The sequence below is a fragment of the Pseudorca crassidens genome, chromosome 2 (assembly GCF_039906515.1).
Source record: "Pseudorca crassidens isolate mPseCra1 chromosome 2, mPseCra1.hap1, whole genome shotgun sequence".
Classification (NCBI taxonomy): domain Eukaryota; kingdom Metazoa; phylum Chordata; class Mammalia; order Artiodactyla; family Delphinidae; genus Pseudorca; species Pseudorca crassidens.
In genome coordinates, this window is record NC_090297.1 from 82,727,913 (window position 1) to 82,872,091 (window position 144,179).

The 144,179-nt window shown below is 38.2% G+C and overlaps 2 protein-coding genes and 1 non-coding gene across 3 annotated transcripts; 2 read left to right on the forward strand and 1 right to left on the reverse strand.

Annotated features, from left to right (window-relative positions):
• The first annotated feature begins 36,048 nt into the window (after positions 1 to 36,048).
• ABCD3 (ATP binding cassette subfamily D member 3) lies at positions 36,049 to 118,506 on the forward strand. Its single transcript, XM_067726964.1, has 23 exons — positions 36,049 to 36,249; positions 59,872 to 59,908; positions 66,160 to 66,258; positions 70,141 to 70,229; positions 77,833 to 77,902; positions 79,306 to 79,403; positions 79,761 to 79,884; positions 82,049 to 82,105; positions 84,059 to 84,201; positions 86,878 to 86,947; positions 89,224 to 89,293; positions 89,378 to 89,475; positions 89,588 to 89,679; positions 91,259 to 91,350; positions 91,437 to 91,500; positions 91,629 to 91,692; positions 104,194 to 104,271; positions 104,377 to 104,442; positions 104,544 to 104,633; positions 105,112 to 105,231; positions 111,776 to 111,880; positions 114,841 to 114,897; positions 117,010 to 118,506. Exons 1-23 carry the CDS (start codon positions 36,140 to 36,142, stop codon positions 117,085 to 117,087), a joined length of 1,971 nt encoding a protein of 656 aa, XP_067583065.1. The 5' UTR covers positions 36,049 to 36,139; the 3' UTR covers positions 117,088 to 118,506.
• LOC137220406 (U6 spliceosomal RNA) lies at positions 63,746 to 63,852 on the forward strand. The gene has a single exon (XR_010941694.1). It is a non-coding gene; the product is annotated as a U6 spliceosomal RNA (small nuclear RNA).
• Positions 118,507 to 131,553: 13,047 nt separating the features above from the next.
• Positions 131,554 to 142,418, reverse strand: F3 (coagulation factor III, tissue factor). The gene is made up of 6 exons (XM_067726965.1): positions 142,157 to 142,418; positions 140,952 to 141,063; positions 136,879 to 137,069; positions 134,904 to 135,082; positions 133,885 to 134,044; positions 131,554 to 132,554 (listed from the first exon to the last, which is right to left on the reverse strand). The coding sequence occupies exons 1-6, from the start codon at positions 142,254 to 142,256 to the stop codon at positions 132,418 to 132,420; spliced, it is 879 nt and encodes a 292-aa protein (XP_067583066.1). The 5' UTR covers positions 142,257 to 142,418; the 3' UTR covers positions 131,554 to 132,417.
• Between the last annotated feature and the right edge of the window lie 1,761 nt (positions 142,419 to 144,179).

A 144,179-nucleotide genomic window follows, 5' to 3' on the forward strand; every position in this document is an offset into this window, starting at 1 on the left:
GCTGTCATTGGCCTCTGCCATTCCAGAATCCTATCATCTCCTTGATATTAGTAATCTCAATTCCCTCGCAACACCTTCTTCTCTCAACCCCAGCCTGAATGAGTTCGTTATCGCAGAGCTTCTTAAATTAACCGGTGCTCCTTAGCAGTGTATTCCTCATTGCTTTAGTGAAAGAAGTGTCCTCTCGGTTCTCCCAGAGAACATTGTCAAGGGCCAGTTTTTCTGATCATACATAATAAGTTTATTCTAATATTTTTACCTCTTTGAATCTTTGGCTTCTTTCCTCAGTACTTTGCCAAGGCGGTTCCAGCATCTCCACCTCATTTATAGTAGGCTCTTATTGTGCACAAGCTTCAAAGATCCATCTTAGCAGCTTGTTAGATGGGCTCCTTGTGTCGTTGCCAGAACCTTGAGCTCTAAGTCATGGAGGAGTGCTCCCGTGTCAATAAACTATACTCCACGCAGCTTTATATCCCCACCTGCCACCACCATCCCAGATCCAGTATCCTCAAGATCCCTATACATGTGTTCTCCTGAAATATTCATACTCACCAGGTCCTGAAACTTCTTTGGCACGTAGACTACTCCCTCCCAAAGCAAGAACTGTATTTCTGCTCTGGGACTAGCTGAGCTCTTACTACAGTCATCGGTCTGAAGGCAATGAGGGAAAGCAGATCAGAACTTGAGGAAGATAAGCGTAACATTGAGAAGAACCTGCCTCAGGTATGATTTTTTTCAAGTGTCTCCAGACAAGGGAATGTTGCTTTCTTCTACAAAGGTCAAGAACTAGTGAAGAGACGGTTGGTGCCAGTTGGCACTATGGAAAAAGCAGTCTATCCCATTTACTGTAGATCTGTGAGAAGTCGGTTAGGCTGTCTAGGACATTGGCATGGACATCCAATACTCCTGGTAAGGTTTGTGTCATGTGGGAAGTTAAAAAAAGAATATAAAATCCTAACATAAGAACAAACTAAATATATATAATCAAGCTTATAAAATACTCCACAAAAGAGAGGACACCAAACAGATAAGACTAAAATATACCTTGCAGTGGAGTCATTTTATTCAGACATGGGAGTCAAGGTGAAGACCCTGAGTAAGCGGAAGGGTTTGACTACGTTTTTTACATTTTGGTTAAAGACGGACTCTTGGAAATGGAAGTGCTTTTCATTGAAATTACAGTCAAAGTTTCCTTGACAGCACTTCTAGAAGCAGTCCCCCTTAATAAGCCCTCTAATCTATAGTAACTCCCAACCACGTGGAGAAGGCAATGTGTTTGTGGATGTCTATGTATGTAAACAGGTGAGCAGCTATGAATAAAATTTAGTGAATTTAGAATTCCGTGTATACGGTAATTTGCTTGAAGTCATTTAAAATCTAGCTTAAGGAAGAATTTGTATACAATTTTTATACACAATCTGTATTTTAACTGAAAGCATTCAATATTGAGGAATTTGCTGACTTTGCCTGAAAACATTCTTTTCAATAATTTAGTTGTATTGAAAGCAGTTTAAGAAAAGCTATTTGGACTTACTGTTTTGGGAACATTTGTGCCCTCCACAGAAGAATTCAGTATTGTGATGCCATCTTAAGCCTTTCCCTGCTAGGAGGGAATCAATTCCCTACTGTGTGACACTGGGGTAGGGCTTACCTAGGTAATTAAATTTTTTGCTTGGAGCTGGAATGGGGTGAAATAAGCTTTAAGTTACAGAATTTGGAATAAAGAGGGGAGCCAAGACAGTGTCTTGGACAAAGACGGGTCTAGGAACCAAAGGAAAGACCTAAATATTAACACATACTAAAGGAGCCATCTTGCTTATGGTAAAGGAGGGAGTTTGTAAGGTCACCCGTCCGATTGGAACAGAAATACCAGAATTACTTAATCTGGTTTGTAATACAATGTAAATATTATCTTCTCTTTTAGTGAAAGCAGTTTGATCGGAGATCATCCAAGATGTCTAATCACTGACATCTGCAAACGGTGAAGAGTTCAGGGACAACAATCAGTATTTGCCCTATAATCTTGCATAGTTTTGTAACATGTTTTATATATGTTTCTCATTGTTCACATATATATATACTACATGTCTCCCAACTAATCTGAAAGTCTTTCAAAGGGAAGGACCAGAGTACTAATTTTTCAATGAACAACCCCATGCCTATTACTGTCTCTTATAAAAAGTCATTTGACTAAATATTTTCCATAATTCATAATATTACAGATATGTTCTAGTTTTGCTTTTAGATTAAAGTTGATCCTGTTGCTAAGAATTGTAACAGACATTCTGCATTGAAGTTAATTTGCCTATGTGTCAGAAAGTGTGTCTTGACTTTGGAGCAGACAGACCATGGTATTCGTTTACTTATCAGGCATATAAATTCAACCTCTATAAGATCATCTTAAATGCACAAGGAGAAGAATACTATTTACCTTGGAGGATTATTATGACTATTCAATGAGGTAAATGCTGATTAACAAACACTTTTTAAATACCTATTATGTGTTAGAATTATTATACTGGCAGTGGGGATAGAATGAAGGGAACATTTTATAAGGTACTTCACATTCCATAGCACAGGGATTTAGAACCCTTGTACCTCACATGGTCTAAAGAATTTTAGAGCTCAGAGGGAATGAAAAGATCATCTTGATAAGTATCTTCACCTGTCAGACAAGTAAACAAGGCCAAGGGAGGGTAAATGAATTGAACAAAATTACAAACAGTTCAGCTGTAGGGTTAGAATTATTATCTAGGTCTCCTTGCTCCTAGTCCTTTGTTTGTTCTGCTATACCTTGTCAACTTTAATAACATAATGGCCAGTTATTTTACCAGCAAAAGCAAGTTTACTTGGGAATTGAAAGAGGAATTGCAATTTGGGATATGAGAACTATGGCAGACCATAGGCAAATCCAGAGAACAAGGAAGGGAATCTTGCTTTTATAGGGAAAAGGGGGGAGCTGGGATGGGCTGTATAACCAAAGAGTCCATTGGAGAAAGCTGGGAGTACAAAGTTAGAAGCTTCTCATTGGTTGGGCTGCTATAGCCTCTGATTGACTGGGCTGTTGGGCAGAGAGAAGTTTTCTTCTGCCTGCTGGGTAGTAAAGTAGTCAACACTTTCCTGTCAGAGATGTAGCTGTACATCTCTTCCTGTTTGGAGTAATTTATGATGCATGGTTGAGAGTGAGAGCTCACCGTACAGGCCTGTTCCAACTCCAATTTTAGCTGAAGTTTCTTTAATTAATTCTACATTTCCTCCTTTTGGTCAAGATCTTTCCTCTCAGGATTGCTGACTGAGTCAGGACCTCCGCAAGTAGTGAAGGAAGGACCAGGAAGGTCCTTCGTGCCAGGAAGGACCTTCCCTAGTATCATGTCCCATATCAAAGGGAAAGTACACAAGTCAGAAACCTCATTAGCCTGCATCTGAGTAACAAGGAAAGTAGTAGGGAGAACTCTTTGGAGGTTTTTGTTAAAAGTCCATTTTAAATCAAGGTTGTAAATGTTAGAAATTATCTCAAAGCGATGAGCTAGCATCACCTTATTAGGCATGTCATTTTTACAAAAGCTTGACAAGCAATAGATGCAGAACTTAACAAGTATAGACAGCAGAATTTAAAACAACATAATAAACCCAGTTTGCAAGATGGTTCTAAACTGGGAACCCAGACCAGAAGGTAGCCAGGTGAATAAATCAAAAGACAGTAGGTTGTCTGGTAAAAGTTGCTGTAACCAGTGTGTTTGCTCTTTAATTTTATGTAATTGGGTCTCTACTACCTCAGAGGCTTTTATCCAAGTGCAACAAGAGGTGTTTGCTATTGCACAGACACCTCCTTGCTCAGCAGATAGGTTATCAAGGGCTATGTGGGTATCTAAAACCACTTTAGCCAATGACTTAGCAAGGATCATTGCTGAGCTGAAACTGCGTTGGCTACAGAGTAAGCTAACTTTCCTAATATCAGGGAGAGGCTCTTGATCGTTTGTTCATTGGCACTCACTCCAATCCATGGAAGAAAGCTCTCCCTGCGGAGACAAAGCCAGAATTATGTACACCTCCCAGAAGTTCTCACTTAAGGCAGTTATAGAGGCTTAATGGTACAGACCAATGAGAGGCTTCTGTTCAGTTATGTAGGGAGAATAAGACAGTGAATACAACAGAGGCACATTGTCCTTGTATTCTCCAGCTATCAAGGCAGTGGGTTGCCCAAGCATAAAGACCACTCCCCAGACTTCCACCTGTGAAGGTATAACCAGCGGGGGTACATAAGGTGCCTGCATAAGGGATAGTACCTATGGATCCATTCACTGGCATAGAGGGATTAACATTACTTAACCAAGGCTTAGACATTATGTTGTTATACTCTGAGAGGTTACCTAGATGTACAGATATGTCAGCAAGTTTACAAATAATCCAACTTGCATTGCCAACTCTGGAGAACCTTTCATATAAATATTCAAAAGATCTTGTTTTCCCATTCCAGGATTGGGTCAAGTTGAAGCAAGGAATAAGTTTAGGCAGGCACTGACTCTATAAAATGCGACCACAGAACAATCTGCACAGATAACAGCCTCTGAAACCCCAGCGAAATTACTTCTAGGGTGAACCAAAGGGTCATTGCAATCTTGGACAGAGTGAACCAAAGGGTCATTGCTATCTTGGATGGACTGAGGTTTCCAATGGCAGATCCAGCAATTGGAGAGGTTTCCCTCTTTCAGAAGGGACTGGGAAATATGGACAAGGGCCCTGTCCTTCCATGGAAGGGAGTGAGAAAATAAGTTAAAAAAGATTATTGAAAGAAAGGTATACAGGCCTGGTACGGACATCTTGGGAAAGCTGTCAGCCTCAGATGTCATCTGCTTCAGCTCCTACTGAGCTTTATCTTCAGGTTGCCATGCAGTGTGCAGGTCCAGTCGGGGTTTGGTGTCTCCTTTGGTGTGACATGTGGATCTAGGAGTCTACTCCCTGGAGTTTGGTGGCATAGGGGTTAGTTAATGGAACCTGATAATTGCCCTTGGAGGTGCCTTTTCCAGTACACAAAATCTCTAGGTTATAGGGTGGATGTCTGGGGTCTTTGTCTTCTGGGAGCATGTTGCAAAAAGGGTGCTCTACTGGAGCAAGATGGTTTTTAGTAGAAGCAATTTAGGCATTTACAGTGTAGAAGTCTGTCTCCCCTTAACAGTTGTAGATGAAAAGATGTAGAGCTAAGTGCATTGGGCACCCCATTACAAGGAGAACAGCCTCCCATTGAACCTATGTATGTAGGTTGCAATGTATGCAAATACATACATTGTCATGAAAAACAAGAATATTGAACAAGAGCTTCAGAACTCTTGAGAGATCAGGTAGGGAGAAAAAAATAATTGCTTCAACCTTTGTTGTGAAGATATAGTTTAGCAAATTGCTGTAAGTTATAGATAGCTTACAGGAGAAGAGAAAGAGGGGTCCTTTACATCTGGAACATAAAACATTAAGGTAATCAGTTTTCTATTGGAGTTTTAGAAATTCTTACCCAGTTCAGTGTTATAATCTTAAAGTTATCAAAAAAAACCCTATATTCCAGAATGTCTCTCAGAATCCTTTCCATGAATTTTTCTGAAGATGAAACCCATTTGCAAAAGCATCTGAGTAAAGAAATAACTGTGAATGACAAAAGGACTTGAAGATGCCCATTATTAAAGACATGTTGAGAGTTCATTATAATGAGATTGACAAGGGGATCTGCTTATTTCTGTGACATACATTTTAAAATTATGGCCAGTAAGATTATTTCAGGACAAATTAAAGTTTCAGGGATTTCACACAACTTTAGAACACTTATATTGACATGTACCTATACAAATATAAGGTAAAAAGTCCTAGGAGGACCTTCAAGATGACAGACGAGTAAGACGTGGTGATCACCTTCCTCCCCACAAATACATAAAAAATACATCTACATGTGGAACAGCTCCTACAAAACACCTACTGAATGCTGGCAGAAGACCTCAGACTTCCCAAAAGGCAAGAAACTCCCCACGTACCTGGGTAGGGTAAAAGAAAAAAGAAAAAACAGAGACAAAAGAATAAGGATGGAACATGCACCTCCGGTAGGGAGCTGTGAAGAAGGAAAAGTTTCCATGCACTAGGAAGCCCCTTCACTGGCGGAGACGGGGTGGGGTGGCAGGGGGAAGCTTCAGAGCCATGGAGGAGAGCACAGCAACAGGGGTGCGGAGGGCAAAGTGGAGAGATTCCCGCACAGAGGATCGGTGCCGACCAGCACTCACCAGCCTGAGAGGCTTGTCTGCTCACCCGCCGGGGCGGGCGGTGCTGGGAGCTGAGGCTCGGGCTTCGGAGATCAGATCCCAGGGAGAGGTCTGGGATTGTCTGCGTGAACACAGACCGAAGGGAGCTAGTGCACCACAGCTAGCCAGGAGGGAGTCCGGGAAAAAGTCTGGACCTGCCTAAGATTCAAGAGGCTATTGTTTCTGGGTGTGTGAGGAGAGGGATTCAGAGAACCACCTAAACCAGCTCCAGAGATGGGTGTGAGCCGTACTATTAATGCAGACACCAGAGACGGGCATGAAACGCTAACACTGCTGCTGCAGCCACCAAGAAGCCTGTGTGCGAGCACAGGTCACTATCCACACCTCCCCTCCAGGGAGGCTGTGCAGCCTGCCACTGCCAGGGTCCGGTGATCCAGGGACAACTTCCCCGGGAGAACACACGGTGTGCCTCAGGCTGGTGCAATGTCACGCTGGTCTCTGCCGGAGCAGGCTTGCACCACATTCCATACCCCTCCCTGCCACTGGCCTGAGTGAGCCAGAGCCCCCTAGTCAGCCGCTCCTTTAACCCCTTCCTGTCTGGGCAAAGAACAGATATCAGAGGGCAACCTACATGCAGAGGCAGAGTCAAAACCAAAGCCGAAGGCCAGGAGCTGTGCGAACAAAGAAGAGAACGGGAAATTTCTCTGTGCAGCCTCAGGAGCAGTGGATTAAATTTCCACAGTCAACTTGAAGTACCCTGCATCTGTGGAATACCTGAATAGACAATGTATCATCCCAAAATTGAGGCGGTAGTCTTTGGGAGCAACTGTAGACTTGGGATGTGCTTTATGCATCTAATTTGTTTCTGGGTTTATGTTTATCTTAGTTTAGTTTTTAGTGCTGGTTATCATTGGTGGATTTGTTTATTGGTTTGGTTGCTCTCTTTTTTCTTCTTTTTTTAATTATTTCTTTATTTTTTATTTTACTAATATATTTTTAATTTTTTTTAATTTTAACAACTATTTTATTTTATTTTTTCTCTTTCTTTCTTTTTTTCTTCTCCCTTTTCTTCTGAGCCATGTGGCTGACAGGGTCCTGGTGCTCCAGCCTGGTGTCAGGCCTGAGCTTCTTAGGTGGAAGGGCCAAGTTCTGGACATTGGACCACCAGAGACCTCCCGGCCCCCTCTAATATCAAATGGCGAGTCTGTCCCAGAGATCTCTGTCTCAACGCTAAGACCCAGCTCCACTCAATGACCAGCAAGCTCCAGTGCTGGACGCCACATGCCAAACAACAAGCAAGACAGGAACACAACCCCACCCATTAGCAGAGAGGCTGCCTAAAATCCTAATAAGTTCACAGACACCACAAAACACATGACGGAAAGCAGCCTTGCCCACCAGAAAGACAAGTTCCAGCCCGACCCATCGGAACACAGGCACCAGGCCCTTCTACCAGGAAGCCAACACAAGCCACTGAACCAAACTTACCCACTGGGGGCAGACACCAAAGACAATGGGAACTACAAACCTGCAGCCTGAGAAAAGGTTACCCCAAACACAATAAGTTAAGCAAAATGAGAAGACAGAGAAATACTCAGGAGATGAAGGAGCATGATAAAAACCCACCAGACCAAACAAATGAAGAGGAAATAGGCAGTCTACCTGAAAAAGAATTCAGAGTAATGATAGTAAAGATCCAAAATCTTGGAAATAGAATGGAGAAAATATAAGAAATGTTTAATAAAGACCTAGAAGAATTAAAGAGCAAACAAACAATGATGAACAACACAATAAATGAAATTTAAAATTCAATAGCAGAATAACTGGGGCAGAAGAATGGATAAGTGACCTGGAAGATTAAAAATAGTGGAAATACAGCTTCCCTGGTGGCGCAGTGGTTGAGAGTCTGCCTGCCAATGCAGGGGACACGGGTTCATGCCCCAGTCCAGGAAGATCCCACATGCCGCGGAATGGCTAGGCCCGTGAGCCATGGCCGCTGAGCCTGCGCGTCTGGAGCCTTTGCTCCGCAACGGGAGAGGCCACAACAGTGAGAGGCCCACGTACCACAAAAAAAAAAAAAAAAAAAAAAAATAGTGGAAATAACTACTGCAGAGCAGAATAAAGAAAAAAGAATGAAAAGAACTGAGGACAGTCTCAGAGACATCTGGGACAACATTAAACGTACCAACATTCGAATTATAGGGGTTGCCGAGGAAGAAAAGAAAAAGAAAGGGTCTGAGAAAATATTTGAAGAGGTGATAATTGAAATCTCCCCTAACATGGGAAATGAAAGAGTCAATCAAGTCCAGGAAGCACAGAGAGTCCCATACAGGATAATTCCAAGGAGAAACATGCCAAGACACATATTAATCAAACAATCAAAAATTAAATACAAAGAAAAAATGTTGAAAGCAGCAAGGGAAAAGCAACAAATAACATACAAGGGAATCCCCATAAGGTTAACAGCTGATATTTCAGCAGAAACTCTGCAAGCCAGAAGGGAGTCCAGGACATATTTAAAGTCAGGAAAGGGAAAAAACTACAACCAAGATTACTCTACCCAGCAAGGATCTCATTCAGCTTCGACGGAGAAATTAAAACCTTTACAGACAAGCAAAAGCTAAGAGAATTCAGCACCACCAAACCAGCACTGCAACAAAAACTAAAGGACCTTCTCTAGGAAGGAAACACAAGAGAAGGAAAAGACCTACAATAACAAACCCAAAACAATTAAGAAAATGGTAATAGCAACATACATATCGATAATTACCTTAAATGTAAATGGATTAAATGTCCAACCAAAAGACATAGACTGGTTGAAGGGATACAAAAACAAGGCCCATTTATATGCTGTCTACAGGAGACCCACTTCAGACCTAGGGACACATACAGACTGAAAGTGAGGGGATGAAAAAAAGATATTCCATGCAAATGGAAATCAAAAGAAAGCTGCAGTAGCAATTCTCATATCAGACAAAATGGATTTTAAAGTAAAGATTATTACAAGAGACAAAGAAGGACACTACATAATGATCAAGGGATGAATCCAAGAGGAAGATATAACAATTGTAAATATTTATGCACCCTACATAGGAGCACCTCAATACATAAGGCAAATGCTAACAGCCATAAAAGGGGAAATTGACAGTAACACAATAAGAGTAGGGGACTTTAACACCCCACTTCCACCAAAGGACAGATCAACCAAAATGAAAATAAATAAGGAAACACAAGATTTAAATGATACATTAAACAGATGGATGTAATTGATATTTACAGGATGTTCCATCCAAAAACAACAGAATACACTTTCTTCTCAAGTGCTCATGGAACATTCTCCAGGATAGATCGTATCTTGGGTCACAAATAAAGCCTTGGTAAATTTAAGAAAATTGAAAGCACACCAATTATCTTTTCTGACCACAACAGTATGAGACTACCTATCAATTACAGGAAAAAAACTGTAAAAAATACAAACACATGGAGGCTAAACAATGCGCTACTATATAACCAAGAGATCACTGAAGAACTCAAAGAGGAAATCCAAAAATACCTAGAAAAATATCACAATGAAAACATGACAACCCAAAATCTATGGGATGCAGCAAAAGCAGTTCTAAAAGGGAAGTTTATAGCAATACAATCCTACCTCAAGAAACAAGAAAAATCTCAAATAAACAACCTAACCTAACACCTAAAGCAATTAGAGAAAGAAGAACAAAAAAACCCAAAGTTAACAGAAGGAAAGAAACCATAAAGATAAGATCAGAAATAAATGAAAAAGAAATGAAGGAAACAATAGCAAAGATCAATAAAACTAAAAGCTGGTTTTTTGAGAAGATAAACAAAATTGATAAACCATTAGCCAGACTCATCAAGAAAAAAAGGGAGAAGACTCAAATCAACAGAATTAGAAGTGAAAAAGGAGAAGTAACAACTGACACTGCAGAAATACAAAGGATCATGAGAGATTACTACAAGCAACTATATGCCAATAAAGTGGACAACCTGGAAGAAATGGACACATTCTTAGAGAAGCACAGCCTTCTGAGACTGAATCAGGAATAAATAGGAAATATAAACAGACCAATCACAAGCACTGAAATTGAAACTGAGGTTAAAAATCTTCCAACAAACAAAAGCCCAGGACCAGATGGCTTCACAGGTCAATTCTATCAAACATTTACAGAAGAACTAACACTTATCCTTCTGAAACTCTTACAAAATATAGCAGAGGGAGGAACACTCCCAAACTCATTCTACGAGGTTACCATCACCCTGATACCAAAACCAGACAAAGATGTCACAAAAAAAGAAAACTACAGGCCAATATCACTGATGAACACAGATTCAAAAATCCTCAACAAAATACTAGCAAACAGAATCCAACAGCACATTAAAAGGATCATACACAATGATCAAGTGGGGTTTATCCCAGGAAGGCAAAGATTCTTCAATATAGGCAAATCAATCAATGTGATACACCATATTAACAAATTGAAGGAGAAAAACCATATGATCAGCTCAATAGACGAAGAAAAAGCTTGTGACAAAATTCAACACCTATTTATGATAAAACTCTCCAGAAAGCAGGCATAGAGGGAACATACCTCAACATAATAAAGGCCATATATGACAAACCCACAGCCAACATTGTTCTCAGTGGTGAAAAACTGAAACCATTTCCTCTAAGATCAGGAACTAGACAACGTTGTGCACTCTCACCACTATTAGTCAACATAGTTTTGGAAGTTTTAGCCACAGCAATCAGAGAAGAAAAAGAAATAAAAGGAATCCAAATCAGAAAAGAAGAAGTAAAGCTGTCACTGTTTGCAGATGACATAATACTATACACAGAGAAACCTAAAGATGTTACCAATAAACTACTAGAGCTAATCAATGAATTTGGTAAAGTAGCGGGACACAAAATTAATGCACAGAAATCTCTGGCATTCCTATACACTAATGATGAAAAACCTGAAAGAGAAATTAAGGAAACACTCCCATTTACCACTGCAACAAAAAGACTAAAATACCTAGGAATAAACCTACCTAAGGAGACAAAAGAGCTGTATGCAGAAAACTATGACACTGATGAAAGATATTAAAGATGATACAAACAGATAGAGAGAAATACCATGTTCTTGGATTGGAAGGATCAACATTGTGAAAATGACTATACTACCTAAAGCAATCTACAGATTCAATGCAATCCTTATCAAACTACCAATGTCATTTTTCACAGAACTAGAACAAAATATTTCACAATTTGTATGGAAACACAAAAGACCCTGAAGAGCTAAAGCAATCTTGAGAAAGAAAAACGGAGCTGGAGGAATCACACTCCCTGACTTCAGACTATACTACAAAGCTACAGTAATGAAGCCAGTATGGTACTGGCACAAAAACAGAAATACAGATCAATGGAACAGGATAGAAAGCCCAGAGATAAACCCATGCACATATGGTCAACTAATCTATGACAAAGGAGGCAAGGATATACAAAGAAGAAAAGGGAGTCTCTTCAATAAGTGGTTCCGGGAAAACTGGACAGCTACATGTAAAAGAATGAAATTAGAACACTACCCATCACCATACACAAAAATAAACTCAAAATGGATTAAAAACCTAAATGTAAGGCCAGACACTATAAAACTCTTAGAGGAAAACCTAGGTAGAACACTCTATGACATAAATCACAGAAAGATCCTTTTTGACCCCCCTCCTAGAGAAATGGAAGTAAAAACAAAAATAAACAAATGCGATCAAATGAAATTTAAAAGCTTTTGCACAGCAAATGAAACCATAAACAAGACCAAAAGACAACCCTCAGAATGGGAGATAATATTTGAAAATGAAGACACTGACAAAGGATTCATCTCCAAAATACAGAAGCTGCTCATGCAGCTCAATATCAAAAAAAACAAACAACGCAATCCAGAAATGGGCAGAAGGCCTAAATAGATATTTCTCCATATAAGATATACAGACTGCCAACAAACACATGAAAGGATGCTCAACCTCACTAATCATTAGAGAAATGCAAATCAAAACTACAATGAAGTATCACTTCACACCAGTCAGAATGGCCATCATCAAAAAATCTACAAACAATAAATGCTCAAGAGGATGTGGAGAAAAGGGAACCCTCCTACATTGTTGGTGGGAATGTAGATTGATGCAGCCACTATGCAGAACAGTACGGAGGTTCCTTAAAATACTGAAAATAGAACTACCATATGACCCAGCAATCCCACTGTTGGGCACATACTCTGAGAAAACCATAATTCAAAAAGAGTCATGTACCACAATGTTCACTACAGCACTATTTACAGTAGGCAGGACATGGAAGCAACCTAAGTGTCCATTGAAAGATGAATGAATAAAGAAGATGTGGCACATATATACAATGGAATATTACTCAGCCATAAAAAGAAATGAAATTGAGTTATTTGTAGTGAGGTGGATGGACCTTCACTCTCTATCTGTCACTCTGTATGACAGATAGAGAGTGAAGTAAGTCAGAAAGAGAAAAGCAAATACCATATGGTAACACATATATATGGAATCTAAAAAAGAAAATGTTTCTGAACAACATAGGGGAAAGACAGGAATAAAGAAGCAGATGTAGAGAATGGACTTAAGGACCAGGGGAGGGGGAAGGGTAAGCTGGGACGAAATGAGAGAGTGGCATGGACATATATACACTACCACATGTAAAATAGACAGCTAGTGGGAAGCAGCTGCACAGCACAGGGAGATCAGCTGAGTGCTTTGTGACCACCTAGAGGGGTGGGATAGGGAGGGTGGCAGGGAGACACAAGAGGGAGGGGATATGGAGATATAAGTACACATATTGCTGCTTCACTTTGTTATACAGCAGAAAGTAACACAACAATGTAAAGCAATTATACTTCAATGAAGCTGTTAAAAAAAAAGTTTTAGTATTCCTTCTTGACAAGCTTCCCATGTAATTCTGTATATAACATAATATTGATTAGTTTAACATTTTACAGGTTAGAGACAAATTCTTTAAGATTTTTGGCCTTCTGTATGAACCCAAAGTTAGTTCAAGGACAAGAAGACTTCGTTTAGAACCCAGCTTTTGCGAAATTGGTCAAAAACATCAAAAAGTTTTGGACACTTGACCAAACAGGACCATAGATCATTATGAAATGGTACTTAATTTATCTATTTGACGAAAGTAACAACAAAAGATTTCAAAGGCAAACACAAATAGCTTACATAGTTGTAGCAAAACTTAGCTCTTTGAATATTGAGAAGATTCAGTTTCCTTTAGTAATCAAACACCTGATTAAGACCACATGAAGGGTGGGAATTCCCTGGCAGTCCAGTGGTTAGGACTCTGTGCTTTCACTACTCAGGGCTGGGTTTCAATCCCTAGCTGGGGAACTAAGATCCCACAAGCCATAAGGTCCGGACAAAAAAAGAATACCACATGAAGGGCAAGAAATTATTTTCATAAAACACAAATCTTTGTTTTCTAAGCAGATTACTTAATAGGTAAAGAAAAATCCTTCACAATCTGTCATCAGGAGTGGACCAGTATAAAAGTATATTTCCTTCATAGTAAATTTTCCAATGTGGCACCAAAAAACCAAACCCAAATACCTTTAATTTCTTTGTAAAGAAAGCCAAAAGTTGATGAATCTATTTTTAGTAACGTTTCAGTACTTTAACTTATTTGGAAATGATCTAGATATTTCCATATATAGAGATCTAGACTACTCATCATTTAATTTAATCTTAGCAAGACTCCAAAGTTTCCAGTTACCAAAAAGGTTTCAGGAATTTACTTTTCAAGCACATATACCTCAAAACATAATTATTATACCAAAAACTCTTATTCTATTTTCCTCTACCTAAATCATTTGTTTCCAACAATTATGTTTAGATTATTCACAAAAACTTTCACATGACATTCGAACAGCTAGCCATCTTAAGTTATTTTTCTGGCTGACAAATTTTGTAAAAAAAATAACATGAACTTCTCTGGTCAATACATCCAGATAGAATTAAAATTGTATGCCTGCAATTACTTTCAGATTTGATAACTCCAAAGACATGCTTGTTTTTAATTAAACCAACAACTAAATTAAGTTTACTTGCCCAAGTGGTCAAAGTTTTTTGTTTGGTTTTTGTTTTTGTATGCTGTAAGGATCCTTTTAGAGCTGTTTTTTGGAGTCAGTTTGTCTTTCAGAAGCTTCTGCATAAAAATTAAGAAATAGATTCCATTGTCTCTTCTCTTTTAAGGATGTCCCTTAAGGTAGACTTATTTAAAACAAAGTTTCCCCCTTTTGAAAGGAATAGGTGACTCGCCAAAAGCCTTCAACAAACAGACTGACAGAAACAGAAAGCAAGTTTTCTCCTAGGAGTTTTGGAGCTTATTTGTCTATTATGAAAAATCAAGGGTAATTGCTATTTTTATCTTTCCTTCTAGTTGTTTATTTGCTCCAGTTAACTTAGAAACAGAATTAGGGGTTGTGCATTTGGATTCTCAGAGGGTCCGATTTTAAGGTGTCAGGTTTTCACAGAGGAGGAGAGAGGAAGATGGCACAGGGGTAGAGTTTGAGCACAAGATGCCTTCTGGGGAAGACACACAAGATGTCACATGAGACAAAGAGGTTGGGGAAGGGGATCACAAGAAGCATGAGGCTTTGAACACCATTTTGTTCTTCTCTAGGTTTTTAGATGCTTTGGCCAGTTTAGAAACTGTATCTTGCTGGCAGGTGTGAGAGCAGCAAACCACTTCCAGATACCACTCTGTCTTGGTGAAAGAGTTCCCAGTCACTATCCAACCAGCTTTTTTTTTTTGCGGTATGCGGGCCTCTCACTGTTGTGGCCTCTCCCCTTGCGAAGCACAGGCTCTGGACGCGCAGGCTCAGCGGCCATGGCTTACGGGCGCAGCCGCTCCGCGGCATGTGGGATCTTCCCGGACCGGGGCACGAACCCGTGTCCCCTGCATCAGCAGGCAAACTCTCAACTACTGCACCACCAGGGAAGCCCCCCAACCAGCTTTGACTCTGCCAAGTTCAAGGCCCTCACAGGATGGAGCCAAATGGAAGGTTGGCCCTAGAAAAGGAGAAAAACTGCTTCTGTAGGTGTGTGTGCGGTTACATGTGGTGGCTCCAATTCCACATCCTCTGTGAGGCTAAGATTTCTCTGTGTGTGTGTGTGTGTGTGTGTGTGTGTGTGTGTGTGTGCGTGTGTATGGGAGAGAGAGAGAGAGAGAGAAAGGGAGCATTTTTACGTCTCTACGTCCACTGGCATTTCTTTGTTTGTGCCGGTGATAACCCAGCAACCTGGAAAATCCAGCAGCCATTAGAAGTGAATCTCAGGTATTTGAGGCAAATGCTAAACTCTCTCACATTATTCCTGTCCAGGCTTTCTTTCTGTTCTTTGTTTCTGTGTCTGCTCAGCTATTGACTCCTTTTGTGTTGTGGTTAAGAGCTCCAACTCTGAGGTCACATAAACCTAGGTTCCAGTTCTGGCTTCTCCAGTTACTGTGTGACCTTGGGCAAGTTCCTTATTGTCCCTAAGCTTTAGTTTCCCTAAAAATAAATCAAATGAGATATGTTCCTATAAGTGGAGGCTCTAGTAATTACTCAGTCTTTCCCTTTTCACCCCTCAGACCAGACAACAAAATCTTGATAGTGAACTTTAACACTCTTCTTTACCAGGACACCGACTGCAGCTACTCTCAAGGGCTGTTTCACATACACACCTCATCCAACCTCATTCTCTAGGGCACCACAAGAAGTTTAGCCATGAAGTCAGTGCCCATCTTAGGGTAGCAGGCAGCTAATCCTCATCTCCCTTCCTCTCTCCTTTCCTTCTCACTCCATACACTGTTCCTAGTGTGGATAGAAGTTTGTTTGGTCGTTTCTTTCTACATTTATGGAACAATTTTATGTAAACTCTTCTTAATTTTAGATGCACATGAATATAATGTTACACATTTCTATCTCTAAAAAAAAAAAAACAACTAACAACTGAAATAGCATTAAATTGTTTTGTCCTAATGCTTATGTTTTTCTATGGGTCTATGCGTGTTGATGGGAATGAAACGGTCTCCCAGCCTGGGACTCAATGATCTCCTGAGGTTCTTTTAGAGATATGAAAAGCAAGCTTATGACAAAATAATGAGTTCTAGCCTTACATGATGTGCAAGGTATGTGCCCAGGCTTTGTTGATAAGTCCAAGATGTTGTTGGCTGGTATTCCAAGAAAAAAGAGTGTAGTCGTCTATATTTCTTTACATTTAACATTTTTTTAAGGATTTTTTTAATGCTAGTTTCTTTCTTGATTTCTGGGTTCAACAGTAAGGCTCCTGATTAGACATGTGTATTTTGTATAGCAACACTGAATGCATTTTATCATGACATTTTTCTGAACTTTAATTTTGAAACAATTTAGATTTACAAATGTTACAAAGATAACTTACATAGTGCAGAGATTAAGTTACAAAGATAGTACAGAGAATTCTTGCATATGTTTCACCCAGCTTCCCTTAATGTTATTATTGCGTATTCTATTTATCAAAGCCTAATAAATCAACCTTGGTACAGCATTATTAACAAAAGCACAAACTTCATTTGAATTTCACCAGTTTCCCCACTTCTGCTTTTTCTGCTCCAGGATTGAGTGGGATTCTATACTGCATTTAGTCATCATATCTCCTTAGTCTCCTCTAATCTCTGATGGGTTCTCAGTCTTTCCTTGTGTTTCATGAACTTGATGCTTTTGAAGAACACTGGCCAGATATTTTCCAGAATGTCCCTCAATTTGAGTTTGTCTAATGTTTTCTCATGATCCGACTGGGGTTGTGGAGTTTTTAGAATACCACAGAGATGAAGTGTCCTTCTCATTGCATCATATCAAGGATACATGATATCAGCATGTACTAATCAACTTATTACTGGTGATCACTTGGTTACAGTGGTGTCTGCCAGGTTTCTACACTGTAAAATTACTAATTTTTTTTCCATTTCCATACTGTATTCATTAGAAGTGACTTTCTAAGTCCAGTCAACACTCAAGATCTGGGGAAATAAATGACACCTTCTGGAGGGAGGAGTATTAAAGAATTTGTGGACATATGTTAAAACCACTAAAGCATTTGTAAATATTTGGGGGGAGATACATTGAGGCTGTGCAACTATGCTGTTTCTCCTTAAAGTTTCACCCACTAATTTTAGCACACATCCTTGAATCTTACCCACAGTAGTTATTACTCTGGTGTTCAAATAGTGATTTTTCTATTGCCCTCATTCCTTCTATATTTATTATTTGGAATTTTGGAATTTTTCTGTAAGGAAGAGTTTTCCCTTCTCCATTTATTTATTCAATTATTTATTTATATCAATATGAATTAATAGATACTTATTTTATTCTTTGAGTTATAATCCAATACTATTGTTATTAATTTTATTGCTCAAATTCCTCCAAGTTTGGTCAATGAAGCTCTTTTTATTTCTGTATCATTTCTATCTATCTATCTATCTATCTAACAACTATGTGAGTTTATGCTGATATCTTTGACTCATTCAACTCCACAGGGTTCATTCTAACCTTTCCTCCCTTACTTATTTGTAATTTACTTTCTCGGACAATGAGAAACATGATTTCCATTATCTACAATTTACTTACTTTTGTTCAACCCTAGTATACTCGTAATGCAGTATCAGAATTGCTAAACTGTACTCTTGTGTGACACACATTTACCAAGTAAAATATATCAGTGTTTTCATCAGTTCTTTTTGTCTTTAGTCTTACAGTTTCCAGTAAAAACACTCTTCTCCCAGATGGGTCAGCTCTTCTCCCATCCCCATGCAGTTGTATCATTTATTTTTCATATATTCTTTCCCCTGCTCTAACACCTTCTGTTAAAATAATAAACATTTTTAAGCAATAAAGAATATTAGGAATCAACTTGTCCAAAATTTTTCTATTTTATAATTTTTTTGTATTTTTAAAGTTTATAAAATACACACACATTTTTGTTTAATGGTAAAGAAAGGTATAATATGAAAACAATTCTCCCTCAGTTGTTTGTATGTGTGAATATGTAAGGGTTTGACTATTTCTGTAGTTCTTTTTATCTCCATTGGTATGTCCATATCTGGCCTAGTAGTTAATAATGGTTCCAAGCCCCACTCTCAGAGTTAACTGGTATTGATTGTTTTATTTCACATATCAGAGATTAAGGTCACACAAGTTTTGTTATGACAAACCGAGCTGGATCTCAGACTCAAGACTACCAGATCATTGTTCTTTCTACTTCCTGGTGTTTTTGTTCAAAGGCACGTACTCAGATCAATTTGCAACCCAAATATAGATGAGTGTGAAATGGACAACTTGTAAAACACCCATGAGGTGGTAAGTAGACCGTTTTGACCTCAGCTGCGGTAGCTGTGGATAAAGGGGCAGTCATGTGTTGGGGGAGTATGATTTTTATCTTCCGTGTTATGCCATGGAGGTCTATAAAAAACCTTTCCACTCTGGCCACAGCAGGGGTTTAGTAGGGATTCATAGAGCAGCTCACAGACAGAAGGCACCAGCAAGGATTTTCTCATGGAAGTCCCTGTTTTGCAAAGATTGGAGCAGTAGCAATTAGAAGCACAATATTCTAGAACGATAAAAGAACTATTGATAAAATCTGTGCCCTTGAAACTGAACTTTGATGAACTGAAGAGATTGGAAAACTTCAGAATTTGTATCCTAGCTGTGATAATAGGAAATGACCCCCCAACTGCACCAGTGTGGCATTCTGGAACAAAAGAGGTCAAGGAGAGAAATCTCAGAGCCAGCCTGACCAAAGATGCAGAGCTGCCACAGGACTGGAATAGAGCATCACCCTAGTGCCTCTTGGATGAAGCCTACACCAGCATCTAGAGGAGAGGCGCTGCTGCAGCTCTAAAGCTATGCTATGATTATAGCTGTGAGTACTTGAAATATGGCACAGATATTTAAACTAGCATTATTTCCATTGCACAATTTAGTTTTTGTGGACTAATCCTTTTATCGCTTGAATAAAATGAACTCCTTCATGTACTGCTAAAGATAGATGCCTGAACTGGGTGGAACTCAGGTAACACACGTAGTTGCAGCCCTGCTTTGGGCCCAGTGTGAGCAAATCAGGAGAACATTCCCAGCACAGAATGGTGCCCAAACAGGCCCCAATTCTATAAAGGCATGCCACTCCTTATATGTAAGAGAGAAAATAAAAACCTGTAGCAGCAAAATCTGGGCATCCTCACAAGTGTAGCAATATATGCATCTTTTGGGGTTAACAAACTGGTTAGTTATGTTTTGAAATTAACCATACATCCCACAGGACATTCTTAAATATTCTAAAAGTTGCTTGAGGGATGGTTAAGATAAATTATTTCCCTTCCATGTTTTCAGATCCCCTAGGTCTTCTTAAGATAAATTATTTCCCTTTGCTATTTTTAGAAACTCCAGATCTTTCTCAGGACATAATGGTCTTAACACTGGAACAAATTCCAGGGATATTAACTTCTCTTTGAACCTGAATTTACCTTAAGTTATTGCCCTTAAAAAAGAATTACCTTGTTTGTTTGTTTATTCATTCATTCATTTAGTTGGAGTTATAATTTGTAGACCATAAAAGACACAGATCTTAAGTGTTCAGTTTGATGTTTTGACATTTGTAAACACCCATAAAACCCTGACCCCAAACAAAATATAGAACACTTTCATCACCCCGGAAAGTTCTGGTCGATTTTACCCCACTTCCAAATGCAACCATTTTCTGACTTCTATGATACGTTTATAGTATTTTGCCTGTTCTTGCACTTCACATTCATTGAACCAAGTAGCGTGTGTGTGCGTGTGTGCACATGTGCGTGTGCATGTATCTTCTTTCAGTTTCTGAGATTCATCCATGTTGCTGTACTTGTCAGTAGTTCTTCATTTTTGTTGTTGAGTGGTGTCCCATTGTATGGCTATATCACAGCTTGTTTACTCATTCTCTTGTTGATGGACACGAGGGTTTCCAGTTTTAGGCTCTTATGAATAAGGCTGCTACGGATGTTCTCGAATGTCTTTAAATTTTCCCTCTTTTTTTTTTTTTTGCGGTACGCGGGCCTCACTGCTGTGGCCTCTCCCGTTGCAGAGCACAGGCTCCGGATGCGCAGGCTCAGCGGCCATGGCTCACGGGCCCAGCCGCTGCGCGGCATGTGGGATCTTCCCGGACTGGGGCACGAACCCGTGTCCCCCGCATCGGCAGGCGGACTCTCAACCACTGCGCCACCAGGGAAGCCCTAAATTTTCTCTTTTTAAAAAACTTCTTTTTAAAAAATAATTTCAAACTTACCAAAAGTAGCAAAAATTGAAGTTGCACAAAACACTCATATACCCTTTTTCCAGATTTATCTATTGTAACTATTTAAACTTTGCTTTATCATTTGTGTGTGTGTGTGTGTGTGTGTGTGTGTGTGTTTTCCCTGAACAATTTGAAGGTCCTTTGCTCCAAAATTATGACCTTTTACTCCTAAAAAGTTCAGTCTATACTTCCTTAGAACGTGGATATTCTCTAATATAGTCACAGTATAGTTACCAATTTCAGTGACATCAGTGTAATACTTTTTTTATTTTTTTAATTTTTTTTCAGTGACATCAGTGTAATACTCTAATCTATCAGTTGTATTCCAATTTTGTCAATTATTGACCCAATAATGTCCTTAACAAAGTCCCCTACTCCCCCAATAAAAAATCCAGTTTAGGATCAGCTATTGCTTTTAACTGTCACCTCTCTTTAGCCTCCTTTAATCTGGAGTATTTCTAAAGCCTTTTTTTGTCTTTATAACATTACATTTTTGACAAATTGGTACCCCCTTCTCTTTAAAAAAAAAGTGTTCCTCATTTCAGGTTGTTCTGATGTTTCCTCAGAATTAGATTTATATTATGCAGTCTAGACCAGAATACTGCATGGGAGATGCTCTTTCTCAGGGTAGCACAGTTAGAGGCATGAACTGTCCATCTGTCCCCCATTGGTGATTTTAATTTGGATTGCCCTGTCAAGATGCTGTCTAATTTATTCAGTGTAAAATTACTATTTTCCTCTCCGTTGTAAATCATGGGTGGACTATGCAGAGATAATTTAGAATCGAGAAAATATCCTATTCCTTATGAAAATTTCCTCCTAGATTTAGCATCATTGGTGATTCTTACCTGATACAATCTTTACTGTGATTGTTGCAAAATGATCATTTTCCAACTTGCAATGAGAAGCCTGCACACCACAACAAAGAGTAGCCCCCGCTCACCGCAGCTAGAGAAAGCCTGTGCACAGCAACGAAGACCCAACGCGGCCAAAAATAAATAAGTTAAATAAATAAATAAATTTAAGAAAAAAAAAGATAAGCAAAAAAAATGTATATATCCTTGTTTTCCCTTTTTTTGTACGTAAAAGATAATATCCTATGTAAGCCCTTCTGCTTTTTCTAAACTTAGTCGTACCTCCCAAAATTACTCCATTTCAATTCACAGAAATCTTCTCTATTATTTTTTTTTTAAAGCTGCATAGAATTTCTTTGTGTACCTGTACCAAAGATTCTTCAATCAATGTCCTATGCTTGAATCTTCGGCTGGTTTCCATTATTTTGCAGTTTCAAATAATGCTGCAAGAGAGAATTTTGTGCGCATGGATTTTTGTATTTCTGGAAGTGGATCCACTTCCTTGGGCATTTAAATTCCTAGAAGTAGGATTTCTGGGCAAGGGGTAAATGCATGTATAATTTTGTGTTTGTATTTGTATTTCCCAACTTCCCTCATTTTTTTTTTTCCATTCCCACGGTGATGTATGAGGGTGTCTGTTTTCCTCATATTATTGCCAGAGGGTAACTTGCTATTGGTAAGAAATTTACTTCCATTAATTTCTCTTATTAGACATCTTTCAATATGTTTAAAGGCCATTTTTTATATCTCTTTTTGTAAATTGTCTGTGTTTTGTCATTTGCCCATTTTTCTATAGGCTTTTTTTCTTTCAGGTTTTATACGTTATTTATAAATTAGGGATATTATCCCATTAACTGGAATGTAAGTTGCAAATATTTTCTTCTAGTTTATCATCTGTCTTTTGACTTTGCTTATGCTGTTTTTTGGACATATCAAAGTTTTTAAATTTTTAGTCCTTATATTTATCAATCTTTTTCTTTTACTGCATCTGGATTTTTAATTATAGTTAGAAAGACTTTTCTGATATCTGTGTTATAGGGGAATTCACTCATGTTTTCCTGCAGTACTTGTGTAATTTATTTTTTACATTTAGATATCTGATCCATTTGGAGTTTATTCTGGTGTATGGTGTGAGAAATGGACTTAAATTTATCTTTTTTCAAATGGTTATCCAGTTGTCTCAACACCATTTATTAAAAAAAAAAATTATATTTGCCCAGTGATGAGAGATACCACATTTATCATATGCTAGACTGTTATATGCAGTTGGCTCCATTTCTGGATTTTCTATACTATTCCATTGGTCTATCTATTCATGTATCAATACCACACTTTTAATTATAGAGGCATTATAGTATATTTTAATATCTGAAAGGGTTAAATGCTTTCTTGTCAGCTGTTCTTGCATGTTTATTTTCCCATATGAACTTTGGGATTAACTTATCTACTTCCAAACAAAGCTCGTTGGAATTTTACTTGAAATTGCAGTGTTTACTAAGGGAGAACTCACATACTGATGATGTTGAAACATCCTAACCAAGAACGGGGATGTCTTTCTATTTGTTCAAAACTACTATTGTGTCTTTTGGGAATGTTTTATAATTTTCTTCATATTGGTTTTGAACATTTATTATTAGGTTTATTCTGAAATATTTTTTCTTTTTTGATGCTATTGTAAATGGGGTCTTCTCATCCATTATATCTTCTAACTGGTTGTTATTTGTATATATGAATGTTATTGATTCTTGCATGGCAAATTTATATCTTGCTACCTTTTGTAATTCTTTTATTGTTTGAGATAATTTTACCATTGATTCTCTAGGGCAGAAGTCAGCAAACATTTTATGTAAAGGACCAGAGAGTAAATATGTTAGACCTGATGGTGTAAAGGTCTCTGATGCAACTACTCAACCCTGCCATTGTAGTGCAAAAGCGGCCATAGACAAGTCAGAAATGAGTAGACATAGCTGTGTTCCATTAAAACTTTATTTAAAAAACAGATGAGGGGCTGAATTTCACCTGTGGTCCATAATTTGCTGACCCCTATTCTAGGGTTTTCCAGGTATATCACCATCTTATCTGCAAATAGATAGATTTACTTCTTATTTTCTTCTGCCTCATTGTTTCCAGTAGTCTAATTACACTGGGTAGTAACTCCAGAGAATGTTAAATAATAGTGGAGATAGCAGGCATCTGTTGTTCTTGACTTTAGTGAGATTGCTGCTGAGTTTCCTCGTTTCGGAGCTGACTTTAGGAGTAAGGTTCATATATTTTGTCATGATGAAAAAATATCCACTCATTCTTTTTTTTTTTTTTTTTTGCTGTACACAGGCCTCTCGCTGTTGTGGCTTCTCCCGTTGCGGAGCACAGGCTCAGCAGCCATGGCTCACGAGCCCAACTGCTCCGCGACACATGGGATCTTCCCGGACCGGGGCACGAACCCGTGTCCCCTGCATCGGCAGGCGGACTCTCAACCACTGCGCCACCAGGGAAGCCCTCCATTCATTCTTGTAGCACAAATGAAACTATGAACAAAGCTGCTCCAAGGTGCTATCAGGGATATTAGGGAGCAATTAATTGAGACCAAGAGAATAGAATAAATAGATCATAAGATGAAAATAAACAAAAAATTTAAACAAAACAATCAAAACCTTCTTAATGGTTACGGATTGGTAATCAAGTCAACTTTCCTATGTATAGCTTTCTTTAAAAAGATATATTTAATTGGCAATTTCTTAATTTGTTTAATGAATCTCATTATTTATTCTCTAATAATGCTGCTTTGATTATTAAAACCTCAAGTTAACAACTTTAAACAGAAATATTTGAATTCAAGTGGGTACCATCACTTATACACTACTCTGAATGGGTCTGTCTTCCTGTAACTATATTACAGAGGAAGGAACTGGGAAGAATATAGAAACAAAAAATAGAATAGGGAAGATTATACTGATTTTGTCACTAATTAGTCACAGAACATTGGCCAAGTCACTTCACCTCTCCTTAACTCAGTTTCTTCATCTGTAAATAAGGCCATGGGTCTAGATGTAAAGATCCATTTATCTGTCGATGGACATTTAGTTTGCTTCCATGTCTTGCTATTGTAAATAGTGATGCAGTGAACATTGGCGTGCTTTTTGAATTATGGTGTTCTCCGGATATATGCCCAGGAGTGGGATTGCAGGATCATACGGTAGCTCTAGTTTTAGTTTTTTAAAAACTAAATGCCCATTGACAGATGAATGAATAAAGAAGATGTGGTATATATACACAATGGAATATTACTCAGCCATAAAAAGAATGAAATTATATAATTTGCAGCAACATGGATGGACCTAGAGATTATCATACTAGGTGAAGTAAGACAGACAGAGAAAGACGAATATCATATGATATCATTTATATGTGGACTCTAAAAGAAAGTTATACAAATGAACTTATATACAGAACAAATAGACCCACAGACATAGAAAACAAACTTATGGTTACCAAAGGGGAAAGAAAGGAGAGGGATAAATTAGGAGTTTGGGATTAACATACACATGCTAGTATATATAAAATAGATAATCAACAAGGACCTACTGTATAGCACAGGGAACTCTACTCAATATTCTGTAATAACCTATAAGGGAAAAGATTCTGAAAAAGAATAGATATAGGTACATGTGTAACTGAATCACTTGCTATACACCTGAAACTAGCACAAAATTGTAAATCAGCTGTACTTCAATTTTAAAAAAGCATTAGCATCAAAAAAAAGGTCCAGTGTAGCTTTACAATCTTCTGCTCATGCTTACCTTTTTATAGCTTTCCCCCTCATAGTTATCATTATGATTTAAATAATCATCTTCTTGAAACTGTTTCACAAAGTAGGGCCCAAGTAAATATAGGAATAGACACGAAGGCATAAAGTAAACTAAGTCAGTTGAATAAAGTAAAATACCTACATGTTGGTGGTATTTTTCTTTTTAATCAGTGCTAATTTTTAGGCTTTAAAAATTGTTCCACACGATCAAGGATCATGAACACACAATCAAGGGTTATTAGACATCCAAGGAAAATCTCCTATGTGGAAGATAAAGGCACGATAGAAATAACAACTTGGGGACTTCCCTGGTGGCGCAGTGGTTAAGAATCCGCCTGCCAAAGCAGGGGACATGGGTTCAAGCCCTGGCCCAGGAAGATCCCACATGCCACGGAGCAACTAAGCCCGTGCATCACAACTACTGAGCCTGCACTCTAGAGCCCGCGAGCCACAACTACTGTGCCTGCGTGCCACAACTACTGAAGCCCACGTGCCTAGAGCCTGTGCTCCACAACAAGAGAAGCCACTGCAATGAGAACCCCGCGCACCACAATGAAGAGTAGCCACTGCTTGCCGCAACTAGAGAAAAGCCTGCACGAGCAACAAAGACCCCACGCAGCCAAAAATAAATTAAATAAATAAATAAATTTTTTTAAAAAAGAAATAATAACTTGGAGAAAACAGAGTGTGCAGAGAGAAGACAACTTAAAAATAACTATCATTCATAGTCTCAGAGAGACAAGAAATGATACCACAACCATCATGTAAGAATAAGAGTCTATAAAAGGAACATTCAGAGAACAGAGAACTTTTCACCATGCTAATTCCATTCATATTATTCTGCTCCTTTTGGAAACTTCTAAGGCATTTTTGCCTATGCTCATTTTTACATTAAATAAGTCACCTTATAGTTTTAAATGTTTTATGTTTCAGTCCTTTTTCCCTAAATATCCCTGATAGATCTTTGAAACATTGTATGAATAGGCAATTGAGACAACATAGGATGAATTAATTTAGATCTGCAATTTAATTATAAGCCAATTTACATTTTTCTTATCTCACAATTTATCACTACAATATACAGCCACACCGTTGACCGTTGAGCAATGTGGGAGTTAGGGGCACTGACCCCGCTGCCCAGCTGAAAATCAGTGCTGCTTTCTCTGCCTCAAAAACAAAGGAATTGATCAATGACTCACCTGAGATGAAAGGTGAAACAGTTTGGATAGAATCAGGACTCAAACCCTACTTCTTTTGATTCCATATATTGTGACCCCTTATCAAAGACAAACTTTCTTCCAAACTTGTTAATTTAAAGACCTGCAAAATGAAAACACAGGTACTATATTTACTGAGAAAAATTTGTATGAAAGTGGACCCACTCAGTTCAAACCCATGTTGCTCAAGGGTCAACTATATTGGTAAAACAGTATGCATTTTCAGTTTTTTAAAAATTATATAAATGAAAATAGTAAAGACTTCATTGGCCTTTTTCTAGCTTTTTTATTTCATATCTTTCTGGCTTTATTATGGTTTTCCTGAAACACCAAATTCTAGCAGCCTTTTAAATTTCCATTCTGATGGATAGCATAGAGTGGTAGAGAATCCAGGAATCAGACAATGGCCAATAATCATATAAAGGGACTGGGGAGCAGGACCCTAGGCTGGCCATGGAATTGTGCAAAGTTCTAGTTCTGCGAAGGAGGTCTGAGAAGACTCAGCATAGTGTCCGGTCCCAGCCGGGGTCAGGGCAGCACAATAATTCTAAAAGAGAGATGGTGGTATTCAGTTGAATAATGAATCAAACTTTGCTTTACAGAGGCCCAGGAGCTGTGTCTGGTTGACTGGATCCCACATACAAGTGGATGACTGAGAATTTAGCCTGTCAGATAGGGCATCAATACTGTAACTACTATTTGAATCAGAATTTGCTTAAAAATGATTGGAACTGAGCATGCAAGTGTGGGGCACAGTGGACCAGACAGAGAACTGAAGTGAATGTAAATGTAAAAGTAAATACAGAAATAAATGTTATCAGAAACTTGGCGCCTTATAACTCCCTAGCCTGTGTTTGTCCTTACATTGTTAATTTCAGGAGGGTGGGGACTATCTTCTTTGCTTTCAAATTTCTTGTAAGTAGGTTCCCAATACATGGGTAGCAGCATAATATCAGTTTATGTTTTCTCCCTATCATTTCCCCTTTCCCTTTCCCATTCATGGAGCAAGCTCTATGCTTCATTGTTTCAGCTGGGCTTGGTAGGATGGCTTTATGACTTTTGATTGTCAAAGCTTAAACTGAGACTGGGATTTGAAGAGAATAAAAAGATCTTGCCTGAGACAGGAGGAGAGAGGGGTTCTTTAGCTGCAGAGTGTACCAGGTCAGCTAAATGCTAGGTTGGAAGATCCTAGCCTCATCCAAAATCTCCTGGCATGGAAGGAACTGTGCAGGCTGAGACAACGACGCTTCAGTCACAGATAGTACAGACAGAGAACTGATAAATGAAGGGGCCTCTACAATTCCTTAGTTATGTATGAGACCCCAAAACTTTTACATCCCCCAAAAGGAGGAAAGCCTAAAAAGACTAAGTTTATTTTTTTTATACTTAAATTTCATTAAAAAAATATAATAGGTTCAAAAATAGTTCTGGGATAACTGGATATCCACACAAAAAAGAAGAAAATTAGACAACTTCATACCATATGCAAAAATTAACTAAAAATGGATCAAAGGTCTAAATATAAGAGCTAAAACAATAAAACACTTAGAAGAAGATATAACAGATAAATCTTCATGACCTTGGATTTGGCAATAGATTCTTAGATATGTCACCAAAAGCATAAGCAACAAAAGAAAAAACAGATAAACTGGACTTGGTCAAAATTAAAAACTAATGTGCATTAAGGGACATGATCAAGAAAGTGAAAAGACAACCTAAAGAATGAGAGAAACTACTTTCAAATCATATATCTGATAAAGATCTAGTATCCAGAATATATAAAGAATTCTTACAACTCAACAACGAAAACAACCCAATTTTAAAAAGAACAAAGGACTTGAACAGACATTTCTCCAAAGAGGATACACAAGGGCCAACAAGCACATAAATATGTACTCACCATCATTAGTCACTAGGAAAATACAAATCATTACCACAATGAGTATTCAGACTCACTAGGATGGCTATGATCAAAAACCCAAACAATAACAGGTGTTGGTGAGAATGTCAAAGAATTGGAACCCCCATTCATTGCTGGTGGAAACACAAAATGGTTCAGTTGCTGTGAAAAACAGTTTGGCGGCTCCTCAAAAACTTTAAGCATAGAATTACTATATGTCTAGCAATTTTACTCCCAGGTGTACACCCAAAGGAATTGAAAACAGGTACTCAAGCAAATACTTGTACACGGATGTTCATAGCAGCACTATTCACAGTAGCCCAAAGGTAGAAAGAATCCAAATGTCCTAAGCTGACGAGTGGATAAATAAAATGTGGTCTATCCATACAATGTAACATTGTTCAGTCATAGAAAGGAAGGCTACAATGTGGATGAACCTGGGAAACATTATGCTATGTAAAGGAGGCCAGACACAAAATGTCACTTATTGTATGATTTCATTTATATGAAATATCCAGAATAGATAAATCCATAGAGAAAGAAGATTGGTGGTTGCCAGAGGCTGAGGGGAGGGGACAGTGGAGAGTAACTGCTTAATGGGTATGGGGTTTTCTTTTGAGGTGATGAAAATATTTTAGATCTAGATACAGGCGGCAGTTGTCTAATATTGTGAATGTACTAAATGCCACTGAATTGTTGACTTCAAAATAGTTAATTTTATGTTATGTGAATTTCACCTCATTAAATTTTTTTCTGAAATGTAATAGACGATATATTCACAGGGTGAAAAATATAAAAGGTACAAATTAATTCGGTGCAAATATTTCTTCCTGCCTTTCACCACAATTTTACCCTTCCTGCAACTAGTCAATACGATCAACTTCATGAGTATCCTTCCAAAGACATTACATTCATCTATAAGCAAGTAAGTATATATTGCTCACCTCCCCACTCCTTTTATGAATGGTAACACATTTCACATACTATTCTGCTCCTGGTTTTTTTTTTTTCTGCTTAATATTATATTTTGATATCATTCCATAGTAGTACATACAGAATTGCTTCATTATTTTAATGCATGTACAATATTCCATTACATTTATTTAACCAGTTTTTCATTGATAGGAATTAAAGAATATTCCCAATTCCTTTCTTTTACAAAGATGCATTATATCTATGACATTTCACTTATCTGAGAGTACATCTACAGAATCAATTCCCTGAAGTGAATTACTAGGTCATAGAGTATGTGCATTTGTGACTATTTTAAAGCTTTTGATCAATTATTTTATAGTTTGCTCTAATTTACCTGCCCCTCAGAAATATTAATTTAAAAATTTCATAGTATGTTTTAAAAAATTTGGGATCTTTGCCAATCTGGTAGGTGAAAATTGTATTTTAGTGTAGTTTTATTTTGTATCACTTATCGTGTGACAAAAAGCATTGTTTCATATTAATTTTAATTTTTTATTCTATGAACTATATTTCATATTATTTACCCATTTCTATTTAGCTATGGTCTTTTTCTTACTGATTTGATGTACTTTTAGGAAAATGAACCACTAGTCTATGAAATAAAGTGCAATTGTTTCCTACAGTTTTCTTTCTGCTCAGTTTATTGTGTTTTTTGTCATGAAGAAATTATTTTTAGTAGCCAAGTATCAATTTTTTTCTTCTACAGGTTCTGGATTTAATACTTGTAAAGGTCTTTCTCATGCCAAGGTTATAAGAAAATTATTTCATGAAGAATTATTTTATGTTTCCTTCCAATAGTTTTATAGTTTCTTTAAATTTCTTTTTTCTTTTTATTCATCCTTTGATCAATTTGGAAATTATTCTCTTTATTTTGTTTGGCTTATGAGGTATGGATCCAATTCTTTTTATTGAGATGATGCAGGATTAAAGAAAAATAAGACTTGGTTTCTTCCCTTGTAATGGTTACTACCATTTAAATAAATTAGCATTTTAGGAGCCGTGACAGAAATCAGAACAGTGTGCCTTGGGGACACCAAAGAGAGGAAAAGAGAGTCCAGAAAAGGCTTCACAAAGGAATGTATCTCCAATACTTACTGATCAGAATTAATGCTCCTATATCCTACTGGAACTCTCTTTTATCTTGACTTCTCTGATTCTCATGTCTCTGCATTCCCATACTACCTTTTAAAGTATTCTCACTGTCCTGGCTCCTTTTCCTTCCTTTATCCTTAAAATGTAGGTGTTTCATAGGATTACACTCCTCTTCTCAACTGCCCATTCTTCTTTTTAACTCTTATTCAGTTCCAAGGATTCATCTGTTTTGTATATGGAAGACCTCTAAATCCATGTATATTTTTTCTAAATGTGTGTTTGAAACTCTTATTATATTTGGAATTTTATATTTATTTGATTATTTGCTTAATATCTGTTCACCTACTAGACTGTTCTGGGTTAGGACTATTCTGTTTTTCTCACCTATGGCCTCAGTTCCTGGCACACAGTAAGTCATTAACAAATATTTTCATATGAATAAATGTTTAATACTAACCTTTTTTCCTATGAACTAGATCTTAATTTTCTGATTACGTACTGGGCATTTCCACTTGGTATTCCTCTTAAGACTCCAAAATATTTGTTCAGGTTAACAAACATATGCCGTGTGCCAACAGTATATAGGGCCTAAAGACAAATCTATTCTAAAGAAACAAAAAGCACAATTGTGTGTGTGAATGCTTTTAATCAGTATGACCTGCTCCATCAGTTTGGGGTAATAGTCACATATCATTTCATATCATTTATTTTTCCAATTAATTGCTCAGTTAGGTCCTTATTAGGAAAACCTGTGTCTTACCCTTGAGGCTGCCTTTTTCACCTAATTCACCGAAAACCACAGGCAGTAATTTAGCCCAGAGAAGTTAAAAGTTGTCCGTCTCCAGGTAAGAGAGGGAACTACTGCCAAAACTCTTGGGGTACTAGCTGCTGTTGCCATTGCGAGTTGGCTGTCCTCACCATCCTCGCTCCCCTGTCATGTCGTCCTGGGTGCACAGCTTGTAGAGTGGCTGAAGCATGGACTCCCAAAGTTTTTCTATGCTTTGATACTGTTCCCAAAGAACACGGGTATTCCTAGATGGCTGAATTTGGATGGCCTTCATGACTTAGCCAAGTACTGTGCGGGAACCAGTTCTCCTTGTGGCCATGAGGCTGTTTTTGAACTAGTTCACCAGCCCAGGCTTCCTATTTCCCCTGGGAGTTTCTCTTTAGGATCCCGAGCTTATAAGACGGGACTATCTCAGTCTATCAGAAGGTTCTAATAATATGGAACCTCAAAAGGAAAGAGGTTGACATCTCAGTCTTTCTTCCCAGAAGGCAATCCTAGGCAAATTTTCACATTACCAATTTGGGCTAACTAGGGTTATTTGGAGGAATGGTCTTGTCCAGATGTCCTGTTACATACTTTCCCCAATCCAATGGGTACCAAACTCTCCTATAAATGTGTCAGTAAGAAGGGCTTCTCAAGTGCTTCTTTTCTGAGCAAAGATGAACTGTTCCTTGTGACTAGAGGTGTTTACCTTGTCAGAGAAATGATTGGCTGTGTCTCTTTAAAAAAGTTTTAAGATCTGCCTCCCCAACACCCTAGTTCTACATTAATAGAACTACATATGAACATAAGTAGTACAAAGAGGGGAGTGATTAACTTTGCAGGGAGTGGGGGTGGCAGTGGGGGGAAGTGGTCAGAAAACACTTTGGGGTCGGAGACCATCAAAGCTTCAGCTTAAAGGATGTTAGGGCAGAACGGGATTGGTATTTCAGGTAGAAGGAATAGCATACTCGAGGGAAAACCACAGAGGGGAATAGAAGTGTGTCCTGGGGCAGAGGTAGAGTATACCTGTTGGAGGGGAAGAGTGCCAAGTTAGGAATTCAGAGAGGTAGGCACAGCTTATATCATAACTGCTTTTCTGTAAGATGCTAAGGGTCTTGGGGTTTATCTTGGTGATGAGGAGCCAGTGAGGAATTTATTCATCTGCATCTCAATATCTTTCCTGCCAAGGTGTGCCATTTGTGTGCCCCTGCTCTCTGGGAAATATTATTATCCTCTCAGGCACTCAACCAGGAAATTTCGGAGTTAATAAAAAATTTTTCTTCCTACTAAGTAATGATCTCGCCCATCCCCACCCAATTTGAATCCACAAAGTCCTTTCCTTCCTGTTTGCTCTGTGCTGCACTCTCTCAGATGCCCACAACATTTCACCTAGATTATTTCAAGAGCGTTCAAACTGGTTTCTCTACTTGATGCTTCGCTCCTTCAATCTGCCCTACACACTGCCACTAGCATGGTCTTCCTTAAATGATAGCTGAGGTCACTACCCTTCCCCCAAACCTGCGATACTCCCTCTTACATGCAGAATAAAATCCCACCTGGTTAACTTAGTGTTCTAGATCTTCCATTAAACATTTCATCCTTTTCTCTCATTTCACACCCCTTCTTTCTTTTTTTGTTTTTTTGCTGTACGTGGGCCTCTCACTGTTGTGGCCTCTCCCTTTGCGGAGCACAGGCTCCGGACGTGCAGGATCAGCGGCCATGGCTCACAGGCCTAGCTGCTCCGCGGCATGTGGGATCTTCCCGGACTGGGGCACGAACCCGTGTCCCCCGCATCGGCAGGTGGACTCTCAACCACTGCGCCACCAGGGAAGCCCTCACACCCCTTCTTGAACCTCCATCCACACCAGAGTTAATCATCTTCCTGAATCTGCTTTGTACCTTCTTGTCTCTGTAGCTTTGCTCCTATTATATCTTCTCCTAAAGCCTTTTCTTCCATCCATTTTTCAAGGCCTGGCCCAAATCACATCAGCTGCATAACATATTACTCCAAAATTTAGTAGTTGAAAGCAACGACCAGCGTTTATTATCTCCTACAGTTTGTGTGAGTCAGGAATTTAGGAGCGTCTTGGTTGAGTGTTCTGGCTTGGGATGGTTCATGAGGCTGCAGTCATCTGAGGCTTGACTGGGGATGGCAGATCTGCTTCCTAAAGCTGGGAACCTGGTGCTGGCTCTTGGTAGGAGTCCTCAGTTCTTCCCTAGGGCTATTTGTTCTCTGCACAGCTGGCTTCCCCAGCAGCAGGCAATCTGAGAGACCAAGGCAGGAACCACAATGCCTTTTATGATCTGGTTTCAGAAGTCACATACCATCACTTTTGCCATACTCTTTCGGTTACACAGACCAGTCCTAGCATGAGGGAGATTACACAAAGGCATAAATACCAGGAAGCAAGGATCATCTGGGACAGTGTTGGAGGCTGGCTGTCACAACACCTCTTCAAGAGGCTTTCTAGATTCCCTAGCTCCATATGCCCCCTCCTCCCTATTCCCAATAGTTCAAATTCTTTAAAAATCAGAGCTCCTGAAGATCTCCCAATTAATTCACACTTAAAAAAATCATTTAGTATTATAAAGTATAAATCCGAAAAATTGCTTTGGTTAATTATCAAAGGACACAGTGCTAAGGAACCTTCTCTAAAATCCTAGGTTGACAGAAACTTCATTGTTTGGAACTCATATTAGTGAGAACAGAACATTCCTTTCTTGCCTGGGGGGTGTATACCCTACAGGTCACTTTGATTTAGAGAATTGGCTTCAATTTTCAGTGCGGGGGTTTGGACACAATACTCTACGTTAATCTTAAATTTATCTTTCAAGAAAATAGAACCACTAGTCTGCTTCTCAAGCCAGGTCTGATATTAACCCCTTTACATACAGATCTGATTTGCTCTGAGCCTATTAAGTACTGTTTTATTTAGAATCTACCTAAACACTTCCCTTCCCCTGATACCATAATGATCCCCATTTCCTCCCTGTTTTGGAGACATACCCACAATTCCTCTGCTTCCTCTGCTGTGTGGGGTTTCCTTTGCTGCAGTAAGTTAATAAACCTAACTTTGTTGGGTTACAGGTTTGTCCCTGGTGGTCTTTATATGATGGGCTTTACGAACAACTAAAATTATTTGAGCTCATTATTAACTAATTTAATTTTTTAAGAATCACTCATGCTCCTTGAACAAGGGTATCTTTTAGAAAATCTTGCCCAATGAGTCATTCTTATCTTTCCTCTGAACTATAGTCTACTTCCTAAATATATCTTTTCTTTGAAATATAATCTATTTACTAATTAGACATGTTTTGGACTAAACTTGCATGCCCTTCCTTCAGTGCTACAAACTCCAAGATGATACAGTCACTTTCTCCCAAGGTCCCTAACACTTTCACAGTACTATGCAATTTATTAGTGAATTAGTAACTTTCCCTCTTGTCTTACTGAGTGACTCTTGTAATCTTTATTAGGCAACTACCAATTTATATTGAGAAAACACCTAGGAAACCACTGTTTTGTGGGCTACTTCAGAGTGGGCTACTTTAATATGTGTATTATTATTATAATATGTGTATTATTATTATTATTATATGTGCTTTTTTCTCATTTCCTCAACTAAAGACAGGGACTCGCTAGTCACTGTACATACCCGAATCTAAATGCTAAGGATAAGAAATTCTGTATCATCGGGCCTGACAGAAGAATGCTGTAATCTGTAATGCCCTTCTGATTCTGAGAGTAAGGCCAGCATTAATACAATGCACTCTTGTTATGTCTGAATGTCCCTCTGCAAAGAACAGTGTTTCTCAAACTTTTTGTTTGATCAGATCCACATTAAGAAATAATTTTTTTTTTTTTTGGCGGTGAGCGGGCCTCTCACTGTAGTGGCCTCTCCCGTTGCGGAGCACAGGCTCTGGACGCGCAGGCTCAGCGGCCATGGCTCACGGGCCCAGCCGCTCCGCGGCATGTGGGATCTTTCCGGACCGGGGCACGAACCCGTGTCCCCTGCATCGGCAGGCGGACTCTCAACCACTGCGCCACCAGGGAAGCCCAAGAAATACATTTTGTATCACTCCTCAGGACACATAGATATAAAAGACTGGTATAAAAATTTCTCAAAACAACTCCTTTACATGTAATGCACTCTCAGATTGTTCTATTGTGTTCTATTCTTCTAGATTTCATTAAAAAAAAAGAAGTGGTGGTCTCCATCTATCAAACCGATATCACAATCCCCTAGACACTATAATCTATGGTTTAGAAAACACCGGCTTGGCAAAAGGTTTTTGATTTGTAGTCATTCTTTCCACATTTCCGTACACCTAGGAGAGTTCCCGACAGCTGTTTTCATCTAAAGGATTACTGTGCCCTCAGTTTTGTGTAAATGCTCTGTGACGGGGCCGTTTCCCTTCTTCCTGGCTCCTTTAAGAGGGTGGTAACGGCCCATCCTGGAGGTGGAGAGGCATGTCCCACGAAGCCCCCGGCGCAGGCCAGGCCCGCTTTTCCAGTTCGTGTGAAAGCCTGCGCGTGTGTGCGCGCGGAGGTGGGGGGGTAGGGGTGAGCTAGGGGCGACACACTGACCCAGCAGCAGCCAGGAGCAGCAGAGGCAGGCCCAGGGCCGTCTCCGAGCCCTCTTTCCCAGAGACCCTGCGAGGGTCCACGCGTGCGCAGAGCGCGTCCCGGGACCTTTCCGGCCTCCGTGGCGCCCGCGCGCGCTCCCCACGAGCCAAAGTCCGAGGTGGGCTCCGGCGCGCGGCCGGTGCGGCGGCGCGCGCCAGGGGGCGGTCCTGCGCGGCCGGCACTGCCCGCCCCCAGCGCGCTCCTCTCCTCCCAGTGTCCCCCGCGCTTCCTGCACTACGGTAGGCGCCGCCGCGTCCCCGTTCCTGTCCCCGTCTCGCTAGCAAAGGCTGTGCCATGGCGGCCTTCAGCAAGTACCTGACCGTGCGAAACTCCTCGCTGGCGGGGGCCGCGTTCCTGCTGCTTTGCCTGCTCCACAAGCGGCGCCGCGCCCTCGGCCTGCACGGGTAAGAAGGCCCGTGGCCGCGCCGCCTTCCCGGGCCCGAACGTGAGCTCCCCGCGCTCTCTTCTTCTTCGCCCGGCGGACGAGTGCCTTTGCCCCGCGAGGTCAAGCGGAGAGGGAGCCGGCTGCGGCTGCTGCCAGGCTCCAATGTCAGGATGTCCGGTGTCCCCGCGGCGCGGGCGTCCCCCGTGCTCCCTGCGCTCCGCCGGCCTGTCCGGCTGCTCACTCTGCCCCCGGGTGTGCGAATCTTTTTCCTGCGCTCGCTAGCAAACCCGTGCCTCTGCCCCGAGGCCGTCGCCCCTGATGTCCTCCCCTTTCTTGCATCAGCACCACCACCTCCTTTTTGCATCAACTTTATGGGTGTATTCTTGTTTTGCCATCTCATCTCCTGACAGACCGTGGATTTGCTTTGTGGACGTGTATATGTGATTTGAGGAAGGGGATTGGACTCACCAGGCTGGAGGCTGTTGTCTAAGTCATTGGATGAGTGAGGTTTGGCACGATTCCTTAGTAGTTGCTGTTGAAAGTCGCGAGGATGGTTTGTGTGAACTATCCTGGGTCCATTTGGCAAAGTTGCTTTCTAAAGTGGTGTCCCCTTCGAGTTGGCCAGTGAACGCCCGAGCATTTCATCGGAAAAGCTGAATCGGTTCCGAGGTATTTGGAGGGCAAGGTTCGTTTCCCTGACTCGCAGGTGGAACGTGAAAGTGTGTTCTAGATAAGGATCCAGATCCCTTTTGATAATATTCCGCTGCTTCTCCCTCGAGAATTTTAATGTTTAAATTTAACTTTGGGAGATTGTAAGATTAGAGAAGGAAGAGAGAGAATTGAGTTACTGTTGTGGCGTTACAAGACATAATTTTTTATTTGCTGGGAGTCACTTTCCTTCAGCAAATGAATGAGAAAAGGCTACTTCCAACGCATTCTTGCTACTATTGGATATTTCATATTAAATCTTAGCATAGTGCTTTCATCCATTTTACTTCATTTCTTTGGGCAGGTACTGTTGCCTTCGGTTTTGACTTGCCTAATATATCTTATTAGTAGTAGATTTTGGACTAAAACACTGACAAGTGGCCTTCCTTCCCATGAAGTTCTTACTAACCTTCCCCTGGCTTCTTTATCTTATTAGTCTGAAGCAGTGGTCTTTCTTTTCCTTCCTAAATCTGCTTAACAAAGTTGAAAATGATTTGCTTCTTTGTCAGGACAGTACAGTACCTATTCACTTTTCCTCTCTTCAGTTTGCTTTTAAAATGATTTATTCTGGAAAATATAAACAAAATTTTCTGTTAGATTGTGTGCTTTCTGATCTCCCAGTTGCAAATGGAAGTTATTTATTATCTGGGAATATGCCAATAGAAAATGCTGAATGCTATAAAATAACTTTGAATTACATTTTTACAGAGAAGTGTTTTAGTGCATAGAACAGGTGTTTTAGTATGGGAGAGGGGGATTTGAGGACAGCCCTAACAGCTCTGGCTTGCTTTTATGATTTTTTTAATTAAAAACTTTGTTTTATTGGAGTATTACATAGTTGTAGAAAAATACATATAAGTGTAGAGCTTGAAGGGTTTTCACAAATAGAACTCACTCATGTAATCATCACCGTCATCTGCACCCAGATAAAAATATTATCAGCAACCCAGAAGCTCTTTTCAAGTCCCTTCCAGTCACAGCTAAAGTAGTTACTGATTAATAAGGCCATAGATTATTGAGCGAGGGAAATTTTAAATATAATCTAATGGGAAATAGTAGCAATAATAGCAAGATGGTATAATGCAATCAGTTTTATTAAATAATTTAAGTGTTTATTCATTATTATATAAAATGCTTTACAAACCTCTTTTTGAGAAACTTTGTAAACTTTTTGGGGGATTAAATTATGCAACAGTTAATTTACTGAACAAAAGATTGTTGTTAATCTTTTGCACTGGCAGTAGTGAGGAAAATCTTTATTTTACACATTAGTTTGTGGGAGGAGAGTGCAAATTATGAGCAGATAAGCATGATGTTTAAATTACTGAGGTAAAATGGTTGAATTACTATAAAACCATTAAGAATGGTGTCAAATCTATCTTTGTAGATAATATACTTCCATAATCATTTGGATATCTTTCAGTTGCTATCTTTGGCATCATAGTTTGAAGATGAGAAAATTCTAACTTTATATTTTACTGGCTTGTCGGGTGACTGTGGTAACAGGGTGAATTAATTTTACTATCTGGTGCCTAATGAAGGAACCTGTGAGTGCTTGACCTTTATTTGTCTATGCTATTGACAGTAGATTTGTCTTAGAAGATATTCCTTAGAACCAGATAGTTAATAAAGATAATAAAATCACTTTAAAAGTTACAGTGTCATTTTATTCCAGACATTGGGAGAATGAGTAATTTAATGTTCTGAATAATTTTTTAGTTACATATGATTTGACTGGGTGAAATTTACTTTTTATTATGGGAAATTGCACACACATTCAAAGTAAGCAGAATAATATAATGGACCTCCTATACACTTCACACAAGAAGTGCCGTTAACATCTTACCATTCTTGTTTCTTATAGCTCCTTGCTCCCCGCCCCTGATTTTTACAGATGTTTAGGTAAAATTTATATATATTGAGCTGTACACATCTTGTACTTTTTTAAAATAAATGGGTACGATAGTATAACACATCCCTTTCATAAATTAGAACATTTTCATCTCCCCAGAAAGTTCTCTTGTATTCATTCTACATGACCACCGTACTAACCTTTTTCACCCTAGTTTTGCTTAATCGTACATCTTATTTTGTTTATTATTTATATGGGGAACAGTGGAATCTTTTTACTCATGGATAAAGGAGACCATGTATTTCAGTGCAAAGGAAGTACTGAATGTTGTATTACTAGGTGCTATGGGATGGAGAGGTGTGTGTATGTGTGCGTGTGTGTTACACATACATTAAAAAAATATATGACATCTTTAAGTGTGAATTAGTTAAAAATGTAAGATGATGACAATGCAGTGTACAGACAGTCATATATTAAAAATTCTGAGAAAGAAGAGATTAATGTGTTTGGGAAGAGTTAGGGAAGGTTTTATGAAGAATGTGAGCTAAGCCTAGAAAGAGGGTAGGAATGAATAACTGGAGATAAATTGAATGCCAGTAGCAGCCCTTATTAGATTTTTGTTGCATTTTATGGGAGGAAGAAGCTTGGTGGTACTCTTTCAGTTTAAACACAAATATAATCATGTTATTTCTTCATTAAAATCTTTCAGCTATTCTAAAATACAAAATTCTTAGCATGAGTGAATGATGTTCATGATCTGGTCCTTTGCTACTTCGACTCAGCCAGCCATATGGAATTAACACACTCTGAGTAGGACAGGCTCTGCCCAGCCGTTGCAGTCTTATTGTAATCACAGTCATCCCCACCACTTCTTCCCACCCTCTGATGTTTATTTTCCTTCAAGACTCAGTTCAGTTAGCACTTTCCTGTCTTTTCCTGATCTCCAAACTGATGTTGTTGTCCTCTGCTCTCAGGCTGCTCTAAGCATTCCCCTACTCTAGTTACCACTCTGTATGGTAGTTTATTTTCTTGGCTTCTACCTGCATCAGACTGTGAGTTTCTGGAGGACATGGACTGAGTCATCTTTAAATTCCTAGTTTGCACATGTCATAGGATAGACATTCAGTAAGTATTTATAGGGTGGACAAATGATGTAGGATAGTTGAAGAATTTTTTTTTGTTTTGTTTTTGCGGTACGCGGGCCTCTCACTGTTGTGGCCCCCGACGCGCAGGCTCAGCGGCCATGGCTCACGGGCCTAGCCGCTCCGCGGCATGTGGGATCTTCCCGGACCGGGGCATGAACCCGTGTCCCCTGCATCGGCAGGCAGGCGCTCAACCACTGCGCCACCAGGGAAGCCCATTTGAAGAATTTTTAAGGGTAATTGTCTGACAGGCAGTTGGAGATGGGGTACTAGTTCAAACATGAGTAAAGGCATTATCTTCAGAGAAGTGATAGTTGTGTACCTGAGGTTATATAACAGGAACGGGGGGGGGGTAGGGAGGGGTAGGAAATCAGTGGGCCAGTATTATAAGGCAGGGAAGAGACCAGTCTACATTGCCAAACTATTTTATAATCTTAATAAAACCAAACAAAGAACAAAAACAGAACAAAGCAGTTTTCTTTCTCTTCCCATGAATGCTTGTCAAAGTTCAGATTTCTCTTCCTGGATTTCAGAACCTTCCTTTATCTGGTCTCACCTTACCTGGCTAATCTTTTATTCCATTGCCTGCCAGTGACTACTCTCTGTTCCAAATAGGCCAGTTTCTGCACTGTTTTCTGAACAGGCCACACTCATTCCTGGCTTTGGAGCCTTATTCATGATATTAGCTATGCCTGGAATATCTCTTCCTGTATCCTCTGTTCTTCAACTCTTATCCTTTAAGGGTTACATCAGGGTCACCTTTTCCATGAAGTAATTTTAAACAACCCCTTTTTAATCTTATGAACCGTGTATTTAGGTGCTTTTCTTTTTTCATCTATTAATTGTTTGACTGGGTATGATCTAGTTGTTAGCCATCGGAGTGTAGCCATGTCCACCAGCTTATGGGATCCTCCTTCGTCCTTTTTCAAATCCCCAATCTATAGATGGTAGGAATAACCAAATATTTTTGGAGAGTTTCAGGGAGCTTGTGTTTCTCTTAGTCATGCCTTACTTCTGTGCTTCTGCTCTATTTTAGAACCCACTTGTATGTTGTCTCTTGAGCCTGTCATTTTGGTATCTGCCTTGATTCCTCCAAAGCATCAGTCACAAAGCAGTATTTGTAGTAGAGCTTTGCTGAAAATTTGGGAGTAGTGGCAGGGATTATATTGCAACATAGGGAACAGCTTAAAATGGAGAAGTTCTTTTATTTACAAGTTTCTTGTACATTCCCACTGTTGGAAATTTGTTGTCTGTTTTCCCCTGAGCCTCAGCCCTGTGGCCTGTTGCTGGGTCTTTTCTGTACCCCTTGGATGTTTCCATATCTCTAGCTTCTACTCCCTGTACTCTGTCCCCACTAACCTCCCTACAGCTTTCCTGCATACTGAATTCAGCTTTCCTTCTTGAGATCTGCCCCTTTCATATCAAGCTTTAGAAGGGGCTGGCTTCACTTTTCTCAGTTTCACAGGCCCACTGAATGTTCTGCAAAGTACAGGCGTGTGTCAGGTGAGGGGCTGGAGTTGCATGAGACCCTTAGGATGAACCATGAGTGGATGTTGTAGGGTTCATCGCCATATGGATCCTCAGAATAAAAAGGAGATGCTTAAGCAGCTATAGGTAAAGAAGGCCTTAAAGGATTTGCCAGGAAAAGCAGCTCTATACAGAAACCAACTGATGCAGGTCATGTTCTCAGAACTGTGCAGCTGTCTGTGGTATGCTGGGGGTAACTGGGTACTGACTTTTTAATTATTATAATTAAACTTCTCAGCTTTGGGCACATTAGCATCATTGGCCAGGCATTCCATTTTAGGGCTTTTGCAGTTGCTTTTCCCCTGCCTGGAATTCTCTTTCCCCATACATCCTCATTGTTTTCCCTCCCATTTTTCTTAGAGCTGTGGTTACTGTTTGTTTTAAATAACAATTTTTTTCTTGCTACACATGTAAATGTGTCCTGAAGTATATTATGAGCTCTTTAGGAGCCGGGCCCCTTCTATATGCATGGGTAAAGCAAGTCTTAGAAATTTATAAAAATAGTATTATTATTTTATAACCTGCTTTTGACAGTTAACAATAGAGTAGAAACATTAAAGACAATTTTAAGAAATTAAAAATCACGTACTTTGGTGTACAACAGACACTAACACAGTATTGTGAAGCAGTTATACGCCAATAAAGATCTATTAAAAATCATGCATAATGTCATCACCATAACACACATATTGTTTTATTTTTATTACCTTTTATTATTTATATGCATATATTTTTACACAGTTATATACATGGTTTGCTATTTTCGTTTAAAGCATAGACATCATTCCTGTGTTTCTACATGAACCTCATTACTATATTTTAAAAGAAATACATAAATACTCCTTTGTGTGACTATATCATAATTTATTTTACCCTTAAATATTTGGTATCTAGATTGCTTCTGTAATTTTTACAGATAATACTGTGTGTGTTTGTGAGTGAACATTTCTGTCTCTGCTGAATTATTTCCTTGGAATAAATTGCCAGAATTAGGATTAATGAATGAAGGTTATAAGCTTTCTTTAGTTTTTGTGGAAAAGGAAAACATAAACATTCTGGAGCTACACAAATTCCACATATTACTTTTTAAGAATCGTGCCATAGAGTACTATGAATGAGTGCTAATTTAATTCTCTAATCATCATTAAGGGATGTTTGAATTTTTTTGGAGGGGGAACTACTTTCGAGATGTAAAATAATGTTTCAGGATTATTTTAATTTCCAAGAATGCATATTTTTATATGCAGAAACCTGTCTTTATTATGGAGGCACTCAGCATAGTATAAAACATGGTCTTTGGTGTTAGATATGGGTTCAGGTTTTTATTCAGCCATCTGCTAGACCTGTGATCTTGGTCAATTTACTCAGCCTCTTTCAGCCTCAGTTTTCTCATCTGTAGAACAGGGATAATAGTATTTACTTAATCAGTAGTTGTGAGGATCAAATGAGAAAATGTCCTAACTCAATAGCTGGAACAAAGCTCAGTAAATAGAAGATAGCTTTAGCTTTCCCTGTGCTTGCCAAAGGACAGCAAAACATCCCATTGTTATGTACTCAGTAACTGTTGAGCCTTCATAAAAATTTCCTCAAATATGCCCACCAAAATCTCCCTAAAGAAACCTTTCAAATTGATAGACTCATTCAGAGTTGGAAAGTATTTAAGTTACTTTTATGTGACATGGTTTCAGTCCTCTGTTTTTTCAGTTGTTGCTTCCTGAATATGATACTCTATTTCTCCACCCCTTAAAGGGAGGTCTGAAACTGAATTCATTATTCTAAGTGTGGTCTGACTGACAGAGTGGAGTGGGCTGTTACCTGCTTTGTAAATCCAAAACTTTTGTTAAAATAGGTGAGGTTACGTTCATTTTTGTGACAGTCAGTATTCTTCACTCATATTTTAGCTTGCACAATTGTTTTCCCTTCCTTTCCCCTTCTTAGCTTGCTGTGTTTGATTTTTTTTTTTTTAAACCTGGGTGTGAGTATTTACAACTTATCTTTGTTTGAGCACATCACTTTCTCCTAAATTTTTTTTCATCATGCACATTAAAAAAAAAATTATTGGAGTATAGTTGCTTTACAATGTTGTGTTAGTTTCTACTGTATAGCAAAGCGAATCAGCTATACATATACATATATCCCCTCTTTTTTGGGTTTCCTTCCCATTTAGGTCACCTCAGACATTGAGTAGAGTTCCCTGTGCTATACAGTAGATCCTGCACATTTAATTAGTATTCTTTCTGTATATTTTGTCAATAAGTTATTGGACAGGACTAAGTATAGAACAATGTATTTATGTCACTATAACCTTGCTTTTAAATGATACCTTTTGGGGGTTGTATTGGTTCTCATCTTTAACTTACCTGGTACCTTTTCACACCTTTCCTTCTGGTGATATTTGGCACTCTGACGGTCGGGCTAGGCATTTGATCCATACTGGGCCAGTCAGAATCCTTCCTCCTCTGTGATGTTTCTGCTATGGAGTCAGTGGGAAATGGTCTTCCTTTTTCGGTCATGGATGATGAATATCACCACCTTCTAATCTGTTGCAATAAAATATAAACTGGAATTATTATTATTATTATTTTATTGGCCTCACCACGCAGCTTGCAGGATCTTAGTTCCCTGACCAGGGATTGAGCCCATGCCCACTGCAGTGGAAGCATGGAGTCAGTCCTAACCATTGGACTCCCAGGGAATTCCCTAAACTGGAGTTACGAAGAAGAGAGATAGGCGCTCTTTATAATTTTCTTTAGAGTTATATGTGGCAAATTAAATTTTATGCAAAATGGGTACTGTATTTCCCTATTGTTATTTTTTTTGGAGTGATTTTTTTTACAGAATGTTAGAGTTTTTATAAATGACATTTGTAGTCATTTCTACAAAAAATTAGACATAAGACCCTTGCTTAAGAATATGGCTTTTATCATAACATTCTTTTTATGAGGAAATAACTTTTGTTTTAGGCATCTCTTTTAAGAATATAACCTTCCATAAGCATTAGGATAAAATGGTCTGGATAACTGATGGTTGCACTCTTCATTGGGAACTATTATGCATATTAAGATAGTTTGAAGCCTTGCTAGATAAAACTAGTGAGTGTGGTAAAGGTGTTTTTTTAAAAAAAACATGCGTTTGTTGTTTGGCTAATTAGCAGTCCTGAATGATTGCAATTAAATTAATAAAGTATAAAATTGAAAATAAAGCTCATCAAAGCATTCAGCTAATTTGATATCTGTGAATAGACGTAACAATCTCACATACCACTGTAATGGCACCATAATAATAGACATAAACATGGGTTGTATGATTTACTCTCTGCTTAAGAAGTTATTGGCATTAATTTAGTGCCAATAGTTATCTGTTGGCATTAAAAATAAATGTACTATGTGGAATGAGGCAGCTTCTCTAGGTAAATCATAATTTGGTTGTTTAATCAGCATACTGTGTCTGTAGGTCACTGCATGTCGCTGTTTAAAACATTTACACTTTCATAAACCTATGAAGTAAGCAACGAGACACATAGTGTCTCCTCAGAAGGAAAAAGTATGGTCCTATAAATTTATCATACTTTAGTGAGTAGGACGTTCTTACATTTCAGCTTCTCTGAAATTAGGATGCAATTTACAGCCGACGCATCTTAGCTTTGATTAATATGGTATTGGCATATTGTTACATTTCCGTTTTACTGTGCATGTTTTTAATTTGCTTATAAAAATGCTTCTTGGTAATTTACATCAAACTCAATCTTCTGACTCCATATTCAGTGTTACTGTCATTCTTTCTTCATTATATCTTAGAGGTTAACTGAAGTTAACTTAAGTTGAGGTAGAATCAGATCTTTTCCTCATTCCAGAGCAAGGACTGGAGGAAGTAGGGTGGCATGGGAATCAATGAACCACTCAAAGAAAGGGACACAAAGATCATGCACTAACTCACAAAACATCTCGTGCTTGCTACATGTCAGATGCTGGGTTTATAGAGATGAAAAAAAGGTCCTATTCTCGAGCGTTGGGGGATATGATACAAGTCTGTACCTTCATTCAACATTTAGTGCTAGGTGCTGAGAACACACAGTAGTGAATAAGAGTAGGTCTGTTTCCTAGATGGATCCCGTAGTGAGAGAAGACAGAACCCATTTCATTTTAGTTTTGTATTGGGCACTTGGGAAGATTAAAAATTAAATTAGGCAAGATTTTTGCTGTTAAGAAACCCACAGACTATTAAAAGAGGGAATCCTGTGTCTGGACATTTCACACCAAATTTCTAGTTAAAAAAAGAAACTCCTGGTATATTTTATTTAAAATATTATTCTCCATTTACCTGTGATACAATTTTGTTGCATCAGGAAATTAGATTTAAGGTGTTTTCAACTATGGTATTCATTTTCTTTCCCCTGCAGTAATGCCCAAGATGTGTTTAGTAAAACAGTGGAGGCACTGTGGGAGGCAAGTGTAGGACAGAATCAATGAAATGATCCCATTTTTAACGTATCAGATAATTTCCAATTTAACTATTGATGAATGAATACATTTCTCTCTATTTTATCACCGGCTCAACAAAATAGCTACTTCCCCTTACTTCAGTGAAGAAACTTTCAATGTGGAAGGAAATACAATGTTTATCCAGTACATTCTATTGAATGCTTCTTGTATGTCTCTAAGCTAGGCATTGAGATACCAAATTGATGAACATTATTTCTAGAACATTATTTCTAACCCCTGGAAATACAAATATATAGAAAAGTCGTACAAGTCAGTGTGACTAGACCTGTGGTCTAATAATAATTCTGTGGGAGGGAGCACTGAATTGGGAATGTTTGATTGTTTTGGTTGTTACCTGGGGAGGTTTCACTTTTGTGCCTGATCTTAAGAGATAAGGCGTAAAAGGCATTCTAGGTAGAGAAAGTAGCATGAGCAAAGGATGGCGTTAGTGGAGTTATGATTTGAGAAGAAGGGACTGCAAAGACATGAAGCTGGTAACCTTACTATTAACTATTTATTGAGCACTTGCCATATTATAGGTTCTAAATACTTTGCATTTATTCCTGACAACAATCGTTTGAGATAGTTGTTTTATTATCTTTATTTTATCGGTGAGTAATCAGAAAGGTAAAAATGGTACCTGATTATAAGAGTTCTTACGTTTGAATTAGCCATGTGGAGGGTAAAAGACAGAATAAAACATTTTTATCAGATCCTTCAGATATACTTAGGTTTGTAACCAAGCAAGGCCTCATGCGCCCCTGGACAGAAAGCCAAACTCTTGACAGCAGGTGTTTTCAGCAAAGTAAGGGGTTATTACACGGCGCCAAGCAAGAGAGAGAGACAAGCTTCAGATCCACTCCATCTTGGTCTTTGAGTTAGGGATTTTTTTTTTAAGGGGAAGAACGAAAGCTGGGACTAATCATCATCTTGTGACATTTCTTCATCATAGTTTCGGGAGTCAGGATGTTCTGGTTTATGAGGCTCAGACCAGGTGGTCCGTGGCTTGGGGGTCCATCAGCTCATCTTGCCCTGGAGAAACAACCTGGGTTTGTATGTTAATGATGATATACATAATAGGAATTTTAGTACATTAACGATGTTATCGACAGTAGCAGTCTTCGTCCTCTGACTCTGGTTGATTAGTGTTCAGTTAGCACAGGATTGAGGTCAGAGGGGACAAAAAAGGGAATAAAGAATTGGATAGAGAGAGTAATCATAGACTCAGTAAGGGAACTCGGTTTCAGATTCAGAAGAACAGTCAAGAATCATTCAGGGGCTAAGAAAAAATGTTAAATTCAAAGTTATGTTAATTGTTAGATTAACAATTTTATTGTGGTATATTAATTTTAAAATATAGTCATGGTGAAATACTCTTAAGATTTTTAAAACATTTTTATTGTATATTATACAGCAAATATAGAAAAGTGCATAAAACATGTATATAAATTAATGACTTTTTTTGTAACTGCCACCCAGGTCAAGAAATATCTTTGCCATCTACCCAGAAGCCACATGCCCCTTCCCAGTCACAGCCCCTTCTCTGTACTATCCTGACTTCTATAGTAATTACATTTTTGCATTTCTTTATAATTTTATCACCCAAAGGTGCGCTCCTAAGCAGTATAATTCAGATGTGTTTGTGGGATTTTTTGTTCAGGTCTCTCTTAATCTATGAGTCTGCATGCCATTTCTCTTTCCCCTTTGTTATAGTTTATTTGTTGAAGCAACCAGGTGTTTTCACCTATACATATTCTGTAATTTGGATTATGCCAGTTGTATAATTTTTCTTCATTCTCTATTTCCTGTAAATTGCTAGTTGGATCTAAAGTTTAGATTTTGTTTTTATTTTTTGGACAAGAATGCTTCCTAGGTGTTGATGTGGTATACTCTCTGTCACAAGGTATATAAGGTCTGGTGGTTTCTTTTTGTGATTTGAGCAGCCACTGATATTTGATACCTAGAACAATGAGTTTATTAGGTCTTACAAAATGATGATATTTGAATTCGGTTATTACTTCATTTATAAGGTGGAATGCTTCTGTAAAAAGGAAGTTTTCTTCATCTATTTGGTTCCCCAGTGGTACAGTTCAGTTAGGAAAGGCAGGATGGATGTTTGCTTCTTTATTATACATCAGTTTCTTGTTATTCTCTGGAGGTGACCAATGAATTCTTCTTAAGTGTCATTATGAACCTAATGATTCACTACTTGTAAATAAGTAGTTAATGCTCTCTTATAGATGCTTTGGAGGAACCTTTATGAATGCAGTGAATCTTATAAAAATATGAAATGTGCCTCAGGTATCAACTCTTGCATTGGTTTTATTTCTATTTAAATTTTAGAATGAGCATGTTGGGATTTTGATGAGGATTTCATCTAATTTATAGATTAATTTCTAAAATTGGTTATAGTGCCCTTTTTTTTTTGATCAATCTTGCCATGAGTTTGTAAGGTGTCAATTTTTTTAAAAATCTGACTTTCAGTTTTGCTTTACCTCTGTTGAGTGTCTTTTATTTCATTTTTATTTGCTTTTATCTGTATTCTTTTATTCTTTATACTTCAGTTAATTTTGTTCTTTTTCTAATGTTCGCATAGATGATGAATTTTCTGTCTTTTCTAATGTATTCGTTTAAGGTTATAAAGTTCTCTAAGCACTGTTTAGTTGCATCCCACAGTTTTTTTGATATGTAAACTCTTATGTTGTAAACATATCATTTGATATGTATATCATTCGTTTCAAATATTTTAAAAATTTCTTTGACCCATGACTTTTCACAAACCAAAGCGAATCTCTTTATTTATGTCAGTTACCTATTGTTGTATAACAAACCACCCCAACAGTTATTTTTCCCCCTTATTTCTATGGATGGCTGGGTAGTTCCTTTGCTTGTTTTGTTTGGGTTCCCTTATGAGGAACCCAGTAGAGGATTGGCTGCACTGGAAGGTTCATATCTGGTAGTTGGTGCTGGCTGGTGGCTGGGATGCCTTGATTTTCATCTAAGTGACTATATCATTCAGTAGGCTATACCAGTTCCTTACATGGTGGTCTCAGGTCAGCATTCCAAGAAGCCAGGGTGAAAGCAGAAAGGCTTCCACCCATTCTGTTGGCTAGAGCAAGTCACAAGCCTGGCCCAGATTCAAGGGTGGGAAAAAAGATTCCTCCTTTTTAGGAATTTGTCTCAGTATTTAATATACCAGAAATTCAAAACATTTGGGAATTTTTCTTGTATTTTTCTTTTTGCTGTTAATTACCAGCATAATTGCTTTGTGGTTAGAGTATTGATTTTTTTCCTCATTTTATTTTTAGCTCTTTTAGTTGTTTGGAAGTTATTCTCTATATAAATTTTTTTTTTTTTTAAATTTTACTGGTTACCCTAGAAATTTTGCCATCTGTTTACCTTTTCAAGTCTAAATATTAATCAATAAGAAATACTTCATAATTCTCCCAGGCAGTAAAAGGACTTCAGAGCAGTGACCCCATTAACTTTTCCTCCTTATTTAGATGCATTTGTTGTGGGTTTTTTTTTTTTAGTACTATAAGACATTATTATTATTGTTTTATATAATATTTACTTAGAGTTATATATTTACCACATTCTTTGCTTTCCATTCCTTCTTGCAATCTATACCTTTCAACTGAGATCAACCCTCCTCTCCCCCATAATATGTCCTTTATAAATTTCTTTAGTACAAGTCTGCTGATGATGAACCCTCTCCATATTGCCAGGGAATGTCTTTATTTGCCTTCTTTCATGTAAGTGTCTTTTTTCCTGAATGTTTAATTCTAGATTGGCAGTAATGGTTAGGTGTGGATTTATTTTTTATCTGTCTTGCTTAGAATTCACTGGGCCTTTTAATTTTTGTGGATTGGTGTCTTTCTTCGATTTTGGAATATTCTCGGCCATTACCTATGCCTCATTTTCTTTCTTTATTCTTCCTGGACACCAACTGAGATAGTCTTATTGTAACCACTGTCTCTTATTTCTTTGTTTGCTGTCTTTTTGTTTTCTCCTTGCTATACTCTGTATAGTCAATTCTGACTTAGCTGCTAGATTATTAATTTTCTCTTCAGCTGTGTGAAATCTGTTAAACCTATTGATTAAATATTTAATTTTAATTGTATTTTTATTTTTAAGAATTCCATTTGGTTTTCTTAAGTCTGTGTAGCTTTTTATTATTTTCTTATCTTGGTAGATACTTTGTTTTATTTTATCTGTTTATTTCTTTAAATATAGTCTGCATTGTTTTATAGGGTATGTTTGGAAATGCCAACATCTGAAATCTTTTTGGGTCTGCTCCTGTTTTCTGTCATTTCTACTGGTTCTTGGTTATGGAGTGTAGTTTCCTATGTGCTTGGTTATTTTTGATTATGGTCTAGACATTTTATTTAAAATTACTTGGAATAATTTTGAGGCTTATAGTAAACATACTTTCATTTTAAGAGGAAAGTTTACTTGTTAAAGTACCTGGGAGCAGTATCAGTCAGGGAAGAACTTAAACCAAGTTTCTTAAGAGCACATACTAAAATTTTTAGTACAGTAGCTTAATAAACAGGTGTAAGACTCACATTTCAGATTTCATATTTTTGTTTCCCAAAGGAGTTATATCATTGTATAGTCACAGTATTGTCATGTTAATTCCTTTCAAATCAACATCTCCGCTCTTGAACTTCAAATCTAAACTTAAAAAAAAAAATCTTCTGGACAATTCCGTATCGTTATCTTATTGGAACCTGAAATTTAACACATTTATAATGAGTCCAATTATTATTTCCCTGCATGCTTCTACTGTTATTCTTTATTATGGTAAATGGAATGACTGTCCTCGGGTCGCTTAGGGTGCAAGCTGCGAGACCTGAGGAAAAATGATCTTTGCCTTTCAGGGCATAAGTTTGGAGCGGAAGGTTTCTAATACCTCCTGTATCTTTTTACATAGTTCTTTAAGTCTTTGCTCTTCTCCTCTCATTTCCATATTCAGTTAGGTCTTAGCTCTTATCTATTCTCTCACCCTGTTATTTCTAGCAATTTTGTTTCATCTTTCTATTTCCATAGCCACCACCTTTGTTCACATCTTCATCATTTCTGGGCCCTGATTGACCTTGGTTGTGTGCGTGCACATGTGTGCCCACACACACACACACACACACACAGCTATATTTGATATGGCTAAGGACTTGAACTGGGGGACAATAGAAATGATAAGGAACCTACTTAGAAAGCAGGTGAGAAAATTGTTAGTTTACATGAGAAATTTTGATAGCCTGAACTGAAGTCGTTGCAATAGAGGAAAAGGAGAGCATAGAGAGAGATTGGATAGGGAGAGTATGAGAAAGGGAGAATATCTAAGAATAATTCCCAAGTTTGTGGCTTAGGTGATTGGATAGAAGAAGGTATATTCACTGAGTTAGGGCCCAGCTCAGGATGAGAAGGTGGAAAGGTAGATTTGGGGTGGAAAGGTAAGTTCAGACATAGAATGCATGTTGAGTTTAAAATGATTTCAGTAGATCCAGGTACAGATACCTTATTTAAAAAAATAGATTATTCAAGTCAGGAGCTTAGGAAAGATGAGGGAGCTAGAGATTTGGGGAGTCATTAGAGAATGGGTGATAGCTGATATCATGGTTTTGACCGAGGTGTTCTAATGTAGTATCTCTAGGGCCTAGAGATAATGGATCTAATGATTCATTCTTCAGGGTCCTAAAGTTCTATGAGAATTTTCTAACTTTGTGTTTTCATCTTGGTGATAAATTATAAATAAATTAGTATAAGCACATTCTGGATCGTCTGAATGACTACCATAGTATTGCAGATTTTTGTACCCGTATTTGTGTTTGAATTGTTGCTTAAGTGACCATCAAAAGAGACCACATGTATGGTAGACAAATCTGCTGCATTAGAACTTACATCAGGCTGAAGTGTAGTAATGTAAAACTAAGAAAATCATCTTCAACCTTAGTATTCATACTGAATTATTTTGCTATTAAATTTTTCTTTTGTAGTGATAATTACGGGTGAAAGGTGTTTTCATAGAATTTCTAAGTAACTGAAATCTTATAATGAAGCTTTGGTTTGAAATCATGAAAAAGACGTAGAGCAATTGAGTAGTGTATTACTTTGTCACAAACTGATAAAAGAACATAGGGCTGACATGTAGATTATGTGTTTACACCAAGTGAAGGCCTCATAAGATGTCATGGTATACTCTGAATAAGGTATTTCATGGTAGCTTGAAGAGAGAAAAGTGATGGGAGAGCCGACTGATCATGTGGCCCATTGTGGGTGTGTGTATATATATGTATTGTGGGTGGATATGTGTGTATATATGTATGTATGTATATGTGTGTTATATATATATGCAAATTATATTTTTGTGAGCAGTTACATTGCATGGATCGCCATTTGTTTCTATAAATACCAATTTGTAACACTTATTATTAGTAGTATTATTAGCAGTAAGTTCTATGACATTTTCACTGAGTATTTTAATTTTTAGAATTTTGTTTTGGGGTGTACTAATAAATTGATTATCCCATCAACCTTAATGAAGCAGTGATTTAAAGCCAGTTCATTGTTTACAGAAGAAAAATAATGAAGATTATTTAAAAATCTTGGCTATTAACTGGAACATATAACACATAAATAATTCCTTCTACTCTTTTACCCCAGCACTGGTGATTAGTTGTAGCAATGTTATCTCACCTATCACTTTAAATGAATGTTGATTCCATTTTTATTGGCTTTAAAATTTTTAAGTGATAAATTTTATTTTGTGGTTGTAGAAGAGCTGTAAACAAAAGGAATGTATACAGTTGACCCTTGAACAACATGTTTTTGAACTGCGAGGGTCCACTTATGTGTGGATTTTTTTCACTAAATACGTACTTCCATACTATATGATCCATGGTTGGTTGAATCCAAGGATCTGGAGTCTCGGATACGAGGGCCTACTGTATAGTTACAGGTGAATTTTCAACAGCAGTGAGGGTCAGTGCTCCTAAGTCTTCATGTTTAAGGGTCAATTAACTTAATTTTATGCTTATACATTTTTTAAAAATTTATTTATTTATTTTTGGCTGTGTTGGGTCTTCGTCGCTGCACGCGGGCCCCCCCCAGTTGAGGCAAGCGGGGGCTACTCTCCGTTGCGGTGTGTGGGCTTCCAATTGCGGTGGCCTCTCCCGTTGTGGAGCACAGGCTCTAGGTGCATGGGCTTCAGTAGTTGTGGCGCCTGGGCTTCAGCAATTGTGTCTCGTGGTCTCTAGAGCGCAGGCTCAGTGGTGCATAGGCTTAGCTGCTCTGCGGCATGGGGGATCCTCCTGGACCAGGGCTTGAACCCGTGACTTCTGCATTGGCAGGCGGATTCCTAACCACTGCACCACCAAGGAAGCCCGCTTCTACATATTTAAGGAAGCACCAAATTAAGTCAACGCTGGGGTCTGTAAGAATTTTTTTTTCCTTCAGGAGAGGTTCATATATTATCTGAAGTCCAGGAAACACTGGCCTAGAAAAATGAACTAAGTGAGAAATTTTAGGGTCAGAATTATTGTTCTGGATAACAAAACTCTGATCAAAGTTTTCAGAATTGTTTTCTTTTTTTTTTTTACTTAGTCTGAAAGTTATCTGAAAACTTCTCTTTTAATTTTTGTCAATTTCTTTTTCCTAGTCTCATAGTTTGTTGGGGGAAATTTCTGCTTATTAGTTTTACATATTTTGTTGGCATTATTAAGGAATAGTTAATTCCATCTCCTTCTCCCTCACCCCTCCAACAATAAAGAACAAAGAAAATGTACTTTTCTATTGTGTTCTTAAGAAAAAGTCTCCCCTAGGTTTTGGTCATCTTTTTCTTTTATAGTTTTATTGAAGCTTTACTGATGTACAGTAAACTGCTTATGTTTAAAATACACAACTTAATGAGTTTTGACATGTAAGCACCTGTGAAACCATCACACCCATCAAGATAGCAAACATTTCCATCACTCCAGAGATCCCTCATGCCCCTTTGTAGTCAATCTTCTCCCTTGCACCAGCCTGAAGCGACCACTGACCTGCTTTCTATAACTGTAGATTAGATATGACTGCTCTAGAATTTCATGTTAAGTGGGATCTATACTATGTACATTTTTGTCTAGCTACTTTTAGTCGGCATAATGATTTTGAGATTCATCCATGTTGCGTGCATCAATAGGTTTTTTTTTTAATTGTTGAGTACATTTTATGGAAATACCTACAATTTTTTAAATCCATTCACTTGTAGATGAACATTTGGATGTTTCCAGGTTTTGGCTATTAAAAATAAAGCAGCTATGAATATGTGTGTAAGTTTTATGGAAATATGCTTTTATTTTCCTTGAGTAAATACTTTGTAGTGGAATGGCTGGCTTGTATGGTAGGTGTATGTTTAACTTTTTAAGAAACTGTTTTCCAAAGTGATTGTACCATTTTATATTCCCATCAGCAGTATAAGAAAATTCCAGTTGCTCCACATCCTTGATAACACTTGCTGTGATCAGTCTTTGTAATCTTAGCCATTCTAGTGGATGTGTGTAGTGGTTTCTCATTGTGGTTTTAATTTGAGTTTCCCTAAGAACTAATGATTTGGAGCATGTTTCCTTGTGTTTATTTTCCATCCATACATTTTCTTTGGCAAAGTGTCTGTTTAAATCTTTAAATGAATTGCCACCTTATTTGATTATAAGAGTCTGTTATGTATTCTGAATACAAGTTTTTTCTTGGGTATGTATTTTGCATATATGTTCTCCCAGTTGGTGGCTTGTCTTAATTTTCTTAGTAGTATATTTTGAGAAACAAACATTTAGAATTTTGATAAATTCTAGTTTATTGATTTTTTTTTTTCTGTGTGTAGTTTGTACTTTGTTCTATTTAACAAGTCTTTAACTCAAGATTACTGAGATCTTCTGTTTTCTTCTAGAAATTTTGTAGTTTTAGCTCTTACATTTAGGTCTCTGTTTCATTACAGGTTAATTTTTGTATATGGTGTGCAATAACATCTGAGGTTCCTTTTGATTTTTTTTGCATATGTCTGTCCAGTTGATCCAGTACCATTTGTTAAAAGATTATACTTTCCTCATTGAGTTGCCATTGGCACTTTTGTCTTATATCAATGGACCTTATATGTGTAGGTCTACTTTGGACTTTTCTGTTTCTTTGATCTCTGTTTATACTCCAGTATCAAACTCTTGATTAGTAGAGCTTTATGGTAAGCCTTGAAATTAGGTGCAATTTCTCCAACTTTGTTCTTCTTTGTAAAAATTTATTGATTGTTCTAGGTCCTTCGCATTTACATACGGATTTTAGATTCAACTTGTTACTCTCTATAGAAAAGTCTGGTACGATTTTGATTGGGATTTCATTGTATTTCTAAATCAATTTGGAAAGAATTGACACTTTAATAATATTGATTCTTCTGATCCATGACCATGATATATATCTATCTAGTCTTCTTTGAACATTTCTTTGCAATGTGTTGTAGTTTTCAGCATGCAAGTCTTGCACGTCTTTTTTTTTCTTTTTAATTTTAGCCCTAAGTATTTAATATTTTTGATGCTTTTATAAATGGTATGTTTAAAATTTCAATTTCCAATTGTTCTTCACTCATATGTAGAAATACAATTGGTATTTATATATAGATTTTGTATCCTGGAAACCAGTTGAACTCACTTAGCTTTTTTGTAGATTCCTTAGGCTTTTCTATATAGTGTTTATAGAGTCTGCAATAAAGATAGTTTTACTTCTTCGTTTTCATTCTATGTGCCTTTTGTTTGTTCTGCTTACTTTATTGCACTGCGTCCTTCAGTAACAATATTGAATAAAAGTGGTGAGTGTTGGCATCTTTGCAATGTCCCAGATCTTACAGAGATTCGGTCTTTTGTTAATTGGTATGATGATAATTGTAGGTGTTTGATGATGTCCTTTATCAGACTGAGGAAGTTCCTTTTATTTCTAGTTTGATGAGAGTTCTTAGGATGAGTAGGTGTCAGGTTTTATAGGCCTTTTCGGTATCTATTGATATGATCATATGTTTATTCTTCTTTAGACTGTTAATATGATGAATTACCTTGTTTTCTCAAATGTTAACCTGACTTTACATTTCTTGGATAAAACCTTCCTATACTTTTTATAGCTGGTTACTGCTCTTGTCTTTTCTTTTTTGTAATGTCTTTGCCAAAGAAAAATGAGAAATTTGCAAAAGCACTTCTTGTAGCATATCAAATACATAGGTTCTCTTGAGGGAAAGCACTGTGCAGTTGTTTGAGTTGTGAACTGAACTAGCCACTTTTTTTTTTTTGTTTTTTTGGTGGAACATCATTTTTACTTGAAAGAAAGACTGAATAACTCTGGTTATTCAGCCTTGAATGTTGCAGACATTTTCTTGTAATGCCTTCAAGGAAAAACAACTGGCAGTGTTTGTTGCTAATGTTACAGTTTAAGCTTTCAAGTGAAAATTAGAATTTGGAAATCTTGTCTGCTACCATGAGCTTGCTAGTTTCCCAGTGCTTAAGACCTTTCTGATGAGGTTGGTGGTAATATTAACAAATATAATTTTAAAAATATTGTATAATAAAATGTATTACATTTGCAAGGCCTACTATATAACTCATTGAACCAGCATTTTCCAAATGACTAATGCATGATCTTAGAAAATTTCGAGTGGGTTAAAAGAGCCATTGAAAGTGTAATATAGGGGCTTCCCTGGTGGCACAGTGGTTGAGAATCCGCCTGCCAATTCAGGGGACACGGGTTCCGTCCCTGGTCTGGGAAGATCCCACATGCTGCAGAGCAACTAAGCCCGCGAGCCACAACTACTGAGCCCATAAGCTGCCACTACTGAAACCCATGTGCCTAGAGCCCATACTCCGCAACCAGAGAAGCCACCACAATGAGAAGCCCGCACGCCGGAACGAAGAGTAGCCCCTGCTCACCGCAATTAGAGAAAGCTCGTGCACAGCAACGAAGACCCAACACAGCCAAAAATAAATAAATAAAATAAATTTATTTTTTTTAAAGTGTAATATAATATAGACCAGTGAATTTTATTGTATCAGAGTACAAGTTCATTGATATAATTATCAGACTGCATTGCAGCATTATAGTATCACAGAAGAATATCCACAGTTATCAGAATACTCCTGTTTTACAACTACCTATCTGAATTGCAGTAGATAGAACGAATACAGACTCAGATATGAGAATCCATTTGTCGTCTATTGAGCCAGACATAAAGGAGATTTGCCAAAATGTAAAAACAATGCCACTTTTCTTACTAAATTATTTTGTTTGAGAAAATATAGCTATTTTTATAAAAATTTTACTTAACATGTAATGTGTTTGTTGTCTTTAAATGAGTAAATAAGTATTTTTAAAATTTATGAGGTTGAAATTTCATATAAATATCCATGTAACACAAATATATAAAAGTTCTTGGGGATCCTGAGACCACGAGGTTTGAGAAGTGCTGATCTAGAATAGTGCCTAGCATGTAGTAAGCAATTAGTAGACGTTTGAATGCTTCTTGACCATGTCACTTTTATAATTTACCTGTCTTTTCAGTACCACATGCACTTGATAATGTATCTTTTCTGTGTGCCTTTGTTTCATACTCTAGCAACCAAGTTGTTTTTACATATCTTATCCTGGTACTGCGATTCTCTTTTCCTTGCCTTTGCCCACGCCTGGATGTTGGGCAAGGCAATGAAAAGGATTGATGCAGGAGTGCCGTCGTATTTTGGAAAGTGTGCTGATTTATTGAGTGAGAAGAAGATAGATGAGCAGCTCCTGACTGAACATGACATTGATATTGGTATAATAGACTGGTTTAAGGTCATCATTCACATAGTCACAAAATTAGATTTAAAAATAACTTCAGTTGGTTATACCCTGAAATGTAACGAGATAACTGATATTTAGTGATTGTTCTAGGTATTATAGATACCTCGCCATTTTGTGTGCATATTGATGATATATTTCGAACGTGTTGAATACTTTTAATGGATTTAGCTCATAAATATAGTATACTGCTCTAATTTATCCTAAGTAATTTATATGTATTTATATAGCTGGTATCTTCAAAATTGAGGAAACATTAAAGAATTCTTAAAAAGAGGAATTTAGAAAGCCTTATTTATAAAAGGGGCTCATAATTAACTGTGCGTGCTTGAACATATATATAAAAGGCATTCTGTGAAACAGTTTTGCGGTCTCATGGAAATTTAAAAACAGATGAACAATCCTGCAGTATAATTGAAACTAGAAACAGTAATAAACCTAAGCACTTTAAAAATGATAGCATCTACCGAATTGTATCAATAGTTATTTGCCTTTCTAGCGTTATTCAGTGACGTGGTATCCTATTACTGAAAATGTTCAGATTGCTGTACAGATTGCTGTGGCTCAACTAGGTATTGAACATACAGGGTTGGGTAATATATGACCCCTGTAGTAGACAAGGAGATATGCTACCCAGATTCCCCTTCAAAGAAGGGCTCATTGTCCGGCTATGAGGAGTGCGGATTACCAGGTAGCCCCTTCTGCACACATCTCTAGGGTCTGCCTTACCTGCAGAGCTACCTCCCTCAAGGTCATGATCTCCCTGGAGCAGCATACATTTGCATGCTGAGCTAGAAAGAGGTTTAAAGACCTGACCATTTCATCCCATCACAGAGCACTATGATGGACAGTATTTGATTCAGGGCTTCCCACTTGGTTGGCTGAAATTTTGTTGGCCTATATCACAGTTTGAGTTCTGCCCAAACTTTCTTTCTTTGCCTTCCTTTCACAGATACTGATCTCTAATAAACATTTTGTACTCCAAACACCACCTCGCCTCTACTTTGGAGAAGCCAACCTGCAATAGCTCCTGATCTCATAGAACTAATATACTGGGAGGAAATATATGTTAAACAAGAGATTTAATACGTGATTAATGTTATATAGAAGCATAGGGTGCTATGGTAGTGTGTATAAAAAGAAGCCAAGCCTGGTTATTATATTGTTTTGGGGTGCTATTACATTGTTTTGAGTAGCGTGAACCTTGGGCATGGTACTGACTTTTCCAAGCCAGTTTTTTCTTTCCTTTTTTTTTTTTTAATTAATTAATTTATTTATTTTTGGCTGCGTTGGGTCTTTCTCTAGTTGCGGTGAGCGGGGGCTACTCTTGGTTGCGGTGCGCGGCCTTCTCATTGCGGTGGCTTCTCTTGTTGCGGAGCACGGGCTCTAGGCATGTGGGCTTCAGTAATTGTGGTGAGTGGGCTCAGTAGTTGTAGTGAGCGGGCTCTAGAGTGCAGGATCACGGGCTTAGTTGCTCCGCGGCATGTGGGATCTTCCCAGACCAGGGCTCGAACCCGTGTCCCTTGCATTGACAGGCGGATTCTTAACCACTGTGCTGCCAGTGAAGTCCCCCAAGCCAGTTTTTTCATTTGTAACATGGAAATGACACATGGTCTCCCATCCTTTAGGCAGCTAACCTGGGATTGCTCACATGGCTGGGAAAAGATTCCAAGCAGCAAGAGAGTGAGCCCAATGCACAAACGTTTTTCAAGGCCTTCCTTGTGTCAATTTGCTAATATCTTGGCCAAACCTTGATTCAAGGATGGAAAAACAGACTCTGCATCTCCATGGGAGAATTTGTAAAATAAGTGTAATTGTGTGTGTATGAAAAAAATTACAACGTAATGCCTGATATATTATAGTAGTAGTTAACATTTATTGAGCACTCTTTGTGATTTATACTTAGTAAGAGGACTGTGGATTATACAGTTGGACTATTGTATTTAATATATTCTATCTCAGTATGAAATATAAAAGAAGAAATTCATTTGGAGAATTTGGTATATTCTTTTGATATCTTAAAATAATATTTTATGATGGGAACAGTTTGCAAATAAAGCTGTCTTGCTCTTTTTTCTTTTTCTCTGCAGTAAGAAAAATGGAGAACCACCATTACGGAACAATGAGGTAAAATTTATGTTGTCTACTCTTCGGGATTTCGTGCATTTATTTCATTTGTTTCATTATATATTTTTGAATTAGGATAAAATCACAGAATTTAAGAATTAGAAGGGAACTTAAATATCATTTATCTCTAATCCACTACATATTATAGGAATTCTTCCTAAAATAGGAATCCTTGGTAGGTGACTTTTCGTATTTACCTGAATCTGTTCATTTGTTGGAAAGTACTACCTAGGAGATAGCCATAACTGTATTAGTTCAAGTCCATGATGGAATTAATCTTCCCTCTCTAAGCCTCTATTTTGTCATTTGTAGAAACACAGGACAAGTTTACTCTATTTTCTCTTAATAGACTCTCGTATTGTTTGAAGATGGTTGTATTTTCTGAATCTTTTTCCCCCGCTAAGCAATCCTCATTCCTTCAAGTGTTTCTCAGGTGACATGGTTTCTAATTGTTCTTCAATTATGTATACATTCCTCTGGATCTATACTAGTTAGTTCCTCTAGACATTATGTTTAGGATAGAATGTAGTCTGTGGTCTATAGAATGTAGTCTAATGTAGACGTGGTCTGACTAGCGTGGAATGCATCAGCACTACTACATTTCTTGATATGAACATCATGTTGCTAAAATTCAGCCTAAAGTTGCTTTTACTTCTTTAGCCATTACTTCTGTTTATATTAAGTGGAGTTTGTGATAAATTGTAAGCCTTCAGGTGTCTTTCTGATGAACAGCTCTTTTGACACACGTCTGTATTCATCAGTTGATTTCTTTATTTCTTTTTTTAATGACAATTTTATTGAGATGTAATTCATATACCATAAAATCCATCTATTTAAGTGTACAATTCAGTGGTTTTAGTATGTTCACAGAGTTGTACAGCCATCACCACTAATTTTAGAAAATTTTCAATTCCCCAGAAGGAAATTCCATACACATTAGCAGTCATTCCTCATTACCCTCTCCTCCTGGCCCTTGGTAACCACTGATCTACTTTCTGTCTCTATTGATTTGCCTATTTTGGACATTTCATATAAATAGAATCATGTAATATGTGGCCTTTTGTGACTGGCTTCTTTCACTTAACATGATGTTTTCAAGGTTCATATGTATTGTTGAATGTATCAGTATTTCATTCTTTTTTATTGCTGAATAGTATTTCATTGTTTAGCTATACCACATGTATTTATCCATCAGTTGAGGGAAATTTAAGTGGTTTCCCCCTTTTGGTCATTATGAATAATGCTGCTATGAACATTCATGTACAAGTTTTTGTGTGGACATATGTTTTCATTTCTCTTGGGTATATACTTAGGAGTAGAATTGCTAGGTCATATGGTAACTCAGTTGTTTCCCTGTAAATGTCAGCCTATAGGGTCTATACTATTAGTCTATTCTATAATGTCTATTCTGTTACTGTAATTTTCTTTTTTTTCTTTTTGGCCACACTGCACAGCTTGCGGGATCTCAGTTCCCTGACCAGGGATTGAACCCGGGCCATGGCAGTGAAAGCCTGGAATCCTAACCACTAGGCCACCAGGGAACTCCCTAGTATAATTCTGAATATAATTCTAACATCTAGTGTGTTAAGTGGAAGGTATTATCTACAAATTTAATTTGTCTTCTCTATCTTCCTCACAATTGCTGATAGTATTGACTAGGTTAGGACCAGAAAATTCCTCTGTGCCATCTCTTAATCTTTGTTTTTTTGGTTATGGTTTATTCAGCTGTGACTATATCCAGCTGCAGAAAAATCTGGTCTTTATTTCTCCATTAAGGCCACAATAGTTTTATAAGAAACATCAAATTCCTTGATTAATTTGTTAATTCATTTATTAAGTCAGCCTGTCAAAAAATATTGATTGAGCCCCTCATATATGCCTGGCATTGTTCTTGGTTCTGCGTGTATAGCAGTTAACAAAAGTTCCTACCCTCATGGAGCTTAATGTTGTGCATGTCAGCTAATACACTAGCACAGTATCCTTAACAAAGAAGGAAATTAGAAGGCTTTGACATGACTTCTTCCTAGTAAACTTCTGCTGGCTTCTAGGGATTAGCGTCTCTTAGGTCTTCCTAAACCCTCAATATTAATGTCTATTCTCTGAATATCCTGGAGATGGACATCAAAATTGCTGTTCTCCAGTTTCCATAATCTTTGAAAAATGGGACAAGATATGCTTATCTCCAGTCATTTGGCAAATTTCCATCTTCATAATCTCTTATATCTAAATTATACCTGAGTAATCAAACCTTAGTTATCTTAGTTATAGCTACTATTTGTATACCACCGTATCTGAAATTTCTAGGACATCAGTGAAACTATCCAGTACAGCAGTATTCATTCACTCATATTTTAATTCTTCCTATTTTTTTGTACATTTAAAAATATATATACTTGTTTGCTAGTCATATAGTGTAAGCAAAATAAATTTAGTTTAGATCAAATGGTTGGCCAAAAAAAAGGTTTAAGGCAGTGTACATCCTGATACCACATTTGTGAAATGTATAGGAAGTGCACACACAGACATATGCTGAAATGAAATTTGTAAGAGATGTGCCACATATTAACAGTTGATGTCTCTCAGTGGTAGCTATAGGCTCCTTATTTTTGCTCATCAGAATTTTCTAATTTTACGACAGTGAATGTGTGTCACTTATGAGGGGACGCAATTGAAAAGAACTTTTTATTGAAATTTTTTATAATCTTTGGTGGGATGGGTTGAGGTGAGACAAGTTTCATAAGACATGAGATTTAAGGAGAAAAAAATTTAGATAGAGAATAGTATAAAGAGATAGTTGACTTGTTTTAAAATATTTATTCTTTTTGATGTAATACACAGGGTATAAAATTCAAAATATACAAAGGTAGCACTGTGCTGGGTTTGGTCTTCAGCATTCCCATGCATATTTTTGTACTTTTGGGGTGTGCGTATATCTCCATAAACAATATAGGTAGAATTATTTTGCTTATTGAAAAATTTTATAAGTTGAATCATTGTACTATCGTTCTCCTTTTTTTTCAGCATAATGTTTTTTTAAGATCCATCTATATTGATAGCTATAGATCTAGTTAACTAACCACTCTATAGTATTCTCTTGTATGAATATGAGCTGCTTCCTTTTTTACAGTTGTGTAGAATCTTCATTGCATAAATTTACCATGATTTATGTAATATCTCATAATTGATGTACATTTAGGTTTTTAATTTTATAGTATTATAAAACAATGTGCAAGTTTTTTCATTTATGTGTTTAAGCATATGTTCAGGAATATCTCTAGGATAAGTTTCTAAAAGTAAATTTGCTGGGTTTTACATTTTGCAATGAGTGTACATTTTATATTATGATAGATGCAACATAATAGTTATGTTGATTTATACTTCGTCTAACAATATACAGAAATGCTTACACTTTTGTCAGCACCACATGACCTTTTATTTGCTATTTCAAACATCTGTCTTTTCTGGTCAGTTCTGGTTCATGTCACCTTTCTAAGTTGATTGACACATCAATAGGAACTTCTCGTTGCCCTTTGACCTTGTTGCCTCCTGAATGTTAGGTACATTTTTTTTTTTCTGACTGCATTATTACTTCAGCTTCTTAAATGGTCTTTAATGGTTGTTTTTTTTTCTATGATTTGCATGTTAGATTTATATCATAAAAGTATTTTTTATATTTTTAAAAAATTACTGGGAAGTTTAAAGGTGGGGAAAGTCAATTGTGGTTAAAATGAATTCTTAGGAGAAGCTAGTAGTGTTTATGAGATGTACTGTCTCTGTAAGTATTTGCATTTAGATTGGTTTCAGGTATGACTTTTATTATGTATCAAGAATGGTACAGTGCTTGCTTCGGCAGCACATATACTAAAATTGGAATGATACAGAGAAGATTAGCATGGCCCCTGCTCAAGGATGACACGCAGATTCGTGAAGCGTTCCATGTTTTTTTTTTAAAAAAGAATAGTACAGCATCTTGATTATTTCTTCACCCTGAGTCAGCCCTCCAGCCCAGATGTTTGGTGTTTCCTGACTTTAGGAAGTATATCGTTCCCTTTATGGATTCAAATGTAATGAAAATAATAAAGTCAGCTTTCAGACAGCTTAAGAAATAGGAGCAGTGACAACAGGGACAGAAGAAAAAGAGGAGGAGGAATTAATACCAGGTAAACTGCTAATTATATACGACGTGCTTCATTGTTACTTTCTTATAACTTTTTTTTAAACCTTCCTCATTGTTTGCCCTAGATCATTTCTTGAGAACAGCTGGAAATAGTTATCCTCTGTTTAAGTCAGAAGGTGGCCGTTTCACTTTGGAATTATTCTGTCTAAGGCTCAAGCTAGGGATGGAGAAGGTACTGACTACAGGTGGGATGAAGTGAGGTAGGGAGGCAGTGACAGGAGGAAAACGAGAGTAGAAGTCTAACTTTCTTTAAAGGTAGTTGATGTACATTGCTTTCTCTTTATTCTTTTCTTCCTATACTTTCTCAGTTTGGGGAGGTGAAAGGGGATATTTAGGTTGAAGTTGTAAGGTTTGGCTTGGGGAGAATAGGCTAGCTAGAGTAAATAGACTGTGAGTAGGGCATTTTGTGTTTTGTTCTCTGGTGTGTCCCCATGGTTTAGAACAGTGCCTTGGGCCAAGTAAATATTGAATGAATGAATACATACATGTGTGAATGAAGTAGACTGGGCCTGTGACTCAGTGGGATGGGGTTTACAACCTTTGTACGGTTTGAAAGACCTGAACTCTGTTCCAGCAGTTACACGGTAGGTTGGTTCTTATTACAGTTCTTTCTGTCTTAGTCTTTCTGATCTAACTCTACACACCCAGTGCCTTCATCTCTTGTCTACAGTTCTGTACGACATGCAGTGTCTGTTTATTAGGATTACATATATAAAGCCCTTAGCACAGTGTGTGACATATGGATGGTAGCTTATTATTCTAATTCAGTACACAAAGAACTCATTTAAGGTTTATCAAGTTAGATATTAATTTAATTACAGCAAAGTTTGTCTAACAAATAGAATTTACTATACCATGGGTATTTGTTTATCAAGAGCGTAGTAGTTAATACATAAGTGAGCTGTGATTATAGGAGTTGGGGAAAGGAGCTCAATTGGGGATGGGGTCCTTCTGGAGAGTCTTGCCTATTCAGAAGTTTCTTCTGCCTGTTCTTCCAGACAGCCCAAGGGTAATGAAGTAAATAACGTCCACTATACCCAGTTCGTGTCACTCTTTCCTTATCCTTGCAAATGGTTTTATAGCTCTATTTTCTTGGACCAGTGAAAATGAAGAAATATCTGAGGGTAATAAAATGATTTACTGCTCTTAATTATCGTCAGTGGTTTCCCTCTACACTGACAGTAAACTCTAAATCCTTCTATGGCTTCAGGGCTCTGTTTTTTATAGGTCCTGCCCATCTCTTCAGCGTCTCTCCTTTTGTCCCCTCTGCTCTAGCAGCACTGTCGTCTTGCTCTTCAGTGTGCATACCAATTTTATTCCTGAACTGGGTTTTGTGCTTGGTATTCCCTGTGCTTTACTACCCTCCCCCAAAGAGACCTTTCTTCTCATAGTTTTCTGGATCATTCTTTTTCTCTTGACCCTGCCTAGTCTATCTGTAACAGTTTATTTATTGGTTTATTTTTATCTGGGTTTCCCCTGCTAGAATGTGAACTGTATGAGTGAGGGAACCTTGTCTGTCTTTGAATTGGTAAGGAAGAGTGCATATTAGAAATGTTAAATGATAAATCTAGGAATCCAAAAGTTTCCTGTAATTGATAGCAGGAAAACTCCTGTTCAGGATTTTTAAAAAATTCTGTTGTTAATAAGGAAGTGGATGATGAACAAACAGTAATGAGATGGATAATGGCCATTTCTTAGCTGTCCTCTGACCTCATCTTCTACTACTTTCTCTTGCTCACAGCTCCAGCCAGATTGGCCGTTTTGTTATTAAACGAGCTTTTACCTTGGTATTTGGCATTTGCTGTTTCTTCTGTTTGCAGTGTTCTTTTTCCAGATATTTCTGCAACTTCACTTCTGAAAGGAAGTTCTCACTTCCTTATTCAGTTTTTGGTAACATCTTAGTTTCTTGAAAGCATGTTTGAATATGAAGAGCAGTACAAGACTATGTTCTTCAAATGCAGTATCCATCTTAGTAGTTGTTTATGTTGCCTTAGATGAAACATGGTTCTTTAATCTAATTTGTTATAACTATTTTAAGAGCTTTCTTTCTTTCTTTTTTTTTTAATGTATGTAGAAAGAGGGGAAAAAAGAACGAGCTGTGGTGGACAAGGTGTTTTTTTCAAGGCTCACACGAATTCTGAAAATCATGGTCCCTAGAACATTTTGTAAAGAGGTAAGTCTTATGAAACGATAGTATTAAGTGTTCAACTTTAAAGCTTATGTGAGATCAGAACGATAGAATTATAAAGCCTTTGTTCTACTGCAGGTCAAGTGTCTCCTCTGTAGGTAATGAAGACTAAATTTTTGTCTAAGTCATTGCCTGTCATGCAAGTACCCTTGTTGTTCAGCGCCAGTTTTTAAATGATTTTCTCTTGTTTATGAAATATTATATTTTATGTGAAATACTAGAGTACTTCAGTACAGCCAGCCTAAATGGTGTTGCTTTATTATAATATAATGCAAACGAGATTAAATTTAGAAAGACCTTTTTATTACATTAAGATGTTAACAAGTAGCATTGATATGGAATACGTTTGAGAGTTGCTTCTTCATATTTGATTAAATATGTTTTTAAGATACCTGAATTCTTCAAGTATTTTCAGGAAGTGAACTGGTTGTAAGAATAAAGTTTTGTTATTCTTTCATTTACTCTTTTGTCAAGATTATCTTTGTCATGATTTATTAAGTATTTTAATGATTAAAAAATAACATAATGCTGTGTTCTCCATCTTTAATTACCTTAATATTCTCCTTTTGTACAACTAGAAATATTATCACTGTTGACTCTTTCTCCTCCCCATACCTACCTCTCATCCTTTCAGTCACAGATACAGATCCTTTCAGTATCTGCTAATTTTTCTTTCTAAATATTCTTACCTAGATATTACAGTGTTCTTTAATTAGTCTCATTTCAAAGAATCTCTCCTTTTTATTTATTTATTTATTTATTTTGCGGTACGCGGGCCTCTCACTGTTGTGGCCTCTCCCGTTGCGGAGCACAGGGTCCAGATGCGCAGGCTCAGCGGCCATGGCTCACGGGCCCAGCCGCTCCGTGGCATGTGGGATCTTCCCGGACTGGGGCTCGAACCCGTGTCCCCTGCATCGGCAGGCGGACTCTCAACCACTGCGCCACCAGGGAAGCCCGAATCTCTCCTTTTTAAATCTTTTCTGTCAAGTTTGTCTTCTTCAAACATAATTGTTTCCCACCGTTCAAATTTTAAAAAGCATTAGGCTTGTAATCTGTTGATAGCAGGAAAAGGATAAGACATTCCAAAAGCACTATAATTCTCAAAGGAAAGGCACATTCCTCCATCACACTGGACTTGCTCTCCTTCCCCTCACTTCAGCGTCATGTCTTGTTGACTCTGCCCTTAAAAGAAACTCTAAAAAATAATTTAATAACATTTGGTTTTTTTCTAATTAGATAGAGATCCTATGTGTTTCTTGAAAAAAAATTGGAAAATGCACTTTTTAAATCTGCTTCGTCCCTTATATTTTAAATGTTTTTTCCAAGCATCCTTGAGTTTCTCTTCGATTAGTCCCTTACTTTCCATTTGTACTGTTCTCACTTGCTTGGATTATTATAATCTCTTCTCCTTTTCTAACTAGTCTTCTTTCTGAAACCCGAATAAGAACACTTGGCTTCTTTTCTCCTGCAGGGTACATCACAACGTGACTTTGCCCTTCCTTTGCATACCATCTACTTGGAAGGTCCTTTGCTGTTTTGTAGCCAGGCCTTGTGCCCGCGTACTTTCATGACACCATGTTTGTGACAACACCCCCAACAAAAACAAATAACGTTTAAAAACAGCTTAATGCTCTTTATCTTCTTTGTGAAGGCCTCCCGTGACTCTCTGGATATAATTCATTGTTTTCTCATTCTACAATCTACCTGACTTTGAAGAATCTTTATTTAAAGTACAAGCTTCTTCTCTGGAAAGATTTTTGTATTACCCCCCCACCCCTTACCAGTTAACAGCTTAATGTTCATTTAACCTTTTAGCAGAGGTTTGCTGAATATGAAATGAATGTGAGACATTGAATAGATCTCTGGGAGTTAATAAGAAGGTAGATGGGCCTAACTTGGCCAACCTCCCAGTTCTGTCAAGGTGCATCCATGCCACAGAGCCATTTTACGAACCATCTTTGAGGGATATAAAAATACGGGCTTAACCCCAGTTCAAGAAAGTGAAATAAACTCCAGTAGAAATCACAGATAATTGGAGGTAGAGATAGAGAGATTAATTTAATCAATTTATGAAATAAAAATGCTGCATATGAACATATAGAAGTTCGTCTGTATCATAAGGTGAGGGACTGCCTAAATCAAGCCTATCTTTAGTTTCTGACATATTCTATGAACCCAGTAATGGAATTATGGTGATTCTGAGGACAGCCTTTGCATCAAAAAGGCATTTCAGGACTGTCAGTAATCAAAGTTCGGCAGATTTTGCTAAATGAGACAATAAACTTGATACTTACTTAAAGAAAAAATTAAGCAAAGTATATAAAATAAAGGAAAAAATAAACTGTCTTTGTCTAATGTTACCTTTATTCCTCAAATGATTAATTTAGGATTGAGGCTGTACTTAAGGTCTGAATTAAAAGTTAGCATTACCGTTAAAGTGTCATCTACAGATAGGATTTATTAAAATCAGTAGGTTCTTCTGTTCTCAGTTTAATACCTAACTTCGAGATGGTGGGAGAGGGTAGGAAGATGGTATCTTCCTTGCTGGACAGCTCTGGCAAACGTTGGGGGAGCAGCTGTCACAACTCAGTCGTGTAGACTTTCTTTGACATTGTCTTCTTTCTTATGGATTCATTTATTACTTCCATGTTTATTACTCCCTGCCTTGTCTTTCACTTAAGGGCTGTATTTTCAGAACCTTCACCTTTTTTAAAAAACAAGATTTGTTTTGCAAAAATTACAAAAGTCATAGATGCATTTGCCTCTCAATTCCATAACTTTGAAATCAAACACCTTATCCAACAAACATTGCCCCTGCCACACACCCTCTTCTCTGACTTTAGCTTCTATGCTGCTGTCATATTTTTCCCATTTAGAAAGTTTAAGGTCACCTTTGAATGGGTGTGTGTTGCAGTTGGAGGCTGGAGGGTAGATTTTCATCCCACACAAAGACAATTGACTCCAAGCCAGCCACTCAGCCTCTCATCTCTCCCCCACAATGATCCATCTTGCCCAGCATTGCTTAAGTAATGCTCTGTAAACAACACTTTTTAATATTTTGTTCTGCCTAAAAGCTTGCAGTAGTTTTATAAGATCTGCTGGATGTGCAATACTGTAATTCATATGGTTTTAATCTATTTTTTATTTTCCATTAAATCTTTCATCTTTTTTTTTTTTACTCATAATCCTCATTTTCTCCTTTGTTTTACTTGGGTTATTTAATGTATTTCTAATGTCATAAGCCTTTTTTGCTACCTCAGACCTTTCGATCCTGCCCCGTATCACATTGAAGTGATGCAAATATACTTACCTACACTGGTCTGTTTTCTTACATTTTATGTGTAAATCTTGCCTTAATAACTAAATTGAAAGCCCTGCAATGGCAGGGGCACTATTAAGAGATTTTTCTAACAAACTGAACCAAATTTATTCTACTTAAGCAAAATTTTAGGCTTCAGTATTTGTTCTTAACTGTGTATTGGTAGTTGTCATTTTTCTTTATTAGAGTTGTATATTAAAAACATAGGACAATCACAATACACTGTGATTTAGGTAGTCTAACTTATACTGCTGGTTTCTGTCATTGACTAATTATATGAAGGCAAGTCATTTGACCTGCCTGGGATTACTTTTGAATCTGGATGAAAAATTAGATTAAATGATCTATAAGGCCTTTTCCATTTACATTATATTTTAAACTTCTTTCAAAATTATATTTAAAAATAACCTGTAGGTAAAATGTCAGCCAACTACATTAAAGCTAGAATAAAGCTTTGAATTTAGAAACCAAAAATCTTTACCAAAGTAATGTTTCTTTTAACTTTCTAAAATGCATTTAATTAATTTACTATACCTGGTTTATTTTAGACAGGTTACTTGATACTTATTGCTGTTATGCTGGTGTCTCGAACATATTGTGATGTTTGGATGATTCAGAACGGGACACTCATTGAAAGGTACTTTTCATCTTCCTCCTGTATGTATGAAATACTGATTTGTGTCATATTTAAGTGTTATTTTAAGCAAGGAATAGATTCTAAGTTAGGTATAAATACTTAAGTCAAATTATGTCTTTGTTCATTTACTTAGTAGATATTTATTGTCTCCCTTGTGCCACAGGCAGTGATAGGGATGTACCCATGAGTGAACAGGAGAGACCCTGTACCAAGCCCTGCAGAGCTGGCCGTTTATAGAGGGTCAGAGACAAGTAAACAGAAAATTATGGGACTTCCCTGGCGGTCCAGTGGTTAAGACTCCACGCTTCCACTGTAGGGGTCACAGGTCCAATCCCTAGTTGGGGAACTAAGATATCGCATGCCCCTGGGGCACGGCCAAAAAGAAAGAAAGAAAGAAAGAAAATTAATATGCAGTATAATAAATGCTGTAGTGGGAACTTAAAAAGTCACCAAGCTGGATGTCTGAAATTAATGAGATAATTTGAGGAAAATATCAAAGCATTTCAGGGAATCATGTTGAGAATGTTTATTAAACAGAAAAAAATTCTTAGACATTTTCTTCAGTTTCTGAAGTTAGTGCTTTATATATTTTTTCATTATAGTCTTTGTACGTATATTAATCACTGCAATTGATGATTTGGAATTTAAAAACAAAAAAACAGTTGGGATATTAACATTTATCTGTTAATAAAGGTATTAACAAAGGTATTGGTATCCTCATGATACCAATTTGAATGTCAGTAAAAAATTTTTTCTTGGAATTTTGTTTCCTGGCATGCAGTATTTTATCAGAAAATTTCTTAAAGTACTTAGTATAATGTAACTGTTTGAATGACGGTACTTAAAATTTTTAAATGCTCCCAAATTTTGTAAGTTTTTTTCTGACATCCTTGATTTGTGCGTGGCTTAGAGGATTTGTAGGAGAGGCAGAATGCTTTATGCAGGTGTTTTCTGACTCATCTCTCTAGAAGGACAAAGAAGGTTATTTGCATAGGATTAAAGCCCCGACCACGTGCCTCTGAATATGTGTAAATGGTATAGACGCCAATATTCAATTCAGGGCGCCCTGAATCCTTTGGTCCGTCCCATGCCTTTTTATTTTAATCAAAGTAATATATGAAAAGCTTAAAAAGTAAAACATGAATATAGTTTAATATCAAATAGCCATACAGGACTTAATCACAAAAACATTAGTTCTGTGCCCCATTCCTCCCACCTGTAACTGTCATTCCTGGATCCAGTTGTCTTCTGTTCTTTTTACTGTTTCATCTCTTATTTTGTCTCTGCATTTCACACTTTTTGTCTCTGTTACTTCACACAGTAACACACTTATGTTACTGTCTCTAGATTTTTCAGTCTTAGAGACTATGTGTGTATTTATTTCTCTTTTGGAAGATGAGAATTAGCTCTTTTCCACTGCTACCCATGTCTGTGCTCATTCTCTCAATGTTATATCACAGTTTTTTGTTAAATCAGAATTTATTGTTTACATGATTTTGACTTTTGTTTACAGCTGAGCCAAATGCTCTTCTTTGGTAGTTTCTTTTATATACAACTTCTTTTCCTGGCATTTATAAATTGCAGGTTTTTGTGCACATTAATTTTTTGCCTACTTCTTACTAATTCAGCTCAAGCTTATTGACAACACTATAAAATCTCAGTATTTGGGGGCTTCCCTGGTGGCGCAGTGGTTGAGAGGCTGCCTGCCAATGCAGGGGACACGGGTTCATGCCCCGGACCGGGAAGATCGCATATGCCGCGGAGCGGCTGGGCCCGTGAGCCATGGCCTCTGAGCCTGCGCGTCCGGAGCCTGTGCTCCGCAATGGGAGACGCCACAACAGTGAGAGGCCTGCGTACCGCAAAAAAAAAAAAAAAAAAAATCTCAGTATTGTAATATGTCAAACACACTAGATAACTTAACTGATTTTTATCTATTACCACCCCATACCTCTTGTTAGTTTTCTGTCTTCCGGCTCTCATTAGGATTGATTGTGCTTTAGCTTCACTAAATAGCAGTCATGTTTGAATTTACTTTTATCATGATCTTAGGAATTTTTTTCATCTTTCTTTCCTGCATTAAATAACTCCTATGTTCTGGATCTTTTGTTTTCCTCTTCCTCAGTTTACTTTCTCATTTTGGCAGATGCAGTCTTTTTCTGAGAAAAGGTTACGAGGGAAGTAAAATTTTGAGACCTTGTGGGTCTGATAAAGTCTTTTACTCTCACACTTGATAATTTAGCTGTATTTATTCATTCTAAATTGGAAATCACTTTTTTTCAGAATTTGGAAAGCATCATCCTGTTGTCTTCTATAGGGCTCTGTGGTTCTCAACCTTGGCTGCAGTATAATTAGAATCATCTGGGGAATTTGGAGACCTACTAATGCCTGGGCCCACCCCTAGAGATTCTGATTCAATCAATCATTACTTTTTGAAGCATCCCAGGTGATCCTAACCTTGATCCCAGCCAAGGTTAAAAACTACTGATCTAGCTTCCACATTTGGTGTTGAGTCCCATTCCTGTGCTGATTGCCCGCCCTTAGCAGCGGATCTTCTTTTACCTGCTTTGGAAGCTTTTATTATTTCTTTATTGTTGATGTTGTATTGCTGGTGTTATGGGAATTTCACTGAATGTTGGTGTGAATTTTTTTTCATTCCGTGTGTTTGTGCTAGGCACTAGGTGGGCTCTTTTCAATCTAGAAACTCATTCTTCATTCTGAAGAATGAAATTTTCTTGTGTTTTTAAAAAAGTTCTTCCTCTCTAGTGTTTTCTGTACTTTTTCTGGAATCTTAGTTGAGTGTTGGACTTCCTGGACTGATCTTCTGACTATAATTTCTCTACTGTTTACATCTCTGACATTTTATATTATATTCTAGGAGATTTCTTTTAACTTTATCATCCAGTGAATTTTTATTTGTTTTAATTTTATTTCCAGGAGCTATCTTTTTGTATGAATGTTCATTTTTGTAGCAGTCATTCTTTCAAGTCTGTGACTTTCAGTGTCCTTTGTTGTTCTGATCTTTGTCATTCAGTTTAGAGCTTTCCTTAAGCAGTCACTCTTGGCTGTGTATTCATATTTAACTTGCTAGAAGCCAAGTTGTGGGATTGTTGATTGTCTGGTTTCCCTGAAAGGAATTTGTAGGGGGAGTCTGGTCAGTTTTGTGTGTTTGTGCCCCAGTGAGGAATCCTCTAAGGAATTCTAAGAAGTTAAGGATGAGTGTAATTGAAGCGTTTGTTCATTGCTGCTAGCACATCAGCTTTAGCAGGATCAGTTTTGTTAAGTTCTCTTTCTATGAGCTTTGTGTACAAGTAATTTGAGTCATTTGTATGATTAATATAGAGAAGACATGTATGTCCTTTTACATGATTATAGAATTTTATATTTTTTTCCTTTGATGGCTTTACTTATTATTTAAATGCCATATCTGTTAATAAAAATACAGGCTCCCCAACTGTAGTGTTATTAATTACCTGTGACAAAAATAACAGGTTACATCCACTGTGAATAACATTATATTAGATATCTGTGTACAGTCACATGATACATATAAAGAACCCTGTACAATCATGGTATAGTATAGAAGATTATCTTTTAAAGTTTTTTCCCTTTTATTCATATTTTGTGATTTCATGTTTTTGTAACCTAAAAGAATAATATTTAATTTTCTAAGCTAGGGATTTCCAACTTTAATTAAATAGGTGCTTATTTTAATTTTCTCAAAGACTGAATGCTCTAGAGAAAATCCATCACTAAGAGTATGTGGTGCATTAATTTAATTGGTAATGATGGATAAGAGGAAAGTTATTATGTAGCATGAGCCAACTTATAATTCTACTAGACTAATCAACTTGTTGGGTACTCAGCCTTAAAATTCAGTTATGAGATGTAGAAAAAAATAATAAAAACAAAAATTTTAAGAGTTTTTAAGAAACATATTATTTTGACATAATTTAAACTTGCAGAAAAGCTGCAAGAACAGTACAGGGAGCTTCCTTATACTCTTAACCCAAATTCACGATTCTGAAGCAGTCATTTTATTTGTTTGTTTGTTTATTGGCTGCATTAGGTCTTTGGTGCTGTGCGTGGGCTTTCTCTAGTTGCGGCGAGCAGGGGCTACTCTTTGTTGTGGTGCGCAGGCTTCTCATTGCGGTCGTTTCTCTTGTTGTGGAGCACAGGCTCTAGGTGTGTGGGCTTCAGTAGTTGCAGCAAGTGGGCTCAGTAGTTACAGCATGCAGGCCCTAGAGTGCATGGGCTTCAGTAGTTGCGGCACGTGGGCTCAATAGTTATAGCTCACAGGCTCTAGAGCACAGGCTCAGTAGTTGTGGCACACGAGCTTAGCTGCTCCGCAGCATGTGGCATCTTCCCGGACCAGGGATCGAACCCGTGTCCCCTGCATTGGCAGGTGGATTCTCAACCACTGCACTACCAGGGAAATCCTTGAAGCAGTCATTTAAAAATTAATTGTTGAGGACTTCCTTGACAGTCCAGTGGTTAAGACTGTGCACTTCCATTGCGGGGGGCATGAGTTCAATCCCTGGTCAGGGAAGATCCCGCATACTGTGCAGTGTGGCCTAAATAAATAAATAAATAAATAAAGTTAATTGTTGAGTTTGGGTTTTTTTTGAGCACGAGCCACCTCTTTTCCTTGCTTGGCCCTGCAATAAACCTTTCTCTGCTCCTCCCCCCAAAAAACAAAAACAAAAGTTAATTGTTTATTTTCTCCTGAATAAAGATTTTTGAGCTTCTGCTGTGCATGAGAGCTTTTGATATTTGGTCAAATTAAAAGTTTTAAAATATTGTGAATTCATAATATAGAACAGTTTTATTGGAAAAATTAACACATTTCTCTAACTTGCTACTAAAGGTACATTGTAAACTTTGTCTTTTCCATTTTGCCTCTTGCAAAGTATGTTTAGATTTATGTTCTTCTGCTAAAATAGAGTCACAAAGAGACTTGTTATGGTCCTTAATGTACTTAATTTTAATATCCTTTACATCTTTTAGGCTTACTTGTTAGCAGTGACTAATGACTTCGGAATGGGGCAGATTTTAATAGGGCAGACCCCTTCTTTAAGGTAGAAACTGGCAATTCTATGATATGGAAGGTAATGTTTCATATCTTGTTGCTGCTGCTGGGGAGGAAGAAATTCCCCTCTGCCCTTCTAGGTTCTTCTGGCTGGTCTAAGAATTAAATGGGCGTGAGACAGATTAACAGGAGAAAATCAAACAAAGGTTTAATAACATGTGTACATGGGAGAGACCCAGGAGAATTTAGTAACTTGCCAGAATAGCCGAAGCCCTCATGTTGAATACCATCTTCAGCTAACGACAGAGAGGATGTTGGGGGTAGGGGTTTGGGACTTCACAGGGGAGGAAGGCAATTCACATGAAGATGGAAAAGCAAATGTTTGGTAAACAAATGTTTGCTGGGCCACGTGGAGACTCTGGGACACAGCGTGGACTCTGATCTCTAGGTCCTGCCTACTTTCCCCACACATGCTTAGCCCATATGCTTTGCAGATATCTCTGGTCATAGCTCTATTCTGGGAGCAGGCCCTTTTATGTAAATTCTTTAGGCAGCTAAGGGGGAGGCAAAAAGAAAGACTTCCTGAGGCTTCTGTTTCTTAAAAATAATCAGCCTAAAGTAATCCTTATGCCAAAGAAACACGTTTTGGGGCGGCAAAGTTTGTTCCCCTATACTGCCGTATGTAATCATAAATATATCTTTTATTTTTAACCACTTGGCTATAAGTAGCATTTTAAAATTACCAAACTGTCTTAGGATTCCTGTATGTTTTAGAAGTAATGATTGCGACTACTCTAAAATTACTTTATTGATGATTATTTTTCTTTTGCAGTGGGATAATAAGCAGAAATAAAGCTTTATTCAAGAAACCATTTTTTAAATTTGTAGCTGCTACTCCAGTGGTAAACCATTGCTGAATGATGGCATGTGCTTTACCAAAGTTTGATAATCTTGTGTGTTTCACAGCTTGGGCAGCACTAAAGCACTTTGGTTTTATGTAAAGTTTGGTTCAAATAATTTTAATTTAAACCTCTAAACTTTTGTACTTAATTACTTTTCGCCTCTAATATTCTTATTGCTCACACAACATTTTTGTGTGGCTCTATTTTAACTTTTTTCTAGTTCAGCTTTAAAAAAAATTTTTTTTTAACACTTTTTAGCAGCTATGTCAAAATTGGACTATTAATTTTTCTATCGGTCTAGAGTAACATTTCCCAAAGTATGTTCTTTGGAATCTTAGCAATGATGGAGGAAATGCTAGTGCTACAAAGCCCTCTCAGAGTTTTACAATGCATATTATACATTAGAGCTTTGAGAGGGCCTTTGGTAAAGACATTTGTTAGCGTTAACTCAGGTTTTTGCAAATTTATTTGCCCATGGAACTTTTTTGCTCTAAAAGATCAGTTCATATTACTTGGCATTATTCATCTACTCCCTCATAAAAAGAAATTATTTATCAGTATGTATACGAGTCATTTTTTTGTGTAGAGCTAGGTTTGAATCATTTAGCACATTGTTTTTCAAAATATGGTTAGTTTACTTCTGGGAATATTAACATTATCTTTGCATTAGACCACAGACATTTGGTAGTCAGAGATCCTTTACTTATAATGATATAATGGCTTTCTATCTTTTTAAAAAAGTAGTGGAACCCTTAAATAAGTTCTTAGTGGATATTTTAAAAACATAAATATTTAAAATAGATTAAAAATAGATAAAAGATCTGGTTTCATTGAAATCCCACTGCCATCTTTTTTGGTAAAATTTTCTTAGGACCACAGTCAATCTCATTCTTAGCTGTTTTAGCTTTACAATAGCAGAATTGAGTAGTTGCAACAGAGACCTTATGGCCCACAAAGCTTAAAATGGTTGCTCTTGGCCCTTTATAGTAAGAATTTGCTCATCTGTCATTAGTCTGTCTCCTTGCCATTAGTTCATACAAATGACAGGATGTTAAAATATTTAAAGGCAAACAAAGAAATAGTACTTTATCCACAGTAATCCATTCCTGGGTCTATAAAGTTGTTAATTGTTTCATCATATAAAACCCCTTTTGTGACTGCTTAAGTGTAAGCCTGCTGGGTTTTTTTTTTTTTTTTTTTTTTTGCGGTACGCGGGCCTCTCACTGTTGCGGCCTCTCCCGTTGCGGAGCACAGGCTCCGGACGCGCAGGCCCAGCGGCCATGGCTCACGGGCCCAGCTGCTCCGCGGCATGTGGGATCCTCCCGGACTGGGGTACGAACCTGTGTCCTCTGCATTGGCAGGCGGACTCTCAACCACTGCGCCACCAGGGAAGCCCAAGCCTGCTGTTTAATTACCATTTTTACGAAGGAAAGAACTAGCTATCATTCTTATTTAATTTTGCCGTTTGTAGAGTGATTTCCAAGCAAGCTGTTTAAAATGACAAAATTTCAAAAGTTAATGTTTTTGTAAGAAAATGTTTTTAGCATCTTTTTTCTTATTGATTCATTTGATTCAATGAAAATTTCCAAAAATAGTTTTAGAGATTTAGAGAGGTTTTTTTAGTGTTAAATATTGCTTCTTTTGCAACTAATGCATTGCATGTGGTGGTTTGCAGTGGTATCATTGGTCGTAGCAGAAAAGATTTCAAGAAATACTTATTCAACTTCATCGCTGCCATGCCTCTCGTAAGTGTTAATTCTTTAAAGATTTTTACATAGGGAGAAAATTGCATCTTACTGAAATCTTTTAGGATTTTTACTTATTAAGTTCTTTGAAGATTTATATACTAAGTTTTTTCAAGTTTAGTTTTGTAACTTATAGTGGAGTTTTTCAGTGGGCAAACCTTTACACTAGATAGAAAAATTTAAAGGAATTATGTTTGGATCAGTTTCTTTGCATACATATGTAGGTGTATACAAGTGTAGATGATTTTTTCTTTGACCATTAGGCCAGGGTTTCTCAGATATTTAGTAACATCCCACTAGATGGAAATAGCACCCCTCCCCCAGTTGTGACAACAAAAAAGATGTCTTCAGTGTCTCCAAACATTACCAAGTGGCCTGTGGGGGGCTGAGGTGAGGTTGTGGGGCAGTGAGCTGAGGGCAGAAATCCTGGGTGAGAATCATTGCTGTAGGCCATAAACTGTTACAGTAACTCGAACCACTAATGTAATGTAATGTAATGTAATTGGAATTTATTGTCCGAATTTACTAAAAATAAACGTTAAGTGGTCCAAATCATAAGTAATTTTCTTAGCTTGGGTCTTACCTTTATTCTATTTTATCGGCACAATAAGAATTTTAGTATTGTATGTGTGGGAGTAAAAGGGAGGAGCTTGATTATAGAACTTAATTAATTAGAACATATGTCAGATTTAATAAAGCTTGAGGATAGACATACATGGAAGACCTTTTAAAATAGAAAATTGAGAAAAGCAGCATTGATGTCAATCAAAGATGGAGATTCAGCAGAAGACCAGTGTTTCCTTGAGAAAATTTTTATATAAATGTGACCTCAGAACTATGGAAGAATTAATTTTAATATAATGGTGGAAAAGAGTAGTAAAGTTGACTGCAGAAATAATCTAGAAGATGGCATTAGTTGGTATAAAACTTGTAGTAATTTTTTTAACAAATGCAAATACAGTGGGTATAGAGTTCCATTGTCTAGGGTTGTAGTGCTGGTAGCAGGAAAGAGAAGATATACTAAGCATAAATGTCAGTACTCCTAAAGTAAGTTCTTTACACTGGATAGAAAGGTGACAGATTTGCTCTTTGGCTTGTTTATATCTCCCTCCCCCCCCCCAAAAATAAAAAAGGTAACAAGGTGCTTCTCATAATTAATAATATTAATATATTCTAAAATTAATTTCCAAGTAAAGGGTAATATAGCTAATTACATTTGATTTAGCATGTTCTCTTTGTGTCTTTGGAAATGTTTAGTAAAACAGAACTGAATTATATCAATTTGTACTATCAGTTATAAAAAATTTATAGGATTTGGAGACAAAATCAATGATAGGGAAACAAATTATAATTTAGTAAGTAGAAATGAAGCAAAACCAATAATATGTGTTTGTTTGTTTTAGATTTCTCTGGTTAATAACTTCTTGAAGTTTGGGTTAAATGAGCTCAAACTGTGCTTCCGAGTAAGACTAACTAAGTACCTCTATGAGGAGTATCTCCAGTAAGTAATAACCTATTTTTATATTTAAAATACTTAAACAATAATACTTATGATATTGAGATGTAGAAGTTTTTCTTTTTTATTTGATATGTTTTTCAAGAGGATTGCTCTTAGACCCAGAAGCATATAGAGAAAGACATCAGCTATTTGGAATCTAATCCTGGCTCTTCCATTAATTGGCCAGTGATCCTTCTCCAGACTTGCATCTGCATCTCTAAAATAAATTAGGACAATCTTTAGGGCCTCTTCCAGCTCCAGATTTTTCTGTTTCTATGAATTTGCACTACATAGTATAATGTGAATTTTTTTGTTTTTAAAATCATTTGTTTTAAAGTCATCTTCTTATTGTTATTTTAGAACTTTCACGTATTATAAAATGGGAAATCTGGACAACAGAATAGCTAATCCAGACCAGCTGCTTACACAAGATGTAGAAAAGTTTTGTAACAGTGTAGTTGATCTGTATTCAAATCTTAGTAAGGTAAGTTTTTCTATTTTTATTGTTGTTAATTTGCTTATCTTTGAATCTAAGCAAATTTATATGGAATTGATTTGATGCACATAACAGCAGCATATAAGTATTTAATGCTTTTATAAGAAAATTATAGAGTTGTTATAATAGTTTTAACTACAGTTACTTAATTTTTTATATTATTGGTGTGAAGTGCTTTGGCCAAGAACTGAGAATTTAGTGTCTTATAAAGATGTTATAAGAACTTTGTAGGCTGATTTCAGTAAAACGACAGAAACTTGGATTTTTATCTCTTGACCTGTGTACTTCTGGCAGTTGTTAGAAATTCATGGTCAATTTATTTTTAGTTCCACATTCATAACCCTAGGCTAGGACATATTCTTGCCCAATTCTCTGCTTCAGTATCTCTAATAGATCATTTAAGTAATAGTCAAAAAATTTTCACAAGATATTAGTACATTTCAGTTTTTTCTAATTACTGTTTTTCCCCCCTTTCCAGAATATTGCCAAAGCTTTTGACTCTGACCTTAACTAGTTTTCTTCCTCCTGATTATGTCAGCTCTTACTTCCTCTTCTTATCTCACCACCCTTACAGTTTTTGCTGTGGTCTTCTCATTAAGCCATCTTCTTTGCCATTACCTCCTGCGTTGGCTAGCACATGTAGAGGGCATCTATAAGACTGTCTGCCCAGCATTTCCCCCGCCACTCTTCATCTTAGATGCCCCATTTCCCATCCAGTCCACATGACTGCTCTTGGTTTGTGGTCGGAGCTTGTCTCAAACTGGACCATTTGTAGTATCTTGCCTCTGACCACAATTGATCCAAATATTCCAGTCTTGAGACAAAAAACTATATACTACCAGGGGCTGGGTCACATTGTAAGAATAGGAATGCTCCCATTTCAACCATGTGGATGGAAGGAGGTTAGGCAGTTCTAAGAAAAGCGATCTGTATCCCTCTTGATAGGCCCACTGCTAGGACACCTTTTCACTTCATGCCAAACTTTGTTCTTTATTTAGCTCTCTTTAAGTCTTTACTGATCCAAACTCTAGAAACTCAGACAGCTGCAAGTTGTTCAGTAATGCAGCTGCTTTTTTCCCTCCGCCCATCACCACATTTTAGTTCGTTCTCTCTGTGTGTGTGTAGAGGGGAGGTGCTGTATATAATATTTTTCATGTAATTCTGTAGACATTGTTGTGTATTCTTTATTACATCTTGGCACTTGAGTAAGTCCATAGCTCAGGACTTGTCACAGCTGCCGTAAAGAAAAATATTATCAAATTAATTGATTGTAGTGGTGCTATATACGACAGTATATTTAGTTTATAAAATATCTGATTGTTTGAACTCTGACTTCAATTGAGTCATTATTTTTGTCAGTAACTTAAGTGTACTTGAATTTTATATATCTAAGTATATGTCTAAATATATCTAACTTCTTGATAATTCGTAAGACAAGAAAGAAAAGGTTCATCTTAGTACAAGCCAATTAATAAACGAAGCCACCTATCCTAATATAGTCAGAAAGGAGTGGCTATGGACTTAAAGTAAATGAACACAGTTTGGGTTTCTTGAAAAACAGTTCAAAATATGTACAACTTTTGGTATGTCAGTTGAGTTGTCTCTGTGTGAGGAGCAGTACATTAATGTATTATTTTAGTTCTAGGAGCTTGAGTTTTAGGTCAGAAAATTAGATTCATAAGCTCACTCACCATATTTCAACATGTAGATGTTGTGATAAAATCAGACAACGTTAAGAGCAGAAAGAGTCTCTCATTTTTCAGGTGAAGATATATAGAAACCAGAAAAGCTGTTAGTAGATTTGGGGTTAAAACTCAGGTCATTTTATTCAGTGTCTTTATACTACATTGAGAAATTGCTAAGTAAGTAATGGCTAATTATCACAGTAGAGCTACCTTAGTTGATGGAAAGTGGTAAATACTTTTCCCAGTTGATGGTCAGTAGACATTGATCAGGCTGTCTCCATTTTGGGTTTCTTGAGAGTAAGAACTGTGTCTTGAGTTGCATACTGTTACATTATACATAGTGGGAACTCTGCATGTTGACAATTATAAATGTCGAATAGCATTTTGTATTTTAACATGTTTATTGGCTATCACTCTAGGCAATCTAGTTCTTTTTAATTCTGAACGTTCTGATGTTTATTTTACAGCCATTTTTAGACATAGTTTTGTATATCTTCAAGTTAACGAGTGCAATAGGAGCTCAGGTAAGTTTACTTTTATTCTGTCTTCTAAATGGCTACAGTACTGTGCTGTGAATAGCTGGATGGTTTGTAAGAATTTTTATGTATCTCAAAGAATGTATTTTTTACAAGTGTAGGTAATAAAGTCTGGTTATAAAATAATACCGTACTAGAGATTTTTAAAGGTTTCTAATTTAGCTTTTTAATTTTGCTTAAGCCAGACACTTCGAAAATTTTTGTGGCTTTAACAACCAGAAGTGCTTAAACATTGAACATACATGTATTTATTGTTGCAAAGTAATGTCTAAAAAGAAATTTGGAGACAGCTATTTTACTATGCAATTTGAATGTTTAAATACTTTTAGAGTGGCCATAACAGTTTCAAGAATATTTTATAATAATATAAATGGTTGACTATCCTATGAGCCTTATTAGGTGTCTCTCTGACATTTGTGTTAATAAGAATGACCTTTATATTCTGAGTATTCTCGTTGAAGTCTAACTTTACTCATTTAATATGTAGTATTATTGTTATATATTTATAACAGTCATATAATAGTGTGGTTGTTTTATGTGTATATGTACATGTGTATGTATATACTTTCTGTAGTTGATTAATAAATAATTTATGTAGTGATTTTTGTTCTGTTCCAAAACATTGGGGAAAGCAGTTTTTTATTTTAATTTTCTTGTCTATCTTCCTAACCTTTTGATATCTCGTAAGCCAGGTTTAATCATTCTTAAAACTTGTTTTTACTGTAAACAAGTGAATAGGCTTAAGGCCTCTTACCGATATATTGTAATATTTTGATGGTACTTATTACATGTTTATAATACTTAAGTATTATATTTATATTTAAATATATCTCCATGTGTTCTTATTTTCTGATTTTGTATTTCTTAGGTAGAAACTATGTTTTAGTTATCTCTTTTGCCCATACTTCTAGTAATTGTTGAAATGCATTGAATCAATCATACTGAATTTAAAAATAATACACACTATGTTCCATACACACTGTCTGAATAAAAAGATGAGTAAGACACAGTTCCTACTGAAGAGGGATTATGATCTGGTGAAAGGGTAGATATTCAAACAATTGTAATAAGTGATAAGTCCAGTAATGGAAGTGTGGAAATGTATTTACTGTCCAGAAGAATTGGAGGTGATATTTGCGCTGCTTTGAGGATGATGAGTAGGCCTCCATTAGACATGTCAGGCTTGCCAGACATAAGAACAACTTCATTGAAAGGCACGTTCAGGAAACAGTTATTTCAGTATGGCAGAACATAGGATATATATATGGGAATGAGGGAAGTACCTTCGATGAGCTTGGAAAGGCAAGCTTGAAGCTTCTCTCTTAGAAGGGTCAATGCGTGATGAGGTACTTTACCACATTAGAAAGTACGGCAGCTAGAAGCAAGACGCAGGAGAAGGGAAAGGCAGATTGAGCTCATTTGGGGGAATTGAGCTTGAGGTTCTACAGAGTAGTAAGCTTCAGATGTACAGTAAGTATTTGGAAATAACATCTTGGATTCTTAAGAGTGATGGGATTAGAGGTATAAATTTGGGAGGAGAAGGGAGTGAAAGAGAAAACCTCAGGGAGTATTAACATTCAAAGAAAAGGCGAAAAAGAGGTTTGCGAGTTATTGTGGAATTAAGAGAGTGTCGAGAAGAGTTCCATCAGAAGAGTTTTAGGTGCTGTAAAAAAGAGTGGGGACTACAATTAGGAGTTTTTAAGTGAGCAAATTTGGGAGAGCTGGGGAAAGAGTGGTGGGAGGAGGAGTAGATGAGTAGTAAAAACAAAGAAGACCCAGTGTGTAATTTCTCAGAAAAGAAACAATTAAGGGAAAAAATTAGTCAAAAGAGTAATTTCTCTCAAAGTAACTGGAGTTAATTATAATAAATTGTGTGTGTTGCATTCAGTGAATTTATTATATCCTTGACCTTTGTATATCTTTCTCTCCCAATAATAACAGGGCCCAGCAAGCATGATGGCCTACTTGCTTGTTTCTGGGCTATTCCTAACTCGAATTAGAAGACCCATTGGTAAGATGACAATAACTGAGCAGAAGCTTGAAGGAGAGTATAGATACGTTAATTCTCGGCTCATCACAAACAGGTGTGTACAAATGTATTAAATGTATTTGGCTGTACTAAAAATTCCTTTGTATGGCTATTGAAGTCCTGTAAGCTGACTCCAAAAAGTCTAGTAACACTGTTACTGAAATTATGTCTGTGTGTATTTACTTCTTTTGAAAATATACATTATGAAGGATATCGGTTTTATAAAGTAGTAATCCTCTACGTTTCTAACCCTGTTTCTTGTTAACTGTTCAGTATCCCTGATTTACCTCTTCATGTCTTCTATTGACTAACTTTCTGTTGATTTCACTTTAAGCAAAGTCAAAAAAACAATTTAAATTCGAATTTACTTCTTCAAAGAAAATTTTGTCTCAATTTATCCACAAATGTTTTTTGTTCGAGACTGTATTTGGACTACTCAAAGTTAATTCAGTCTCACTGCATGTGTCTCTACCTATTTTCCAGACAGTTTAAAAATCCAAAGAAGGAAGTATTGGGCGTTAGAGCCAGCCTGACTAGTTTCAAAAGCTACCTTCTCCACTTATCAGTTATATATGACTTTTGGCAAGTTATTTATAGCCTCACTTTCCTTGTTTATGCTAGGTAGATAATATAGGGTTGTCATGAGGATTAAATATGAAATATATATAAAGCTTCCAGCACTGTTTTAATATGTAGCAAGTGCTCAATACATTTTCTCGCATATTGATGATCTGTCAACCTTAAGTCATCTTGAGGGTCCTAATATTTACTACCCTGTTGGCATTACAGAATTATTTAGGAAATTATTCTTTTAACAGTTCCCTCTTCCTTTATGTCCTTGGATTGCTAAAATAGTACCAGTTCTAAATAGGGTTTTTGTGCTGTAGGGAGACAGAAGAATAGAAGGTTGAGTAGAGAGGTGATCTGCCAAGTGAATGAAAGATGGTATCAGCTAGGATGCTTTCCATTGCAAGAAACAGAAAACCCTGACTCAGGTGGCTGCAACAATAAAGACATTTACTACTTCACATAAAAACTCTTAAAGATAGAGCAGTTCCAGGCGCAGCATGATCGGGGTGTCTGGGTCTTCTCTTGGCTCTCTCCTCCTCTGTATGTTACCCTTTTCCTCTGGCTAGTTCTCTTTGTGATCACAAGATGGCAAAAGCAGTTTTAGATCTCACCAACCCTCCTTCCCTGCAAAAAGTCCAGAAACAAAAACAGACCATTTCTGCTGTCTCTTTAAGAGAGCAAGGAATCTTCGCCAGAAGCCCCACAACAGACTTTCTTTCACATCTCATTGGCCAGAATTATCACTAAAGCAATTACAGCAAAGTGATTGGCTTAGACCATTGGGAACTCTTCCCCTGTGGATGGAGTTGAGGCCATTCCTCAACCATTTGGATGCATAGAAAAGGATAGAGAACTTTAAGAAAATTGGGGTTCTCTTAGCAAGAAGGACATGGAAGAGAATAAATGTTGGATAGGCAGTTGTCAGTATTCTGGGATGTTCTGTTCTTTCAGGTTTTAGGTTTAGGCTAAAACGTTCAGGAGAAGTAGAATTATCACCTCATCTTTCTCCACTGACTTAAATGTGCAGAGGAGGTAAAAGGAAGTAAGAAGACAAATTATAGGTATAGAATTGTGTTAAACTGGGATTCTGATACCCTGGGGCCCTGTATTATTGTGTAAGGGAAATTGTGAAAGGCAGGTCAAACACGAAGCAACTTTATGGAAAGTTAATTTTACTTGAATTGGTTGAGGTAGGGGCTACCTTGTTTTTATGATGGAAAAAAATACAGGTACATTTTGGACTAGAATATAAAACTCACATAAATTTTTAAGGGAAAAAAGAGACTTTAAAGAAATATTGTGTGTTTATTAAGAGCTGTTTTAACTGTGCCTTCTAGATGCCTATGTAAATCTTTACTTTCCTCTGCTATAAGAGGTACTTTGCTGGGAGAGTTTACATTATACTGAATAGAGTGGAAAACTAGACTTAAGTGTCAGATACGAGTTATAATTTCAGCTATTTGACCTTCCAGCTCCATGACTTCTGCAAATTTAGTTAACTATATTTAACCTTTTTTCATCCATAAAATGACCCTTTTTTCCTAGTTAAGATCCTTGTGGCCCCTGTGTACCCATTCAAATCAGCTCAAAGAAAGAGGAGTTGCGAGGCTATGCTGGGGTTCCAAGAATAAGAACAACTGTTCAGCTAGGCCTCCTGGGAGCTGGCACTGTGAGGCAGGCAGGAATTAGTTTGCTTTTCTGTCTTTTAAAGGCTGCATGTCATGGCATCACTACCTTATTTTTTTTTCTAACTGTTGTTTTCTCCTCTCCCTTCTGGTTAGATCTGTACTCAGTTTGTAGTAATGACTGCCCTAGTCCTGCCTTCCTATATGTCATGGCAATTTCCTTCTTACTTCTTATTATATTTCTTATTTCTTTGTTCACATTTCTGAGAATTAACCCAGCACATCTTTTCCAGCCAGGCTATATGTGGCATATGCAACATATGTCAGTAGTGCAGTCTGTGATCCAGTCAGGTGCGTATCCCTGTGCTCTGATCAGTTGAGCTGGGTACAGATAGTGGCTTGAGATGTACCCAATAAGCTCATAGTCACAAAATGTCCAGTTATATACAAATATTCGGTCATTAAATACGGTATTTCAGTTATTTTTCAGGCTTAGGTAACATTAAAATTAATTGCTAAATTATTTTCTTTAATAGTGAAGAAATTGCCTTTTACAATGGAAATAAAAGAGAGAAGCAGACAATCCACTCAGTCTTCCGAAAACTGGTAAGATAACATGTTGGAGGCTCATGTGTTTATGGAAAAAAGATTGGGGGCCTTTGCCAAGATACATACATATACCTTTAATCTTTAAAATATTTATTTTTAAAATAACTAACTGTGAAGAATTTTTATACTGTGTTTTCCTAAAAACTATCAAATCATTGTATTAAGTTGCCCAACTATAAAAATGGGTAGGTTTTATTAAAATAATTGTCTGTACTTTTAAAGCGGTTACTTAAGAGTCTTATTTAGTGATAAATTTAGTGATTATTACAGAAAGAATTTGTTCCTGTAGCATTCATGGAAATACTGTGAGCACAGTTCAGCAAACATTTTCTGTAGTGGGCAAGATAATACATGTATAGTTTAGGCTTTTCAGGCCATATGGTCTCTGCTGCAACTGTTCAGTTCTGCCACTCAAGAGTAACCATATTCTGTATGTAAATGAATGGATGTGGCTGTGTTCTAATAAAACTTTATTTACAAAAATAAGTGACAGGCTGGATTTGAACTGTGGGCCATAGTTTGCTGACCCTTGATTTAGAATATAAACGTTGTTTCTTATGAAAACTATACCTTGGTTTTTATTTACTTGCCGCTTGGAAAATTTGAATTTAATTAATTTTATTGATTATTCATTCAAAAGATACGGAGCACCATCTAGGTGTCTGTGCTTGTCCAGGTGATTAGTGTGATAACAGTGGTGTGTGTGATGGGCCACATCCTCCCTTTAAGGAGCTTACATTTTAGTGGAAGTTTTTGAAATTAAATACATATTTAAGGTGATTTTTAAAGGTTAAGGAAGTTATTTTAAATTATTTCAGAAATTGAATTTTTGCCTTTTTTATATTTAACATGACTGAACTTTGATAGTATTCACTGATAAAATGCATTTAAGGTAATGTTCTAGGGGACTGCTGTTAACTAGTTCGCTCTTCACATGGCTTGCCCATGCTTATCCTTTAGATTTCAGCCCAAAAGTTAACACCTTTTTGAGGCCTTGTCTTCTCTGATGGCCTCCACCAGTTATTTTCCCATTTTAATGATCTGTTTCCTTAAAAGCGTACATTGTGATTTATAATTATTTTGTTTGTTTACTAGTTTGTCTCTTTCATTAGTATGTGAATTCCATGAGCTCAGGGACCTTGTCTGCTTTATTCATTGTTGTATCTCCAGCATTGAGCTCAGTATGTAACATCTGTCATTCATTGAATACATGTTCTAGCCATTGTTCTTTTACAGAAGATATTAAGAGCAAGCTACCCTGTACTCAGGAAATCCACGTTTTAGTGGGGGAGACAATAAACAAGTAAACAACTGGATATTTTACAATATATGATTTCAGGTTGTAGTGAATTTTGTGACCAAAAATAAAATGGAATAAAGTGGTAGAGTATGATGGGGGCTGTTGCCTAGCTATTTTAGGTAGGGGATGGCAAGAAGGTCTTTCTTGAAGAGGTGGCATTTTATCAGAAACCCATATGAAGTAAGGGAGTTAGTCACAGAATATAAATATCTAGGAAGACAGTAATCCTGGCAGAGGGAACAGCAGGAGAAAAGCCTTAAGGCAGAAGCATGTTTGAGGAACCAATATTTCTGGAGCTCAGTGAGAAAGAGCAAAGTAGAAGCAGATGAGGTTTAAGATAGAGACCAGTGCCGGATCATGCAGGGCCTTGAGTAATATGATAGATGGAAAAGTCAAGAACATTAAAAATGCAGAATAAAATACATTTTTAGACTTGTAATTTTGAGATAATGCATGCTGAGATTAAAGCTACAGACTCGGGCTGTGCAGCATCACTAGCGCTGGGTTCAAATTGAGTGTAATATAATTCTTAGAGAAAGCACAGACCAGAGGTTTCCAACTAAGGCAAAGCATTTAGTGCTATTTCCAGACAGCTGGTGTTTCACCTAAATTAGCTCATCTTTCTGTTCTTTTTCTTTTGATTATTGATCAATTTTAACATGTATGTATCTGACAATATTATGAATACAGTGTCATTGTACTGTTACATGCAAGGGACACCACATTGATATTCTTTAAGTAGTTTCCATTCTGTTTGCATAAAAATGGTTTCATGAAGTATTTGTTTGGCAACTGTTCTGTGATCAGCATTGTGCTCAATGAAATGTGATGTATATAATGTCATCAGAGATCACAGGCACTCAGTTAATACTTGTTGAATACAAAAATTATTTAGTTTCTTTTGTCCTCATGATAGATTCATTTTTTTAATATACAGAAAGTATATATATTTTTTGTTTTTGCTTTCTGCCAGGTGGAGCACCTACATAATTTCATTTTGTTTCGGTTTTCTATGGGCTTCATTGATAGCATAATTGCCAAATGTAAGTATGCTTTAAAAGAGATAGTGGAATGGAATTTGTGGGAAAAGTGAAGTATTGTTGATGTTTTTAACTGTTTTGTTTCAGATTTTGCCACTGTGGTTGGTTATGTAGTTGTCAGTCGTCCTTTCCTAGATTTGTCTCATCCTCGACATCTCAAAAGCTCACATTCAGAACTTCTGGAGGTAAAGTGGTAGTAGTAGTCATACTCAATTGAAATTTTAAATATAACAATAAAGAAAAGCTAGTTTTAATCTTAGAAATATAAGTGAAAACTAATATTTATTTCTTTGTCAGGATTACTACCAAAGTGGAAGAATGCTTTTGCGAATGTCTCAAGCTCTGGGTCGAATAGTTTTGGCTGGCCGTGAAATGACAAGATTGGCTGGGTAAGTAAGATTAGTAATAATGAGCAATTGCAGAGAATAATTTTTTTTCAAATATGTTATCCTTAATAATTGTGCCCAGTTGAGGTTGAGATAAGGGGCAGTGAAGCCCCGTATTTCTTGCTCTTGCAAGCTGGTTTTGATAGAAAAGTAGGAAGATTTTTCTTTGATAGTGAACTTTCCATGTTTCCTTAAGATAGCTGTTTGGAGCCTTAAACTAGGTTAGTTTTTCTCAAGCTGTCTGTTCTGTGGACACTGGTATTCAGTAAGCTGGGAAATGTCGAATTGGGGCAGTCTTTCCTTGATTCACAGAAAATTAAGTTAGTGAATAGAATTTTCTCGTTTGAACTTTTTTGTCCCCTACCAGACTTTTTTGTCCTTAGGTCTTTGATACCTGGCAACTCAGCAAAAGATAAACAAGGATGAAGTTGATTTTAATGAAAAAAGTGAAAAGTTACTTTATGGTAGCTGTAGGTCCAGTTGTAAATATGGTCAGGGTGTCTAGTAAAATTGTTCTTAGACCATCAAATGGAGTTAAATATTTCAAAATTTCAGGGTCTAATATAAAGGGCTTGGTATGGTGTCAAAAAAACGATAATGTAAAAAAAGAGCACCGTAAGTTTCAGGTCATCTGAAGAAATTAGATGTCTTTGGATCTTTCCCAGGCCTGTGGTTAGTCTGCCTGTTTCCTCTGTTCCTTCTTCTCTACTCCTTTGGCAGTTAAGGTCTTCATGGCAAGATAGAAGAAGTTATAAACTACTATGAGGAGTCTCTCTCTTGAGAATGCTGACACTCTTCCTACTTGTTAATAACTTTCTCATGCCTTTACAGCTCCTAGCATATGGGATGCTTCTGTTCCTTTAGGAAGTTTCTGCTTGTTATTCACAGAATGATCCTGTTTGCTTCTCTGGTTAGAGTGCTTTCTCTTCGACCATAATATCATTCTTCTCCTCCTCAACTTCTTGTCATTAGTTTTGATTTCTATCACCACAGTGATTTCTCTCTAATATTAAGAACACTTCATCTTTTTTCCCTCTTCAGAGGAAGAAAGAGAGGAATCCTCCAAATTCTTCCATGTTTGCAGGGAAGTAGTGTGCATTTGGCATACTTAAAATAAATGATGTCCTCAGAGAGAAAAGCCAACTTTATCCAAGGCTTTATAACTCGCTCCAGCAGGAACTCAGGGTCCATGCTTCCTGGACCTAAGGAATGCACTAGCATTGGTCCTTTTATAGTATTTACTAGAAAATTCCTTAAAATTCTAGTGGCAGAGAACCTTCTTGATTTGCCTATTAATGAAGTATCTGTTGAGGTGGGATCCTATGAGACCTCTTTTCTTAGCCGCATGTTCCTCCTCTCCTATTGAAGCATAATAATAAAATGTGTACTAATACTTTATGTTGATGAGATGTCTTTTAAGTTATCTCATTTAAACTAAATGATAAGTTTAGAAACTTCAGTTAGATTTGTATAAAGTAAAAAATATGAACTTAATGTTATATGTCAATTATATTCAAAATAAATAATAAAAATTAAAGATATAGCCTTTGGAGTTTTGATTATGACTTCTTTTTTTCTTCAGCTTTACTGCTCGGATTACAGAATTAATGCAAGTACTAAAGGATTTAAATCAGGGCAAATATGAACGCACCATGGTCTCACAACAGGAAAAAGGTAAATATGAATGCACTAGGTCACATAAGTTTTTGCTGACATGACATGATGCTTTAATACTGATTTTTCCATTTAATGTATTGAAGGAGCACAAGGCATTCCCTTGATACCTGGTATTGGAGAAATCATCAATGCAGATAACATTATAAAGTACGTACAGAAAAGGGTTCTTTAGCACCATAAACATCTGTTAAACTACACAGTAGCCTTTCTCTTTCAGCTACATCTGCTTAGTGTTAAATGTAAAATTATTCTCTTTTTATTAATTTCCTCTATAGATTTGATCATGTTCCTTTAGCAACGCCAAATGGAGATATCTTGATTCGAGACCTTAATTTTGAAGTAAGTTTTTACATGGTTATATAAAAGCTTAAATCATCTTCAGAATGTGAAATGGAGAACTGTTGTCTGAATATTTAACATAATTTTAAGGCTTCGCTTAGTTTCTGAACCCACAAAATTGCTTTAAAAAGTAAGTCTTTATAAAGGAGGACTGCCTTCGATTAAGGTAGTCATAAGGTACTGTAAATTTCCAGTTATAAGATAAATAAGTACCAGGGATGTAATGTACAACATGACCAATATAAAAACACTGCTGTATGTCATATAGAAAAGTTGTTAAGAGAGTAAACCCTAGGACTTCTCATCACACACACAAATTTTTTTTCTATTTCTCTAATTTTGTATCTGTATGAGGTGATGGATGTTCACTAAACTTACCGTGATAATCATTTCATGGTGTATGGAAGTCAAATCATTATGCTGTACACCTTAAACTTAGTGTTGCATGTCAATGATATCTCAATAAAACTGGAAGAAAAAAATAAAAAGTAAGTCTTTGAAATAGAAATTTATTTTTCTTATTTGACAGGACTTTAAAGTTTCAAATACTACTATGAAAAATCTTTTGCAAATAAAGTCCATCTGAAGAAAGCCATAGAAGATATAGATAATTGGAATCTCCGATGTAAGATGAATATTTAAACATGCAAATATAACAGTCTCTTTAAATTAAAATAATTTACCATTTGGTAGTATTTTGATGGTATAGGAGGATCTGTACCTATAAAAACAAAACATAAACTTTCATATTACTGATGAAAACAGTGGAAGAGCAGCACAATAGTGCTGCAGATTGCCACTCACCCAAGACACATAACATCTCGAGCCAAGTGAATTGTGGTGCTGATCAATATAGTCTATTAACCAAATGGGAATATGGCAGGCCAAATGAAAAAGAAAAAGCAAAAGATGAGAATTATTGTTATTGTATGATTTTATAAGACTCTTACAGACCTAAGGGTTACTATTTAGGTTATGTGTCTATTGTGACTTTACGAATAGTTCATATCTGAAAATCTTGAAGATTAGTAACAGATGGCTATCATGTGGGCTGTCTCTCCAGTTCCAGATACCATTACTCTGGAATAACACTGTCCAATAGCACTTTCTGCCATGATGGAAATGTTCTGTGTCTGCATTGTCCAGTATAGTAGCCACATGTGGATATTGTATTCTTGAAATATGGCTAGTATAGTTCAGGAACTGAATTTTAGATTTTACTTAATTTTAATGAATTTGACCTTAAATAGCCATGTGACTAGTGGCTATTGTATTGGACAGCACAACTCTAGAATTCTCTACATGCTTATGTGTATGGTCCTCTGTAATTTGTGTTGTATATGGAGATTCTTTTCAACTGCTGTTATTGAAGGAATGTTGTCTGATAGTTTATAAAATAAGGAGTATAATTACTGGATTTGTTTTCGAAGTGTTATAGGTAAGTCTTCAGTTTTTCTACTCTTAGTCATGTATATTTATTATGTACGTCTCCACTTTCTTTTTAAGGAACTGTAAAGATGAAGAGTGTTGGTTATGCAAAGTACTTTGGACTTATTCAACAATGAGTGTTATATATTGTCATGTTTATTTTAAAGCCAGGAAACAAAAAGGGAAGTACAGAAAATGTGAATATATTTGGTAAATATTTAGTGGCACAAGTATTACAGAAGTGTTTTCTCATTTAGCTCCAGGTGCTGCAGTCAGAGCTACAGCTCTAGGTGCTGCTTTGCTCCCTTGGCAAAGTAGGTGGCCACCTACAGGGCTTGATTTCAGGAATAAAACAGAGCTTAAAACTCCATCTTTGATAGATTTTCAGTAGCCCCTTTATTGTCACTACCCAAGAGTAAAAAGGGCCATGAGATTTCTCCATTGAAGAATCCTCTTAGCCCTTTCTCCTACTTTCCCTCACTTGTGTCTTTACACAGACATAGAATACGCCAACAATACAGATGCACACATGGCTTGAGCCTAGTGAGGAGAGATTTGGGATCTGTATGTACAGCCACGTGGAATAAATAGATCATGATTATGGTCTGTGATGTGCTCACTTTGTCATAGTGTTACCACACTAATGCTGTCCCTTTCATCTTAGTCCAAAGCCGCCCTTCCCTTTAAAGCCTTTATGTTTGAATTTTAGTATACTTCTGGCCAGTCCTGATAACTTCACTTTTAGTCTTAGAAAGGACCTAACTTTTTTGTTCTTATTTTGGTTTCATTTTGGAAAGTCTTATTTTAGTTATCAGTTACACCCCTGCTTGTTTAAGTTTTTTTACTCTGTGACCATGTTCCATATCACTGTTGTCTATTCTGTGATTCTTGTATTGTTTTCTCCTCCACTTGGAGCTGTTTCTTTGACTTCTGTACTTTTGGTCCACTGTTAATAAATTCCTCTTCTGTCTCTTTCTGACTTAGGGTATTCTAAGTTAGACTTGGCTTTTTCTCATTTATTTTGTCTTTCTATCATTTTTTTAACATTGTTTTATTTTGTTTTTTAATTCAACAAACATCCATCACTTCTTTGTAACATCTGATTGTTTTCTATCCATCTGGCTTACTTGAAAATAAAGATTCCTTTCTCCTGCAAAGAGGCATGATAAAACTGAGACTTGGCCATCACAAATAAATGTGTCCTACTTTATGATCAGTTTGCCTTTTGTGTTACCTAATAATCAAATAATGTAAGCTTCTTTGAGATAGGAGATTTTATATCTTATTCCTTTATAAACTCCCTCAGCAATGGCATATTTATATAGACTGGAGAAACCCTAAGAAATAACTACTTGCAGGTTATAATGTGGGCATTAAAATAGTACTTTGTAACTTACTAAAATATTTACCTTTTCAGTAAGCGAGCATATTTTAATGTTTAAAGAAGCCTAAGTAAATTTTCGTAAACAGCATACTTTCATGTAATCTCTCTTTTATTTAAATCATATTTATGGGTAGAATATTTTGATGTTTTATTATAGTAAATTCATGGGAAGTAGGATTTATCAAGAAGTGATATTTCTGGGGGAATATTTTTATTGGTAAAGATATGGTGGTTCAAAGCATTCGTTGCCCCAGTAAAGCAATCCAGGATCCTCAATAATAGAGTGTTATTGGGACTTCCCTGGTGGTTCAGTGGTTAAGAATCCGCCTGCCAGTGCAGGGGACACTGGTTCCAGCCCTGGTCCGGGAAGATCCCACATGCCGTGGAGCAGCTAAGCCCGTGCTCCACAGCTACTGAAGCCTGTCCTAGAGCCCATGCTCTGCAGCAAGAGAAGCCACCACAATGAGAAGCACACCGCAACAAAGAGTGGCCCCTGCTCACCACAACCAAAGAAAGCCTGTGCGCAGCAATGAAGACCCAACGTAGCCAAAAATAAATAAATAAAATAAATTTATATTAAAAAAATTTAAAAATAGAGTGTTATTAAGAACTTAATAACTGGTTTTCAGTGAAAGGAACCCTTGGCTTTTAGTCTTAATTCAACCCAGAAAAAAAAATACATGTTTTTACAAATCTTTAATTTGGAAAAATTATCGCTGGCTTACCATGGCTGATGTCATAATTGGAAGTTTTGTCCAACATTATCAAAAGCCATGGAGTAAAGAAAAGTTAATGCTGAGTCTAAGACATTTGTGCATAGAAGAGTACCTAAGGATTTCAGTAACTCTAGTTGCTATTTATACACATCATTACAAACTTGGTTTTGAGGTTTCCCGGCATGTTGCACCAAGTAATGTGGAGGGGTATTGGATATCAGTGAAAGCCACAGTAAGCAGTTAGGTGCAGAGAAGAGTACATATGGCTAACATTACCTAAATAAATCAGAGTGCTAGGGAACCATTTAATTAATCGTTCTCTGAACTTTAAGGTGCTCCTAGGGGAAACACTTTTATAGTAGAGTACAATTATTATATATAATGTATTACTAGGAATATTCACTATATTCAATTTTATAGGAAAAAGAAATATGTATTTAGAAGAAGTCCATCAAAATAACTCTTTAAAATAATTTCTCAGAAAAAAAGACAAATATCTGGAAAAGTCATTCAGAATAGCTCATTCTCTAATATACAACATAAAATTTACCATTTTAACTATTTTGAAGTATACAGTTCAGTGGCATTAAGTACATTTAGTGTGTTGTGCAACCATCACCTCTATCTTCAGAACTTTTTCATCACAGCAAAGAGAAACTCTGTACCCATTAAACAGTAACTCGTTTCTCCCCACCCCTTAGTCCCTGGTAACCTCTGTTCTACTTTCTGTCTCACTGAATTTGCCTATTCTGGGTACCTCATGTGAATGGAATCATAACATTTGTCCTTTTGTGTCTGGCATATCTCACTTAGCATCGTGTCTTCAGATTCATTCATGTTGTGGCATGTACTGGAATTTCATTCCTTTTAAGGCTGAATAATAATATTCCATTGTATGTATATACCACATTTTGTTTATTCATTTATCCACTTGGGTTGCTTCCACTTTCGACTATTTTGAATAACGCAGAAGGTTCTGCATTCCATCAGAAAAAGTTCTTTCAGTGGCTTACAGCACCCTATAGTGTTTATCTGCCGTTACCCTACCACCACCTCTGACCTCTCTGAGCTCATTTCTTACTACTCTTCCCTCCTGCTCATTCTTCTTCAGCAGAATCCTTTCTGGTTTTTGAATAGGACAGGTACATTCCTGCTTCAGCCTTTGTAGCTACTTTTTGTGGGTAGGGTTGGGACTGCAACAGTCCCTCCAGATAAACTTCTGGTTTACTCTTTCTTTCACAGCTTTGCCCAGTTGTCATTTTCAGTGAGGCCTGGCCTGACCACCTTAAAAATGCAACCCACCCCCCCCGCCACAGTTTCTTTTACCTTTATCTATTTTTTCCCTGTAGCACTTATTTTCTAACATACTGTTTAATTTACTTATTTATTATGCATGTTCCTTATTGTATATCTCTCCCACTAGAATGTGTACTGGTAAGGGTAAGGATTTTGTTGTGTTTTTTTGTTGTTCTTTGGGTTTCTTTGGTCTCTTTTACTCACTAATGTAGCTGCATTGCCTCGAACAGAGCCAGACACTGAGTATTCAATACATATTCATTGAATTAAAAAATAAGAACCTAAGGCTCAACAGTTTAAAAAAGGCAGGTTCCACAGCCAGGGTAACTCATATCTCTCTGTTGTCTTTTCCTGCTGTGATGCATTGCTGTGTGAGCTACAATTATGACTCAGATTTTTTGATTCATCACCAGGTTGATTAACTCAGATAAGACCATAAGCTTAGAAATCAACCACTCTTGACATTTTTCATTTAACTTTACGTTGTTGCAGAGCAATTTGGTGGCACTTATAAATATTTATAATACATATGTACTTTATACAATACATAATTTCTAAGAATCTGATCTGTAGAAGTATTTCTCACTAGTGCATCAGTTTGCACTCTCAGAGCTTCATTGCAGTATTATTAAAAGAGCAAGCAAAATGCAGACAACCTAAATATTTAACAAAAGGAGAGTATTTAAATACGTTATGATACATCCTTACTATGGAATACACTGCAGGCATTAAGAGAGGAATGGGGAGAATCTGAATATACTGACCTGAAAGAATATCTGTGATATATTGTTCGTTTGTTATTTATTTATTTTAAATTTTATTTTATTTTTATACAGCAGGTTCTTATTAGTTATCTCTTTTATACATATTAGTGTATATGTCAATCCCAATCTCCCATTTCATACCACCACCACCCTGCCCCCCACCCGACCCCCACCTCCGTTTCCCTCACCTTGGTGTCCATACGTTTGTTCTCTTCATCTGTGTCTCTATTTCTGCCATGCGAACCAGTTCATCTGCACCATTTTTCTAGATTCCACATATATGCATTAATATACAATACTTGTTTTTCTCTTTCTGACTTACTTCACTCTGTATGACAGTCTCCAGGTCCATCCACGTCTTGACAAATGACCCAATTTCGTTCCTTTTTCTGGCTGAGTAATATTCCATTGTATATATGTACCACATCTTCTTTATCCATTCGCCTGTTCATGGGCATTTAGGTTGCTTCCATGACCTTACTATTGTAAATAGTACTGCAGTGAGCATTGGGGTGCATGTGTCTTTTTGAATTATGGTTTTCTCTGGCTATCTGCCCAGTAGTGGGATTGCTGGGTCATATGGTAATTCTACTTTTAATTTTTTAAGGATCATCCATGCTGTTCTCCATAATGGCTGTATCAATTTACATTCCCACCAACAGTGCGAGAAGGTTCCCTTTTCTCCACACCCTCTCCAACGTTTGTTGTTTGTGGATTTTCTGATGATGCCCATTCTAAATGGTGTGAGGTGATAACTCATTGTAGTTTTGATTTGCATTTCTCTAATAATTAGTGATGTTGAGCAGCTTTTTATGTGCCTCTTGGGCATCTGTATGTCTTCTTTGGAGAAATGTTTATTTAGGTCTTCTGCCCATTTTTTGATTGGGTTGTTTGTTCTTTTTAATACTGAGCTGCATGAGCTGTTTATATAGTTTGGAGATTAATCCTTTGTCCATTGATTCGTTTGCAAATATTTTCTCCCATTCTGAGGGTTGTCTTTTTGTCTTGTTTATAGTTTGCTTTGCTGTGCAAAAGCTTTGAAGTTTCATTAGGTCCCATTTCTTGATTTTTGTTTTTATTTCCATTACTCTAGGAGGTGGATAAAAAAAGATCTTGCTGTGATTTATTTCAAGAGTCTTCTTCCTGTGTTTTCCTCTAACAGTTTTATAGTGTCTGGTCTTAAATTTAGGTCTTTAATCCATTTTGAGTTTATTTTTTGTGTATGGTGTTAGGGAGTGTTCTAATTTCATTCTTTTACATGTAGCTGTCCAGTTTTTCCAGCACCACTTATTGAAGAGGCTGTCTTTTCTCTATTATATATCCTTGCCTCCTTTGTCATAGATTAGTTGACCATAGGTGCATGGGTTTATCTCTGGGCTTTCTATCCTGTTCCACTGATCTATATTCTGTTTCTGTGCTAATACTATATTGTCTTTATTTTATTTTATTTTTAATTTTTAGCTGTGTTGGGTCTCCGTTGCTGTGCATGGGCTTTCTCTAGTTGCGGTGATCCAGGGATACTCTTCGTTACTGTGTGCGGGCTTCTCATTGTCATGGCTTCTCTTGTTGCAGACACGGGCTCTAGGCACGCAGGTTTCAGTAGTTGTGGCACATGGGCTCAGGAGTTGTGGCTTGCGGGCTCTAGAGCTCAGGCTCAGTAGTTGTGGTGCATGGGCTTCGTTGCTCCGTGGTGTGTGAGATCTTCCTGGGCCAGACTCGAACCCGTGTCCCTTACATTGGCAGGCAGATTCTTAACCACTGTGCCACCAGGGAAGCCCCTACCATATTGTCTTGATTACTGTAGCTTTGTGATATAGTCTGAAGTCAGGGAGTGTGATTCCTCCAGCTCCGTTTTTTTCCCTCAAACTAGCTTTGGCTATTCAGGGTCTTTTGTGTCTCCATACAAATTTTAAGATTTTTTTGTTCTATTTCTGTAAAAAATGCCATTGATAATTTGGTAGGGATTGCATTGAATCTGTAGATTGCTTTGGGTAGTATAGTCATTTTCACAGTACTGATTCTTCCAATCCAGGAACATGGTATATCTCTCCATCTGTTTGTGTCATCTTTGATTTCTTTCATCAGTGTCTTATAGTTTTCTGAGTACAGGTCTTTTACCTCCTTAGGTAGGTTTATTCCTAGGTATTTTATTCTTTTCATTGCAATGGTAAATGAGATTGTTTCCACAATTTCTCTTTCTGATCTTTCATTGTTAGTGTATAGGAATGCAAGAGATTTCTGTGCATTAATTTTGTATCCTGCTACTTTACCAAATTCATTGATTAGCTGTAGTAGTTGTCTGGTGGCATCTTTAGGATTCTCCATGTATAGTATCATGTCATCTGTAAACAGTGACAGTTTTACTTCTTCTTTTCCAATTTGATTCCTTTTATTTCTTTTTCTTTTCTGATTGCTGTGGCTAGGACTTCCAAAACTATGTTGAATAAAAGTTGTGAGAGTGGACATCCTTGTTTTGTTCCTGATCTTAGAGGAAATGCTTTCATTTTTCACCATTGAGAATGATGTTTGCTGTGGGTTTGTCATAGATGGCCTTTATTATGTTGAGGTAGTTTCCCTTTTTGCCCAATTTATGGAGAGTTTTTATCATAAATGGGTGTTGAATTTTGTCAAAAGCTTTTACTGCATCTATTGAGATGATCATATGGTTTTTTTCTTCAATTTGTTAATATGGTGTATCGCATTGATTTGCATATATTGAAGAATCCTCGCATCCCTGGGATAAATCTCACTTGATCATGGTGTATGATCCTTTTAATGTGTTGTTGGATTCTGTTTGTTAGTATTTTGTTGAGGATTTTTGCATCTATGTTCATCAGTCTGTAATTTTCTTTTTTTGTAGTATCTTTGTCTGGTTTGGGTATCAGGGTGATGGTGGCCTTGTAGAATGAGTTTGGGAGTGTTCTCCCTCTGCTATATTTTGGAAGAGTTTGAGAAGGATAGGTGTTAGATCTCCTCTAAATGTTTGATAGAATTCACCTGTGAAGCCATTTGGTCCTGGATTTTTGTTTGTTGGAAGATTTTTAATCACAGTTTCAATTTCATTACTTGTGATTGGTCTGTTTATATTTTCTCTTTCTTCCTGGTTCAGTCTCGGAAGGTTATGCTTTTCTAAGAATTTGTCCATTTCTTTCAGGTTGTCCATTTTATTGGCATGGAGTTGCTTATAGTAGTCTCTTACGACGTTTTGTATTTCTGTGGTGTCCATTGTAACTTCTTTTTCATTTCTAGTTTTATTGATTTGAGTCCTCTCCCTCTTTTTCTTGATGAGTCTGGCTAAAGGTTTATCAATCCTGTTTATCTTCTCAGAGAACTAGCTTTTAGTTTTATTGATCTTTGCTATTGTTTTCTTTGTTTCCATTGCATTTATTTCTGCCCTGATCTTTATGGTTTCTTTCCTTCTACTAACTTTGGGTTTTGTTTGTTCTTCTTTCTCTAGTTCCTTTAGGTGTAAGCTTAGATTGCTTATTTGAGATTTTTCTTGTTTCTTTAGGTAGGATTGTGTTGCTCTAAACTTCCCTCTTAGAACTGCTTTTGCTGCATCCCATAGCTTTTGGGTCATTGTGTTTTCCTTGTCATTTGTCTCTAGGTATGTTTTGATTTCTTCTATGATTTCTTCAGTGATCTCTTGGTTATTTATTAATGTATTGTTTAGCCTCCATGTGTTTGTGTTTTTTACGTTTTTCTCCCTGTAATTGATTTCTAATCTCATAGTATTGTGGTTGAAAAAGATGCTTGCTATGATTTCAGTGTTCTTAACTTACGGAGGTTTGATTTGTGACCCAAGGTCTGATCTACCCTGGAGAATGTTCCATATGCACTTGAAAGTGTAATCTGCTGTTTTTGGATGGAATGTCCTATAAATATCAATTAAATCTGTCTGGTCTGTTGTGTCATTTAAAGTTTGTGCTTCCTTATTAGTTTTCTGTCTGGATTATCGGTCCATTGGTGTAAGTGAGGTGTTAAAGTCCCCCTCTATTGTTGTGTTACCGTTGATTTCCTCTTTTATAGCTGTTAGCACTTGCCTTATGTATTGAGGTGCTCCTGTGTTGCTGCATAAATATTTATAATTGTTATATAATCTTCTTGGATTGATCCCATGATCATTATGTAGTGTCCTTCCTTGTCTCTTATAACATTCTTTATTTTAAAGTCTATTTTATCTGATATGAGTGTTGCTACTCCAGCTTTCTTTTGATTTCCATTTGCATGGAATATCTTTTTCCATCTCCTCACTTTCAGTCTGTATGTATCCCTAGGTCTGAAGTGGGTCTCTTGTAGACAGCATATTTATGGGTCTTGTTTTTGTATCCATTCAGCAATCCTGTGTCTTTTGGTTGGAGCATTTAATCCATTCACATTTAAGGTAATTATCAATATGTATGTTCCTATTAGACCATTTTCTGAATTGTTTTGGGTTTGGTTTTGTATGTCCTTTTTTTCTCTTATGCTTCCCACCTAGAGAAGTTCCTTTAGCATCTGTTGTAGAGCTGGTTTGGTGGTGCTGAATTCTCTTAGCTTTTGCTTGTCTGTAAAGCTTTTGATTTCTCCACTGAATCTGAATGAAGTCCTTGCCAGGGAAGTAATCTTAGTTGTACTTTAGATATATCATGCCACTCCCTTCTGGCTTGTAGAGTTTCTGCTGAGAAATCAGCTGTTAATCTTATGGGAGTTCTCTTGTATTTTTCATTTTTCCCTTGTTGCTTTTAATAATTTTTCTTTGTCTTTAATTTTTGCCAGCTTGTTTATTATATGTCTCGGCGTGTTTCTCCTTGGATTTATCCTGTGTGGGACTCTCTGCACTTCCTGGACTTGGGTGGCTATTTTCTTTCCCATGTTAAGGAAAGTTTTAGACTCTAATCTCTTCAGATATTTTCTCGGGTCCTTTCTCTCTCTCTTCTTCTTCTTGGGACCCCTGTAATGTGAATGTTCATGTGTTTAATGTTGTCCCAGAGGTCTCTCAGTCTGTCTTCATTTCTGTTCATTCTGTTTTCTTTATTCTGTTCCACAGCAGTGAATCCCACCATTCTTTCTTCCATATTCTGTTCCACTGCAGTGAATTCCACCATTTCTTCCAGGTCACTTATCTGTTCTTCTGCCTCAGTTACTCTGCTATTGATTCCTTCTAGTGTACTTTTCATTTCAGTTATTGTGTTGTTCATCTGTTTGTTTGTTCTTAAATCTTCTGGGTGTTTGTTCTTTAATTGTTCTAGGTCTTTAATTGTTCTAGAAGATACATTTCTTGTATCTTCTCAATCTTTGACTCCTCTGTTCTTTTTCTGAGGTCCTGGATCATCTTTGCTATCATTATTCTGAATTATTTTTCTGGAAGATTGCGTATCTCCACTTCATTTAGTTGTTTTTCTGGGGTTTTATCTTGTTCCCTCATCTGGTACATAGTACTCTGCCTTTTCATTTTGTCTATCTTTGTGTGAATATGGTTTTTGTTCCACAGGCTGCAGGACTGTAGTTCTTGTTTCTGCTGTCTGCCCTCTGGTGGATGAGGCTATCTGAGAGTCTTGTGTAAGCTTCCTGTTGGGAGGGACCAGTGGTAGGTAGAGCTGGGTGTTGCTCTGATGGGCAGAACTCAGTAAAACTTTAATCCACTTGTCTGCTGATGTGTGGGGCTGAGTTCCCTCCCTGTTGGTTGTTTGGCCTGAGGTGACCCAACACTGGAACCTACGCGGCTCTTTGGTGGGGCTAATGGTGACTCTGGGAGTGCTCATGCCAAGGATTACTTCCCAGAACTTCTCCTGCCAGTGTCCTTGTCCCCAGGGTGAGCCACAGCCACCCCCCCACCCCCGCCTCTGCAGGAGACCCTCCCGCACTAGCAGGTAGGTCTGGTTCAGTCTCCTGTGGGGTCACTGCTCCTTCCCCCTGGGTCCTGATGTGCACACTACTTTGTGTGTGCCCTCCAAGAGTGGAGTCTCTTGTTTCCCCCAGTCCTGTTGAAGTCCTGCAGTCAAATCTTGCTAGCCTTCAAAGGCTGATTCTCTGGGAATTCTTCCTCCCATTGCCAGACCCCTAGGTTGGGAAGCCTGACGTGGGGCTCAGAACCGTCACTCCAGAGGGTGGACTTCTGTGGTATAATTGTTCTCCAGTTTGTGTTCTCCCAGTGGTTATGGGATTTGATTTTATTGTGATTGTTCCCCTCCTACCGTCACATTGTGGCTCCACCTTTGTCTTTGGATGTGGGATATCTTTTTTGGTGAGTTCCAGTGTTTTCCTGTTGATAAGATTGTTCAGCAGTTAGTTGTGATTCTGGTGCTCTTGCAGGAGGGAGGGCACGTCCTTCTATTCCACCATCTTGATCCCTTCCATGAAATTCATTTTGTTTACATCTGTATTTTGTACAAGTCTTTATTTATACCTTTCCTGAGCTGTTTTATTATGGTATATTTCTTGTAAGCAATATATAACTAGATTTTTTTAAGTACATTTTAAAAACCTCAAAAGCAAAGCAAAATAAAACATAATTCTTTGCTGACCTCCCCAACTAGGCAGGATGAGTCTATTCAGCACCCGATATATTGTTAAATAAGAACAAGTTGTAGAGCAGTATATATAGTACAATTCTGTTTTTAAAACAAGAATGTGTTTACATACATAATTACTGTTTTCAAGAATTCAAGCTTTAGATATTTGTATTCTGATTGAGATTAAGTTGATATCAATCAATAGTGATATTTAAGTGGGAAAAAAAGTGACTGAGTAAAAATTGAAAGTAAACAAAAATAAAAGGTCTCTTCATCCATACCCTCCACTGCTTCTACCTAATATCACATTTATAGACATAATAGAAAGCTTATCATTAGCGAAGAACTATTTGACTCTATGGAAATGTTCATTGAGTGTATATTCTATTTAATTAATTCATAGACTCATTTCCTTTCAGGTTCGATCTGGGGCAAACGTTCTAATTTGTGGTCCAAATGGCTGTGGAAAGAGTTCACTTTTCCGTGTTCTTGGTGAAGTAAGTAAAAATTGGCCTCAAGGTTTTGTAGTCTTATTTTGCCATATAATCTACCACATTGTGAAATTTACAGCTCTTCTTCCCCCTCCTCCTCTGCTTTTATAGTTATGGCCTCTTTTTGGAGGACGTCTAACTAAACCCGAGAGAGGAAAGTTATTTTACGTTCCCCAGGTAAGACCTTGTTTGAGTTATTTTATAATCTTTGATTTCAAGATCTTTTAACTTATTTTTTAAAAAATCACTTCTAATGATTTTTGCTCTGTTACTATCAGAGACCTTATATGACCCTTGGAACACTTCGAGACCAAGTGATATATCCAGATGGAAGAGAAGATCAGAGAAAGAAGGGGATTTCTGACCTCGTAAGGAAATGTTTATTTCCTAGACTTACTGAAAACACCACTTCAGAGTCTTTATCTTAATCAGTTAAGTATTTTAGATTTCAAGTAGTTTATCCTAACCTTTTGTAAAGGCTTCTACAGCCTGATCATTAATTATAACTTTCCAGGTTGAGGTAAGACGTTAACCATTTTGCTTAAATATGACTTGTTGAATGTTTAACCTTGTCTTTACACTATTGTTTGTTTTCTCATTGCCCTTGTCCTTTAATTATGTACAATAGTATTATTTTCTGTATGCCTCTAGATATATTTTGTCAAAATTAGTATAAATAGGAAGTAAAGAGTTTGTTTACCTTTGTGCCACATTCTTTTGTGAAATGTGCCTTTTTTAGTGATATTGACAATAGTATTATAGTCCTTCTAGTTTAAAAAATAAAGCAAGATAGAGAATATTGGTTTATATTAAGCACGATTTCATCTTTAATCATTTTGCTGAAAGGTACTGAAGGAATACTTAGACAATGTCCAGCTGGGTCATATCCTTGAACGTGAAGGAGGCTGGGACAGTGTTCAGGATTGGATGGATGTACTCAGTGGTGGAGAAAAGCAAAGAATGGCAGTAAGTGTGCTCTGAAAACACTGCACAGCAATGCAGCTGGTTGCATAAAGTCACTCTTAGAATCCAGCATTTTGGTAATCAAGGCATACAGTTTTGTTTTAATCTTTTTATTTAGCAATTATTATAGTGTGGTTTAGTTTATATGATAATAGAAGTATAGCTTGCATGTAAATTTGGAATTCTGAAAAATTCAAAAATATTCCTATGAAAGGAAAAGATGCAGATCCAATTATATACCGTTAATCCGTTTTTCCAAAAGTTTGGGGAACTTTGTAGCACATAGGTCCTGGTTGGGTTATGAGATCACTTTCAGTATTTTTTCCCTATAGACACCTCTCTGTCTTAGCCTGTTCTCTCTAAAGTAGCTGAAGGTATTAGAGATGTTAATTTTATTATCATTTTATTCTTTATTCTGTTCTTGTCCTTTCCCTCTATCATTATATTTATCCTTGTTTCAGGGCTCAGTATCTACTACCTAAAGTTATTTAGAATTTTAAAATTTTCCTAATATAAAGAAGCATTTCAAAGCAATTATTTTATGATCAACTAAAGTTATCTCAATCAAACATGACTACAAAATGTGACATATTAAGAGTGATTCTTTGAGTACTCTGTAAAGGGGGATAACTTTTATTTTTTTATTTTATTTTTTGTAATTAATTAATTTTTGGCTGCATTGGGTCTTCATTGGTGCACGTGGGCTTTCTCTAGTTGCGACGAGCAGGGGCTGCTCTTCGTTGTGGTGCGCAGGCTTCTTGTTGAATTGGCTTCTCTCATTGTGGAGCACGGGCTCTAGGCGCGTGGGCTTCAGTAGTTGTGGTGCACGGGCTTAATTGCTCCATGGCATGTGGGAATCTTCCCAGACCAGGGATTGAACCCGTGTTCCCTGCATTGGCAGGCGGATTCTTAACCACTGCGCCACCAGGGAAGTCGCAAGGGGGATAACTTTTAGGGAGTCATTTTCTAACTAGACATACCATAATTTGAGCAGATCCAGAGGAATTTTTTGGTGAGGGAGTGTTATAACCTTGTGGAAATTAGAGAAAACTGTAGCCAAGGAAAGATAGCAGCAGAATGGCCTTATTTCAGAATTGCTTACTGTTTATCTTCAGGTTATATTCTACCTTTTGGTTACCTCCTATTCCATGATTGTTTTGCATGTTGTTTTTCTCCAGGTCATACCCATTATATGAACTTAATATCAACTTAATATTGTGATTTATCTGGCTAGTGGGATTAATCTAGAGTGCTGAATGAATCATAAACGAAAGAGGAGATATCAGCCATACTCAAAGTGGAAATTGGGCTGAAGGCATGAAAATTTAAAGTGATTGAGCATTTCTGGAATCAGTTTAGAAGGTGCCTATAGAAATAACTGCAATTCAAGAAAACTAATTTACATTCCTATACTATGACTTCAAAGAAAATGGAAGGATAAGGCAAGATTCACAAGTGGACACAATGGAGACTCAGAAAGAAAAATAAATCTGCTTAAACTAAGGAATTCTATATGTTTGGTATAAATGTTACACAGAGGGTAGTTTTTATTAGAAGATACAAAATTTAAGGGTATGCCTAGAGGTGTGAGAGGTTATTTTGGAAGGATAGGGAGTGGGGGAAGGAACCCTGTAAAGCTAGATGAACCATGATAGAGCTGGGAAATGGGGAGAGCTCACCTGTAACACGGTTGCATGGCCAAGCCCTTGACAGGGTGTGTTCTGTGTAGGCCAATATTTGGAGAATTGAGTGTGAAGTTTAAAAGAGAGCATATTGTTTTGCTACTTTAGAAGGGTTTGGAGGAAGATAGAAAAGGCTAATGCAATAAATATTAACATGGCTGAAGTTGGTGGAGAATGTATGTGTATTCATTTTATTGTTCTTTCATTTTTTTGGTAGGATTAAAATTTTCAAAGTAAAAAGTTGATGGGAAGAGAAGACATAATTTTTATAAATTATAAAAACCTATAATTTATAAATTATAAAAATTATAGTTTTTAGGAAGAACAGACTTGAGAGGTTTAACAAAAACAGTGAATCTATGAGTGAAGGTTGGTATAAAACAGATGAACCAAAGGAAGTCTTAGGTAAGGAGAATCAGGATTTGAATTTGAGGGAATGGAATAAAACTATTGAATAAAGGGAGATCTGGTGAACACATTTCTAAAAGTCCCTTGAAAAATATCAACATAAATATAGGGGGAAATATTCCATTATTTTAACAGCAAAAAAATTAATTATGGTATGCTTGCCACAGAGTTTAGGATTAGCTAAGAATCTATTCTGTGCAAGGCACTTAGCTAGGTGCCTGCCTTTATAATCTAGTTAGGAGAGCCAGATATGCTCCTTTAATTGTGATACCAGGCAGGCAGTCTTCAGTGATAGTTACAAAGAAAATGCAGTAGAATATTGATGAGGGAAAGATTGGTTTGGGATGGCAGGTCCCATTTAATTCTCTCAAGAGCCCCTGTGAAGTAAGGTACAGATGAGGGAAAGACTTGGAGAACTTAGCAGCTTACTGATACCAAACAGCTGCTGCATGGCAGAACTGAGATCCACGTGCAGGTGAGTCTGACCCCAGAACTCTTGCTCTTAACCAGTACATTACAGTATATGGCCTTCAATATGCAGGTGAACTGTCTGACCAGTTCTCTTCTCTCACTGTACCTTGAAGTCTCAAGTGACATGTCTTTTTCCCCCATTGTACCCATTTGTGTCCAGCCATCAGCTAGTCCAACCCTGGTCCAAACATCAGCCAGGGTTGCTCCACCTAATATCATAAATTGGGCTGTCTTATTTCTCTGACCCATAGTTTTCTTTTCTACTCTTCTGTTCTTGCTCTTCCTCTTTAGTGATGGTTTCTTTATATTGAATTATGAAAAAGTATATATGATAGAAAAGTTGGAATGTTTATAAAAGTGTAAAGAAAGGCCCAAACCACCTTACCAGACATACCACTGTCATAAGATTTTTAGTGTTTTTTTAAATTCATTTTTGTAATTAATTCTTTTTCTTTTACCTAATTGGCAGCTGTCCCCGTTCTTCAGACTCACTGAGGTCTCTCTAATATTGACCCATTCCTTCTCTATAATTGATCAGTTCCCTTCTGACTACCTTCTTTCCTGTCCAGCCCAGACTTAACAATCCAGGGCCTAGAATATAGGAGGTACACAGGAGATATTTCTTAAAGGAATGAACAAATGATCCCTTCCCCTTAACTTCCTTTCCCACTTTCTGTTTTCTCATATTATTTAAACACCAGTCCAAGAGCATTTGTTTGCCTTGGCATCTCTGTACATTGGCTTCTGAGCACCGCTGGAAAAAAATCAGAGAATAAGATGGATTGGTGGCACTGCACTTCCATGGTTTCCAGTCTTACAGGGATTCACAGCATGGCTTGGCAATCCTATTACTGATTTTTGTCCCTCTGTCTCATTTTTCATGATAATCATTTGAAAACTACCAGTCTCAGGCTTTCTACCCCATTACTTTCTCCACCACTCTCAGCAGAATAACTCCTCCTACTTCTTCTTTTTTTTTTTTTTTTTTGGCGTTACGCGGGCCTCTCACTGTTGCGGCCTCTCCCGTTGCAGAGCACAGGCTCCAGACGCGCAGGCTTAGCGGCCACGGCTCACGGGCCTAGCCGCTCCGCGGCATGTGGGATCTTCCCGGACCGGGGCACGAACCCGTCTCCCCTGCATCGGCAGGTGGACTCTCAACCACTGCGCCACCAGGGAAGCCCCCTCCTACTTCTTAAAGAAAAAAGAGATGCTGTTATTTCAGTTACATGACCGCTAATTTTTATTGAGTGCTAAACAGGCGATAGGCAGTATGCCAAGCACTTTACACAGGTTATCTCATTTCATTCTCGCCATAGTCCTGTGAGATGAGAGCTGTGAGTGTCCCATTTCACAGAGGAAATAGAATGTAGAACAGTTAAGTGGCTTGCCAGGCAAAGATATCTAGGAAATGTTAAAGCTGGTGGGGGGTGGGAGTGGCCTGTCATGCTCAGTCAGCAGTGTGACTGCAGAGTTCATATACTCCAAAATCTCCTTGTATTGAGAAACCGGGTAGCTGACTGCATAGTGGGAGAGAGAAAAACACACGATGAGACAATTTCCATATAATGTGCTAAGTGTGGTGACGAAGGTATGCAAAGCATTGCATGGGAACACAGAGGAGGGGCATTTGTGGAATGCCTTCAAATAATCACTCCTCTTAATAACTTTGCACTGGGCTGTCCTGACCTCCCTGCTCCCACTGTTAGTGGAGGATATGTCATCCTTCCTCTTGAGAAAGGCTAAATGTCTCCATCTATGTTTTTGGACCCTCCCTCCTCCAACTTTATCACATCCCTCTCCTTCAGTTATGCACCCCCTCCGACACCCCCCCATATTTAATCTCTTCTAGTCCTCTTATAGAAAGATATTTTCAGGTCTCTGTGATCTAAAAAGCAAACTCTGCCTTAACCAAAGGTCCCACGTAGCCTATACCTTTCATTCTCTGCACAACTGAACTTCTTGATGGGCTGTCCTTGCTGCTTCCCCTTCCTCACATCTCTCATAAATAAGATATAAACCCCAAGAAAGCTGTTTTTATGTTTTAGTCATTCATTTATCAAATATTTGAATGTTTCCTATACTATACAGGTGTTGGGTGTACAGTAGTGATTAAAACGGAGTCTCGGCTTTTGTGAATATTATAGCCTAAGGGGTAGACAAAGAGACAACATACAATTTACAGTATGTGAAGAGCTGCAGAGATGTTACAGAAGGGACCTACTTGGATTGGGGAAAGGGATCAGGGTAGGTTTGTCTGAGAAGGTGACATTAAGCAGAAATTTGAAAGATGCAAGGAGCAGAGTAAGGCATTTGAGACACAAGGAAAGTGACGTGCTAAGCCTGTAAGACCTGTGACACATTGTGTTCTGGTAGTTGAGAGGAGAGGGTGGCTGGAATGTTGAAGTTAGAGAGTGAGTAGTAATAAGGTTGTGCGGGGCCTTGTAGACCATGGTAAAGAGTTTGAATTTTATTCTAAGTGAAATGGGAAGTTATTGAAGGGTTTTAAGCAGAAGAATGAAATTCTCTGTTACGTTTCTGGAAGATCCTCTCTGATTACATGGAGAATGGGTTAAACAGGTGCAAAAGAGGAAGCAGGAGGCTCTTTGTGGTCGTCCAGGCAGGAGAGGATTATGCTCTGGGCTAAGGACATGATTGTGAGCTGGGGGAAAGTGAATAGGGTCCACAGGACTGACTTGAATGGACTAAAAATGGGGGGGAGGGGAAGGGAGGAGGAGAAGGGAAAAGATCAAGGAGGACTCACAGCTTTCTAGCTTGAGCAGCTTGTTTGATAGCTTCATTTCTGAAATGTTCAAGATGGGGTGGGGGAAATGGATGAATGGATTTAAGGGAAAAATCTAGAAAATCCGTTGAGTTTTAGATTTTTAAAGTCTACGAGTCCTGTAAGATATCCAAATAGAAAGATCAAATAGGAATTTTTATGTATTAGTTTGGAAATCAGAAGAGAAGTATGGGTGAGGGAGATATATCAAGAGTTTTCAAATGTAAATAATATTTGAAATCATGAGATTTGATGAGATCACTCAGAGAGAAACAACATAGGAAAAAGCGGAGAGGACCTAGGAATTAACCCTCAGGGACCCCAACATTTAATGGTCAAGTGAAAGAGAAAATGCTGGAAAAGAAACTGAGAAAACAGCATAAGAAATGGAAAGAAACTTAAAACCATGATTTCACTTTCTCAAGAAGGAGGGACTGGTCACCTGTGTTGAATGTTGCAGAGAAGGTAAATTGGGCAAGGATAGAAAGTGTCCATGGTCATGCAACATGGAGATCACTGTTAGGAGCAGATGACAATTTGGAGTATCTGTTAGACAAAGGATCAGAATAAATAATTCCCAGAAAATAAGATACATATGGAAAATAAACAGCAAAATGTTCAGCATTACTGCTAATCAAAGAGATGTAAGCTATAATAACCTTGATGTTAATTTTCACTTATAAAATTAGCACAGCCTTTTAAAAATGAGCATGCCCAATACTGACCACAGGGATTATATACAACAGGTGCACTCAAACATTGTTGGTGGGAATATTGATTGGCAACATAATATTGACATTACTTCAGCAACAAAATGTTTAAAAATAGTCAGTTTTTGCATGAGTCATCTATAGTCTGAATTCTAAGATTTCATCAAAAAGTGTACCCTCTGACCTTTTTTAGAGAGCTTTCTTTAATACTAGTTTAAAACTCAACTTCATCTCCCATCAGTCTTAAAAGTTTTTGCTTTACTCTTAACAATATTTCCCATGTGTTACATTTTTCCCTTTGTTCAGGACGATAATAAAAACAATCAGGTTTCTTTATATTGTTTTTGCTTCTGAGAAGTAGATTTTTTGAGTTAGAATAATTTTCATCTTTGCTTTAGAAGACTGTAAATGAGTATTTCATTTAAAGTAAATCTACTTTCGCATATTAATTTTAGCTCTCTAAATGATTGTACAGAATATTTCTTTTTATGCTTCAGATGGCAAGATTATTTTATCATAAGCCCCAGTTTGCCATTTTGGATGAATGCACAAGTGCAGTTAGTGTGGATGTGGAAGACTACATTTACAGTCATTGTCGAAAGGTAAGTGTGATAAATTCTCAGTCCCCCCTTTCAGTTTACTCTGTGTCCAACCAAATATCTACCCAAAGAGAAGATTCCAAGTTATAAAGGGACAAAATTACTATCATAGGATGATATCTTGCTTTAATATTTTAAACTGATAATTAATAGATATGAGTAAAAAAAAATTATCAATGAATTCTGAATATAATTCTTTTTAGCCGTGTATTAGATATAAAATAAGTGTTTACATTTTTTTCCTTTTAACTCATTCTCTATACTCAGAGTTAGTAAACTGATATTTTCTTAATTTGTTCCATCAACTTTACCTAAATATCATTTGTTTTTTTATAAAGAAAATTCAAAAAATAAAAAAAAATTTTAATTAAAAAAATTTGATAGTAATTATTTGGCAACTTTTAATTTATCCATTTTTTTCTCTGGCCTGGCCAGTATTTTACCAGGGCTTCTTTTAGTAGCCTTTTCTGAGGCTGTCTACATTGGTTCCATTCTTTAAGTAATTATCCAGTAATCTCAGTTTTTTTGTTTGTTTTTTTTCCTGTGAGGAATTGTCACCATCATCTATACTTGTGTTGGATTTTGAGAACAAGAGCAGTGTATCCTAACTGTTTTTTAGAGTTTCAGTGTAAGCAAATGAAGTACAGGGGTCTTTTAACATTTTGGAACTGCTCTTTGGGAGTTCACAATAAATATAAAAAGTCACGATGCATATATACAGGATCAATTCCTTCTGCTCAAAGTGTGGTTGGTCATAGCTCAGCAGCGGCAGCATCGCCTCGGAGCTTGTTAGAAATGCAGTCTCAAGCCCTACTACTAAATCAGAGCCTGCATTTTAACAAAACCCCCAGATGATTCAAATGCACATTAAAGTTTGAGAAGAATTGGCATAATGAAGAAGGAATAAATTTGCTACGTTCATCTTTTAGGAAGATTTTATAGCTACTGATTTTATTTCTTTAATGGTTTTCTGTTCTTAATCAGTTTTAGTCATTTATAATTTTTATCCATTTGTCCATACATATTTTCAGATTTATAGGCATTAGAGGTGTTTGTGGAATCTCTTACACATAAAACCACGTAGTCTCTACTTGATTAGTGATTTAGAGGCACTTTGCTGGTAATTTTGTCCATACAGTTTCCTCTTATATCTAGCTGTAGGCTGCAAGTCCCCACAAAGGATGCAATTCTCCTATGTGTAGATTCCACTTAAAAGAAAAAAATTCTTATGGAGCCCCCAGTTGATAAATTGTATTACTATAATGGCACTTGAATATGGATAAGCATGAAATGAAGTATGAACTTAAACTTAAAACTCATTTACAAAAGCTACAAAACCAATATAAACTTATAAGTTAAGTACAGATAAAACTTTAAAACACAGTTTCAAAACTGCAGCGTTAGAGAGACCTATGATACTGTTTTGCTGAAACTAAACCACTGGTTTAGGTTTAATCTGAGGTCCAAAAATAATAGGAGGTCCAGATCTTATGTTTTGAATTTTGCTTACGTATTTTGACTTAAGTAATTCTATTATAAGAATGCCTTCATTCAGTTGAGATCTAATCCAGTTATTTTAGAGTTGTAAGAGAAATAATATCTGAAGTGAGCTTTCAAAAATCAGATATGTGTTGCACCATCGAAATATATGTTTTATTAATAACGGACCGTATACTTGTCATGCAGTTCCTAACCTGTTTGAAAACCTTTCCCACGGCAGCCAAACTTATGATACATTAAAAGTTTTAAAGGATACCACTTTAAGTCACCACATGGTGCCAACAGAAGTGTAAACACAAACTTGGGCACTTCAATCTCATGATAGAAGTGATAAGAAGAACATACTTACTCAAAATTCTTTTTAATTATCAAAATGAATATAAAAATTGGAACTCATGGTGGAGATTTCCTGGCTACCCTAGCATGTATCTCAGCCTCGAGAGATCCATTTTGAGAAACACTGATCTAGAGCAAGGTTTCTCAATCTCAGCGCTGTTGACATTGTGGGTTGGATGACTCTTAGTTGTGGGAGGCTGTCCTCTGTTTGTAGGGTGTTTGGCGGCATTTCTGACCTCTACTCATTAGACTTCTGTAGCACTCTCAGTTGCAACAATCAAAAAGACCTTGCCAAATGTCCCCTATGGGACAAAATCCCCTGCCTCCCCTCCCTGGTTGAGAATCACTGATCCAGAGCAACTAGCTGTATCTCTTAGTGTTGTTTTGAAAATTTGAAGAACAATCTATAAATCCTAATTCACAGTCTGAAATCCAGTAAGCTTGTAAAACCAAAAGACTTTTCATTATTTTGTAGCAAGTTCACTGGGTAGCCAGACCTGGCCCGAGCTAACAGAAGACTTTAAGCTCTTATTTATCTCACTGAATGTTCATGTCCATATGTGTTGATGCAGAAACATTGATGTGTTTGATTTCTGAATTCTGCCTCAGAACCCTCTGGGGGTGGTAAATACTACTTTTACAAAGTCTGAATTCTAAGACATTCCAAAATAAGGGTTTCCAATAAAAGATTATGACCCTGTATTTGAAAAACAAATTTGCTGTAGGCAGTACTATATTGATTTAATTTTCCTGTTTTTGACTTTTTGCTACTTTTACCACCTTTATACTCTTTTCAGATATTTTTCACAATAAAATACAAAATGTGCTAGGATATATATTTCCTGCCCAAAACAAAATAATACACTTAAATTAAGCTAGTACCTATTAGTTTAGTTTTTTTTTTCTTTAAGATTCTGTTGATACTTGTTAGTTTTTATTATGCGGTCAATGGCCTGTACTTTGCATTACCTTAAACATTTGGCATCAGTTACAGTTCTTTCTCTTTGGCATTGATTTTTAACTATAGCTACTGAAGACAGTCATCTTAACAGCTTAAATTATATAGACTAGTTTAATTTGTGACTTTGTGTTCTTGATATAAACCTAAATCATTTTCCTTGTATCAGGTTGGCATTACCCTCTTCACTGTGTCACATAGAAAGTCTCTTTGGAAACACCATGAGGTTTGTATTTCTTATTGAATGGTATAGTGAGAGTTTATTTTCATATATGAATTCAGGTGATTATGGTTTTAGATTTCTTGGTGTATATTCCCTTATAAATATATAACTTAAGGGAAAAAGGTGATTCTAATTCATTTTTATAAAACAGGATTTTCATAAATATTATTGTAGTTATTAATTTTGAAAGCTACAATATATGTAAACAGTCCCTTGTTATATATGATAGATATTAGAGAACCAGTTAGTGGTTCTCCAGTTTTATAAATGACTGTTGTATAATAACTGACTAAAATGTGCATAATCTTATCACAACTATGGCCAAACAAACTTTTTCTTACCATTCTTTATTGACAGAAGGAGAAAGTTTTAAGAAGGATCAGGTAGCAAAAAGTTTAGAGACAGTTTTAGTAGAGATCAGGACTACAAGGAGGAAACTATATAATGTCAGCTATATTTGTCATCACACTGTAATAAACAGAATTCATTAGGTGGTCACTATAATTTACAAAGATATTACAGTGAGGTTTACATAGGTACAGGTGCTCCAGCAGTGCCATAGTGCCATTCTCAGTGTGGGAGTTCTCTTCAACTCTTAATGTAAAATAATCAAACCCTAAAAATAAACCCAGCTTAGTTCCTCTTCTCTTTTTTCTTTTCTTTTCTTTTCCCTTCCTTTCTTCCTCCCTCCCTTCCTCCCTCCCTTCCTTCCTTCCTTCCTTCCTTCCTCTCTCCCCCTCCTTCCTTCCTTCCATCCTTTCTTTCTTTCTCCCTTCCCTCTTCTCTTCTTTCCTTTTTTTCCTACCTAAATGATACAGAAAGGGTTGAGAAAAATTGGAACATGGTAAGGGTGTTTTGTCCCATAAAATACATACCTGATTGATTATCTTTTTAACCAGATACTGGGCTAAGTGTCATGAGGGATACAGAGTACTGTCCTTACACTCAAGAACCTTATGGTTTAGATGATAGTGTATAAATGGTTAAATGAAGAGCATGGGATTTGAAGTCAGAAAACCTGGGTTCAGGCATCACTGTTTCTGGCATTAATTGCTTCCTTCGTATAATAAAGTATTGATCCTTGCCTAACTGTCTCATAGATTACCGTGAGGATCAAAGAGGTAGCCTGTATGAAAGTTCTTAATAAACCGTAATGAAGTTCTGTATAGCTGTTGACTTTTAAAGATACTTTTATTATCTTAATGACATATTATAATTTGCCCATTTTCATGAATTGAATGAAAAACTAAATAACTAGAAATCAAAGCAGTTTAAAATATACCCAAGCCTTTGTGTTTTCTCAGAAGTTCATAAACATTACAGCCATAGGACAGTGAAAGGACTTGGGTTTCCCCTCTCCTCTTCTCCTGGAGGTGTATAGACAGTTATCAAAATAACCGTCAGGCCATTGATCATGTGCAGGAGGGGTAACACAAAGAACTGCAATGTTAAAGAGTCCAGAATAGCTTAAAAATAACAATATAGAAAAATGGAAAAACAAAAGTCTTTTCTGTAAACAAAAAGCCACTAAATAAAACGGAAGGCTTTGTAACTGCTGTCCTAAGCATCTTCATAGGATGAAATATTTGAGCTCACTCTCTAGTTCTCATCCTCCTCTGCTTAGTCAAAGAACAAATGAACAAAAAGCCTTAAGTTAGAGGTTCTGAGCTGATCTGGGAAGCCAGCTAAAGTAAGTATTTTAGAGGCTGTCCTATACGACAGGCTTGCACTTAGTGCACTTGCACCTCTGTAGATCAGATTGTTGGTTGTGGAGTGGTAGAAGCTTTCTAATTTGTGGGATGCTTACAGATTTGGTTCCTTTAAAATAATAAGGAAAAAATAATAATAAGGAAGTCTGGTGTTTTAGTTCTCTTAATGGAAAGTACTATATCCACTACAAGCAGTTGTATATTGTGGCTCCTTTTAAAGAGAGCAGACATCTTCTTTTAGTCTTTCCTTGGAAAATGGTATGCATTTCTGAGTATAAACTTTTGAAGATTTTAGTGGCTTAAAATAATTATTTTCAATCATTTTCTCGTATAATAAGCTCTACATAAATTCCTGACAAAAAGGAGATTCTCAGTTATTGATTTTTTTCCCCCTTCTTTCCCGTAGTACTACCTGCATATGGATGGCAGAGGCAATTATGAATTCAAACAGATAACAGAAGATACAGTTGAGTTTGGCTCTTAGAATCCAGAGAACTGTATTGAACCAGCTTCAATGAAATAATTACACAATACAATTAGAAATACAAAGTACATTGTAAAATAAAGTTGAGCTTGTTTTTTTAAACAAAACAACAAATTAACTAGATATAAAATAATCACGAATAAGTTGTTGAAACATTTAATATTATATAGGATATTGCTAATTGTGTATATGTTGGTTTAATTATTAATATGTACTAAGAATGTCCTTATTCTTGTGGTTAAAAACCTGCCTAAATTAAATTGGGCTTAAATCAGTGTAACCTGATTCATCCTGGGATGTAAACCATTTGAAGTCAGCTACTTTGACTTTTATGGCTCTATCTTTTCCTTCAATGAAGAACCCTATTTAAAACTAGGGTCATCACTTGTCCTGTTCTAACAAGATAGTCTTGAGTTTCATTTTCTTGTGCCCCATGATAGTGGGAAACAAACAAATCATAGTGTATTATCAAAATGTACATCTTGGCATAATGGCCTTTATTACCCTGTGGCAGATATCTTTAGCTGCCACAGTTATACTCATTCCTTGCTTATGTCTTGGGGTACATTTGAATCCAGGAAAGCCATTTGGATTTTCTTTGGCTAAATAATAAGTGTGCCACTCGCAATCTTCATTATTGAGTTGTTTTGAGGGTTATTTGTGGTGATGCAACAAAAGTATATGTGCAGTCTTGCTTACAGGGGATGGTTACTGTGTTTCACACCTAATCTTCTCAGTGATGGGATATGAAAACACAAAGTCCTTACATGTCAAGCTCAAGGTCTTACAAGATTTTTAGAATTTTTAAAGAATTGGATGGATTTGTATATGTTAGGAGCCCATTCATTAGAAGTGTGGTGGTTACATGGCGTTAAACTCCAGATGAGCCATAGGAATGTACTACATGAAGTAAAGCACTGAGTATGCAATGTTATCACTGTCTTTGACTGTGATTTTATGTTTAAAAAATATGTTATAAAATTATGCACATGAATGAATTATGTTTCCTAAGGCACTGGTTTATCTCTGCGACTCTTTAATAACTTTTTTGTATTTGGGTCATTATGTTGAACTATATCCTAAGAGAAATCCATTTCATCTCACCAGACCACCATTAATGACTATGTGTATTATTTGCACAGGGAGAACTGAAATTGAGTATTATCAATAAGCTAGATATGAAATCAGTTTTATCAAACTGGGATTCAGAAAGGGGCTTTTTATATTCTTGTCTCTGCATAACTGGTTTGGGTCTTTATTTTGCAGAATTAACTATAAGAATCACTGACTACCAAAGTTAAAACTTGATGTACTGATTTCATAATACATAACATTCAATTTTTACCACTTCTCTTTAGCAAACTTGTATACTTACTTATTTTCTGTTCAGATTAAAAAAGAATCAGATATCCTATACAACCTTTGCTTGTTCTTTTTATTCTGGTATATAAATCCTAGGTAGTTCATACAGAGTTATACAGTCTTGACTTGAAAAATACAAAAATAAACATTCACAAAGCCCTTTTAGCATCCAGTATCTAATTTTTAAAAATTTTTGTCAAATGTGGTTTTAGTGGAATGAATTTCTTCTTTAGAAAAGCCAGGAAAAAACCTTCAGTGTACTTCACAAATGCTACCAAATAGACAGGAGACCTTAAAAGATAGTATCAGTCCTGGGAAACATTTTATGGCATAGGGGAAGTTTCAGATTTTCAGATTTCTAGGTTATCGTAAGCCTACTAATAGAAGTATTTTCCTAGCTGCCTCCTTATTTCTCTGTAATGAATTCTTTTTTTTTTTTTTTTTTTCTTTTCTGTATGCGGGCCTCTCACTGTTGTGGCCTCTCCCGTTGCGGAGCACAGGCTCCGCATGCGCAGGCTCAGCGGCCATGGCTCATGGCCTAGCCTCTCCGCGGCATGTGGGATCTTCCCAGACCAGGGCACGAACCCGCATCCCATGCATCGGCAGGCGGACTCTCAACCACTGTGCCACCAGGGAAGCCCTGTAATGAATTCTTGCAATCAAAAAAATTTTTTTGTTTTTGTTTTCTTTATTTTTTCTTCCATTTTTAATTTAACAAATGTTAAAGTGCCTCACTATATGAGGTATAAAGAAAGATCCCTTTCCTGGAGAATCACAGTATACATTAACTTGTTGGTTCTAGGAAGGCTTGCAGTAAAGGAATCCAGTGTTTCCAGAACGTGATTGACCATGGAACATCTTTTCCCGTATAATTCCTGTTAGTATCGTTCATAGACTGAACTGGGAAATGGTGGTTTAATCTGAAGAATAAACTGAAGATAAGGACTTTCATCCATGAGCAACACACTGCATATCAAGTGTATCATACCAAGCTTCTACTTTTTCTATGAGAAAATAGGGATGCAGACACCTAGGGTTGTATGCTATGCACTAATAGAATAAATGTATCTGGGGTTTGCCTCTATAAGGGAGGCAAAAGTTCTACCCTCTTTGGGTTTCTGACTGGGCCTAAGAATTAAATTGACGTAAGACAGATTAACAGGACAAAAACATACACATTTATTTAATATAAGTTTTATGTGACACGGGAGTCCTCGAAAGGAAATAAAGCCCCAAAGAAGTGGCAAAACCTGAGGCTACAAAGCTGAACAAACAAGCAATTGTGGAAAATAACTATGTGGAGAGGCTAAAAGAAGGTAAGAATTATTTTAATAAGTTTTGTATAGAATTCTCTCAGCCTCAACATCCTGTCCTTGATAACAGTGTTATTCTCCTTCGGGTATAGTGAGGACATATTCCATATGGGGGTTTTATCGCCTATTTTAAGGAAGAAAAAGGGGAGAGTCAGAGTGCCCTTCCTGCACCTGCTGTTTAAGTGCCTGTAGCTCAAACTAGTCCTTATGCCAAAGTGGCATATTTTGGGATGACAAATCCTACCACCCTTCACCTCTTCCCCCTCCACCCCTTAATGATTAGCATTTGGCTTAAAACTGTGGTGATATTATAGCATCTATCATTTCCTTATATAATTTTTTAACTTTTAAATTTGGTGTTTAAAACCATAGTTTGCCTAAAAGCAGAGTGCGTTTTCTCCTATCAGATGGGACTTTAGCATTGTTAGTTGTAGGAAGCTGTTTACATTTTTACCTCCATCAGTAATTTTTCTTTTGTGAAGAGTTGAAATGCTCTGACCTATAAATGTATGCATGCCACTTAAAAAAATCTAGTACCAGAAATTCATAAATAACAGTCCCTCCTCACACCTTAAGGGCAATCTCTCTCTTTTTTTGTTTTAAATTGGAGTATAATCGCTTTACAATGCTGAGGTCGTTTCTGCTGTTCAGTGGGGCAACCATTTTTAACCTGTAACTGTTTTATGGTGGTTTTATTTTTTATTTATTTATTTATTTTTTGCGGTACGTGGGCCTCTCACTGTTGTGGCCTCTCCCGTTGCTGAGCACAGGCTCTGGACGCGCAAGCTCAGCGGCCATGGCTCACGGGCCCAGCCGCTCCGTGGCATGTGGGATCTTCGCGGACCAGGGCACGAACCCATGTCCCCTGCATCGGCAGGCGGACTCTCAGCCACTGCGCCACCAGGGAAGCCCTGGTGGTTTTATTTTTAAGCAGTGTATTATATAGCTACTTCTTACTTTTTCAGTTCTAGGCATCCCCTGCTGCCCATATTCCAGCCACAGCCAATATATTTATTGCAATATAATACATAAGCAGAAAGGCCCACAAATCTTACGCTCATTGGATTTTTAGAAAGTGTTCATGTGCATTACCACCCCCCAGATCAAGAAATAGGACGTTGTCACGCCTCCGGGCCTCCATGTCTTCTTCCAATCGTTAGCCCATAAAAGCCACTTTATCCTGACTTATAAATTAGGTTGCCTGTTTGTGAACTTCATATGTAATTGGATACCCTTTGTGTACTCCCTTCAGAGTACAGGTACTTTGCATCCTGAGGTAGGTTTATTTTTAGGTATTTTATTCTTTTTAATGCGATGGTAAATGGGAGTGTTTCCTTCATTTCTGTTTCTGATCTTTCATTGTTAATATATAGAAGTGCAACAGATTTCTGTGTATTCGTTTTGTATCGTGCAACTTTATCATAATTCATTGATGAGCTCTAGTAGTTTTCTGGTGGCATCTTTAGGATTCTCTATGTATAGTATTATGTCATCTACAAACAGTGACAGTTTTACTTCTTTTTCAGTTTGTATTCCTTTTATTTATTTCTCTTCTCTGATTGTCATGGCTAGGACTTCCAAAACTATGTGGAATAAACGTGTCCTGTTCCTGATCTTGGAGGAAATGCTTTCAGCTTTTTACCATTGAGTATGCTGTTAGCTATGGGTTTGTCATAGATGGCCTTTATTATGTTGAGGTAGGTTCCCTCTATGCCCACTTTCTGGGGAGTTTTTATCATAAGTGGGTGTTGAATTTTGTCAAAAGCTTTTTCTGCATGTATTGAGATGATCATATGGTTTTTATTCTTCAATGTGTTAATGTGGTGTATCACACTGATTGATTTGCAGATATTGAAAAGTCCTTGTATCCCTGGGATAAATCCCACTTGATCATGGTATATGAACCTTTTAATGTATTGTTGGATTCAGTTTGCTGGTATTTTGTTGAGAATTTTTGTGTCTATGTTCATTAATGATGTTGGCTCTAATTTTCTTTTTTAGGCATATCTTTATCTGGTTTTGCTTTCAGGATGATGGGAGCCTCATTGGGAGTGTTCCTTCCTCTGCAATTTTTTGGAATAGTTTCAGAAGGGTAGGTGTTAACTTTCTCTAAATGTTAGATAGTGTTTGCCTGTGAAACTGTCTGGTCCTGTACTTTTGTTTGTTGGGAGTTTTTAAATCACAGTTTCAATTTCAGTACTTGTGATTGGCCTGTTCATATTTTCTGTTTCTTTATGGTTCAGTCTTGGAAGAATGTACCTTTCTAAGAATTTGTCCATTTCTTCTAGGTTATCCATTTTATTGGCATATAGTTGCTTGTACTAGTCTCTTAAGATCCTTTGTATTTCTGTGGTGTCAGTTGTACTTCTCCTTTTTCATTTCTAATTTTAGTGGTTTGAACCCTCTCCCTTTTTTTCTTGATGTGTCTGGCTAAATGTTTATCAATTTTGTTTGTCTTTTCAAAGAACAGCTTTTAGTTTCATTTATCTTTTCTGTTGTTTTCTTCATCTCTAATTCATTTATTTCTGTTCTGATCTTTATGATTTCTTTCCTTCTACTATCTTTGGGTTTTGTTTGTTCTTCTTTCTCTAGTTGTTGCAGGTGTAAGGCTAGGTTGTTTGAGATTTTTCTTGTTTCCTGAGATACGCTTGTATTGCTATATATTGAATACTTCCCTCTTAGAACTGCTTTTGCTGCGTCCCATAGGTTTTGGATCATCATATTTTCAATTTCACTTGTCTCTAGGTATTTTTTTGATTTCCTCTGATTTCTTCAGTGATCCATTGGTTATTTGGTAGCATATGGTTTGGCCTCCACATGTTTGTGTTCTTTACAGTTTTTTACTTGTAGTTGATTTCTCTTTTTTTTTAATTTATTATATTTTATTTTTGGCTGTGTTGAGTCTTTGTTGCTGCGCATGGGCTTTCTCTAGTTGTGGCCAGTGGGGGCTACTCTTCGTTGCGGTGTGCGTGCTTCTCATTGCGGTGGCTTCTCTTTGTTGTGGAGCACGGGCTCTAGGCACGCGGGCTTCAGTAGTTGTGGTGCACGGGCTTGGTTGCTCCATGGCATGTGGGATCTTCCTGCACGAGGACTTGAAGTTGATTTCTAATCTCATAGTGTTGTGGTTGGAAAAGATGCTTGATATGATTTCAGTTTTCTTAAATTTACCAAGGCTTGCTTTGTGGCCCAGCATGTGATCTATTTTGGAGAATGTTCCATGTGCACTTGAGAAGAAAGTGTATTCTGCTGCTTTCAGGTGGAATGCTCTGTAAATATCAATTAAGTCCATCTGGTCTGATGTGTCATTTAAGGCCTGTGTTCCCTTATTGATTTTCTGTCTGGACGGTCTGTCCATTGATGTAAGTGGGTTGTTAAAATCCCCCACTACTATTGTGTTTCTGTTGATTTCTCCTTTTATGGCTGTTAACATTTGCCTTATATATTAACGTGCTCCTTTGTTGGGTGCATACATATTTACAGTTGTTACATATTCTTGGATTGATCCCTTGATCATTATGTAGTGTCCTTCTTTGTCTCTTGTAACAGTCTTTAAAGTCTATTTTGTCTGATACGAGTGTTGCTACTCCAGCTTTCTTTTTTTTTTTTTTCCCAGCTTTCTTTTGATTTCCAATTGCATGGAATACCTTTTTCCATCCCCTCTCCTTCAGTCTGTATGTGTCCCTTGATCTGAAGTGGGTCCTTGTAGATAACATATATATGTTATATCCATTCAGCCAGTCTGTCTTTTGGTTGGAGTATTTAATCCATTTACATTTAAGGTAATTATTGATATGTATGTTCTTATTGTCATGTTGTTAATTGTTTTGAATTTGTTTTTGTAGGTCTTTTTTCTTCTCTTCCTCTTTTGTTCTCTTGTGTTTTGATGACCATTTTTAGTGTTGTGTTTGGGTTGCTTTTTTTTAAATTTAATTTTATTTTTTTGCTTTTTCTTTTTTGTGTGTATATGTATTGTAGAATTTTGGTTTGCAGTTACCATGAGGTTTTGATATAGCAGTCCATATATACACACACACACACACACACACACACACACACACACACGATTGTTTTAAGTTGCTGGTCTGTTAATTTCAAATGCATTTCCAATATCCTACATTTGTACTCTCCTCACGATTGCTGGTTTTGATATATTTGTGTGTGGATGATTCCTATCTTTACTATATGTTTACCTTTACTGGTGAGCTTTCCTATTCGTAATTTTCTTGTTTCTAGCTGTGGCCTTTTCTTTTCCACTTAGAGAAGTTCTTTTAGCATTGGTTGTAAAGCTGGTTTGGTGGTGCTGACTTATCTTTTGCTTGTCTGTAAAGCTTTTGATTTCTCTGTTGAATCTGAATGAGAGCCTTGCTGGGTAGAGTATTCTTGATTGTAGGTTTTTCTCTTTCATCACTTTATGTTGTGCCACTTCCTTCTGGCCTGCAGAGTTTCTGTTGAAAAACCAGCTGACAGCCCTATGGGGATTTCCTTGTATGTTATTTGTTGCTTTTCCCTTGTTGCTTTTAATATTTTCTCTGTGCCTTTAATTTTTATCGGTTTGATTACTATGTGTCTCAGCATGTTCCTCCTTGGGTTTATCCTGTATGGGACTCTGCACTTCCTGGACTTGGGTGACTGTTTCTTTGCCCATGTTAAGGAAGTTTTCAGCTATTATCTCAGGCCCTTTCAGATATTTTCTCAGGCCCTTTCTCTCTCTCTTCTCCTTCTGGGACCCCTATAATGTGAATGTCAGTGTGTTTAATGTCCCAGAAGTCTCTTAAACTGTCCTCAATTCTTTTTCCTTTATTCTGTTCCATGACAGTGAATTCCACCATTCTGTCTTCCAGGTCACTTATCTGTTCTTCTGCCTCATTCTGCTATTGATTCCTTTTAGTGTATTTTTCATTTCAGTTATTGTATTTGTTCAACTCTGTTCTTTATAACATCTAGCTCTTTGTTAAACATTTCTTGTATCTTCCTGGTCTGTACCTCCATTCTTTTTCTGAGATCTTGTGTCATCTTTACTATCATTACTCTGAATTCTTTTTTTGAGTAGATTGCCTGTCTCCACTTCACTTAGTTATTCTTCTGGGGTTTTATCTGATTCCTTCAGCATATTCCTCTGCCATCTCATTTTGCGTAACTTTCCGTGTTTGTGATCTCCGTTCCACAGGCTGCAGGGTTGTAGGTCCTCTTGCTTCTGGTGTCTTCCCCCTGGTGGGTGAGGCTGGTCTAGAGACTTGTGCAGGCTTCCTAGTGGGAGGACTGTTGCTTGCCCACTGGTGGGTGGAGCTGGGTCTTGACCCTCTGGTGGGCAGGGCTACATCAAGGGTTGTGTTTAGAGGTGGCTGTGCGCTCAGGAAGACTTAAGGCAGCCTGTCTGCTGATGGGTGGGGCTGTGTTGCCACCCTGTTGGTTGTTTGGCCTGAGGTGTCACAACACTGGAGCCTACAGGCTGTTGGGTGGGGCCAGGTCTTGGTGTCAGAATGGCAGCCTCCAGGAGACCTTACGCCAATGAGTAATCCCCCAGTACCTCTGCCACCAGTGTCCTTGTCCCCACAGTGGGCCACAGCCACCCCCCGCCTCCCAAGAGACTCTCCAAGAGCAGCAGGTGGGTCTGGCCCAGCCTCCTATGAAGTCACTGCTTTTTCCCTGGGTCCCAGTGCACATGAGACCTTGTGTGCACCCTCCACAAGTGGAGTTTTTGTTTTCCCCAGTCCTGTGGAGTTCCTGCCATCAAGCCCCACTGGCCTTCAAAGCCAAAAGCTCTGGGGGCTCCTCCTCCTGATGCCAGATCCCCAGGCTGGGGAGCCGGACATGGGGCTCAGAACTCTCACTCCTGTGGGAGAACCTCTGTGATACAATTACTTTCCAGTTTGTGGGTCACCCACCCAGCAGGTATGGGATTTGATTATATCACACATATGCCCTCCTACTGTCTTGCTGTGGCTTCTTCTCTGTCTTTGGACATAGAATATCTTTTTTTGGTAGGTTCCAGTCTTTTTTGTTGATGGTTGTTCAGCAGATAGTTGTGATTTCGGTGTTTTCATGAGAGTAGGTGAGCTCAAGTCCTTCGACTCTATCATCTTGTCCCAGAATCCAAAGTAGACGTTTAAGATAATGAGCATTTCTAAAAATTAAAAAGGTCATTTCATGATGATAAAAGGTTGATCCACCAGTAGTGGGGGAAAAAAAAAACCCACATAAATATTGGACACAATTAACCAACTTGACCTAATTAACATGTGTACCCAGCAACTGCAGAATTCACCCAACGTGATAGATCCCTCTATTTAAGACTTCTTGAATTTCTGTCAGTAATATTTTGTTGTTTTCTGTGTAGAGGTCTTGCACATCTTCATTGCTAGGCATTTGATGTTTGTTGATTCTAGTATAGTATATTTTATTTTCTACTTGTTAATTTTTGTAAATTGATCTTTATGACAGATTGTATTTTCCAAGGATGCTCCCACCCCACATGCTCTTTACAGTGTGGTATGAACATCCTCCAAAGAGAAGTGAGATTTATAATCCCATCCCTTGAACCTGTGAACTTCGTAACTTCTTGTGGTAAGTCAGGGGCTTGGGTGTTGATCAAGGAGAGACAAGATAAACTTTAAACACATAAACTTTATTTGGATGGCAGTTGGACAGGATTACATGAGAGAGGAAGTCCTTCAACACGTGAGAACTGACAGAACTTAAGAAAAAATTAGTTCCAGAGATGGTGGCGTGAGACCACCGCCTATAAGTGGAATAGGACACGGGGACTCCCAGGGGCAACAGGGAAATCAGAGAGGGGCTCATGTGTCTAGGTGATGTCCCTCAGCAGCAGTTGCTCTGAAGGACAAGCAGTGGTTTGGGGTCTTACAGCTATAGGATTGTCTTATCTATGGTCAGCAGATGTTCAATACAATTTCATGGGGTATGTAAAGTAGGTAGGCTCTAATCGGCTAAAATTATGGTTTGGGACAATATTTAAAGCAGTCAATGTGTGATGATTTGAGTTTGTCACAGGCGGGCTTTTAGCTAATGATCCTAGCCTGCTTTACAATGTTGTGTTAGTTTCTGCTGTACAGCAAAGCGAGTTAGTTATACATATCCATTAGAAATTTAAATTTTAAACATAAATTAATTGGCCAAACTATTTAGCCAAAGATATTTTGCCAAATGGCTTTGAATTTGGGATGCTTAAGGCAATACAAAACTCCAAGCTTTTTCAAACACATATTTATTTTTGGCATCATCCTATGTCCAAGACATTGTTTTGTGATCAAGCCTTCCGTCTTCCTGGAACACTGCTCACACTTTCTCCTCTCCCTTTCCTCCATCTGCCTGGTTATAACTGTGTCCTTCAGCTGAGGTTTTAGGTAGCCCTTCCAAGTTAGATGGCCCCACGTGAGTTCCCAAAGCACCCTATACTTCCCCTATCATAATGATTACGTTCTATTATCATTACTTGTTTGACATTTTACCCTGCAAATACATGAGCTCCACAAGAGCTGAGATTATACCTGTTGTATTTTATCAAATCCAAAATGCCTGGCACATAGTAGGTGCTTAATATTAGAATAAATGAATGAATTCAAATGCATAAGCATGGTTCTTGCCAGAAAAATTACCATCTAGAAAGGGGCCATAACAGGTAAAGATCTGTACAGTACTAAGGGTGGTAAGAAAGAATTGTGAGAATGCAGTAAGGAGGTAGGAAGAGTGCACTGGGAATATGGGAGAGGAAAGCTCCTGGGTGAGATCCAGGAATTATTATCCAGTCTTGAAGGATGGGTAGGTAGAAGCAGGGCACATGAATCGGTGAGATTGAGGCAGGAAAGCTTTTGGTCTTTAGAAAGCTGTGGATTAAAGCAGAGGTCCTCAGAGTATTGTCTTAGTGAAATGGGTAGTATTTACAGTATGATCATGGCTCTGCTTTTACGTTTGGCCTGGATTAATAACTTGCTAAAATTGAAGTTTAATAAATGGCAACTTCTTGTCAAGGCTGTGCAGTTCTATCCATTGGTGAGGTGTCTCTTCCCCTTCTCCACCTCACTTCCCCTACCCTGCCTTTGTGAAATCAGAAGAGTGGGCTAAATGATTGGGGAAAGCACAGAGCTTCAATGTGCATATAAATCACCTGGAAAATGCAGATTCTGTTTCAGTAGGTCGGGGGTGGGGTCCGAGAATTTCCATCTCTAACTACCTCTCAAGTGATGCTCAAACGCTGTCCCGAGACCACACTTTAAGTAGCAGGATCTGGAGTGGAGCTCTAGCTGTGGACTAAAGAGACCATCACAGGTGGAGTTGCAGCAACTTGGAGGAGGTTCTCTGGTTCAGTGATTCTGGCCACCACCCCCACCATGTTCCTTCATTCTTAATCATTTACAGGTGTTTTGGGTTTTATTTACTATTCCTTTGCTTTTGCAATCCAGTTCGTGAATTCTGGTTAAGTTGCGATCCTCCTCAGGAACTGAAGGTGGCACCGCAATCTTAGTCATTAAAGGACGCTTCCACCCTAAATGCCGTTATGCAGAGGAAAAGCATTTTCCTGCCCCTCTGAATGTTTCTTATTCTCTGGCCTGATACATGCTTAGAGAAGACAAGTTTCTTTGCAGATGGAGCATAGTTTTCCAGGGATTTTTGAAAATCAGGCTGGATTAAGATTATGTCAAAACCTTTTTTCTTAAAGCTTTTTTAGAACCCTGTTTTAAATGTTTATTAAATTTTGTATATTCAAGATGAATTGCAATTTCTGTTACAAAATTCCTGGATTGTTTTGAAGTATTTTCATTTCTCCCAGAGAAAGTGTTGCCTTTCAGCTGTTAATTATTCATGCTCTGTCTAATGAATACATAATCATGGAATTTAGGCTAAAAGAGATTGAAGAGCTTTCAACCAATTAGCTCACTTGACAAAAGAGAAAACAGGCTCCCCAATTTTGCTGAAGTTCTCTTGAAAGAGTTTCGGTACGTTGCAACAGAAAAAATCCTAACAGACCCATATATGACAGACCTTCCAGTGCAGCTAAAGACAGAGGATCTTGTCTGTGCTTTATGTATTCTTAATTTGATTTTGGCTTCACAGCAAGCTGCTTTCTGACCTCTCCCAGGACTAGGAATGCCCCATTTGTGTCTAGAGCTACTTGTAGTCTCTCACTGCAGTAGATTATAGATTAAGCCAGTGGTTCTGAAACTTTACTGGGCATTAGAATCACTTGAAGGGCTTCTTGTTAAAATGCAGATTTCTAATTCAGTAAGTCTGAGGTCAGGGTTGTGAATTTGAATTTCTAACAAGCTCTCAGGTGATGCTAATTCTTATTCCATCACCTGAGATGCAGGACCACACTTTGAGAACCATCAGATTAAGCTAACATTGGGGCTACATGTTTCTTCATTATGTTCATCAAGAAAGAGAGCATCCCAACATTCCCACAAAGAGCGCTGAGATTCACCCTTCCTAGACCAAGTTAGGGCATGTGATTACCCCTAAACCAGTTTCTGCAGTCATGAGGAAGGAATGTGCTGAATGGCAAAGCCAGAATCACCTCTGTCTGCAGTTGAAAAGCAGGACTGTGGGAAAGAAGAACTAGAGTCCACTATAAGTGTGTGGTATGAATGAAAGTCACCTTGTAACCATCACAAAGCTTCTCAGGCAACCACCGAAGAAAAATAACACATGCTAAATACACGTGTCTTAGAACAGGTCAAAACTGCATTTGGTAATGAGTTTATTTACTATTTGATAGAATTGTTCCTTTGTTTGAGACAAGTCCTTAGGTTATTGGCTCTCAGCTGTAACTAAGGTAAAATGTCTTTGGATTTCACATGTATTAGTCTCTTATATGTAAGTCAAACTTGGTTAATAATTTAAGATGGTAAAAATCTGTCTTCAAAGCATGAACGTTTAGTTTACTAACAGTTAGCTTTATGGGATACTTTTAAAGACCAGGATAAATAGTGAAGTATAATTTGGCCCACTGGAGGGCAGTAGTTTCTGGATACCAGCCAACAATTTAGAGTATGGTTTTCTGCTCCAGTGCTAATTACGATGTTGATTTGAGCAGCAGCTCTTTAGTCTCAGCGATAAGGGCGGGGGTGGAAACCTGAGTCGTGGTTAAAATGTGCAATATTGAAGCTTCCCGATCATTGCAGTGCAGCCTCGTTTGGATCTGCAATGAATTCCTTCCCTGTGAACAGCCAGACACCTCATTACTACCCAGACCTGCTTTCACTCTGCCAGTACTTTCTTTAGTGGGACCATTCAAGTTCCTTAGATTATGAGGCCATGGAATTGCATAATGCTGTACTTATTCCTAGCCGAGAATAGAGCAGCCTGATGGAACCACCCAGTCAGATACCCTCTCTGGGAGCTTGTTCTACCCCCATGCACTAAGCTCTTTGTCCTGGATAGCCCCATGTGAGCAGGAATTCAAGATAACAGCCAAAGCATACTTCTTTGGGGACATGCTCCCATGCCAACCTCTCTTTTGTTGACTCTGCTGCAAATGCACGCCCTTTCTCTGGCTTGAATGCCACTCCAGCATTGACACAGACTGGCAAACAACCCATCAGAACCAGCCAATAAACCAACCACTGGTCTGTTTCCCTTAATTTCTCCAAAATATACTTTTTTCAGGCTGCCATCTTTCTGAGGACCTGAAAGGTTGTTTGGCCCCATTCTTTCTAAAAATATGGTGTTATACCTAACATTTCATGTTTAGATTTTTATTGACAATGCTTTGAACTCTTTGGAGCAAAGGAACAAAATGCACTTAATTCATGAACAGCTGGACAGTGAGCTGAGTCTTGGCTTTCAGTGCTTACTAAGTGTCTCCTTGGCAGGACCATGTCCAAGCGGGGGTGGCCTCTGGAAGCCTTTCTCAGGCCGCACTGGCCCAGCCTTCCACAACAGGAGGCAAACACGGCTGGGCTCAACCAGGTGCCAGGAGGCTCATTTTCATCTCTACTTAGAATCCTCTTTCAGTGCAGTTGTGGGATCAAGACTGTTCTGCTAGATTTTATTTGCATTTGAATGGAGAACTCCTCACTATTTCTACATTCTAGACGAAGTGAAGTAGTTCGACTCAGCCATGTCTAAGAGCCCACTGGCACGGTCACCCTCAAGGAGCAGCAGACGGTGACCCCATCCTGTCCACAAAGAGCTCTCAACCTAGTTTGCTTCTAATAACTCTAGAAACTCCACTTCTCTCTCTCCTTATCTTACATTGTCCTTTTATCAAATTTTCTTTCAATAATCTGAAGAATTTTTCTTCTGTTCTCCTCTCCAACCCTCATCTGCAACTCAAACTGATGCCCATGGGAAGGTCTCTCTCCCGCTAAGCCTGCAGTAGATGGTATAAAATCCTCCCTTCCCTGGAAACCATACACCCCTGCCCGTTGCTGTGTGACTCGTGGTGCCTCCTGGCAGGCAGTGTTATCAGGCTTGGACATATGTCTTGCTTAGGCCAGTGGCATGTGACCAGAAGTGACACTGAGCCACTCTGGAGTGGAAGTTTTAGGAGGAGGCTTAAACCTTGAAGACATGGCTGCCCGTTCTACTAGTTTTTTGCTTTTCCCTCTGCCCTGATCCAAATAGGGGCTTCACCTTTGGTTTTGGTCCTAGAATGAGAAGACATTAAGAAGAGCTGTAGTCAATCCACAGCCACCAAACTGTAAGTGTAATGTAAAGATACCATTGTCATAAGCCACTGAGAATTCCAGGGTCATTTGTTACTGCAGCAGAGCCAACTAATACAAAGGCCAAACCATAAATAATAACTAAATAAGATAAATAAGATATAATAAATAGTCACAATTCCCAGTTACCTTTATTTATATAAAAGTATATTAAATAAATAATCTCAATATATACAAACAATATTACCTCTATAAATAGAAAATCCCCATATATAAAACCTTTTTTCAAATTATAAATATGTACAATGTTGACCATAAAGTGTGAAGTACCTTAAATCTTAAACTCTATGTAATTTGTTGGTATAGTAGTCTTATAAAAATACAGCTATCTGTCAAGTGTTTCATCAACAGCATTTAAGTCAGTTAAAGTGCTAAACTGTAATGCATGTTACGAATGTGCCCCCAATACAAGTCTTCTGCTTTTAACACATTCATATAAATGTTGTTTGCTAATTGTTTCGAACCTCCAAAAGTACTCAAAAAAAAAAAAAAAAAAAACCCTAAACACCATATTACAAAAGGACAGACATACGTTAGAAAGTCCACCCAGTTTCCATTTTACTCTCCCACATGGTTTGAAGTCGGCCTCTCAAAAGTTCTCCAAAAATCCACCCAGGATTTTTTAGGGCATTTGTTCATTTGTTTTTCCTTAGATGATCTGGCTTCAACTTGAGTGTAGAAAATATACAGTCTAGAGCATGATATGTGCAAAAGGTGCTGCAGCATTAAAATAGAAATTTAAAAAACCTGGAATTGGTTGTACCGCTCATTACGTCCCAAAGTGTCTAATGCTGATGTTGAAACCAGAATGCTAATCGTGAGAACAGGTCAGATGAGAGCTTTCTTTGAGCCCAAGGGTCTCTAAGCTTCAAACACTCATTTGTGTTTCCATGTATTCTACTGCCTTAAATGTTCTTGGTCACAGTGCAACACGAGTTCTGCAAAGTTGGCAGATCCAAGAGCAGGATCTTTCATGCAACATTGAGGGGCAAGCTCTCCTTCCCACTTCGCCCTGCTCTCGCCTTCCTGCACTTATACAGAGACACAGACAGGACGATGATGAAGATGATGACCACAAGCATCACTGCTACAACGATGAAGGGCATTTCTGAAAAATAAAAGGTACCAAGTCAACTCAGAGAGAGAGCTTGAATCCCATTTATCAGTGGGCAGAACTGAAGGCATAACCCCAAATTACACCATCCTGTTTTTGCGTAACTTGAAATTGCTTTCCTGCGCTCTTTCCACCACAACCCATTTCGATTAGGAAAGAATCTGTCAAACCCTAGATGTTTGCGGGCAATTGACAATGGTGAAAACGATTTAATAAACTGCATAATGCTCACAGTCTAGAAAGATGCATGAAGACGGAAGCAAGAACGGCTGTTAGAAACAAGTGGCTGAAAATGATGCTGAGTTTGGTGGCAACGATTATAGAAGCTGAACTCTCAGTGCAAAGAGAGATGCAGAGCACTACCAAAATTCAAGTAAAGAAGAGATGATAACTGGTTGGGGCAATAAGAAGGCTTCCTGGTGGAGGTGGCATTTGAAATCATTCTCAAAGGACCCAATTCAGCAGATAGATAAGAGGCAGGGGAAGAGGCGATCTAGGTGTGCATGAAGTCAGAGAGCAGCGGAACTCAAGCTGGCTTTAGGAGGATGGACCTGAGGGCTGTGGGTATGAGGGCCCAGACGGTGCAGAACCAGAGGGAAAGAGAGCCCTTTCCTTCTGTCAGTGTCAATAAACAGGAGGGAATTTTAAGTGTTTTTAAAAGGCTTAAATTACATCTTAACAAGGCACTAGGTCATTATTGCTATCCTTTGACTTTTTGTTCCCAAAAGTACTCAGAGCACTACCCGCTCAAGCCTGGTGGGAGATTCCTGGGCTCTCACCCTCATGCACGTGTCTGAGCCTCCATGGCATCTCCAGATAAGATCCACTCCTCACTTGGTGTCAGGGCCCTGGTGTGGCACATAATGTACACACACACGTGCCGGCCAGGGACACACACATGCACGTGGTATACCTGATAGACTCAGTCCCTTCCCTTCGTGGGTTAAAACCTTTGTGGAAACAGCCCACAGTAGGTGCTCATAAATGTGCATCAGGTGCTGGTGCACCTGGTCCAGAAGCTCCCCCCACGCTCCCCAAATCAGAATTTAAGTATGAAGAAATGCTCAGAGAAATCTGCATTTGATGCTAAATCCTAAACATGCACCATGGGCCCAGGGCTCAGCAGAGAGCTTAGCGCATGGTACGTGCTCAGAAAAACACTTGCTAATACAAGGGAGCAACATAGAAACATCTCTAAATGCCTAAAATTATGAGTACCCCCAAAACCACAAAAAACCAAGGCAGTTTTCCCCTGAAGAAATTAAATCCTCGTCCTGGAAGGCACCCCTCCCTCCCCAGATGGATCATGGGTAGAGCCACTCACCCGTGGACAGAACTTTCTCTTGGCTGGTACACTCGATGGGACTTTCTGGACTCTTCTGGTTAGCTCTTCGTGATGGAATCACTGCTTGAACATTGAAACAGTAGTTTTCTCCTTCATCCACATCAATCAGAAACTCATTAGTGTTCGTCGTGGCCTTTTTCTGTTAAAAGATAGAGTCCTTCATTCATCTGGGCTCCGGGAATTCTGCCCCCTTTACTAAGTCACTGTGGTAGTTAAAGCCTACATGGACACATCTGACATAAAGGATTGGAAGTGAGTTGGCTCACCAAGTTCCCCCGATAACTGCTAAGGATGTTTTTTTCCCAAGGATGAAGATATCCAGTTTGGGCGCATCCAACCCAGTTTTTAGCCCCTTTAGAAGATATCTGGGGCTTCCCTGGTGGCGCAGTTGTTGAGAATCTGCCTGCCAATGCAGGGGACATGGGTTCGAGCCCTGGTCTGGGAAGATCCCACATGCTGCGGAGCAACTAGGCCCGTGAGCCGCAACTACTGAGCCTGCACGTCTGGAGCCTGTGCTCCGCAACAAGAGAGGCCACAACAGTGAGAGGCCCACGCACCGTGATGAAGAGTGGCCCCCGCTCGCCGCAACTAGAGAAAGCCCACGCACAGAAATGAAGACCCAACACAGCCAAAAATTAATTAATTAATTAATTAATTAAAAAAAGATATCTGCAGTAAAGGAAAATAGGAATGAAGTATTAATTGTTGAATGGAAAACAAATCTCGTCTCTGGGATCCTCTGTAGAGGAAGAAATGAGGAAGCTGGTGGGAACCTTGGAGATGACTGGTCCAGCCCCCTGGCTGAGGAACCTGAGTATCCAAGGAGGCCCTGAGCAAGGCAGCTGGAAGTCACAGGTAAAACCAGGACAGCGGCCCCTCCCACTCCGCCACCCTGTCCTCTCAACCACCCGCTCTGATATTTGAGTTGGAAAAGAAGTAGGCTGTAAAATCAAGGATCTACAATTTAAAACGAGTCATAAAAACAAAAGAGCGCTCACCTTTCCTGTACTTGAAGCTCTCCAATAATAAAGTATATAATTCAAGTCCTTGCCAAAAACATCGCGGAGGCTTAGGAATGTGCCGCTCACTCTGACTAAGGTACGTGCATCTTGTACGGTCACATTCAGTTCTGTCCCAGCTTGTTCGAAACTCCGAATTGTTGGCTGTCCAAGGTTTGCTAAAACACAGAAAATGAGCTTTGTTGGAATCAAAGAATTCTAGACAACGTAGAATCCCATTAATCATGGTTAATAACAACTTGGTCATCCCTCATGAAACAGCTCATAGAACCAACTCCCTAGCCCCAGAGCTGGGCCCCGAGACGTTCTACAGCAGTGCTGTCCAGCGGAAATGTAGTGGGAGCCACAGATGTCACCTTAAGTTTCCTTGGAGTCACATTAGAAAACGTAAAAAGGAACAGGTGAAGTTAATCTTAATAATATATTTCTTTTAACCCCATATGGCTAGAATATTATCATTTTAACATTTAATCAGTATAAAAACTTTTGGAGATCTTTCTCAAAATCCAGCGTGTATTCTACACTTAGGGCATTAGCCATATCTCAGGTGCTCAGCAGCCACATGTGGTTAACCAAACAGCTGCATAAGGTTCCAGATCTTACATACAATAAAGTAGAGGCTGTGGGAAAGCCCAAGAAATGTCTGTCCTTGGTACCTCAAGGAACCAGTTTTAACCACCACGTCTCTTTGATGGCTCAGTTATCTCATGTGCTTTGGTTGAAGGACAGTAAAACAAATCCCGATAACTTAACAGGAACTATGTGCAAGTATGTGTGTGTGTGAGCGCATAAATAAATAAATAAACTATTTTCCCTCTTGCACCAAAAAAGGATTTGCAGTGGCTGACAAAAAAACTCAAGAACTATAAAAAGGAATCATGAGGATGCTGCCAGTGGAGGGAGAATAAATGTCAATGACCCTGCAGGCGGCTGTGGGTAGGGTCGCTACTCTAGCTAAGTGCTGGGAGAGGCACACAGGTAGAAGCACTAGGGGAGTTTGAAGACGGGCTCTGGCACACGGGGGCTCAGGGCAGGCAGCCAGATTCACCTGGGGTGAGGCTGGGCCTATTTCCACCCTCAAAGTAGGTGCTAAGGGGAAAGGCGGCTGCCTGTCCCTCTGGCCCCTTCTCTCCATCCCTGCTTTGAGAAACTCCCCTCTGGGTGTCAGAAGGGTAAATATAAAAGCACCAATAACACAACACTTTCATTCCAAGTCTTCTTGCTAGAGCAGCTGATTTCACTCTTCTCAATGTGCTACATGTGTTTATTTAAAATACCTAGTTCAGAACCATAGCCGTGACAAAAAATTTACGTCTCCTACTTGGCAGGAATCCTCTGCTCTCCCTTAGTAGACGCTCAAGTCAGTTTACTGGGCCAAAGGCTGGGGAGAAAAGCATTCTGCGTTTTCAAGACCAGCATGAAGGAAGCAGGATGGGAGCTGGCCCGGCAAGTGGCAGCACATCACAGGACTCAGATCATGGTCAAGCGATTAGAAAGGTCAGCAAGCCCGATGATGAGATTGGAGGGAGACGGAACTGTCCCCATGGACTCGTGACCATCTGTGAAAAACCCTCATCTGGGACTTCTGAAAATTCAGAAGTGAGGTATATAGACTCTCCTAAATATATATGGGGAAATACTGGAACCCCGGGCTTAGTGAATTTCCTACTCCCTGCCCCTCATCCAGCCAGTTACTGGTAGGGTCTGGGGACAGACTGGTGGAGAAACCTACTTGATGACATTGTTATCAACTCCAAAGTTCACGTTCCGTGAACCTCCTGCCACATCCGGAATGAGCGAAGAGGCCTGTGGCACTTACCAGTCTCTGAGAAAGAAGACGTGTTTATGGATAAATATTTTCTTAGGTCATGGCTCCTAAGGGTCACAAGCTCACAAGAATATTCAGAAGTTTTTAAAACAAGAATGAATGGTTACTACAAACCGAGCTACTTACTCTCTAAGTAAGGTGTGAACTCCGGGGAGTTGGTAAACGGAGGCTCCCCAGTAGAACCGATGGCATCCAATGGGTAGGAAAAGACCCGGGCCAAGTATGTCTCTTTCACGTTTTTCACGATCTCATCGGTGATGTCACACTCTGTGTCCGTTGTGTAGAAGCATTTGTTTTTCCAATTTCCTAATCTAGAGCTGAAGGAAGAGAAATGGAACATTATGATTTGCATCCAACAAGACAAACTGGTTTCTGGCTGGGGTGCCTTGTTACAATAGCAGCTTCCCACAAGCGATCCCGAGGAGGCGTTTGGTACGCTGAGCACTTCAGATGAGTTTGAATCCTCACAGCAACCTGCGGGTGGCTCTGTAATTGTCTCTGTTCTTACAGATAAGGCAATGGAGGCAAAGGGAGACTGGGTGACCAGCTCCACGTCACACAGCTGGATTTTGAGCCAGACAGCAATTTGACTACTGGGTCTGTGCTCTGAACCGTTTTGTTAAATATCTTCCTTAAAATGTAGATGATTTGTCATGACTATGTGGGATAAAGGGCAATTTTCCATCAAGACCCAATTATTTATTACAGTCCACTTATTATATTCTGTTTACCACATTCTATGTTCTATGTAATATATTCTATCCTATTACATTCTATTGTGACCATTCTTGGTGTGGTTATTTAACAGTTATTGAATCTACTATAAGCCAGGCACTGTACTGGACCCTCAGCCATGTTACTTTGTTTGGTATAATCCTTCCAAGAAGGTATTGGATCTTCCTCACATATGAGGACCCTGAAGCACAGAGCTGCTAGGTAACTTGTACAAGGTCTCACAGCTTATGTGGTGAGAGCTGGGTCTGTTCCTCTCATTATACGACATGCCTCCCTCACTTTCACAAGATGTGCTGTCAAAAACTATAGAGCAACAACACAGGTGGTTATCTGTCAAAGTCTGAGACTAAGAGACCTGACGAAAGACAGAGCTTTCTTTTGTAAGATGTCATTGAAGAGGAAATGATTTAAAGTACTGCCAAAAATGAAAGTATCCTGAAATGATATAAAGAGCTTCTAAAAATGAAATTATTCTACAGAACCAAGACAATTCCTAGACAAATGTCACTGCAGCTGGATCCACACACATCTGTCCCACATAAGTTGACAGCTACCCTGACCTTCCCCATCATCAACCACTAGCGTTCCCTACCCTTCATTCAAGGCCACGTTCCAATCCCACCTTCTGCAGGAATCTCCAGATCTCCTTGCTCAGAATTTATCTTTCCCTTCCCCATCCCCCAGCACTGACATCTCATTAAAGCACTTAAGGTGAGGGTGGTACCAGGGCTCCATGCCCTTGTGCTCCCCCATCACGCAGTGGGGCTTTAGGGCTTGCACATGGCCAGGCCTTGCTGGATACTAGATGGTTTACATTTCCAGGTTGAACCGGGGAAAACAAGCTGCCATATGGATTCAGTTGTCTAAATCCAGGCATGAGAACCATAAATAAGTATTTTTTTAAAAGTCTGAACTAAGTAATCGGGCTAAGAGGGTGTGAGTAAACACACTCTTGGTCCTTAAATTCACAGATAAAGATTGATACAGAAATATCAGTTTACATACTCTTAGATTTCTCTAATTTTCTGTGATAAAAGTAGAGATGCAGTCTTAATTCCAGAATGACCAGATGCATTTTTTTAAATTACATCATTTCTATTTTAAAAAGTGAATGAGAACCTGATGATTCTTCTCCACTGCTATGGCAAACAAATGGTTCAGATAACAGGAGCAACACTGCTGGGTGCTGAGGCTATACTCTGCCTGAGAGATAGCATTTGGTTCCTTCCAGCTCACAGTAGCAACCACAGTCCTCTGACAAAATTTAGCACAAGCAACTAAATCATCAAAAGTAATAAAGCCATGAAGTGCTGTGAACAGGTTAGGAAGGGGCAATTCTGCAGTTCATTTCCTCTGAATGCTATAATGAGCATGAACAATATAAACGCCTCCAAGGTTCCTCTGGGTATTGCAAAATCTCCTGATTTGGAAATAATAAAAGTTCCGCCTGAACTTCTAAAAAATCCCAACAGAATCCAGACTCTCCAATTAAGAAGCAAGTTGTTTTCTACAAGCTTGGGGAGTTAGTTCTGTTTTAGAATTCAGAACGTTTCATGGAATCAATACTACAAGGGATGGTCGGTGCTAAGGCTTGAGCCAGTAACACTTTGCAACCACCGGTGAACATTTCCAAAGGGGAAAAAGGCAGTTGGCGCTCCAAGGAGGGGCTTCAGACACAGCAGCGGCACCCTGTGTTTGAGGACTGGCTGGTGGTGAGGTGGGTGGGTCAGGAGGAGCAGCAGGTTAAGACGCTTTCTCTAGGGAAAGAAACCGGGAGGGAGGAAGGCGCACTGAGGAGACCAGTGGGAATGACTTTCTTTCCTCCTCCCGGCTTTGGAGCCCCACATCAGACCCGGGGGAGACCCACTGAGGGGTGGTGGTGCGCCTCGCTGGGTAGACCGTGGTACCCGACCCTGCTGGGCGAGCCCCATCAGCGCAGTCATGAATAAGTCCCTCACCTTCCCAGGGCCAGTTTCCTCTTCTATAAAATGATTGCTACGGTCCCTTCACCCAGGAATCCCATTTACCCGTGGGCTGGTCGCCGAAGAGTGCGGATCTCCGGCAGGGCCGAGGGACTGCTCACACGTCCTCCAGCACAGGTGTGGAGACGGCCGGTACGGCGGGAACCACCCCCAGCCCGGGTCCGCGGGCGCCCCCAAGAGGCAGCTCTGCACTAGGATGTTTGCACAAGGGGACTGCGTCCACTTATTTAACAACAGCCATGCAAAGTCCAAGAACTTTGAGTTGACAAAGGCTTATGTTTCAAAAGCTGGTAACTCAGAAATATGTTTCCTCGTGTTCACCAAACTTAATATATTTCGGAGGTAAGCATTCCTCCTAAAATCTTATTTTCACTACCCAGAAGGAAAGCATCTACTAAGGTAAACTTCAGCTCTGTATCAGTGGAATTACTAACTCTCAACCAGTAGAATCTGATTTGACAAGTTTGACCATAATAGTAATTATTACCTCGAGTTATGAAATTCCTTTAAATCTTTCTATGTATCTATACAAGCATGCATGCACACACAAATTCTCTTCCGTGTTGCCTTGACAATTGTTGTCATGAAGTTGATTTTGGGAAAAAAAAAAAAAAACAAAAAACCACCTAAAAGCCCCACTCCATACTTAGCAGCTGCATTCCAAATGCTACAAAAGGCTTGGCACAAGCTAAACAAAATGGCAAAGCACCTTTAATTTTAGCCAGCGATACTTTTGTGCCTTTTGCAAGCAGTGTTAATTTCCACAGCTGCTCTCCTCTACTTAATAAGAGCTCTACCAAGCTTCCTAGAACATTTCAGAAACCAAAAACTTGCTAAGAATATGGTGACGACCATCAAAAAGAGGACATTGAGACTGAATATGCTGAATTAGGGGCTCTTGGGGACAGCTGCCAATCAGGGATGGGGACGGATGAGCAGAGCAGCCCTGACAGCTCAGGGTGCAGACAGAGGAGTATTCCATTCCCGCTCAGTGAGTCATGAATTTGACCCCCTCCAAGATCATGTATGCAACCGAATTTTGAATCATGAATCCAAAGATTAATGAATCAAACACTGTTTAAAGGCAATGTATACATCCAAACTCCTCCCCACCTCTTCTCTAACATGTTAAATACCGCTAGCAGTCTAGACAGCACGGAAAAAAGCTGTGTACTTAGATGAGATGAATTATCAGCGATCAGTGCCACCGTGGCTTGCTCAAGAAGGTTCTCCTATCCATAGCTTATACTCCACTTACAAATTTCCCCGTCATCTCCAAAAACAATTAAAATGTTCTATCAGTTTAAGGTCTGGAAATGTTGCAGGCTTGACAGAGTATGGCTCTGGCCAGCAAATTATGATGAATGCCCTCTTCTTTGTTATCTGTTAAATAATCTCATCTATCAATCAGCTTTAAAGACATTTATATTCAGCACAGGAAACAGCAAAAATCTTATTTTTCTTTTTTGGTACCTGGCTTACCTTATCTGAACAGTGTAGACATGATTGATGGGTTTGGGTTCCCACTCCAAAATGGTCTTGAAATTAGTTGACTTCCAAGTTAAATTATATGCTACTACTACATCTGTAGTGCCTTTAAACAACAGAGAAACAGCTATTAATGTTTACATGAACTTCTCAGCACACGATTTCATGTTGATGGTATAAAACAGCTTCCCACTCCCCAACACCATCATAAACCTCACATTAATATTTTTCCAATCACAAAAGCTTTAACTGAATTATAAGAAAAAATCTGCAATTTTTTCCTAAACCCAGAATTTCCTCATGGCAAGATTGACCGGGTAATCTGAGGAAACGCACAAGGATCTTGAAACCCTTGTTTGAAATTATTCATGGGGGAAAGCCCTGTGATAATGACCTGGAAGCACAGCCCAGGAGCCATCAGTGGCCCAGGGTGTCCACGGCCCAACTCGGGAAGGGCAGGACTCCAGGTTCAACTTACCAGGGAAAGCCGGCTAGGAAGGGTTTTCCATAAATTACGTTAAAGGACAAAGCCCACATGTGTAAGAAGAGTTAGGACTGCATCCAATAAAAAACCCAAACCTTGACTTTTTTCATTTGTATCTAAAATGTCTCTATACTGAAACTTCCACAGACAACCGTGCAGCCGTTAAGCCTGTTAACACCGTCGGATGTATTCGGTTAGGATGCCTTAGTGTTAAGGTCTGCCTGGCCAGTTCTCAGCAGATCAGCCTCTGCCCTGCCCGCACACACAAGAGGCTTACAGGGCATGCACAATGTGGTGCCTGCTCCAGTCCAAGCGACATTTTGCAGGGACTGCCTCTAACGCAATCTAAAACACAGACGATCAAGATAAGACCGAGAGCCGCTTTTTATTATGGAAAGTGCATATATAATGAAGGATAACATTCAAACATTGCACGCCGACCCGTGCAAGTGAGGAGCCACGTCCCACCACCTTCAAGGTGTCGGCTCCCTGGGAAGCTCTTTTCCTAAACTTCAAGCGAGAGCCCCGAACGCACTTAGGCAACGCTGGACGCCACGAGCAAGCATCTCTAGCAGAAGGGGCGGCGGGTCCCGGGCGGGTGGCACCTCAGGGCGGCAGGGCGAGCCTGCTGCCAGCCAGGACTGTCCTCCCTCTTCCCGGTGGCGGGCCCCAGGGCTCGGGGGGGGGGGGGGGGGCGGGGGAGGGTGCCGCTCACCTGTGGCTCCGGCCACTCGGACCAGGACCCAGCCGAATAGGAGCGCCCGAGCGACGGCGGCCTCGTAGCAGGGTACCCGGGGCCCGGTGGGGGTCGCCATGTTCACGAGCTGACGGCGAGGTCGGGAGGATTCCTTGCGCCCCGGAGGCTGGGGAGGCGGGGAGGCTGCGGAGGTTGGACTGGAGGCGCCTGGGGCTGCGGGATGGAGCAGGAGGGGCGCGAGGAACCCCGAGTCTGTGGGAGCCCGTGCCCGGCGCGTTTTAAAGAGCCCCTCGCACGCCCGCGCCTCCGCAGGCCCTACGGCCGCCCCCGCCCCTCCTCCCGACTCCCCGCCCCCAGCCAGGCTCCAGCAGCCTCCCTGGGCTGCTTCTGGCGAATCCACACCCCGGCCCCGCCTCCTCCCAGTAGGAAACTCCGAAACCCTGCAGGGGCTGATTCACCCGTGATTCAATCGGCCGTCAAGCGCGAGTGTCCTTCGGCCACTGGCGGCTCCAGGTGCTGAGGGGAACCACAGTCCCAGCCACCCAGACCCCCTGACTCCCAGCTCTGGCCCTCAGGCCACCGACCCAGATGTCCGCCTGAATGGGCGGCAGGTCTGTTGGGAAGGAAAAGGTGGCGGTTGGAAGGAGTTCGAGGTGGAGGAGAGGGAACCCTCCCTTCCATTTGGCGATGCAGTGTCCCCGCCAGCGGGAGCGCAGTACTTACCGAGTTTAATAGAAAGTACTGGCTCCGGGCTCCTCTCCGGCCCCCAGGGCATTTCCCGGGCTCTTTGCGCGCGTCAGGCTGAGCCTTGGAATCTGCAGCCGAGTAACAGCGTGACAAGGAGCAGAGCCCTCTCCTAGCTGTGATTTCGGCTTTCGCCCCGAAGGCAATGATACCTGGCTCGCCTACCTCCCCGGGCCCTTAGCCTGGGTGCATCCTATGAGATGGTGCCAATGCAGGTGCTTCTACGGGTCCGAAGTTCAGTCAGCTCAGGCACAACCCAGCCCACCTGGGGTTAGTGACCGAAGAAGAACTGCCCCAAATCTAGCACTTTGCCTCTGGGAGAATTCCAAGGTGACATCTGCCGCCGTTGAAGAAGACGTTTGCGGGACTGAGTTCTGCTCAAGTATAAAGAAACCAAAAATGAAATTTAAAAATATAGTCAGACTTAAGCTTTGGTTTTTCTGAATTTTCTGGCTTCCTCTTCTGGGCTTTGCTGTAAAGTTGTCAGGCAGCAGAATGTTAACTCTTATTCTACTGAGCGGCTCTGTAGGCGTTCTTGTCAAAGTATTGCCGTCATTTTTTTTTACTGTACTCTGTAGTTGCCTCCTCGACAGACTGGAGAGTTTTTAGGAGAGTGGAGTCTGTTTTCTCTCTCTTTCTCTCCCAGTTTTTTTCTAGGGAAATTAGCCTCGCACTTTAGTGCACACTCTATACACATTTCCATATAGCCTGCTGAGCCATAGCATTACACTTATTTTAAAAGAAATGAAACTTTGCAAAATTAAATTTTCCCCCTTTCCTTGAACTGAAATAGCACATCCAGGTTTAGCTCTTGTAGTCCTTCCTTCCTGGAGGCTGAAAGCTGCACTAGCTGGTTTCCTCTTTGAGTTCTCCTCCAACTCTAAAACAAAATTTATATTTGCAAAACTAAGCCATGCAATCCTCCTTTTTGCAGTCTCTGGCCGGAGTCATTTTTCCTAACGGATCTTTAGCCCCACATGGGTTGTGAGTCTTTGTGCTCTGGAGTTGAAGGTAGCTGGGAGAAAATGTTACACTTCAATCAAGTGCCTTACAAGACCCAAGGAATTGTTGCTCTGTCTGCAGAGTAATTGATTGTATTTGGAGCCACTGACTGTCCTGAAATCATAAAGGGCTTTAAACAATCAGCATTGTTTAAATTGTCAAGATCAGCAGTTTGATAAGAAAAATATGTTTAACATTATATTGTGATACCAAAGGTGCCATAAATGTTGACAAAGTAGAATATTTATTTTGCATATTCACTAAAGTTATCAGGCAGGAAAGAGAAGAATTTGTC

What these genes read in the sequence shown, in the direction of transcription:
- ABCD3 (XM_067726964.1), top strand. Translation starts at nt 36,140, where the DNA reads ATGGCGGCCTTCAGCAAGTACCTGACCGTGCGAAACTCCTCGCTGGCG. An exon ending in TCTCGGCTCATCACAAACAG is followed by an intron (nt 84,202 to 86,877) that starts GTGTGTACAAAT and finishes TTTCTTTAATAG; the next exon opens with TGAAGAAATTGCCTTTTACA. An exon ending in TTTTCCGTGTTCTTGGTGAA is followed by an intron (nt 104,272 to 104,376) that starts GTAAGTAAAAAT and finishes CTGCTTTTATAG; the next exon opens with TTATGGCCTCTTTTTGGAGG.
- F3 (XM_067726965.1), bottom strand. Translation starts at nt 142,256, where the DNA reads ATGGCGACCCCCACCGGGCCCCGGGTACCCTGCTACGAGGCCGCCGTC. An exon ending in CCGAGTGGCCGGAGCCACAG is followed by an intron (nt 141,064 to 142,156) that starts GTGAGCGGCACC and finishes TGTTGTTTAAAG; the next exon opens with GCACTACAGATGTAGTAGTA. An exon ending in GAGCTTCAAGTACAGGAAAG is followed by an intron (nt 134,045 to 134,903) that starts GTGAGCGCTCTT and finishes ATCTTTTAACAG; the next exon opens with AAAAAGGCCACGACGAACAC.